Here is a 144,179-nt window from a genome sequence, read left to right on the forward strand (position 1 = left end):
TTAAACACAACAGCCATCTTTGTTCTTAATGGGTACAATAAAGATCACATGATTTTATGCCTCTTGGTTCCTTCTGCTGATTTTGTCCTGGAGTAGCACCAGCCATTGAGGATACATTGCCTATGGTATGCAGTCACCCTTATATAACTTTGTAGAGAAGCAGGCACTGGAATACAAACATGATAAAGGGCAGTCTGTGCTCAATACATGTTATTCATGTAATAAGCACTTTAAAGCAGCATTTTGGCATGTTCCTGTGCCTGCTTCCTCTTATTCATATTGCTTAACACTTGGAAACATGATCAATAAAGCACTTTTGGTGGAACCTTTGCTTGTTGCTGTGGTCAATCCAAATGTTTAAGGAGGACAATGCCCCCAGCCATAGACATAAGTCAGCAATAAATGGTTTCATGAGTTTGTATGAGCAGCAAGTAGGCACAGTTGTTAGTAGCTGGGATCATTAATTCGATTTTGGCACTGCATGAAGTTGTCTGTTCTCTCCTTGCTTTTGTGAGTTACCTCCCAAACAGCATACTATTGTGTGTGTGCATGGTAGACACCAGTACTTAAGCAAACATTCTACTGTAGTCAAGAATGTGTGCCTGACCAATGTGATTGTGGGCATCTGGCTATTAATACTATATATATATATATATATATATTCACCAAAGAAAAGTGGCACTGCTGCAAACTCTGGGTACAAAAGGACTTAGCCCGTTAGTACAGGCTCACATACAAAAATCCGCCAAAAAAGTCCTGCACTCCAAACAATTTATTGTTAAAAACACATAGGAAAAAAAGGCAATGTTTCAGAGCATCCTGCTCCTTTATCAAGCCATGTATAATACAATAGATGTCACACTTTTTAAAGGTCTTACTCCACCCTTCCCACCCCTTAAACACACGATCTCCAGTAATTATATATCCATTTCTGAGTTCCCATCCCAAATACCAGAACCTCTTTAAATGAATCCAGTCAGATCATATTTGCGATTCATACCTCTCGGCTCAAGCGTTTGTAAGGTATGTATCCAAAATTTTTCTTGTTTTTATAAATATAGAAGCCTGTTACCCCCTCTTCTCAGAGGGGGCACAGCCTCTATAAGAAAAAACCAGAGTGATGCAATCAAATGTTTGTGTTTGTGAAAATGAGCTGGTACTGGCAACTTCAAATTATTAGTTCTAATAGTAGATTTATGTTGACTGATCCTGACTCTTTAAAGTGACCCTCAAGGGCAATTTATGGGGTAAACCACATACTCAGTAAAACATGTATAATAACCATTAATATCATATCTTTTGCCAGAATAAGGGTGTGTAAAATATGATGATCTGAACACATGGAAACACTGTTTTCATGGTAGACATGGAAACATACCATTACGTACAGGGGCTAATGTTTGCTGTAAGAAAATCATATTAGTCCCCAAATCTGCCCTTACTAGGCAGTCCCGTAAATTACAGGGTCGTCTGTAGCACAGAAGTGGGGGAATCTATTTCTGCATAAGCCTTAGTTAAGACACCCCAGTGTTTGTTAATGATATGATGTATTTTCCACACAGCAGGATGAAATGTGTGTACAAAAGGAATACGTTTGATACCTGAATTTTTCTTTTCAGAGTACAATAATGACACAGTATGACATATATTGAATTTAGGAATATATAACAGAGCACAGTTCTTTTAGCAAGTTTCATGCATGTTTTGTTATTAAGAAATTCATCGTTACTGCTCTTACTTGTTTATAATGTCAGAATTCATTGAGATATATGTATATATTTATTTTGTAAAATCATGTATGGTCAATGTGAAAAAAAACAACTAAGGAACTGGGTTTATTATTTTGTCTTTAATCCAAGTGTACATGAAGTAATGCACTAGTATACTTTTAAAGATCATATAATATTTGAATAATTACATAAGCATTAATGGATCATGCAGTATATGAAATCAGTACGCATTTTCATGGCTTTTATGTCTTATCACTTGATTTTGAAGCTAAAGTTTACAAAGCTATTGCAGCTATTTCCAGCTATTGCAGAAATCCATGAAAATGTCTATATTAAATATTTACTGGAAATGTTATAATTTGATCGATCATAAAGATGCCCACTGGCTATGCCTTTTGTGGTGAGGCATTAAACAATCTAATTATAGTAAAGTTGCCTTGTAGCCTTTAGTGCTGCATCACCACCAGCATAAGCTGAATCCAGTGAACTTAGTTACAAGGATCGCTTCCTGTTTGTGTCAATCTGATGCATAATGGGTAAATTGTATGTGAAATGAATCCTTTAAAATGAGGAAGAGCATGCCCTCGCAGAGCAAGTTATGGCACTTTCCACCTTCAAACCAGGGACTGACAATTAAAATGCAGTGTGGTCTTTTTTGCTTAAAAGCGAAAGACTCCTTTACTGAATTCACTGTATAGGGAATTTTTCAGGAGACATACTCTGTGCTTTAAAAATTAATTTCTACAGTTAACTTACCAGACAATATTAAAAAAAAGTATAGATACTTGTAGAAAAATGGATTTGCAGCAAATTTCCGTGTTTTGTCATTGGCGGATTGTTTCACGAAACAGGCACAAAAAATGGGGCGGAAAAATTAGACGCACATCAAAAACGTAAAAAAAAATGTTGCGAGGCTAAAGAAATTGTCAGCAATATTTTTGATGAGCGCCATTTTCTGCATCTCGCAAATTTTTCGCCATTTTGCAAATCTTTTTAAAGTTTTGTGAAATTTTCCAGACAGTTTTGTGAAACCAGACAGATTCGCTCATCACTAAATATAAGTGCTGATAATTTGTCATACCAGTGTTTGAGGATTAGATTAAGTGGCGTAATGAGTCGCACCCAGACCCCCATCCAAAAACATTTTGTGTATAATAATGATATAGTTTGCAGCAAACTGGAAGAGGAGAAGAAAGAGGAGCAAGGCATGATAAACTACAAGGTGGCACCATAAAGCAGACCCCATGGTCCTGGCAACTTTGGGGCTGCAGGTAGTGATGGGTGAAATGTCTAAAGTATAGTCGCGGGTGACAAAAGAATAGTCGCAAGTCAAAAGAATTGTTGCAGGTGACAATTTTTTTTGACAGGCGACATTTTCGCTGTTTCAGGAATCTTTTAAAAGATTGGCTCATCACTAGCTGGAGGGTCTGCTGTATGGTAGTTACAAATGGATTATATTAAAATGATAGTATCAGATAGTAACAAAAAAAGAACTAGGAGCCCCTGAGCAGACCATAAGAACAACTTAAAAAGACAAACTCAACCCGTAGTCCTCCTGTTGAACAGACATGTGTTAGAATGTTGTAACAAAGACTATTGTAAACATATACCTGTGATTAATAAAAAATTTTCTGAATAAGAACTTGAAAATCTGACTACAGAAACCATAAAACAATAGAATAAAACCACCAATAGAGAGTATATCTCATTCCCTCAAATAACAGTGTTGTTATACTTTATTCTGCATATGCTTTAGAACAGCCTGCATAGTACAGTGTAAGTGAGGAACATTTGTCTCTATGGTGATTCATACTTTCCAAAAAAAAGAATGGTGTCATTTGGGTTGTCCTTGATGAAGAAGAGAAAGGAATGGTCTGCCTTGAACACTCGAGGTATTACAGCCATTTTTGGTGCAATTTGAACTCCAGTTGCTGCAGCTGCCACTGTGCCTTCTTCATTAACTTCCACAAAAGCCTTATGGACTATCTTTGAGACATATAATGGTACATCAGATATACCAGATAAGTTAGCCTTTGCTTCGCTGAAGGCATCCACCATTCCCATATTAATCAAATGAGAGCCAAGGTCAAGGCTTTCCTCAAGCCTGAAGCGTGGAATGTATACATCTAATTTTGTGTTTTCCATGTTTGACATCCCCTTGGCCAAGTAATTCCAGCTTAACTGCTGTTCAATCTAGCAAAGCAAATGACCAAGAACTTATGAATTTCATGCCAGCAATAAATAACATTAATAAATGTGTATGTATAGCATAAACTATATTCAGTTACATTTCATAGGCATATGTATGCATAATCAAGCTAGTTTTTTACCCAGTGTCTAGTGGTATAGCACTAACCCTATAACATTATCCTTATTATCATATGACATGCAAATTGATGAAAGGTTCAGGCCTGGATTTGCGGGCAGGCCAAAAAGGTCCGGGACTAGGGCGGCAAAGATCGGGGGACGCTGGCCACATCTGCACTGGGTACTGGAAGGGAGATTTTGAGAGCTATTTAAATCTCCTGTATATCCAGATCCCAGAGCAGTCAATCGGTAAGGGGGTGTGGTAAGTGCCTGGGGTGTGAGCACCTAGAGGGCAATGGGTAAAAGCACAGGTGTGCACCCAGTGCTTGTACTCAGCATATTTTATTATTCACCAGAATCATTTCATTAAAAATGCACATATCACCAAATCCTATTAAATCTCCTTAACTCCTCCCCACTTCATATATGAAGTTTATCAACACATTTTTTACTATATGGATGTTCCCGCCTGTGACTTACAACAGGCTTACAGGGCTTTTTTAAATTGATCGGTGAATACACAAAGCTAAGCTGGTTCATACCTAAGAGGCTTATGTATATGGTAGATGGCATTGTGGAATAATGGATGTTGGGATGGTGTTGCTACGTGCTAAGTGATACGTTTTGGGTGGGCAATGCAATGATTATAAATGCAACACAATTATGCCTTACAACTGTGAATGGCTAAAATGTGCTATTGAGATCTATGAACAGCAAAAAGGTGTTGCAGAGCTTCAATCATTGGTCCTTCAAACAAAGCATGAAGTGTGAGAAGTAAAGGAGATTACCCTCTTAGATAAAGCTAACTTGTTTATTATATTTTATTTATATCGGTTACTTTGATTTGTGAATTTTTATAGAATTTTGTAATCAATTTGATATATGTGCATTTTTAATAAAGTTATTCTGGTTAATGATAAAAAAAGTTTTATTATGATTTATATGTGGGCAGCAGTTAATATCAATTTGTGAGTACAAATATCAATGTGTTAAAGGCTTCTTTTTTGGTTGCTCTTTAAACCTTTAATCAATTTGCTTGTTGAGCGTTGGAAGGCCTACAGCACACCCCTAATAACAGGGGTATAGTGTATACACAGTGTATAATATGGGTATAACTTGTGCGATCTGAAAACTAATATGTGTATTATCCTTAAGACATTTTATGTCAGTATCCCTAGAAGATCCCATGATATTCAAGGACTAAAATTTTTAGTGCTGGGTATAATTGTTTTAGTTTAAATAAAGATATATAGAATATATTATGGGTTTGATTTTGTTTACATGCTTAAATTGCTTGGGAGGGGGTTAGCTACACTTATGTACTACAGGTATAGGACCCATTATCCAGAATGCTCGGGACCAAGGGTATTCCGGATAAGGGGTATTTCCGTAATTTGGATCTCCATTCCTTAAGTCTACTAAAAAATCAATAAAACATTAATTAAACCCAATAAGATTGTTTTGCATCCAATAAGGATTATTTATATCTTAGTTGGGATCAATTACAAGGTACAGGTATAGGACCCATTATCCAGAATGCTCGGGACCAAGGGTATTTCCGTAATTTGGATCTCCATACCTTAAGTCTACTAAAAAATCAATAAAACATTAATTAAATCCCATAGGATTGCTTGGCATCCAATAAGGATTATGTATATCTTAGTTAGGATCAATTACAAGGTACTGTTTTATTATTACAGAGAAAAAGGAAATCAGTTTTAAAATTCTGAATTATTTGATTAAAATGGAGTCTATGGGAGACGGGCTTTCCGTAATTTGGAGCTTTCTGGATAATGGGTTTCCGGATAAGGGATCCCATACCTGTACTGTTTTATTACTGCAGAGATAAAGGAAATCAGTTTTAAAATTCTAAATTATTTGATTAAAATGGAGTCTATAGGAGACAGGCTTTCCGTAATTCGGAGCTTTCTGGATAACGGGTTTCTGGATAAGGGATCCCATACCTGTACTGAAATCAGGCACACTAAGGGGCACATTTACAAAAGCACGAATGCTCGAGCGTTCACGCGAACGCTCCGAGCGTATTTTCGCCTATTTTTTCGGGCATCCGCACGACTTTTTCGGACGTTTGCACGAAAAAATTGGAAAGGTTTTACCACTGTTTACAATTGTTCGGTCCGAAAATTTCGTGACTATTTTCGTGATATTTGCGATCTTTCCGAAATTTTCGTTTCCAATACGATTTTTTCCCATTCGTGATTCAGATTCGTGGATTAGTAAATGTGCCCCTAAGTTTGAACATGGGCCTAAGCAATGTTATCTCTTCTACTAATTGGTTCCAACTTATTCCTTCAAATTTTACATACCTCACACGCAATCAGATAACAACATTTTTAGTCAACCTATTAAATTACATGTTTTCATCTGAGGCACCTATTTATAGAAATCAGGAGAAGCTTAAAGGAATACTGTCATGGGAAAATGTTTTTTTTAAAAACAATAAAGCTTCTCCAGCAGAATCCTGCATTGAAATCTGTTTTTCAAAAATGCAGATTTTTTGTATATTTAATTTTAAAATTTCACATAGGGCTAGCCATATTCTTTATTTCCCAGGGTGCCACAGCCATGTGACCTGTTCTCTGATAAACTTAAGTCACACTTTACTGCTGAGCCCCCCCAGCAGCCGATCAGCAGAACAATGGGAAGGTAGAAAAATAGCAGCTCCCAGTAGATATCAGAATAGCACTCAGTATTAAGAAACACAAGTCCGTCTTGGGACTCCTATAAGTTACCTGTAAGCAGTTCTAATGTGTAGTGCTGGCTTCTTCTGAAAGCTCAGACTCAGGCACAATGCACTGAGATGGTTTCCCACACACCAATATTACAACTAAAAAAAATAAATTTGTTGGTTCAAGAAAAAATGTTTAAATAGTAGAGTGAATTATATGCTATGTAAACAGTGTAATTTTGAAATAAAAATTACACCATGAAATACATGACAGTATCCCTTTCAGGTTCCAAATAGTCCCGGGCCCTTAAATCTACTGCCCCAAAAATATATTTCTCAGTGGAAAGGATTTTCAAACATACTTTCTTAGTTAACTATGCTTGATGTTTAAATATTTCATACCTTTTGCAAACCAAACTTTTCATTGGTAAGTAATATGAACATGCTTAGTGCTCCAAGTTGATATGGTAGTTCAAGTATTTGAGCGTTCAGCTCTTTAATAGCACCCAGATTAAATTTCTGAGACTGATACATCATTGGGACAGACTTGACAACATCCTGAAATAAAATATATAGAGATGTTTTATAGGATTAAAAAAAAGTTTTAAAATTACTCGAAGCCAGAATTACATTTATCATTCTATATTAGGACGCTTTGAGCAAAGTGGAAATACACTAAGCTCATCCAAGACCCACAGGGGACCAAATTCACATGGGTTTTATAAGTCTTTAATTCTGCAGGTAAAACTGCCTTTCTGAGCAAGCAATAGGTTTTCCAGCCTGCACTGTTCTTGGGTGGTTGGCTAAATTGATGTTTTTGTAGCATTTGTATAACAATTAATAACATGCAGACAACTGGTCTAATACTAATACTGCTTTGCTTTATATGGTTGATACTTTCAAACTGAGAGATAAGCCTGTATCATGTGAACTAGGGAAACCAACAAAAGTCCTCTCCATCTCTCTACATTAACATTTTGTCTTAAAAAGGGTAAAAAGTGCCAGAGACCTATGATTAAGTACCGTGAAGTACGAAATGCGTAAGGCTTAATGTACTATGTGTTAGTATAATAAACTTTTTGTGATTTTACTTCACTCTTTCGTGAACAACTGCCTTCTTTTCACTGAAATCCTGGAGTGCCTGCCTTTTCTCTATTTGATGTAAAAAGTGCCAGAGACATACATTATTGTAAATACATACCGTATATGGTCATATAAACTCATTATCCTATTTGCTTTATTTTGTATACAACATCATATGAGTTATTATTACCTTGCTCACATAGAATGGTGCATCTTTTGTATGGACTTCTTGAAAGGGATTGCTCCATATTCCTTTAAAATAGATTGCATTTACAAGTACCAGAGCAGTCCTTTTATCAAGGGAATTTTTTTCAAATAAATCTTTGATTTTGCCTGCATTTGCAAGAAGAAAAAAATAAAATAATTACTTTGGTTGTATTCTTGCTGAGTAATTTTTCCACAGTATACAAATTACTAGCATAGGGCTGTTATGTCTACAAATATGCTTTGTATTTTTAAATCAATGAGAAACAGAAGCTTATATGTTATTTGCCCTAATAATGGTGTAAATTATACATGCATAGACACTAGTAGCTAAGCCTGTTTTTTCTTTCTAATGCCAACTTTCTGTTATGTACCTTCCCACTCTGCATCATCATGGAAGGTGAGCGTTTATCTTGGCTCCTGTGTCAGAGTGCGTGTCATCAACCACAACTGGATATTTATGCACACCTATACATGTTTGCATGACACCATTACATGACTTTTTCAACACACTCCCTGCACAATTTGGCACCAGCAGGCTTGTCTTTATCAGTAATTTTTACTAGCCCCTGATACATTTCTTCCTTCTGTTGCTGTTTGACCTCTTGTCACAGACTTTGCCTGTCATCCGTTTACTCTCCTGCTTCATCCCTACTGCACTCAGCTCTGTTTTCACTGCTGCTGTGTTCATTATTAAGATCATGAGATGCCCTCTCACTTCATCAAGATCCACTCAACCTACTTCTGATAGTAGCAGAAGGACGCATAGCCTCAGGAGCTTGGCTTATAACCAAACACAGTTACTTTTTTTGGTATCCTAGTAAATGCAAGGTTTTGGTTCCAAGATGTTGATACTAATCAAACTATGCAAGCGACTGGGGCTGATTTATGAACATAAATGCTATCTGTCAATAAAAACCAAATGAAAATGAAAGCAAATACCTGATTGGTTTCTGTTGACAAAATGCACCTATATCCTAAACAAGACCTGCTATTCACTAATTGCCAGCTTGGAAATTGTCATAAAAATAACATTAGAAAGTCAGAATATAAAAAACTGTATTTTATAGAGGAATGTCTAGCAAGTATTGGAATTACTAATGGCAGCACGACTGCACAGTAAACTATTTGAATTTATTTTATACTTTCATATTAAGTTACATCTTTAGATATAATGAGAAGAGTGGAAACTCATAGTTGCAGCTCTGAATATTAGGACGAGCAACCTTAACCCAAATGCATACAGTTACCTTGTGTTTTACTTTCCACCCACGAGTTAATATTTTCTCTGGTCTCATCTTTCTCAAAATCCACATTCTGTAGCTTTGCATTATACAGAGCTTGAGCACATTCTAGATATTGCTATATGCAATGTAAAAAAAGATTAGAAACCTTACTGAATTATAATAAATCCTAATAATAATAATAATAATAATAATAATAATAAAACATCCCAAGATAATGAATATATGTTTAATATAAGATCAATAAAAATAAACAATTGTACATTAGTAACATTTGGCTCCCATCGGTAAATACTCAAAAAAAAATCACAGTAAATAACAATCTATTGCATATCAAATCTTTTTTTTATGAAAATATAAAATATGAATTATTACTGGGATCCCAGTTAAAGGGATAAATAACTTTCAGTGTATTATTAATTGTTCTATTAATTGTTCTTAGCGACCTTTCAGTTGGTCTTCATTTTTTGTTTTTCAAAGTTTAATAATTATTTGTCTCCTTCCTCTTTCTAGCTTTTAAATGAGCAGCCATTTTTCTATTCAGTGCCTCTAGTAGTCATCCTCCAGTCTTACATTCAATCCACTGCCTGCAGAATAACTGCAAATAAGAATATTCCTGCTAGTAGAAGTAAATTTAAAGGTAAACTAAGCCAAATAAATTTTGCAAACCCCTCTATTGTTACCTTAGACCGGTTCTGTTAAACTTTGTCCATGTTGTAGCCTATAGCTTACATACTACACATTTGTACACCAGATTATATCATGCACAGCACCATACACAGCCCATACACAGAGGTCCATAAAACTACCTTGGAGTGCCACACCCAGCCTTCCGTTGAACAACCTAGATTATTTAATAAAAACCCACCTGTAAAAAGGGGAAATTCATTTGTGCAAACATTCCATTGGCTATTTGCAGCTCCACACCTTTTGGGTCCTCTGTCAATTTAGATAAAAGGGCGTGGAACTTTGAGTGGGCATCTGATACCTTTCCACACTCAGACACCTTTGAGAGGATATAAATAAAGTATAAAAATACAAAACATTAAAGTAAAAAATACAGTATAGTGTGCCTTAAATTCATAAGGAATTTTGATGGTAGCTTTCCAGCCAGGTGTGCCTTTCAACATTCACAAATGACATATTTTTATTAGATAATTAATATTTTTATTAGATAATTAATGAAATACCTATGTGTCTGTAATACTGTAGATAAAACGTAGACATTGTAGACATTTTTGTGTGACATATTTTTATTAGATAATTAATGAATACTGTAGATAAAACTGCACAACTGTATAACGTCTTCATTTTTTAAAGTGCAGGGGTTAGCTTTAAGTTGGGTGCAAGTTACAGTGTTTGGAATAAAATTAAGACTCCATAACAGCAGAGATACATTACATCCTTTCCTGGGCTCTCCTCATTGCTGCGTTGTTGTGTTGCACATCTCCTTCGAAAAAAGCCTTCTTTTTTAACATCTGGGTAGCGAACCACCTGTAAAACAGTTAACCATTAAAAAAATGTATTTTAGGAAACAATTTCCTTATTGATTAAGATTAGCAAATTATGTCTACACTCCCTTTGGCAGTGACCAAAGTTAAGTTGACCATGACACTGTAAATAATAATTGTTAACCATGTCATTGTCATTAATAATTAATAATAATGTCTTCAAGTACATATTAAACACCTTTTATACTGATTGAAATACATTATTGTTGGCTAGGCAGTGCCTCCTTAGCAGCTAGGTTACTCTTATCTGCATTTTCCTGATACAGACTCGTTCAGGCCAGATTCAGGACTTTTGGTCAGGCCAGAAAAGATTTTGACTCACAGGTTTAGCATCATGCTAAAAAGTAGTCTTAAAGCACCCCAACACACTTCTCAAAGGCTGCATGCTCTAGTTGCTAAGGACTTCATTTGCAGTAACCTAGAGCTAGAACTGTAAGCTTATGATACAGATATTTTACATTACTGTTATACTTGAAGGTAGGGCGATCACCTGATCGCCTAACCTTGTAACTCATGTTGCCCAAGTTTAAGATATCAATGCGGAGAGATAAAGGGGTGCTGGTAAAGAAGGTATCAGTGATCTCTGTAGTCTTTGGAAGCAATGTTATTTTCAAAGGATTTTAGACAAAAGTTTTCTATGTTGATAGCTCTCACAAGGAATCTTTCTGTGTATAGATCCATTTGGAAGTGTCTTGTACATCTTCCACAGTTAAATACAGCCACAATACTATTATTATTTAATATTTTTTTTAAACTTCCTGGATGGAGTCCCACCCACTTTTTGAACACAGCCACTCCACATCTGCTCTGTTTCATGGAGCATTCTGGGAGAGACTTACCTTTCTTTTAGGGTTATTCCAGTTACTGTCCCACAATACAGTATATATCTACATCCTTCTTTCTCCATTCAAGAAGTGCTGTTTTTTTTCCCAAAGGTTGAGGCAAAAATGCACACTTTATTGTTTCCCTTACCTTTTGTATTTGAGTTGCTGTATCTTCTCTGGATCCCAGATGCAAGAGGTATAATGCAGCTGAGATGCTCATTGGTGAAAAGAAGATGTTTTTATTTTCGCAAGAGCTGTTCAGCTCCTTGAAAATGTCAAGTGAAAATTCATTGATGCTTTTATTGATTGACTCCATGGCAATGAAACCTTAAGATATGATTGACAGTGTTACTCTCTGAATCATTTAAAACATTACAAAAATATTGTTCAGGAAAACTGATGTCGTTTTAAAAATAAATTGCAATCAGGAAAGTTCTTTTCAGCTGCTATAACACTTGGTAATATGTTGTGTTAATATGCTGGGAGTTGTCCAGCCACCCTTGGATCTAGCATAGCTGTTTTATTTGTGCTTTACCTAGATAAGTGATCCACAGCATAACTCAACAAAATAACAGATGATGAACAACATAATGGACCAGATTGTTTGCTTGCTTTTCACACTGGCCTAAAATATAGGTTAGTTTCTTGGCAAGGTTGCTCAGTGCCAGAAGTATAGATGGAGTAGTTTTTGCACTAGTCATAACTGAATCCTGCAAATCTGGAGCACTAAGCTTGTATTATGGTAAATAATATTCATAATATTTCTACATTCATTTTTTTTGTTCCAGATTGGGAAATGCCTGATGGTAAGAATTCACTAATCTCTAACTCCCAGTAGGAATCTCTTTGCCTAGAGCCACTAGGTGAGTGCCAAACAACACAAATAGCTACACGGTGAATATAATGCACAAATACAGTGTATAGCTTTGTTTCATAATAAACACTAGACATGGGCATGTCCATTCTTATGAGTAATCACAAAATTGCATTTGATTTGTGAATTATTTACTATGAAAGGATAAGTAACTTGTTTTTCACAACAATTATTTTGTATGGAAATGCTACTAAAATCATGATATTAAATTATTATTTTACTACATTAAAGAAATTTCCATTTATACAGCGACGACTGTATTTCTACCCTTCCAACTTTGTGACATATTTATCAAAAAGTAAAGTAGAGCTTGCCACACTCCCCCACAGCAAAATTCCGTTACTATCTATTTACATGTATTGGGATTTGTAGGGGGGGCATATTTTTCAATGGTTGAACGTTTACCCTATAAATGTCCCTTAAACACATGTGCACATGTCAACAGAAAATGGTGGAATTTCATTTTGGTAGTCTGTAGGAAGTTCTAGGTTCAATATATTCCCCCTTTGTAGAAACTTTTTTTAAAAAAAATAAATAAATCTATTATTTTATTAGTATTACTTTACAAAAATCAAAGTAGCAGGGTTACCAACTGTCCTCAAATCATGGGGCAGTCCAGTTTGGCATTGGTCTTGTATCTGAAGAACTGTCCTACTCCTAAAAGCAGCACCCTGTATTGTAAAATAAACTTTGTGATTGGCAAATGCACTTGCATGAAGGTTCCAGTCTAAACAATATTCCCAGGTAATGGAGAAGAATTGACTTGATGCCCCAATATGTACAATTTTCATCTATTGGGAAGAAATGCAGATGTGGGCATGTCCATGGCCCTAGCCCTGTGCTAGCATAGCCCCCCTGCTGTAAGCCCATTTACGCACAGGGTTTAACCTGGTGTTGATTTGGAAGTAATACAGGTGTGGGTATGCCCATGTTCCTACCTGTGAGCTAATTTGGCCTCCCTTCTCCTATGGTTTTGCAAGGCTATTGGGGACGTTGGCTTTTTCAACTGATATAGGACAAAAGGGGCCTATAACATCAAAATGCAGATTAAAAAGGTAAAACTAAATGATGACAGCAATGGCTAGAATCATCCCTATGGATTTTTCTGCACAATAGAAAGTTAAGGTAAAAACATTAGTAGAGCTTTTGAAGCTGATTAAATTTAATTGCCTGCCAGTTCTCGGAGTGCTTCATTCAAAATGAATTGCATTTGGTTCATGTTAAACTTAGGGCAAACTCTACTGACCCCCAATGAATTAAAAAAGGAAGGTAAATTACACTGACTCCCAGTGAACTGACTGACTTCATTAACACAATAATATTTTTTAATATTTATACAAACTATTACTAACTAGTTATTGCGGCTCCAAACTTTGGGAACAAGACATTTTGCATGGACATACTGTATATTGCCTGTAGTGTCTGTTTTATGCTTGTACCACAGTAGCTGTGGTTGAAAAAATAGATCATACTTTTGTTCTAGCAAAACCTACCTCCCTGCAAGCTTATCATTGTGTAGCATACATAAAGGGTGTGACCAAAAATCTTGGTACTGTGTGTTTGTGTTCATGAGGGGAGTGGGGGGCGGTCATGTACAGGGCCATGCAACCAGACATGTTGTAGAATTTTCAGATGCTTTGCTACACAAGCTTTTGGCAATTAAATCTTTAGTTCTTTGGATATCTCTATGACCATTGATACAATATATAGATTTTTGTTGTCCTGTAATGCATTGTTACTGCTACAGAGATAATAATGGGGTGCCGGGCAGATCAGCAGGTAATTTCTTTCATTTCTGTGATCCTAAATACTAGTTGCACAGTAGTGTAGTTCCCCATAGTGCTAGGTGGATTTCTGATGTAGGTCCTACCCTACTTATCAAAAACAACAAATTTCAGACAACTAGCTGATGAACAAGTTTACCTTAAATAACACAACTAAGCTCCAGATTAGTACAGACGCTTTAGACAGCTGCGCCCAAAAGCAAGTAGAGCTGGTTTGCTACAGCAAATCCAATCAAAAATATAAATACATATTCCTTACAAGCAAGAAGTATTCTTATGCCAAAGTTAGGGGGAGAGTAATACAATTCCATTTAAAGAGATAGTGACACCAGAAATAAAACCCTTTTTACATCTATCATAAGATTGTCTTTGCATGAGCTGTATAATTTTGCCATAAAAGTATTTCCTGATACTTTTACATTCCCTATCTGATCCCCCTGTTCCTCTATGAGGGGGCTGCCATATTTGTGCAGTAGGAGTGCGTTAGCATTAGAAGCTATAAATGACAGGCTGAGAAGGGACAGTCGGTTGGCAAAGTAACAATTACTTACAGAAGCAGCCCTATAAGCAAAAAAAAAAAAATCAACATGACCTATAGGGAACTTTTTATGTAGATTTCTAATTTAAAAAGTAGTTTTTTTGTGTTGGTATCACTTTAACATGCTGTATATCAGAGGCAACCACGGTTTTTCCCCATGTTACAGAGACACGGCTCCATACATTTTCCTTTCTCTCCTGATTTCCTTTCAGGGAAAGGTTAGCTGCAGCAAATAACTACCCTGACAAGGTCCCCCATTTATTTTCAGCTTTCAACATGAAAATTCTATAAAATATGCACAGTGCATGATACTGTTGTGGTGTGGTGAGCACGATGATCACCCATCGATCGAAATGCATTCATATTAGTGTGGAGGAAAAAAATATTTGTTAATACTTTTTCTACACGACTGCAGTGAGGGCTTTCTACTGTCTTAAGTGTTGATTCTATGAATAGCACTCAGCATGTACAGTAATCAGTCCTTGCAGTGTCTGTATTCAAATGCAAAAATATATATGTCACAGGGGGGAAAACAAACAAGTTTAATTATTAATAGTAAATTTTTCACGACTGGCACACCCTGTAAAATTATTACAAGCGAACACATTGTATAAAAAATCAGATGTTTCGGTCCTCAACAAGTGTTCCATTTTGGAGCACAAAGCAGCCATGCAGAGGGTCCACACATTACACTATAAACAAAATTATACATGAAGTTATATAACTCCCTACTTTAAAATAGAGTACAGACTGTGACCAAGGAAAATAACCACACACCACGTGATCTGTTAATATACTAAATGCATATGTAACTATGTAAATGCATGATAGTGATCTTTCTATTAAAGTACTATAGAAATAGTAACATAGTAAGTTGGGTTGAAAAAAGACATATGTCCATCACGTTGGAGTGGGTGCCCTTGTGTCTGTTGGAAGGACCTACTGGTAAATAAAACATTATAGAGGTTATTATAAGATCCTCTTATATATTTATAGTTATCATGTCACCTCTTAAGTGCCTCTTCTCCAGTGTAAACAGACCCAACTTGGCCAGTCTTTCTTCATAACCGAGACTTTCCATACCCTTTACCAGCTTAGTTGCCCTTCTCTGGACCCTCTCTAACTCAATAATGTCCCGTTTGAGCACTGGAGACCAAACCTGAACAGCATATTCTAGATGGGGCCTTACCAGCGCTCTGTAAAGGGGAAGAATCACACCCTCCTCCTGTGAACTGATCTAGCCAAAAATAACAGCAAAAGCAACTAATGGCCCCCATGTATTATTAAACATACTCTTTGCAAATGTACACATTTTTAACAAAAGGGAATTTGCTACTAGTATATGATCCTAAAAATGCAAAGCCACCATAGCTGTGCCAACTTTACCTTGTTATTTGCAGAGCAGAAATCAGGATGAATAATCCAGAGAGAAAGAGATATTTGTTATGCTGTATTTCTGACCACTCCCATAGAATTTTGTTTTTTTTCTTCCTTATACCTAGCCAGGAGCTGCCATGGGTGTGTCTCGATTTACTTTACTTTGGATAAAAAAGGGAGGATCTCCAATGTAACAACATTTGAAAACAGATGTGTGCATTATTAAAAACTCATACATGCAGGCCCGGATTTGTGGCTAGGCCTCAAAGGCCCAGGCCTAGGGCGGCACAATTTTAGGGGTGGCATTTTGCGGCCATACGGAGCAATGGGGACTTCACCCCACTGCTCCGTATGGTAGTTTAAAAGGCTGCGCATGCACACTTGCGTGGGCGCAGGGTAGATGTTCGCGCTTGTGCGCCGGGGGGGGGGATGGGGGACATGTATATGTTAACACTGACTGTTGGATGTACTATACATGCATGAAGCCAATAAACCATCTGACTTTATCTGATTAGATTTTACATTCTGACGTGGATGATCAGTTTTTGTAGCATCCCACAAAATTCTATGTTGAGAACAGTAAATCAGATACAGACAAGCCTAACCCACAAAATGTGATTAAAATGTGCTGCATAGTTCAGTCCTTTTTTCATACAGTAAATCCATGTTGTTCTATAGTGTGAAGCCGTTGTCAGAGTAGTAAAAAGTCTTCATGGATTTACAGTACTTTTTCCTCATCAGTTTTGATCAAACCTTTCATCAAAATACATTGTCCTCAATTAATCGGTTAATTGTGTTGAACGGCCACCATTTTTTTTAAAGAAGTGCAACAACTAAAGATGAGGGAGAAATTATTGGACAAAAAGATCAAGAAGGAGAAAAAGTCTGAACAAGGAAGGGAGAAGAGAAGCAAACAGCAGCATTAGAATAATTCAGACATCAATAGGCAGTGCCACTGACTGTAACGGAGAAATTAAGAGCACAGGGGAAAAAAAAGCAGAGGAAGTACAGACAGTGTTTTTAAATAAAAAAAGGAGAATACAATTGTTTTTTTTAAAAGTAAGTTTCATTTTATTTGTTAATGATACCATAAATTAAAGTTTAGTAAGGAAGGTAACACACTAAAATGGGACTGTAATTATTTTTTCATTAACCATAATAATTAACTACATAATTACAGTTAAGGCCTGATTTCAATTATCCTTTCCAAAGGATAAATCTGTGGAACGTTAGCAACTGTTCTATTAATTGTAAGAGTGAACTTGAATGAAACTGAGTGATTATACTCAGCAAGTCCAACAATAAGAAATGTATCAACTAATGTAGCAAATTTGAAGAGTTTACAGAGTTTACAGACCTATATCTCTGCAAAGTGTACTGGCATGCATGAGTATTCATGCATTTACTCTATCTTGCTAGGCAATGAAGTACAACAGCACATAAATCGCAGCACATTTAAATCAGTAAATTCTCTGAACACTAAAACCTACACATATAAACGTGTAGAATTGTCCAAAACAATGAAATGATAAAATCATAAACACATATTCTTGTTTAATTGTATTATTTCTTTTTTTACAGACCAAAACATATGAATATATGTTCTGTAAAGACATGCACCTCCAACTTAGAAATTTAAATGTGCACATACATGAAATGTCGCTTGTTTTTATTTGTATGTATTTTAGTGAAAAATTAGTTTAAATTTTTTTTTTTTTTTAAAAGAAATATTTTTAACTATTCACATATTTACAGCCTGGCTTTTTTCTGGAAAAACTGAATGATTGCATTCATGGCCTCCTCTGAAGTCACCATTTTAGCAAGAAGGTCACACTCTGCATCACAAACAGCATAGAGTTTCTCCTTTTCCAATCCACGAATCAATTGTTTGGAGAAGGCAAGAGACTGGGTTAAAAACATAACAGGAAAAGGTTCATTTAACAGAAGTTAGCATTCTTCATATTACACATTAGATGAATTTTTATTTATACAGGCACGAAGGGCAATTAATTCAGTTAAGAATCAGCATTGTTTTTTAAGGCACAGAAAACAAGTTGTGCAGAAATTGACTCGTTCCAGCTTTTAAATGGGGGTCACAATTGCTCTGTGAAGCTACAATTATTGTTATTGTTACTTTTTATTACTTATCTTTCTATCTATCTCTTCTATTAATATTGGCAACTCTTGTTCAAACCACTGCCTGGTTGCTAGAGTAAGTTGCACCCTAGTAACCAAATAGCTGCTGAAATACCAAAGTGAAGATTTGCTGAACAAAAGGCTAAATAACTAAAAAATAAAATAATAAAAATGAAGACCAAATTGCAAATTGTCTTAGTATGATGTAGACATTGATATTCTAAGAGGTGAACTACCCCTTTAAATCCACCTTTTTTTAAATACTTTTGGAATTATTTACATTTCTTTTCTGACTCTTTCCTGCTTTTAAATGGGGGTCACTAAACTCCTAAACTAAACTCCTAAGCTAAAGACTATAACTCTGCGAGGCTAGAATTTTATTTTATGGTATGGCTATAAAGTAGGAGATTATCCAGTGTAATAAGAACTCACACCATGAGGATTCACTTTTTAGTTTTAAAATTTAACTTTTAAATTGGTTTTCATTAATCTATGACAATCTATAAATAAATCTATGAAATATATTTGTCCTATTTACATTTTTGGGGAGGCTGGCATAATCCTTCAATCTTGCCCGAACATCTTGCTGGAAAGTGCTGCCTGGGAAAACTTCAGTAACCAGTCCAAGGTCACAAGCTTCTTGTGCAGTCAATATCTTGTTGAAAAGAAGTACCTCTGTAGCCTAAGAGGAAAAAAATCACCAGAATTACCTTTAAAGTACAGCGAGGACTTATGAGTTTTGAAACAGGCACAATCTCATACCCCAGCATCCTTCCGAACCTCCAGCTACTTTCTGGTTATAAATGTACCTTTTTGGTTTTGCAATCTGGGACTGTCCCACCAGAGCAGGTACAGGTGGTACATATAGATTTCTGGCTCTGAAGGGATCAAACTGAAATAGCGCTGTCACTCTTTACTTTTAATAGAGAGCACTTATAAAGAAAACAAAACAAAAAAACATATTGCGGGATAAAGGTAGATGCGGTATTTTCTAACTTGTGAAGCATGGTTCTAAATCTGGATATATATATATATATATAAATCAAGGCAATCAGTCGGACCAATTTTCAGCATATGCCTATGTGTTATCTAGATACAGTCAGTTTCTGAATGAGACCTGCTTGGAATTGGACAATGTCCACTTTAAGGCTGAGGCTTAAAGGAGAAGGAAAGGCTAATAAAGAGTTAATCTCAAGCTACAGGCATACCTTCAATTGTCTCAATAGTGCCCTTAAGTCACCCCATATGTCTCCAGTTCAAAAGATCAGAAGCCAGTCAGTAAGAAAAAATGCTGAGCTGTGTAAAGAAAGTTCCCATAATGCCTCACTCCTGCACAGACACCCAGACCAAGTGAACATGCTCAGTTAGTTAGACTGAGTCAGCTTCCTGGTGATTGGCTCAGATCCACATTCCTAAGGGGGGGTGAGTTCTTAGCATTTTTGAGGGAGGGGGGAGCAGCAGAGAGGAGAGAGCTGAAAGCTGTGTGTCTCTGGCAGAGAAAAACAGACACAACTAATCTTTTTACAGAGAACTCTGATAAAGCTTACTTAGTTTTTACCTTTCCTTCTCCTTTAAGAAAAGACAAACAGAAGTGCAAAAAAATAAAGACTTGGGTTGAGTTATTGGCAGTACCTTGTTGCTACAGGGATGTGTACATTACTCTTCTGTAACTTGGCAGCATTAAATGTAGCCTATCCCTAATGGCATATATCCATTGTCAGGTTTTATCTTGTATCTTTATCCTATGTGCAGAAATTCAGGACTGAAGACTGAAAGATGCTGACATGTCACTTTCAGAAAAAACATTTTTTTTGGGGGGGGATGATTGACTTCAAGACGACCAGCCACAATTGCTTAAAATGTAGGATCCCATAGCTAAAAAACTCTTTTTTTGCTTAGCACCGTAACAGTTTGTTGTGCATATCATATAATTAGGCCATAATACTTAAATGAACAGTGTACAGAGAGTCATCACAAGTTACACAATTTCCACTACACACTTATTATTATTACATGCAACATAACTGTGATGCTGTGGTTTTTCACCATTACTTTATTATTTACAATCAGAAATCCAATAAATGGAAATGATGACATCACCAAGCTAGGTGCATGTACAGGCAAATATAAAACTGTACATTTTGGTTTGATCAGAAATACCGAACCAAATAAAATCCACACAAAGTAGAAATTATGGAATCAAATTAACTTTTAATGGTAAGACCTTGCAGGCAGGGCCCTCATGTATACTAAAGGTGGAAATACAGGCATGTTTAGGGCTGTGACACACGGGGAGTAATCTCCCTGAAATGCCATCCCACTGGCTAGAATGTATATCGCCGGTGGGATGGCATACGCGGTGCCGCGATTTGCAGAAGTTGCCTTGAGAGGAAATGTTGCATTGCCTTCCCACCAGCGATTTACATTCTAGCCAGTGGTATGGCATTTCGGGGAGATTTGTTGCGTGGTGCCTAAATCTCCCCGTGTGTCACAGCCCTTAAGCTGCAGATTCAGGTCCATCAGACCGATCCGGCATCTTATCTGCCCATGTATGGGGCCCTCCGATGGCCTACCTGACTGATATCTGGGTGAATAATTAGGCAGATGCTGATTAGGCAGCTTTGATTTTACCGTTGGATTGAGGACTACATCAGCTCATTGATGTAGTCCTTGCGCTGGCGGCCCATTATTGTATTCTGATCATTCAGCCCTAGGGCCAAACAATCAGATTAGCCACCTTAGGTGGGCATTTCTGGGGAAAGATTTGCTTGTTTGGCAATGAGTGGAGCTTATAGTGTATGGCAAGCTTTATTGTATTAGTTTGTCAATTCAGTGCCCTTATGTACACCAGTATATCAATATAAAGTATTGCAATTCTTACAACATGCTTTAACATGGGGTGTAATTCAGTAAAATTACCAACAGGCGGCGATGAAAGTGAATTCTTGTGTTACCCAATGTAATGTACGAGATTTACCTCTACAGTAATACAGAATCTAATACTGACTAGAGCTGATAATACTTGTCTAAATTAAAACTTTAGAAAAACATAGTTAAGGTAAATTCCCCCTTTTGCAATAAAAAAAGCAAAATTTTCTAGGATTTATTATGCCCTCTAGGGAGCACATTTACTAACCCACGAATCCGAACCGAATTGGAAAAATTCTGATTGGAAAACGAACATTTTGCGACTTTTTCTTATTTTTTGCGATTTTTTCGGCGCCTTTACGACTTTTCAGAAATTGTCGCGACTTTTTCGTTACCAATACGATTTGCGCGAAAAACGCGAGTTTTTCGTAGCCATTACGATGCGCTCGTATCTTGTCGCGACTTTTTCGTATTGAGCGCTCGTAAGCGGTGGGCGAAACTTTCAGACTGGCACCCTGCAGCTCCAACCTGGCCCAAGAATAGTCACCATACTGAAGCTTGAATGAATCCAAATGTTTCGTACTCGGCGCGAACGCTACATTTTGCGCAACTTTCGGAATGGCTAGGAAAAAGGCGCGACTTTTCGCGCAAATTTTAACGCTACGAAAAAATCGCCAGATTTTGCGCAACATTCGGAATGGCAACGAAAAAGTCGCGACAATTTTTCGAAAAATCGCAAAATACCGATCATTACGAAAAAAACGCAATCGGACGCATTCGGCCCGTTCCTGGGTTAGTAAATGTGCCCCTAGGTGTGAACAGTACCACTTCAAGAACAGTTGACATTACCTGAAAAACACAGAGAGAAAGCATTTTAAATTACAAACTGATGCCATGAATCTTCTTCTCTATGGGCTAAAGCTAAACACTGGAGATTCTTATCAGATTTTATGGCTCAGACTTTATCTCACCTGCAAAATCTTGTAAAGCAACACCACAAGAATTTTGGGACCCAACACAATCTGACCCCCCCTGCTGTAATGCAAGTCAGATAACATAGTCAGATGATGTGTTTTGTTTGGTGCTGCATCTACATCCGACAGTCAATGTATTTCAACAAAAAAAAAAAAGTCTTTCACGCACCATCAGATTGTATCTTGTCAGATGCAGACACAGCATGCAGTGTTCCCTTCTGACAGGCGTGTCACGCTGAATGGCAAATCTTCCATGTATTTTACACATTAGATTTTTCAATCAGTCCCATTATAATTTGACTTATGCAACTACATCCGACTTGTAGGATGTGTTCTGTCAATCTGACACCATCCCACAAAACTTCCCATATATTTTAGTTCTATATCACTTATACTGATGTTCTTCCCAAGGTGACAAAGGACATCTTTTATGTAACAAAATATAATATGAAAACCAAGATGTTGATCCTCCTGCATACCTGTGATTGGATGTATGCCAGAAATAGATTACACTTCAAGGTAAATTATATATGCTGTAGTTTTATGATAGGATCTTAATTTTATTCATAAAAGGTTACAGGATTAGATTCCATTCTTTTATGGATTTGATTAAGTTATGGTTATATACTTAGTGCCAAAATGATGTCACATAAGCAACACTAATGAAATGTTAGAAGGCTCATAGTGACTATTTGTTCTTAGAAAAACTCTAAGATAAACTTCTCTGGTAACCCCAGTCTCACCAACAACAGGAAGATGTATGGACCCATAAAGCACCACACGTAGGAAATTGGTAAAACCAGCCAAAGGCATTTGTAAACCAGTGTCTCTGCAGGTTCCTGTTCCAGTACAAAAAATGATCACTTTTGAGTGATAGGATCACTGTGATAGTGTTTGTATATCCAAATTATGCTCCAAAAACACAAACAAAAAGACTTACTTTGGTAAAGCCCATTATCTTGGGGAATGTGTAAGAAGAGCAGGCCTCAGGACACAGGCCTAGTTTGATAAAAGGAGTGTTAAAACTGGCCTGCATTGAAACAAAAAATCAAATAGGGTTATATAAAACAATAACAGTTTCTCTGCCTTGAACTAATGACAATTCATTGATAAACATGTTACAGCAATATCAATCCAGGCAACTAGTTTGTTGCTGTGGGCATTTCACAGATATACAGGTATGGGATCTTTTATCTAGAATGCCTGGGACCTGGGATTTTCATTATAAGGGATCTTTCTGTAATTTGGATCACCATCCTTTGAGTCTGCTAAAAAAAAAAAAAAAAAAACTCGAATCGGACTCATTTGCCTCCAATAAGGATTAATTATATCTTGGTTGGGATCAAGTAAAAGTTACTGTTTTATTATTACAGAGAAAAAGGAAATCAATTTGAATTTGATTAAAATTGAGTCTTTGGGAAATGGCCCTTCCCGTAATTCAGAGCTTTCTGGATAATGGATCCCATACTTGTATTATAATTTTTTTTAACGTGATTTACATACCATACCATACCCGTTTTCACAGGGCCAAACAAAGTAAAGGGTATTTTGTAAGACGTTTTTCCACCTGAAATGCCTCACACCCATAATGGTAATAAATAAAACATCCCACCTAGATTCCTAAGGGCTGTGGCACACGGGGAGGTGAGTCGCCCGCGACAAATCTCCCTTGTTGCCGGCAACTAATCTCCCCGAAATGGGGAAGATGGCATACGCGGTGGCCGGAAGTTGCCTTGAGAGGAAATATCGGGGGTATCTTGGCGCCGCTTATGCCATCCCACCGGTGATTTACATTTTCGATGGTGGGATGGCATTTCGGGGAGATTAGTTGCCGGCGACAAGGGAGATATGTCACAGGCTACTAATCTCCACGTGTGCCACAGCCCTAACTGTACATCTTTCAGACAGTAACACTTGATAAAACTACTCATGCCTGTGATTCAGGCAAAGAAAGTGAAAATTTGTGGTTCAGCTACACAAACAGGAACCTGGGAGTTAAAGCCTTACCTTATCGGAGGCATAGACAAGATCCATCAATCCGAGAATAGTAGCACCGATGCCAATTGCAGGCCCATTTACAACAGCAACGAGAGGTTTAGGAAAATCAATGAATTTACGAACGAATCGCCTGGGTTAAAGCAGAACAATCTTTGTATTAACAAGCTGGGAGTATTTACATTAATTACTTCATTGTGGATGAATCCATTTTCCAGTTATCTGTTTGCTACTCTTTTGGAGTACCAATACCCAATTTTTCCAAAATTAATGTAATCACAGTTATGTTGTAATACATAATACAAATAATGAAAACACCTTTATTTTGATATATTTAAATACAAAAGTACATGTCTAGTACAAGTACATTTGTCATGTGTATAAAGATATTAGCTTGCTACTGTCACCAGCTTTCTTGTTGTTTAGCATTTCCCACTTTATTAAAAATGTCAAGTGTTTAGCACCAGGCTTACAAAACACCCACCCAACTACAAAAGCTGCCCCGTGTGATTTTCATTAACATAAGCCACTTTACACAGCTTAAAGGTTTCATACATGCATTTCTTGGGACTTAAGGAATAATTTAACACTGAAGTGCAGTGTGCAAAGTACAATTTTGGATGCAACTTGTCATGTTATTTTCCCATCATTTCAAGGTAACTGCAGTCAAAAGTGGGACATGCGCCTAATGCACTTGCACAGTTATGCTTCTGACAAGATGTTGTCATTTCTGAAGAAACCTGTGAAAATGACATCTGCACACAAATTTTTCAGTTTAACTGGGCTGCATCTGTTAAGTTAGAATGCTGTGGGAACTCTGGAGCTACCTTCACCTGCACTTGTTCAATATTTATGACAAATGGCTTTGGATGCCAGTACCATTAAAGAATAAATATTAGATACCTTAGGTCAAATTTTTCCTCTTTAATCTCTGAAGGATTCTGGAGAGCATTATTAAGATCATTTCCACTAGTGAAATAATCACCAGCTCCTGTATAAAGCAGAAGGATAATGGTAATTTTCAGGCTATTTAACCCAGTAAATATAAGAACGTAGAGGAATGGACACTCTCTACACATTTTTTACACAGATGTCTGCACACTATCACACACGTTCTTTTATTCAGTTAAAAATTCTTACACACTAAAGTGGGGCTTATTTATAACAATGGGCAAATTTGCTCCTGGGCAGTAACCCATAGCAGTCAGTGATTACCTTTCTTATGCACACTTTTACACTTCTTTTTATGACTTACACACTCTTTCATGTACTCTAATGCTCTTTCACACATTTACGCACTTTTTCACACACATACCAGATTTACTAATGCTTTTACATTTCTGATGTTTTTTAATTTTAAAATTCAAACAAAAGCATTTCCACGAATGTGGAAAAAAAGTCTGAACTGAAAAAGTCAGCACGCGAAAAGTTGCAGAAAAGTCATGAAAAATCTGCATTTTTTACTGAAAACTGCAACTTTTTTGAATTGCTGCACAAAAAAACATTGTCAAAAGTCCGAAAAAAAATCAAAGCAAAAAAAAAATTCCTCCAGGGAAGAGACATCTGCCATTGACATCTACATGATCTCAGCAAGTTTTAGCAGGTAAATTGTCAGATTCTGATTTTTAGCTGTTGTCCTGGGCCCGAATGATATCTTCGCTTTAAAGGGGGCCCAGCCGTGATACAGTTTTTTTTTTAGCTCTGGCCCCCTTTAAAGAACTACAGGCCCTGTCATTGGTGGCCAGCAGGAAATTTGATTGGTTGCGCCCCGTGTGTCCGTACGCATGGGGCGCAACCATATAATAAGTGCAGATGCAGCGGGGAGCCCGGCACAGATCTAGAGGACGTGGCCAGAGGAAGTCGCTGGTGGGGGAGCTGGAGGAAGCCACAGGGGAGCGGGAGGGAGTCGCTGGGTGGGGGGGCTGGATGAAGTCGCTATGAAGGGGGGGGCTGTATGAAGTCGCTATGAGGGGGGGGCTGGAGGAAGTCGCTGGGGGGGGAGCTGGAGGAAGCCGCAGGGGAGCCGGAGGGAGACGCTGGGGGGGGGGGGAGCTGGAGGAAGCCGCAGGGGAGCCGGAGGGAGTCGCTGGGTGGGGGGGGCAGGAGGAAGTCGCTGGTGGGGGGGAGCTGGAGGAAGTCACTGGTGGGGGGGAGCTGGAGGAAGTCACTGGTGGGGGGGGAGCTGGAGGAAGTCGCTGGTGGGGGGAGCTAAAGGAAGTCGCTGGTGGGGGGGCTGGAGCTGGAGGATGCTTTGCTGAGCTGTGCAGATGCTGGGGGGAGCTGGGGCACATATCAAGAGGGGGGAACTGCAGGAAGTCACTGTGGGGTAGCTGGAGGATGCTGGTGGGAGCAGGGGGGGGGAGCCGGAGGATGCTTGGGGGTGTGAGAGCTGGAGGACAGTGGGAAGGACGCTGGGGGGAGCTGGAGGATGCTGACGGGGAGGAGCTGGGGGACAAGGGAGGGGGGTTAACTGGAGGATGCTGGGGAGATGCTGGCTACTAATGTTTTAGGGGGGCCCGGGCTACCACTGTTTTAGGGGGACCTGGCTACCAATGTCTGTGTGTCCTTTTTACTGATGGGAGGGGCCATTGGGGGGCAGGGCGTGGGAGGAGGGGGGCCCAGAAAATTTTGTTGTGAGGGGCCCCGTAATTTCTGATGGCGGCCCTGGTACAGGATCAGTACTTTAATTAATTTTTAAGCAATAAATTAACTGGTTTACACTACTGGAGAGCACCCCTCTTGTTTTATGTCTCTAGGTTCCACTGCCTGATAAGCTTACTATTTTCTGGCCTGTACAGAATACATGGATAAACATACATGCAAAACATGTGGTACATTATAAAAATGTATGATATATGGATTAGGGCATTTGTGCTGGCATCCTCTGTCACCAGTGTAAGTATGCAGTAGATAAGAAAAGACACAAATACCTACAAGTCTGCAGTGGGGTATTCCCAATTTTATTGGACACACAGGATAGTACTAAATGTTTTGGGCAGTAAGGGATGGCATACTACTGTCCTGAAACATTTGATACTCTCCTGTGTGCCCAGAGCATGGCAATAAAATTGGGAATACCCCACCAGACTTCCAGGTTTTCTATAATAAAATGGAAGCGCACCATAACTAGACAACTTTAACGGAGGCCTTTACTATAGGTTGGACTTTGTTCTATAAACCGCACCTGTTAGAACAGTGAAAACAGAATTATCTGCTGCAGCATCATCTAGTGCTAATTCAAGCTCATTGAACATCTGCATTAAAAAAGAAATAGGTAAGTGCATATAAAACACAAAAAAAAATAACATCAAAATATTACTTGTTTTTTTTTTAAAGCCTTCTACATACCCCACATTTAAAATTGTATCATACTTGCCATATTATTCCATTCTTTCATAAACACTCACTGGGTTAGCGCTTCCCCACCAAGCTACCATTAAGGGGACCCTCCCAAAAGCCTTAGAATGTAGCATTTCTTTTTTTTCAGATATTTTAGTAATAACTTTTTAGAAAAGGTATGAGAAATTTGACAACAGTTTTTTCCAGCAAAGGAAAATCATGTTAAGTGCAAACAACATATGCAAATATTAATGTGTATGCTATTAAATTGTTGCTGCTACTCAGTAAGCACATGTCTTGGATCGAATATAATCAGAAAACAAGGTCAGAGGCAACTGCTTTTATCAGGGAATAAAGATTTAGATTCACATTATATTGCCCGCGACAAATCTCCCTGTTCGCAGGCGACTAATCTCCCCGAGTTGTCATCAGTTGCCATCCCACCGGCGAAAATGTAAGTCGCCGGTGGGATGGCACACGCGGCGGCACGATTTCGGCAAATCGCCGAAAATGCCTCGCGAGACAACTTCGGCGATTTGCCGAAATCGCCTGCACAGCGTGGGGGAGATTAGTCGCCCGCGAACAGGGAGATTTGTCGCGGGCGACTAATCTCCCCGTGTGCCAGAGCCCTAATTCTTATGCTGCCCTGTGCTATTCAGAAAATATCTTTACAATATAATGAACAAAAGTGTAAATGTATGGAAAAAAAAAATTCCAGCACACAGGTAAAGCTAATAAATGTAAAAATGTAGGTAACCGTAACACCTGAAGACTAAAAGCATTTTTCCTTTGTGGTCGATTCATTGTTATTGTAGTGATGTTGTCTTGGTGTGTTATATGCAAAGTCTCAAATTTCTGTTGACTGCTTTTGTTTACTGCATTAGTTGGCTTCAAGACACTAGAAGATAGCAAGATGGATGTAGGCTGGACTTTTCCATTTTTCTGAAGAGGAAAAAAAATTACAAAACATTTTGCTTTATGTTTACATAAATGAAAGACAAATACATATACAAGAGTATACACATTAATATTGTAAATAGCCACATGTGGCTTAAAGGCACCATCCCCAATTATCTTGTCCCTTAAGCTGGCCATACACGCACCGATAATATCATACGAAACCCCGGTGATATCGCAGGAGGCTGCTGATATCGGTCGACTCGCCGATCGGCCAGGTTAAAAGATTTTGATCGGGCGCCATAGAAGGCGCCTGATCAAAATCTGCCTTCAGGGCTGAATCGGCAGAAGGAGGTAGAAATCCTATTGTTTCTACCTCCTTAGCTGCCGCTTCAGCCCTGAACGGTTAGTGGCCGATTGTACGATGGTCGCACGAAAGGTCGGAAATCGCCACGTGTGTGGCCACCTTTACCCACTCCACTACCCCAGGCCCAACCCCCTCTTTTTTAATAAAACAAACAAACCTACAAACAAAAGCATGGGATTGGTGTGATTTTTGTAAGAGACAACATTTTGTTCCTGGAAACCTGTGCACCACCCTGGGCAAACGCATACACAGTGTAGTTCTTCTTTACTGATTTCTGTACTGCACATGCACCAAGTTCCAACAGGCACAGGGGATGAGTGGATCATGGCACAAAATGGCTTCATTCACAGGTAAAGTACCCCAGGCTGGTGAATTTTTTTGAAGAGCTACGTGCCTTGAATTGCTGGGGGTGCCTAACAACTTGGCACCCTCAGTGATTATATCTTTTATTCTTCAATGATTCACACATTTACAGATAACATGATGTGAAACAATTTACAGAACAGCACAGTCACAAGAATTGCCTTAACTATAACATCAATTTAGGTCTTACATTAGCAATTTACCTTACAAAACAAGTCTTACCTTTGGAAAAAGACCGTTGGAATTTGTGATGTGACATTTCGGAATATATTCAGAGTTTATCATAGTGTATTGGCAATGGATTACAATGGAGGATCTGAGCACAGAGAAAAACTGCTTGTTAACTTTCCTTGTCACAAGTAGGGTAGTTAAAAATTCACTTTAGGTAAACAAAGGTCACTCTATGTGTGATTTGCTGTTTGACAGTTACATGGCCTATACCTGAAAAAGAAATGTTTCTAATTTATTTACCTCTAATTGCACATAATTTTTTGCAGAGTTTACAACTGCGGATTCGGAGTGCATGTTAGATAAGCATATTGGGTGAGGCAGCAAAAGCCCTAGAAAAACCCCTGCAGACAGGAAGTTATATGGGACTGCATTATGTGAACAACATTTGCTTTGTGGTATCTCTTACCCCACAATTTACAGAATGAATCTGTGAAGTAATGTGATCAGAACATTCTAGCCCAGTGTCTGCCTCTATTCTACAATGTCTGCTCTGTACTGCAAGGCAGGAGATTGAACAGCTGAAGGGGGCCACATTGTGTCCTTCATTGCAACAGGGCTGCCCCCAATGCTTACGAAAAAATCGTATTAGTCATGATAATATCGTATTGGAGATCCGAAAGTCACGGAATTTTCGTACTGAACCATTGCAACTGTAATAACACATAAATTAAGACACCAAAACCGGCAAAAATGTGTTCAAACTTTAAATAACCTGGCAAATTTTGTAAAAATGGCAGTGGTATTTAGGGGGTATGGTTGCAAAAACAGGTGAATTTCCACATTTCGCCATTGGCGGATTGTTTCCTGAAACAGGCAGAAAAATTTGCCACGAAAAAATTAAACACTTGACAAAATATTGTTGCACTTTTTTTTGATGCGTGTAATTTTTTTGACACAAGTATCATTTTTATTTGCGGCACACAACATTTTCACCATTTTGCAAATCTTTTCAAAGATTCGCAAATTTTTCTGCAAAGTGACAGGGGACAGATTAGGGCAGTGATCCCCAACCAGTGGCTCGTGAGCAACATGCTGCTCCCCAACCCCTTGGATGTTGCTCTCAGTGGCCTCAAAGCAGGTGCTTATTTTTGAATTCCTGGTAAGGAGGCAGGTTTTGGTTGCATAAAAACCAAGTATAATGACAAACAGAGCCTTCTGTAGGCTGTCAGTCCACATAGGGGCTATTAAGCTATTGGCTATTAAGTAGCCAATTATAGCTCTTATTTGCACCCCCAGGAACCCTTTTCATGCTTGTGTTGCTCCCCAACACTTTTTTCATTTAAATGTGGCTCACGGGTATAAAAGGTTGGGGACCCCTGGATTAGGGGATTAGGGGACATAGCCAGATTAGGGGACAGATTAGGGGACATAGCCAATACTCACTTGTCACCAGCAGGTGTCAGTACACTAATAGACACAGCTAAAGTATCATCACATGATTTTAAAGGTGTTTGCGAATGTAATTATTGTTATTGCTGGTTCTTACTACCTGTACCATTGAAAAAATGTTGCAGCAGGCAACTCTATTGCAAATCTTGAGAAATGTGGTATAGTATATAGTATTAGACTGGCAAATACACAGACACAAAAATAGCAAATACAACAGATCTCCCTGCGCGCAAACCTATTACATATACAGCACAGAATAACACTACGAGGTCGAGACACACGCTAGAAAGGTGCCAGCTATAACCCAGACTTACTTACAGCGTCTGTGGCCCACCCTTATACACACTCCAGCTTCAGAGGCGTCAGGCAAACTTATTTACACAGAACATACTTCCCATGGCTACTCCATGTTGATCATGTGACTCGTTTTTTACCCTTGAACTTTGTTACTCTCGCTCCAGGCTGAATAGCAAAAGCTTACTTGTCACCATGATCTCTTGGAAGAGATAGGGCTGGCTGTGTGCAGGAATGTCAGCCCTGTTTTCGGGTGCGAGCCCAGCCCAACTTTTCGTCCACTGTATTATAAGTGTTTTGTGGTGCCTGACAGCTAATCTCTTCCTAGGGAACTGCCTCTGATTGAGTACAGCGATTATCGCTGAAAGGAAGCTAAGGCATGAACTTGCCTTTATTCTCATATCCGGGTGGGGCTGCTAAAGGGAGGCCCCGGGGGGATTTGGCTCGTAGTAACATGACTGGCGGGCACTTATTACAGGGACCGATAATGTGGAGGTAGAAAGACGGAACAAAGGACAAGAAGGATACTCAGCTGCACTTGGTCTTGTTGAGGAAGGGGCGTTACTATAAAAAAGAGACTGCACTAGCAGTGAAAGGTTGTAGTAATTTTTATTTTGTTCATGTTATTTTTATAGCACTTTTTTGCAGCACTTTACAGAGAATATACATCATTCACATCAGTCACATCAGCTAACAATCACAGGGCCCTATCACAGAGCATTCAATTCCCACTGCATCTTTTCAGGAGTTACATGAATTTGCTTCTCTCCCATCATCCAACAGCATTCTTCAGATTTTTAAAAAAATCCCCAGAAGGTCGCACCAAATTCTGGATGTAGTCATCCAGAGCGTTTTCGTGTATGCGGGTAGCAATTTTCCAGCGTCAATTTGCACATGCGCGTGATTGACGTTACTTCCGGAAGCGTGCGCCAGCATGTGACATCACTTTTGGGTTTAGCAGCAAATGTTCGGTGTCTCCTGGGTGCACACCACTTTCCCTTGGGCTACAATCATTGGCAGTTGACAGCTCTGCTATTACATTCACTATGTTCACTTTAGTCAAAAGCCAATTTACCTGCCTGTATGTATTTGGAGTGTGGGAAGAAAACCATACAGACATAGGGAGAACATCCTTGCAGAAAGTGCCCTAGCTGAAATTGAACTCAAGACCATAGTGCTGTAAGGGCTACCCTCTGTGCCGCCCAATCCAAAAAGATACAGGCATAGGTGGATTTTTTCTGCACTGTCCTGGAAATCTTCTCCTGTTCCTGCAAGCCGGTTCTGCTGGATCTTTCTTCTTGTAGATTTTCCAATGAGAGGACAGCTTTCTTGACAGACATTATAGGAGATATTGCAAACTGAGGGCAGTGCAGAAATGAAGACTGAAAAGAAGAATCTGCAGGCTGTAACTTTACCTAAGAACCTCACCAACTCTGTACTTTTGCTGCAGATTTCATCCCACCCCCACAGGTACTATACACAGGGACTATACACAAATACAATACAGTATACAGGTACTATACACAGGTACTATACAGTTCTAAAGGCTGAATCACTAGTTGATGCCTGAATATCTGCCATCAGTACCCACTGCCTCTCAGTGCATATAGTGTGCTGGTTTTCTAAATACAGACTGCGTCTCACTGTATATAATGTGCCTGGGATGTCAGTACCTGCTGTCTCTCTCTATAAAACTAACAAACAATAAAGGGGCGGTTAACTATTAAGTTAACTTTTAGTATGTTATAGAATGGCCTATTCCTAGAAACATTGCAATTGGTCTTCCTAATTCATTTATTTTATAGTTCTTGAATAATTTGCCTTTCTCTTCTGCCTTTTTCCAGCTAACAAATGGGGGTCACTGACAAAAAGTATTGCTCTGCAAGGCTACAATTTTATTATTATTGTAATTTTTTATTTCTTATTTTTCCATGCAGGCCCCTTAACTATTCATATTCCCATGTCTTGTTTAAACCACTACCTGGTTGCTAGGGTAAATAAGACCCTAGCAACCAGATAGCTGCTGAACCAAATTGAGAACTGCTGAACAAAAAGCTAAATAACGAAATAAAAGAAAAACATTAAAAATAAAAGAGGACCAATTGCACATTGTTTCAGAATATCAATGTCTACATTATATTAAAAGTTAATTTAAAGGTGAACTACCCCTTTAAGCTAACCGATCACAAACACAAACGGATGGAGAACCCCTCACAGAAGTGCATATATAAATACTTTTACATCCTAAGCATTCCCCCCCCCCCCCCCCCCCCCCAAAAAAAGTCACCCTCCACCTATGATTTTTATCTCCCATGTTTTCTTAGCTACTAAAGTAGAACACCATAAATATGAATTCCAGGGATTTTCGGAAGAGTTCGATGAATAATATACATAGAAATACTGAAGTAATTGGCGTGTTGAGAACCCAAAATGAAACCAGTGCATACAAATTTCCTTGGCTGGAATTTTTTTTTTTAATTTTTTTCAAAGAAAGTGGAGTTTAAGTTGTTTTAAAGTTATTTGAAAGCAGTATTTGTTTATGCTTTTGTGTTCTTTTCAGTTCTGTCTAAATGTAACAGTCAGGTCTCCTCCATGTCTGTTATATGCCTGCGATAACCTGGCACATAATATTGTTTAAAAAAAGTAATGTACAGCAATGCAGGGCTAAAATTTTATGAAAAAACAAAAAAAAATCCAATAATAAAGCAAATCTATAAAGAAAAAGCAGTGACAAATAGTCAAAATACCCAACCACTAGTCAAGCCGAGAAATAAACAGTTTCTAGGGCAAAACCAACACTAAGGGGCTGATTTACTAATCCACGAATCCGAATCCCAAATGGGAAAAAACATTTTGCAACTTTTTCGTATTTTTTGCGATTTTTTCATCGCCGTTGCGACTTTTTCGTAGCCGTTACGACTTGCGCGAATTGTCGCGATTTTTCGTATTGAGCGCTAGTAAACAGCGAGCAAACCTTTCCGATTTTTTCGCGACGGCTACGAAAAAGTCACGACAATTCGTGCAACCTGAAGAAGGGGTCACCCCTGAAAGCTTGTGCTGTTTGTCCATTTCTGCAAATAAATGATTTAAAGGCATTGCCGACAGACTGGAGTGCTTCTTCCCCTTTGCAAAGAAACGATAAAGTTGCGACAAATTACGAAAAAGTCGCAACGGCGACGAAAAAACCGCATTCGGACGCTTTCGATCCGTTCGTGGATTAGTAAATCAGCCCCTAAATGATAAAAGTGTGTGCATGCATGTATGTATACTTTCTATTTATGTGTTTGTGTATACCATGCTGATGTGTGCAAAAAAGAAATAAAGTGTGCATTGTGTATATGTCTTACCTTGAGGACAGAAGGTGGGCCTCTGGAAACACAGAAGTCTCGCACAGCAGGAAATGCGGCAGACCAGCAACAGGGGTTGTATTTAAATACCTAAATAAGCAGACATGGTTGTGATTGTGTTTGGAGTGCTTGGCTTAAATCAAGCTGATCACTCTTCTCAAAGAACAAACATTGCCTATGGCAAATCAGTTGCTTGTATCCGATATGGTACCATTGGGTACCGTATATAATGGTAAGGGGGTGTGGAAAGAATCTGCTGTATAAAATACTCTGAGAAACACACTGCAAAGCTGGAAATGGCTTCTATTCAAAGTTGTTGTAGATGAAACACATCTTCAATAATGTAACCAGTGTGCCAAAGTATGCATTTATGGCAAAACCCAACCCATCTGTGCACTAAAAGTTTGAGGTCTGTCAATGCACAGTGATTTGGGGGCAGAAGGAAATGTATCTGTATTTTCAACCGTGGGATAGAAAACACCTCATGTGGCATGGCATTAAGAAGGCTCTGGTGAGTATAGTAGATGAAACCCATAGCAAGACTGGCTAGTAAGGGCTGTAATATTTTTATAAAGACAGTAAGTAAAGAGGGGTGAAATCCTTCCAGATACACGGTAAAGGTGCTACTATAGAGATCTAATTTCCCAGAAATAAAGAGAAGCATCTAATAATGGTTACAGTGCTCCACTATGCCTCACAAGGACAATTTGACAAATCTACCTGCCCCAAACCTGTCATTTCATCCTGCCCTGGTTCATGACCCCCCAGAAAAGGAAAAAGCAGTCATCAGAGGAAGCACAGAGCAGCTCATATGATAGTTAATAATTTTAATTACTTGTAAGGGATTGAATATTTGATTAAAATACAGAACAGGGTGTGGAATTCCAGCAGGGAAATTCAGGCCAGGTGGCATGTAAGAACAGGACTGCATTAAACCACTTTGTTTCCCAGAGTTTGGCTTGGCAGTAGTGATTGATGGGGAACAGGAAGCATTGCATTTAATTTCCCATAGTTGTAAGGTTACTTGTAATTTGCACAGTTACAAAAGCATACCGGTATGTTATTTATATAGCTGTTATTAATATTATCTAGCATATCCAAATACATAATCCTTATGTATCCTTACTGTTTTAGCTTCCAGAAAACAGTCATACCTGCATTAGTAAGAATATTGGAACTGCATACTCTATAGCTAGAAGGATATGAAGACACAGGGAGACCGATTTATCAATTTTTGAATTTGCATTTTTAAAAATGCCCCTGGAAAAAAACTTTGCAAATACTTTTTTTCCTGTGATCACATTAAAGGGTTAATTACATTTGTGTTTTTTTCAACAAAGAAAGTATACCACAAATGAAAAATGGCTTTTCCATGTATTTATGTATGCATCTATTTGTGATTTGCAGACAAACAAAAAAAAAAGCAATATGCAAGTTACTATGCTACAAACAGAAGGGGACAAAATCCAAGAGGAACAAAGCAGGAAAGTAGGGGCAAGGTTTCAGTTCAGACACAAATGGGGTGGCTCCTAAATTCCTAAAATTCCTAATACACAACTAATGGCTGAACCTTCTTCTGATGGAAGCTTTTATGGTACCTTAGTAAACCAGTCCAACCCTGTTTGGAAATTCGTCTTGTTGATTTTAAAAGAATAACCACATTAATGCTTTGGGCTGCTGCTGGTTTAAAATTGAGAAATAAAAATAGGAAAGGGAAATATGGAACTATAACTCACACTTATTTTTATAAAATTCCCCCAAATATCCTATAACCAGTAGCTGTAAGAAATAATTACCTTTTCTTAATTGCAGCGTAAAACTTTTTTCTTGGCACTGTCACTTTAGTGAAGCACTTTTGATTTTTGTTTCGATATTCACTAGATTTATTTAGGGATGCACAGAATCCAGGATTTAGTTTGGGATTTCAGTTTGGCCCAAAATTCAGCCTTTTTATACAGGATTCAGATTTGGCTGAATCCATGCTCCTGGCCGAACCAAATCCGAATCCTTAAAATCACATGACTTTTTTTTAATATAAACACAGAACTTGTACAAATAAATACAAATGAAATAAATACCCCAGAATGTTGCTCCAGTCAGCATAATCTGTTTTATCATAAACAGCATGGAATCTTATGAAGGTAACGTCTTGATTGTATTAGCATGAGGAGGGTGTTATGAAACTGTCCAGGGAGAGGTGCCAAAACAGCACTGTATGTGGCAGACAATACAATATGAACTATAATCCAACAGTATTCTCAGTTTATCAATTTGTGAGGCTAGCCTCAAATGAGAGAACTGCTAACAATATAATGTAACGTTTTAGCAAACTCCTTATTCACAATACATAACTGTAGCTGCTGCTACTTCTTCACATGACCTTTTTAGCTGGCAGCTATTGCATTCCAGTGAATTGTCCTAGTTTTTGTGGCAGTAATATATAAAAGTATGATGTGGGAGGTCTGGTTGTTCAATATGATAAGAATGTTAGACCTAGCAAAATGAAGGTTGAGAAAGACTCTAATAACACTATATAAGTTGAAAAACATGAATCTGTTTTAATAAAATACACATGGCTGCTTTCCATTACATAAATATATTTCATTCCTAGCATAAATTTCAAAGACATTCACAATTTAGCTCTCTTTTGGAAGAAGCTAATGATGGCATTCATGCACTCTTCTGATAACCATCTTTCCTTAAGGCGTTCACACTCTTGAATATTTACAGCATGAAGCTTTTCTTTTTCATTTACACGAATCAGTTGTTTGGAGAAGGCCAGTGACTGTTGGGGGGAAACAAATAAGTCAGTTTTACTAAATACTGAAAAAAAATATAATTGGTTTCTACGACATACACTGCGCTGGTGCACATTTGCCCAGTGATATGAGTCACAGTGTTTGTTTCATCTGTACATGATTGAGTGTTTTCTAAGAAAATTATACCCCCAAACAATGTAGGTCAATATAAAAATATCAAATTAAAAAAGAAAAAAGTTCCAACTGGACTAGTTTAAGTGTATCTTCACCCTATTAGTATATGGGGACCAGGTGCTCAACCTCAAAAAACCTTCAGCCCACAGGAAACCCAAAAACAAAATACCTCAAAAATTAGAAGAAGGCTGGCACTAAAGAAAACTGGACAATTAACCAAAAAGTGGTGCAATTAAACACATTTGTTGTATTTAAAGAAAAAACATCTCAAACAAACAGCCTGCCTATAACAATATATTGCATTAAACAGCTCATTAGTAAAATCCTGCTTCATCTAAATAAACTGTTGTCATAAAAATATATATACCCCCATTGGGTAATCCTAAATAGAAAACCGTCATTTTAAGTACTAAGGGCCTGAGACCATACAATTCATGGTGGGCATAAACAAGGACTCACATATATGTTATATCACTTGAGCTAATGAATGGACAAAGTTCTATCTTTTGTTCCCACACTACTTCCTGTTACAGTTAGAACTGTATTATTTCTGATTGTCAAGTCATCATTGAGGGAGCACACAGCCCATCACTAAATGGTGGCTCAAGGGAAAAGATGTAAAGACCAATATTTACTGATACATATATTCCAGTTTGGCAAGATTGTTGTTGGTTAAGTATTCGTTCTGGGGGTATCGTTTTCCTTTAACGGATGCAGTAGAAGGAGTTACAATGCTTACATTTTTGGGCAGGGTACTATAATCTTTTATCCTTTCCCATACTTCTTTCTGGAAAGAACCGTCAGGGAAAACTTCTGCTACCAGTCCTAAATTGCAAGCTTCTTGTGCTGTCAACTTTTTGTTGAAAAGGAGCATCTCTGTGGCCTACATGAAAAACAAAAGCACACAATGTGTAAAATACACTTTAAATAATAATTAAACTGTCCAAGCTAAAACATTAAACAGTGGTGGTCAATAAATGGGCTAAGGCCCTCATGCAACCCCATTAAGATTAGTTGCAACCCTCAACACCTCCTAATACTGCACCTACTCTACAGAAGGTATTAGCAAGAAAATGATTTGGGAGGAAAGCACAAAACAAACTAATAAAAAACAAAAGTACTATATTGCTGCTGGCCTCGAGAAACAGCACAACACCCCTTCTCCCTAAGACTACTGTGTTTATTCACAGCTTTAGTTGCCCTTTAATATTAAATATATATTAATATAAAGATTAAGAACTATTTTGTGTGTCAGACTTACTTTTCCTAAGCCCATTATTCTAGGAAAGGTGTAAGAAGAACAGCCTTCTGGACTTTGTCCCAGCTGGCTGAATGGAGTATGGAATGTGGCCTACAAAGAAAATAAATGAAACATTTTTTATTTTCATGAATTAAGAAAAACATAATTCACAGATTCATATTTATGAAAAAAATACTTAAAACTCATTTATGAACTCCAGCCACACATAATACAGAAGTTGACAAACTAAAAATAAAATTCACCTGATTTATAAGCCAGGTATAGACAGAAAAGGCATGTGCCTTCGGAGCAACACTGGTGGGGTGTCAGGCACATATCTGTTTTGTCCTGGATGGACTTTTGTCATACCTATTGCAATGTGCCCCCCACCATCACGCTCACATGAACTGTTGGGGGTGGATGCCATTGGCCCACTGCCTTGGGCGACTGTACTCAGAGGACTGGATGTTTGGGCACCAGAATACCTGGGAATCAAAGAAGGCCTTTCTGACACTGCCTGAGACAGCAGAGAAAACTGGGTAATTTATCTAGTAAAATCAGAATGCATGTATATTGTAAATTTGCTTATCTTTAGGGATTAACACAATAGCTTATCTTGATGGAATGATTATACTTCACCTTTAACCCAGTATGGGTGGAATGATACAGGATGCACTACTTACAGTAACAGAGCAGAACCCCAGTACTGGGTAAATTAAGCAGGGTATTTCAACTACTTCTAAGTTACTCATAAAGATCCAATTCAGTATGTAGAAAGAACCAGAAAGTTATATAGTTCTATGTGTCATGTAGCTATTGGGGTTATGTATTGTATCATCCCATTCATATAATTCAAGTATAAGAATTTTTGCAACAAGTAATATGTGGTCAAATAGCACCAATGCACTGTGTGACATTTGCTTGGGTTTGCTGGTCACTTACTGGAATATTTTGTTATTTTGGGTGGCCGACTATTCTTTCTGTGGCTCTTGTCCATTTAAGTGTTAACTCAAATGCTGTTTTAACTACATGAACTATTAACAATTTGTGGGACTATGGAAACAAAGATCAGACATTAACCCAAGTTGTTTCGAGTTATATTTTGCCAGAGATGCAAAAAAAACCCGTAATATTTAAAATGTAGGTAAACTACTCACACGATCAGTTGCATACACAAGGTCAAATAATCCTAATATAGTCACAGAGATCCCAGTTGCTGGCCCATTTACTACAGCAATGAGAGGCTTTGGAAAATCAATGAACTTGCTAACAAAAGTCCTGTAAAACACAAAATTCAAATGGTTTATTCTTATGTGAACTACTATTTTCTAGAGGAGAGGAAGGCTACAGAATACAAATATAACACAAAAGCAAAAAGCAGGGGTATAAATTATAGAGGGGCATAGGTGACTATGCCATTCGAAGTTAAATATAAACTAAAATCTTTTGCCTTTAGAACCCCTTCACCCCAAAAGTGAAAAGTGCAAAAAAAGGCACAAAATGCTATGCTTTGTGCAAGTAAAGCAATGGAAGCAAAAACTGGATTCGTTGCCAGATGTTACTGCCATGAACAAATATTCCCAGTGTTAGTAAATGAACCACAGTATATAACTTTTTTAATTAGTCTCTGCAAAAAAAAAAATAAAATATATATATATTTTAAAACTTACTCCAACAGATCTGCACTATCTTTTGCCATCTTTTCTTTTCCCTCTGGTGGGATGTTGGTAAAATTGTTTAAGTCATTGCCACTGCAGAAATAGTCACCAAAACCTAAAGTGCAATAGATATCAAATTACAATTTAGGATTGCTGCATGCTGACATTAATGAATTTCTCTTATTGTTCATATAGAAGTAGGGATTACTAATATTATATTACACATGATGGTGTGAACAAGAGGAGATATGCATAAAAGTTATTTTTGGAGGTAATTGAAATATTATTATTGAGACCATATCAGATAAGAAATATTAACCAATTAAATACGCACAGGTGACCGATTAGAGGCTGAATTCCTCTGTTAAAGTGCATAAAGCAGGAATTAATATTTTTTATGAATGATATTGCAATATTTAAGATGGGAAAGCCCCCTTTTTCTCAAAAACCATTCTGCTCTTTCTCTAAGAAAACATTTTAAGGCAGTGTCCCCTGACCTAGTCTGGCACCTGTCTGATATGCTTTGTATGTTTGCCTACCAGATAAGACAGCAAAAACAGATTCATCTTTGCCAGCTTCTTCCAAAGCTTCCCCAATTTCCTTATACATCTGAAAAATAAGCAAATACATGCATTATTATCTGCACATTCAATGTGCTGTTTGAAAATCTTAGATATTCTGTAACAAACAGAAGGGCGTGAAAGCTGTTAACATTTTAAAAAAAGAACGCATATCTGAATATATAAAGGGCCACAGCAGAATTTGGCATAGAACTACTTACAATAATTTCTACTGCTTTTAGTAAGAAGTAAACCATGGCACTTCACAGCATACTGCCAGCCTACTGTGTCACAGACCTAGATAATAATGTTAGTGCTCCCTCAATACTCTCAGGGCTCTGGCACACGGGGAGATTAGTCGCCCGCGACAAAACTCCCTGTTCGCGGGCGACTAATCTCCCCGAGTTGCCTTCCCCCTGCCATCCCACCGGCGAACATGTAAGTCGCCGGCGGGATGGCAGACGCGGCGGAGCGATTTCGGGAAATCGCCGAAAAAGACTCGCGAGTCTTTTTCGGCGATTTGCGCGAAATCGCGCCACGTGTTAGTGCTCCCTCAATACTCTCAGGGCTCTGGCACACGGGGAGATTAGTCGCCCGCGAACAGGGAGTTTTGTCGCGGGCGACTAATCTCCCCATGTGCCAGAGCCCTCAGATTCACTTAAAGGAGAAGGAAAGGCTAGTAAGAGTTAATCTCAAGCTGCAGGCAAACCTTCAGTTCTCTCAATAGTGCCCTTAAGTCTCCACATAATTCTCTTGTTCAGAATATCTGAAGCCAAACAGGAAGAAAAAACGCTGAGCTGTGTAAAGAAAGTTCCCATAATGCCTTGCTCCTGCACAGACACCGGGACCAAGTGACATGCTCAGTTAGTTAGACTAAAGGTGGCCATACACGCACCGATATTATGGTACGAAACCTCGTTTCGTACGATAATCGGTGCGTGTATGGCATGTCGGCGAGTCGACCGATATCGCAGGAAGCTGCTGATATCGGACGACTCGCCGATCGGACCAGTTTGAAAATTTTGATCGGGCGCCATAGAAGTTTTTGTTTCTACCTCCTTACCTGCCGATTCAGCCCTGAATGGTGTGTGGCGGATCTTACGATGTTTCATGCGACCGATGGTCGTACGAAACATCGTCAGATCGCCACGTGTATGGCCACCTTAAGTCAGCTTGCTGCTGATTGGCTCAGATCCACATTCCTAAGGGGGGGGGGGAGTGAGCTCTTAGCATTCTTGAGGGAGGGGGGAGCAGGAGAGAGCAGGAAGCTGAAAGTTGCGTGTCTGTGGCAGAGGAAAACAGGCACAACTAATCTTTTTACAGATAAGTCAGGGCAGCATTTCTGTGAGTGCTTATGGCTGTATTTCCCTATACCTTTCTGATAAAGCTAACTTAGTTTTTACCTTTCCTTCTCCTGTTGAAAAGGTTTTCACAACGGCTTTCAAAAAAAGTTTAAATTTAGCATCAAGTGCATTAAAATGCAAATTGCTGCTGGTGGAAAGGCATTTTGGAGCAGTTAGTCGCCCACGACAGTTATAGTTATCTGCTAAAAGACTCCGTCGGACATCAGGCTACCGGGCTACAGTGTGTATGTATCAGTACACTCAGTAATGCAACACAAAAGTATGATATAAAATCCCATTTATATTTGTTAATCCAGATCTGTAAATAACCAAGATTAAGTTGCTGCAATATTATTGCACAGCATAATATAAAAGCAAATCAATTATAAAATGGTTATGTTAACATATTAAATACCATGCATTTTTTGTACCGTAAGAGTAATAGCATTTTTCTTTTCTGGACGATTTAGAAATATTTTGATAATATTGTCTTCACGGGAAACCTGAATAGTTTCATACTTCTTATGGCCTATACCAGGATCTGCATTACTTTTGGTGGAAGATTCAGAAGACACCAAACTGGAAACAAGCTCCACATAGGACTGTCTTGCATCATCCTAAAAAAGAATGACAGACTCTTAAGTAGCGCTGGATATGTAAACATAGTGAGAAAATGCAAAGCCCAAATAATTTCTCAAGCATAATAATGTATATTTTTTTTGCTGTACATCTTTCACATTTACAGTTCTGACTTATTTTTCCATTTGCAATACAAATAAAAACTAGTTATGTAAGGCAATACATAAACAACATAAGTTCCCAAAACTGGCTGTGTTTTGGTGGATTGTAACTTTTTGTTCAACTCTTTTGGCATGTGTATTTTAGGATACTAGGGTTTTCTTTCATGAACAGTGTTATATAATTGCATAAATCTTTTGTCATAAAAACGGATATTCCTTGAGGATTAAGAAAAATCCGGATAGTGGCTTTGGACTTGAACAGTAAGATAATATCTACCTGCTTTTAACCTACCTGATAAGCTCTGATAAAGAATGAAGCATACCTGCATGATAGAATAGCAGATACAATTAAGTACAAGTGCAGAATTTACAGTAAAGAATCTTACCTTTGGCAAACTTCCCAAAGACTTCCAGGCATCCCATTTTACTTTATTTACAAAGTCCAACATACCTGGTTTTGGTACATTACAAGGTCCTTGTGTAGCCTAAGAGATAAATTGTTAATGTTTTGTTATAGAACCAAACAAGAGTCCAAAGGACAAAGGTTATATTAGCTAATTCTACCTCCAGTAATATTTCTGCCAATCCTAAAGACAACCTACATAAACAACAATTATTAGTTACTGGTTACTGTACCATTCATATACTGCTGGACAATATTTTTGAACAACACAAAAAAGGTTATTCACATTCAACTATAATTTTTCAAAATATTTTCAAATACTATCTTTATGACCAAAAGCTATGTATTATCTTTTTGCCACAGATATTTCAGGCTTCTGTGCATATACTTCTGTATTTGCTTTTTTTTTTCCCAAATAAAATTTGTTATAATAGAAAGTAATATTGTATGTGTGTGTAAAAAGGTGGCAGTTGTCCACAAAGTGGGTTCATTGTAAACAGATGGAAGTAAAAATATTCCTCTTTTCAGAGCTCTGTCAAGGAACTTAACAGAAAAGCCACTATTTAGTCACCTAATATACCTGGAAATATTGAGCCTTTTTTTTACTTGTTTGTGAATATGCAGCTACAGTAAGGTAGTTTCTGTGCAAACTAACTGAATTAATGACTGAATAATAACAAATATTAGATTAACTCAAGTAAACCCTTTCCAAGTTTCAATTAAAATTTAAATTAATATTTGAATACCTGCTTAAACAGTGCATAGAGTTTCAGTTTTACTTCATTGCCTGGATCGTTCTTTAATAACTTCAGATTACTTTGAGCTTTTTCAAAGTCTTCCTGCCGTGCTTGCATTGTTGCCCCTGTGGTATGCAGGTTAAGGGCTGTAAGGCTTCTTAGCTTACTTGTCCTATATGGTATGAAATATTATAACAATACTGTAAGAGGTATTTAAATCATGTCTAAAAACTGCAGGTTTTATTAAAATAAGGTTATTCTTAAGAGAGTTATTACTTAATCTGTACAATACTCTGTGATAAAGCAGGAGAAAGAAAGGTAAAAACTAAGTAAGCTTTATCAGAAAGGTCTATGTAAATACAGCCATGAGCACTGACAAAAAGGCTGCACTGACTTCTCTATCAAAAGATTTGATAGAGAATTCTGTAATTCATGTCTGTAGAGACATGTCTGTAATTCATGTGCCAGACACACGCAGCTCTCTGCTCTCTCCCCTCTCCTGCCCCCCCCTTAGGAATGTGGTTCTGAGCCAATCAGCAGGAAGCTGATTCATGGGGGCTGATTTACTAACCCACGAATCCGACCCGAATTGGAAAAGTTCCGACTTGAAAACGAACATTTTGCGACTTTTTCGTATGTTTTGCGATTTTTTCGGATTCTGTACGAATTTTTCGTTACCAATACGATTTTTGCGTAAAAACGCGAGTTTTTCGTATCCATTACGAAAGTTGCGTAAAAAGTTGCGCATTTTGCGTAGCGTTAAAACTTACGCGAAAAATGCGCAACTTTTCGCGTAAGTTTTAACGCTACGCAAAATGCGCAACTTTTTACGCAACTTTCGTAATGGATAGGAAAACTCGCGTTTTTACGCAAAAATCGTATTGGATCCGAAAAATTCGTAAAGAATCCGAAAAAATCGCAAAACATACGAAAAAATCGCAAAGTACCGATCATTACGAAAAAAACGCAATCGGACTCCATTCGACCCGTTCGTGGGTAAGTAAATCAGCCCCATAGTCTTACAAACTGAGCATGTACACTTAAGGTGGCCATACACGTGGCGATCTGACAATGTTTCGTACGACCATCGGTCGCATGAAACATCGTAAGATCCGCCACACACCATTCAGGGCTGAATCGGCAGGTAAGGAGGTAGAAACAATAGGATTTCTACCTCCTTCTGCCGATTCAGCTCTGAAGGGAGAATTTTGGTCAGGCGCCTTCTATGGCGCCCGATCAAAATTTTCAAACTGGTCCGATCGGCGAGTCGTCCGATATCAGCAGCTTCCTGCGATATCGGTCGACTCGCGACATGCCATACACGCACCGATTATCGTACGAAACGAGGTTTCGTACGATAATATCGGTGCGTGTATGGCCACCTTTAAGGGCAGATTTATTAAAGTACGATCGCTCCGAATCCGACTTTTTCATACTGAGCGTATTTTCTGCGACTTTTTCGTACCTTTGCGACAAAATTTGTGCAACAAAATTGTATTGTCGCGCTGAGTACAAAAGTTTCGGATTCATTCAAGCTTCGGTATCGTGACTTTCCTTGGGCCAGGTTGGAGCTGCAGAGTGCCATTGAGTCCCTATGGGAGGCATCCAAAATCATGCACAGTAGAAACAAAGTCAGAAAGGTTTTCCCGCTGTTTGCATTTGTTCAGATACGAAAATTTTGTGACTTTCGGATCGCCAATACGATATTACCATGACTAACCCGTTTTTTTCTATGCATTTTCGTGATATTTGCGATCATCAGAAATTATCGTATCCAGTCCGAATTTTACCCATTTCGGGATTCTAACTTGTACTTGAATGAATCTGCCCCTTGGTCTTAGTCTTTCTTTATACAGCTTAGTGTTTTTTCTTCTTGTTTGGCTTCTGATCATCTGAACAGGAGAAATATGGGGAGACTAAAGGACACTATTGAGATAACTGAAGGTATGCCTGCAGCTTGAGATTAACTCTTTATTAGCCTTTGCTTCTCCTTTAAAACAAAAATCTTTTAATTGTGATCCATGGGATATGCTGAAGGTAAAACACTCAAACGACAGTTATAAGAAAACTACCTGATTTAAGTGTCTTGCCTTTGGCAACTTCTGTGGATCACAATGGAAAGATATGTTTGGGCTTTTTAACTTCATGTGTATTGGCTACTAGCTTAATAGGAATGAAAATGCAAATCAAAGACTGCGTATGATGGATGACTTTTGGACTTTTTTCAATAAGTATCTAACTCGTTAGGGTGAGGTTAGTCACTTAAATGATGTGATGAGACATAGGAAAACCTCTAGCACAATCCAATACCCTCTCAGCAATTTATAAGCTACCAAGTATTATAGGCTTTTCTTTTAATTGAATCGAAACACAATAGAATATTTAATAAAACCAGATTAGTGACTCACTATAACTTACACTTCAACAAACTTTTTAATTAATTATCAACACATGAAAGCCTGTACATATAACACGGTTTGATGGATGTCAACAATTGATTTTTGCCCACAGTTACAGCTAATTAAAAAGTGCTTATATGAGGCAGATTCACAGACAAGTGCTGATAATACATAAATTACATGGAATTACTTTATTACAAGCTATAAATGTTTTTACAAACTGATATGGGAAAGAGGGAGAAAACATTATTAGTATGGCCCATCACCTAGGAAAATGGTTTCAGTAAGTCATTAGAATTATTACACTTTTTGTGCCCACTTAGTAAAGGCATTTATGATGATTAAATGGGACACACATAGAATATTTTTCTAGAATAAAAAAAAAAGGTACTGTGCAGAGAGCCTAATGTGCAGATAACCTTTCCTATGGGAAACAGGGATTCATATACTTTACATACACAAGAATACTTACCTGTTTGAACTGTGAATTAAGTTTTTGATGTCTACCAGATAAAAAGGGTAAAAAAGGAAGAGATGGAGATCCCTGTAAGGGTAGGCAAATAAAAGAATCTATAGAGATTATAATATATGGTCAAGGTGTGCTGCATTCAAGAACACCTTAAATGCACACCCCAAATTCAAGCCCTATTGGCAGACAAAGCTGGATAAAGTGATTGCATGTTACAAGGTGCACTGGGCACAAGAGCATTATTCTAGCAAGTTTACTAATACTGAAATGATGCCCCCCCTCCTCCCCCTCAATAAACTGATCTTGGAACGTTTAGGGCTCTTTTACAGGGGCGTTTCTTTAATGTGTTTGATACGCAGGTTTGGGCGCACTGGCTAATTGATTTCGTTTTATTCTGCCTGGTTGTTCCCATAAACATTAAAGTGATATTGACGCCAAAATAATTCTTTTCAAAAATGGAACCTGCCTACAAACATACCTATAAGTCATGCGGACTGTTTTTTCCAGAAAGCTCATGTTCTCTAAATAAATACAACAGAAGATCCTGGACCCGACTCTCTGCCAACCCTTGGATCTTCTCAGCCTAGGGGTCAAAAGAGAAGCTGGCTGACGTCACAACCTGAGACGATCCTCCCCTTTCATTTTCCCTTACTTCGAGCAGCGTAAGTAAACACGTGACCCTGCCATGTGACCATTTTTTCCTCTCTGGATCTTCCTCATACTGTTGGGTGGTAATACTCCCGACTGCTTATTAGTGGCTTATTTCAGCCTGCCGTTTCTCCTCATTGCCTGCTTAAGGTGCTCTTTCTCCACCTCCTCCTCCCACCAAGAATTAGATAGCAGACGCCAAGCTTTTATTTGCACCGAAGGGACCCCCCTTCCCCTCTACATACACAGAACGGACTTCAGCTAAAGAAAAATTAACTCTTTGCTTACCACCCACTCTCTACAGTCTCCACAACATCTAAGCTTGTGTTGTACTCTTTTGTTGTGTTTAGCCCAACAATATATTGTTGTAATTATAAACTTAGTAAATTAGTGCATTCATTTAAAAAACAATATAAAAGCTCTGTCAGTAGCCTGAAGTGTCTCAGTGTACACATGTTTCATTTCCCCACCCTTCTCCCTTCTTAAACACAGACTTGAGCTAAGGCAATGTTAACTGTTTGCTTACCACCCATTGAGGCTGATGCCACGTGGCGTTTTTACGCTGCGTTTTTTCTCAGCCTAAAAACGCCGCACAAGCCACACAGCACCTGACTATGGCGTTTTTCAGCCTAGTACTGGTGACGTAGCAAATCCCGTTTCCATGGTGCTAATAGTGCAAAATAGTAAAAAACGCTGCGTATTTCAGCTAGGTCTGGCAGCTGCCTTTGTGTATACATAGGAATAGCTTGCTTTGCAAATACTGGCGTATTTCAGCCAACGCTTGAAAAATCCGTGCTTAGGCGTTTTCTAGTGTATTTACGCATTGTGTGGTTTGCCTCGAGTCTTTAGTTATTTCTATGGATGATGATATCGGGCGTTTTTCAGCCGCTGAGAGAATTAGAAAATATGCAGCGTAAAAACGCCACGTGTGGCATCAGCCTGAATTTTCCAACCATGCCAACCAAAAAAGTCACATTTTCTCCAATTCTCAAACCTGAGAATCTATTTGGTTTACAAGCTACTGGTGTTAAAAATTATTATACTGATTTTATACTTATTGTATACTGATTTTATATTCAATAAACTGATTTTATAATCATATTTGATTCTCTAACCAGCACACATTTTGGAGTGCCCCCTTTCCAGACTTACTTGCATACTGGGTCTCACCAGGTGCATGTTGTAAAGCCGGCCATACACACACCAATGATATTATACGAAACCTTGTTTCGTACGATATTCGGCGCGTGTATGGTGGCTTGATGAGGCAACCAATATTGCAGAAGGCTGTGGATATCAGTCGACTCGTCAATCGGCCAGGTTAAAATATTTTGATGGCACCCAATCAAACCTTCAGGGCTGAATTGGCAGAAAGAGGTAGAATTTCTATTGTTTCTTGCTCCATATCTGACGATTCAGCCCTGAATGTCAGTGGAGGGTGGGAACGATCGCACGAAAAATCAGAATTGCTATGTGTATGGCCACCAATAGTAAAACAATAAAGGTGAGAATTTTTTTTAAGAAATATATAGTAAAGTAATTTACAAACCAATTTATAAGTATAGCGCAGTAATTCTTAAACCAATGTATATTAAAGGGAAACTATACCCCAAAACAATGTAGGTGTCTATAAAAATATTGTTGCATAAACAAACAAATATGTGAAACCCTGCTTCATCTAAATAAACCATTTTTATAAAAATATACTTTTTAGGTATTCCTAAATAGAAAACTGCCATTTTAAGAATCAAGGGCCACCTCCTAGGATCATAGGATTCCCAGTGCACACATAAACTATAAAAATATTGTTGCATAAACAAACAAACATGTAAAACTCTGCTTTATCTAAATAAAGCATTTTCATAAAAATATACTTTTTTGTAGTATGTACTGTTGGGTATTCCTAAATAGAAAACTGCCATTTTAAGAAGCAAAGGCCACCTCCTAGGATCATAGGATTCCCAGTGCACACATATATGCTAGGCCACATCAGCCAATGAATGGATAGAGTTCTGTCTTTGTTACAGTTAAAGCTGCATTATTTCTGGTCATGTGATTTCTGAGGGAGCACACAGCCTATCACTAAATGGTAGATCAAGAGAAAGGATGTAAAAGGACAATATTTACTGATATATATATATATATTCCTGTTTGGCGACATTCTTTAATGGGTCACTTAATATAATATAAACTATTCATAGTTTTCTAAGTGTTGCAGTGCAACAAAAGTGCTATATTGCCTATGCCCTATGTTATTAATTGTCTCATGGCACATGTGTGTTTAATTCACGTTGACTCACTCTTATTTAATCCATGATAAAATATATTCAGTGCAGTATAATTCATTTGCAATAGGTATACTCTATGTAGTTAATAGAAACTTCTGTTTAAAAAAACACCTGTAACTTCTGTTTAAAAAAACACCTGTAACACAGTGTTGTGGTTCATACACACGTCTCCATTATTACAAGTGTCTATAACCTGTGTTTTCACTGTATCTGACTCCCCTCTTCTACTTGTGCTCCAGCTTACAAGAGGTATCAGTTACAATCGCATATATGTCTTGTTGACCTGTAACTCAATAGGGAATTGTTAATTAGTTAAAATAGTGTAAGACTACTTTTTTTCAGAAAAGGGGGCAAGCCTAGTTCCAACATTCTAAAAAAAATATATCTCTGTGTTTAACCATGTTTTTGTGTTTTCTATTCAACACCCATAACCCATAAACAGGATTGAAACTCTCTAGTTATAGTGACTAGTATAGTAACTAAGCTCAGACCCCAGCACTGCAATGCAGATTTTTATGCTGACAATTATGTCAGCTTCATATGCCTTATTAAAAAGAAATTGCTTTTTTTAAATTAAAAATAAATTAATAGTAACCATTGTCTAAAATCTGTTTAATTATATAATACTTATGTTATTTGACTTTAGTCATTGTAGAACTGTTTCAGAAAATCATGACAGGCTCTCAACTAGACTTTGATGCGACTCAGAAGCATGGAAAAGCCTAACTAAGGATGAGCGGGTACTTTTTATAAAAATATTTAAAAAAATAATTAAAAATAATAAAATATATAGACTTTATAATTAAAATTTATTTACAAGAAATTTTTCTTTACAATTTTCTTTTCAGGGAATCAGTGCTGGCGAAAAAAGTCGATCCGGAGGGGGCATGGACAAAGAGGACACAGGCCTAAAAACAGAATATAGGAGCTAATGTATTTAATCTTTCATCGAGAACACTAACGTAGGGTGAGTATAAACTACTCTCCAGAGGATTATCTTTCTGTCCTACTAATGGTTTCAATCATTTTCAGTTTATAGTTTAGTGTTTTAAATTTGAGAGGCTTTTACAGCTCAGACTCAGCAATTTAAAGACAGTGACAATGATTGTAATGAGGAACATTCTCCTTTAAGCTACAATCTGACTGTTCCTAAGGACATTGAGACTTTTTTTTGAGAGTGATTAAGCATATTGTGGACTCTGAAGTGAAAAGGTAAAAAAGATGCTAGGACTCAAAGGGATAGAAAGATTATAATCAAGCCAGCTGACAAGGGTGGTGGAGTGGTAGTATTAAACTATTTAGACTACTAGAAAAGTATGTTACAAATGTTGTCTCATAGTCAGACCTATAAAAAATTAAGCAGAGATGCCACTCTCTGTGATGTTGGTCTTTAAAATGCTTGGATTACATCTGAAATAGCAATTTTTTTTGTATATGGAAAATCAAAAGACGGCACCAATTTATGGTTTGCCAAAAATCCATAAAGATGTTACTGATCCCCCATACAGATCAATTGTAGCTGCCATAGATTAGGTAACACGACCCTTGGCCCAATTTTTGGATTTTGAATTACAGCCTTTGGTTAGAACATTGACATCATATATAAGGAATACACAAGATTTTCTGGCAAAACTTAAACATATTACAATCCAGCCAAATGAAAAACTGGTGGTTATGGATGTTACATCTCTATATACCAGTGATCTCAAACCAGTGGCTCGCCAACCCCTTGGATGTTGCTCTCAGTGCCCCCAAACCAGGTAGTTATTTTTGAGTTCCTTACTTGGAGGCAAGTTTTGGTTGAATAAAAACAAGATTTACTACTAAATAAAGCCTCCTGTAAGCTGATGTGTGTGCATAGAGGCTTCCATAATAGCCAATCACAGCCCTTATTTGGCACCTCCATGACATTTTATGATGCTTGTGTTGTTCTCCAAGTCTTTTTACACTTGACTGGCTCATGGGTAAGAAAGGTTGGGGACCCCTGCTATATACCAACATTGAAACAGAGATGGGAATGAATGCAATTAGACTTACGCAGTAGAGGAGATAAGAATATTCCCACTGAATTTTTAATGGAGATGTTTGACATTAGAATTCCCACTCTCAAATTACTAGGGTGAGTAATGCTGCCCTCCCTTCTGCACACAGTGCATGCAGGTTATTGTAGCTTTACCTCAACCAAGCTGTGGGGCTGCTGCCACCCCCCAATCCAGTGTCAGAGTGGGTCCAGGGGGGGCACATCATTTTAAAAAAGGGAAAATCAGCCATGAAGAAATTAAGGACCCCTTTGGTAGGTATTATTTTACATTTGCCAGAATAAAAGGAATACATTGGAGCTTAAATTTCTTTTTAATGGTTTATATATACTGCAATTAAAAATAGACCTGCCACAGCAACAAGTGCAACAGGATGTTTTGATGGCTGCAGTGCACTAAGTCTTTAAACTTTTAACTGTTTAACAACTGACTTTGAGCAAGAGCGCCTTCTTTCAACCTGACACAACTCTGACCTTTTCAAGCAGATGGGGTAGGAGGCTTTCCTTTAAATAACTGGTGGGCTCCTTGCCTTCTGAGTAGCAAATGCATGAACTGATTCTTCCAGGTCCAGTTTCTGTGAAAGTTTATGCTCAATAGATCAATAGATATAGTAGCAAGGCTGACAAGTCTTTTCCTGTGTCATCACAGCAAGAATAAGTAGTATGAGCAATGCAGGTATTGGGAAAAATGGGGTACATTTTGCTGTTGCAGATGTACTCTACAACTCCCTTTAGTGTAGTGCAGTTTAAAGGAACAATAGCACCAAAAAATAAAAGTGTATAAAAGTAACTAAAATATAATGTGCTGCTGCCCTGCACTGGTAAAAGTTGTGTGTTTACTTCAGAAAGTCTACTATAATTTATAAAAATAAGCTGCTATGTAGCCATGGAGGCAGCCATTCAAAGGAGAAAAGGCACAGGCACATAGCAGATAACAGATAAAACACTATTGTATTCTACAGAACTTATCTGTTATCTGCTATGTAACCTGTGCCTTTTCTCCTTTTTTCCAGCTTGAATGGCTGCCCCCGGGGCTACACAGCAGCTTATTATATAAATTATAGTAGTGTTACTGTAGCAAACACACCAGTTTTACCAGTGCAGGGCAACAGTGCATTATATATTTATTACTTTAAAGCTCTTTCATTTTTTAATGTTACTGTTCCTTTAAAGGAGAAGGAAAGGCTAATAAAGAGTTAATCTCAAGCTGCAGGCATACCTTCAGTTCTCTCAACAGTGCCCTTATTTCTCCTGTTTAGATAATCAGAAGCCAAACAAGAAGAAAAAACGCTGAGTTGTGTAAAGAAAATTCCTATAATGCCTCACTCCTGCACCAAGTGCAAGACTGGTGTACATGCTCAGTTTCTGCACAAGTTGTCTGAGGAAGCTTCCTGCTGATTGGCTAAGATCCCTATTTATAAAGGGGGGGGGAAGTGAGTTCTTAGCATTCTTGAGTTGAGGGAGGGTGGAGCAGGAGAGAGGAGAAAGCTGCGTGTCTGTGGCAGAGGAAAACAGACAAATCTTTTGACAGAGAACTCTGGCTGGCTGTATTTACATAGACCTCTCTGATCAAGCTTACTTAATTTATACATTTCTTTCTCCTTTAAAGGCAGATATTGGTTCAGTGCTTTCAGTTCATAATGTACATCAGTGATTGCCTTCAGAGAATGCTTTCTCAAGCCCATCACACTGCAGTTAAAGTTCTTCTGGTGTGAAAGACTTACGTTTTGGGATATTGCGGAGCAACCCAAATACACTGCTGTGTTCCTTCAGCTACAGGAATCATTCTTTAGCTGACTGGTTGGCACAGTTTAGTAACCAGTAACAGAAATACAATTTGAACTGTTGTTTTGGGTCAGCAGTTTGTTCATTGTCTGCATCATAATCAAAGTTCTTTTCTGCACAAGTTGAAAATGAGCATCAGTTTTTACCTCCTCTGCCAAGGTCTGTCCTATCTTTAGGACATTTTCAAATTCTTCATCTGACCAAAACCTGTGTTCTTTGCAACTGATCCATTGTGCCAGACAGGTCAACTTCAATTCTGTGCAGCCTTTTACATGTGATATATATTTCAAATAAGATACCATACTACAAAACTAAGTCACATAAAATTTTAAACCTTCATATATTTTTCTGGATACCTCTTACTTCTGCAAGGGTTTTTGAAAATGCAGTTCCCATCAAAGTGCAATCCTCTGTAGCAAAAGTCAGACCATCCTCAGCCTTTTAAATTGGGTTACAGTATTAGTGAAGAGCAAATTCACCCATAGACTCCAACATATTGTGCAGTGAAAAAGTTGCTGCACAAAAACACATTGATTTTCATCCATTTCAAGAATTTTCGTCTTTTTTTTTTTTTTTTAGTGAAACAAATTGGGACAGATAGGTTCATCACTACAGACAGCCGGTTGCATATAAGGTTTTAGTGCAAGAAGTTGGTGTGATTGTCCCAAGTGATTGTTTACAATACCCCCACCCCATGTGTAGATGCAGAGAAAAAAACATAGAGGCAATAAAAACAATTAACCCTTGATATCTCTGTCTCACTCCAAGAAAGATACCAATATTAATAAAGAAAAAACGAAGAAAAAAAAATATCTATTCATAATAATTCCAATAATCCACCACTTAGGGGCAGATTTATCAAAATGTGAGCTGAGAGTTTACCACAGAAAAATTCGCTCACATTCTATTCATTCCTATGGGATTTTTTGAAGCATATTTATCTATGGGTGAAAGTCCGAGTTCACTATTTGATTAATACACTTCCAAAAATCCCATAGGAATGAATAGAAAGTGAGTGAATTTTTCTTTGGTGAGCTCTAATCTCACATTTTGATAAATCTGCCCCTTAGTATGAGCAAGCAGGGTCACCAGAATGAACACTCTGAGAAGTTTCAATAAAAGCAACTAACATCTCATTCACGATTCATCCCTCCTTGGTTACTGACTGTCTTTAAATAGTAAATCCTGTAGGCTTTTCTTTCCATTAACTTCCTATCCATGTCACCTCTCCTTATATTCCGTTTAAATTTATCAATAATCTGAAAGAATACTTCACCGAAATTGTGATGGTCACCCATATGTTTTGCTATTGCCGATTTAGTGTCTTCTTTCTAGCCAACAAGTGTTCCAAAACACTTGCACACTGGACAGTTTTACCTACATACTGAGCACCACATCTACATGTTGCTAAAGTACACAACTTTAGATAAACAATTAAAATACAGATTGATATTATTTTCTTTACCAGTAGTAGTACTTATAAATGTGTCTGAGACATTAATAACTGAACAGGCTTTACATCTATTTATGCCACATCGATATGTACCTTTATATCTCAGCCATGTAGGCTTATAGACTCTACTATACCCATGCAACACAATTAACCTTCTTAGAAAATATTTCCAGTGTTGAGTTTGAGCTTCAGTTTATTCTTTATCTATGTTGTCAATAGTTTAATTCTTCTCAGTCTTCCATTTTGCACCCTGAGGCGAGATTCTCAACTTGCCTCATTATAGAATTTTCCTTGATTCTAATTTAAATTATCCAGTGTGTTTAAAATGTCAAATGTACTTTTGCATTTTGATTGGTTAAAATTTTAAAAACATAAAAGCCATTGGTTGATATCATATTTTTCCAGAAAAGGTGGAAACCCTACTGGGGGCTTGGACGTCACCTAGCTAGTAAGAACTATAGGACTCACCATCCTCCATCAACCCACATGTAGAGCACTATGTCAACTTGAGCGCTATGTCAGTTTTTACATATTACATACATATTACAAAATTGTGAAGTCATCAACTGGTATTTTTTGCATAAGGTTACAAATTTTCCATTGGTCTGCATTTGTTTACCTGTATTTTTCCTTACCTATTTAAAGGACAAGGAAAGTCTAAGTCACTTGGGGTGCCAAAATGTTAGGCACCCCCAAGTGACTTTAATCGCTTACCTTGTACCCCGGGCTGGTGCCCCTATTAGGAGAAAACAGCACCAGCCCGGGGCACCTGGGGCGATGCGCTTCCTCCTTCCGGCTTCGTTAAGCTGTGACTGTGAGTCAGGCGCATGCGCAGTAGAGTGAAAAGCCGACTTCTCTGTTTAAGTTCGGCTTTTCACTCTACTGCGCATGCGCGCGCCGCAATAAAGGAAGGAGGAAGCGCTGCAGGTACCCCGGGCTGGTGCTGTTCTCTCCCAACAGGGGCACCAATCCGGGGTAAAAGGTAGGCGATTAAAGTCACTTGGGGGTGCCTAACATTTTGGCCTTTCTATGCCCTTTAAGTACAATGTACTGTTTTATCTTTACAGAGGAAAAGGTAATTATTCTAAAAAAATGTGAATTATTTGATTAAAATAGAGACTATGGGAGATGACATTAGTAGTTTGGAACTTTCTGGATAATGAGTTTCAGGGTAATGGATCCCAAACTTCTACATTTTAGCAAGATATTTTTGATCTGGTTCCTTCCTTTTTATTCCTTCCTCAAAGGAAGACCTGCAGCAGAACACCACCACTTGAACATGCCAATCAAAATTGAATTTTATTTAGTCATTTTTAAATTGCCTGGTGTGTTTTATGCCTCTTAGGCACTTAATTATAGACATAACCCAGACGCATCCTTACTTTTATAAAGATAGTCAGGCCTGGACTGCAGGGCCGGATTTCTCTCCTGGGCGCCCCGAGGCCGCACCTGTGGGTGTCCCCCCAGTGCGCATGCGCGAACGCGCCCTCTCCCCAGTGCGCATGCGCTCCTTTAAACTCCCATATGGAGCAGTGGGGAGAGGTCCCGACTGCTCCGTATGGGAGCCAAATTTAAAAATTTTCTTGCGGCGGGGCAGCATGCCGCCCCTAAACTTCTGCCGGGCCTGCTGGACTGGCTATCTTTGGATTCTGGCAAATGACAGAAGGTTCCACTGTTGATGCCATAGAGCAGGGGTGTCAAACTCAATCACATAAGGGGGCCGAAATCTAAAACACAGACTAAGTCGCGGGCTGAATTTTTTATTAATATACTTAGTAAGATACTATGGGGTATATTTATCACAATGTGTAAAAAGTGGAGTAAGACATTACTGGTGATGTTGCTCATAGCAGCCAATAGATGCTTTGCTACTGTTAAAATCTGATTACTGATTGGATGCCTTGGGCAACATTACTGGTAATGCTTCACTCCACTTTTTACACAGCATGATAAATATACACCTTAGTCTTAGTTACTATGTGAGGAAAATGGAAATTGATCAGGCTGGATGGTCAGACACACTCACCAAGGGCCACATAAAATAGCCAGGTGGGCCGGATTTGGCCCCCGGGCCTTGTGTTTGACATATATGCCATAGAGAGTCACTATGTATTGGGCTGGTGGGGAGCTGTTTGGGCCTCAAGTGTACTTGAAATACCAGGGCCTATTACTAGTCCTAGTCCTGAATACTAGTCCAGACCTGAAAGATAGCACAATTCCATACCTCCCAACATTCGAAAAATAAAAAGAGGGACAAAAAGATTTTGGCCATGCCCACTTTTGTGGCCACACCCTAATTGCCACACCCCATTTTTTCACAAAATACTCCTTTTATATAGTTCAAATGGTGGGATCAGATGCAAAATGTGTTATACCCTCATACTGTAATACCTAAGGAAAACAATATAGCAACTCCTACATATAAAATACAAATATAGAGAGAAAGCAGTCAGTTATAAGTGAGTTATAACTATGTACCAGTTTTACCCCCCCACAGTGCCCCCAATGGCCCAATAGACAGTACCCCCCATACACAGTGCCACCAATTTCCCCCATACACAGTACCCCCCATAGAAAGTGTCCCCAATTGCCCCCATAGAAAGTTCCCCAAATTGCACGCATAGACAGTACCCCCCCATAGAAAGTGCCCCCAATTGCCCCACAGACAGTAGCCCCCATACACAGTGCCCCCATATAAAGTACCCCCCATAGAAAGTGCCCCCAATTGCCCCTACAGACAGTAGCCCCCATACACAGTGCCCCTATAGACAGAGTCCCCAATTGCGCCCGTTGAAAGTACACCCCATACACAGTGCCCCCATAGACAGAGCTCCCAATTGCCTCCGTTAACAGTACCCCCCATACACAGTGCCCCCATAGACAGAGCCCCCAATTTCCCCCGTTGACAGTACCCCCTATACAGTGCCCCTATAGACAGAGCCCCCAATTGCCCCCATTGACAGTACCCCCATACACAGTGCCCCTATAGACAGAACCCCCAATTGCCCCCGTTAACAGTAGCCCCCGTTGACAGTAGCCCCTGTTGACAGTAGCCCCCATACACACGCCGCTTCTTCTTCGGCTCTAACTTCTCCTGCAGCGGTGACAGGCCCTTTTATAAGGTTGTGCCCCATGCGTAGGTGTGACGTCAGTGCGCATGGGGCGCAGCCTTATAAAAAGGCCTGTCGCCGCCGCTGAAGAAGTTAGAGCTGCAGAAGAAGGAGTCAGCGCAATAAAATCCGGGACAGTCCCGCAAAAAGCGGGACGATTGGGGGGTGTGCATTTCCTGCTTTTGATTATAAAGCATCCAAGATCCAATTATATCACAAAATACACACCTTTACTTTGGGATAATCACTTTTCCCTTAAATTAAAATAGAAAATGGTTAAAAACTGTCTGGCTCTTAATATATTCCAGGATATTACCTTGGGGAAAAGGGGGTTTGTGTTCTAAATCATGTGGATTATACTGACATCTTGTGGTGTTTTTACACTACAAGTGTAATATAAAATACTCCTTTGAGATAGATGGTTTTTACAGTAAATTAACCTTTTCTGAGCATGAGAAAAAAGATGTCAGCTATAATGATTCCTACATTTACTGAAGTGGTGATTTGTTTAAATGTTCCATGAGCTTTTCAACAAATGAGAATATTATTTACAGTGGCAAATGCAAAGTTTTTCGTCCTTTTAGAGAGTTTATGTGATAGGGACTAGGGAGGCTTCTGGAATGACTGAATACAGTTATGATTTATAATTAATAAATGTATGTGGAAAATGTATAACTTTTCAGCCATTTGAAACTATTGTACTCTTCAGAGCTTATCTCCTATCTGCTACAGTGACCTCCATAGTGTTCGGGACAAAGACACGTTGTTCTTTAATTTAACACTCTGCTTCTCAGTGTAAAATTTCAAAACAAACAATTCAGACGTGATTAAAGTGCACATTCCAGACTTTAATTAAAAGTTATTTGCATACATTTCAGTTTCACCATGTAGAAATTATAACACTTTTTATACATAGTCCCTTCATTTCAGGGCACCATAATGTTTGGGACAAAGTAATGGTAGGTATAAGCAGTCATGTTCACTACTTTGTTGCATATCCCTTGCATGCAATGATTACTTGATGTCTGCGATTCATAGACATCTCCAGGTGCTGAGTATCTCCTCTCCTTTGATCTGTTGGACAGGTGTTTGATGATTTTTCTTAACCATAGTGAGGATTATTCTGTCATCAGCAGTGAAGGTCTTCCTTTGCCTACCAGTCCCTTTGCAATTACAGAGCTCACCAGTGCATTCTTTCTTCTTAATGATATTCCATTGTTGTTTTTTAGCCTCATAACAGCTTCCTTGACTTTTGTTGGCACAGCTTTACTCCTCATGTCGAACAATGGCAACCACAGACTCCAAATGGTAAAATTAGCCTAGGTATCTTATGCACTAATGAAGAAAAGCAATACACCTGAGCAATCACAAACACTTGTGAAGCCGAGTGTCCCAAACATTATTGTGCCCTGAAATGAGGGGAACTATGTATAAAAAAAAGTGTTCTAATTTCTACATGATGAAACTGAAATGTATGCAAATAAGTTATAATTAAAGTCTGAAATGTGCACTTTAATCACATCTGAATTGTTTGATTTCAAAATTTACAATGAGGTGCAGAGAGGTAAATCAAAGAAAAATGTGTCTTTGCCCCCAAACATTATGTAACATGTGCCATTTTGCCTTATTTCAGCTTGAATGACTGCCCCCATGACTACACAGCAACTTCACAATCCCCTTTTTTGGGTTGATCTTAATGAAAGTTTAAGTTGGGACCTGCACTTAAGCTGTTGTTCGCATTTGTTTTACTATTAAGTAAAGAAATGCAGGGAGAGTGTTGCAAATATGCCATGCCACACTTGCATATCATAAGTGAGCTGCACCGGGACTGGGCATTTGGCAGGGGAATTTAGGAAGGGTAGAAACAAAGAGAATTTCTTAGCGTAGGAAAGATCAGTTGGAAAGGAGTGAGATGTTGTGAACAGTAGTCAAGTTAGAGCTAAAATGGGCTGAGAAGGAGACAATAGGATAGAAGAGGGAAACAAGAAAATGTGAATGGAAAAATAGTAGCAGATAGAAAAGATGGGATGGAAGGGTGAAATATATGCCACTAGACACATCATTTTTATGGGAATTGTGATGCATACTCCTGAAACCAGCAGCAGCCGAAAGCATTAATGTGCTCATTATTTTAAGAGCAACAAGGATCATATTAGTCGGGATCTTAGTTGTTAGGGTGGCAGGGAGTTAGAGTTCAGAGAGTAGCTGGGAGGTTGTGAGAATGTTGTGCATTTTTGCTTTTCCTGCTATGTGTTCTGGGGATATTAAACATGAGATTTGCTTTGCATTCATACCAACTATATGTTCTGAGACATTAAACATGAGGTCTGCTTTGCATTTATACTAGCTATATGTTCTGCTGGCACCTAATTTAGCTAGGTGTTCTGGGGACAGTAGGCACAAATATGGCACTTCATTTATACCATGAGTGGGTGTAGTGCGCCGTTGTCTTTGCATTTTATTTTAAAATCCTTTACAGCATATTCAAACAATGTCAGACTGTTCTACTGGGTACTGGTAAATGTGCCATCGTGAGATGGTACAGATGGTATCATTTTGCAAGTGCAAACAAACCACAATAATTTTTTTACATTGTAGTTTAAAAATATTTAAATTGTGACATTAAGAGGCTGATCTGCCCTGTTTCGCTTTGCCCAAAATTTAGAAACTGCAGAAAAATTCACAAAACAACTTTTTTGACGCAACCACAATTTATTTGGCGCAACTACAACTTTTTTTATGTGATTGTGACTTTTTTGACGCAGGAGTTTTTCCTGACTCTGCAAATTTTTTTCACTGTGAATTTTTACGCCCATTCCGCAAAACAATTTGCCAATGCTGAAATGCAGAATTTTGCAGTGAATCCAAGCCTGCTGAAAAGTTTCGCTCATTACTATTGGTTGGTTGCAAATAAAAATAAAATTTTGCTTGTAAAAAGCACCTGCTGAGATACCCTATAAGTCAAATGGAAGTGGATCTTTAAAACTGAAAAATCACATTTTGTTTTTCATATATCTACTGATTGCTCAGATAACAATATGAAAATATATAGATTCGTAACCTTATGTGAACATAGGTAACGATGATTAACTTTCATTAAATGCTACAGACTACATATTTCTGTTGGGTAACAATAAGTAAGCCAAGAAATTTGGGCAAATTTTGTTTACTCATTGTTAACATTCATTTTTAAAGATATTTGATAAAATTGATTTTAATTATGGTTCTTATTCCTGTATGAAAAACTGTAATGAAAAATGTAATGAAAAAATGCAAAGTTTGTTTAAGGAGAACTAAAGCTTAACTAGAAAGGGAAGTTTGAGAACAAACTTTGTGTTGGGTTGAACAACGTGAAGTCACTGAATGAAATCTGATCTGTTGTTGGCTCCGCCACCTTTTTCTAACATTGAACCACTATTATATAGTAAAAACCACTGTGCAAAGTTTGGGGCCCCTGGTTTTAATAGTGTTTGAATGTCAGCAATTTAAATTTCCCCACTGAAAGCCAATGAGTGACATCTGATTGGTGGCTCCACCCACTTTTTCTAACCTGGAACTGCAATTACCCAGTGACTAACTCTGCAAAGTTTAGGGACCCTAGGATTAATAGTTAAATAATGGCAGCAGTTTAAATTTAAACCAATAAAAGTCAAAAGGTAAATTGTGATTGGTGGTTGGTGGGTGTGCCCACTTTTTCTAACCTTGAGTCGAAGTCACCCAGTGACAAACAGTGGGCACCCTGGCATAAATAGTGTGAGAATGGCAGCATTTTAAATTTAAACCAATAAAATTAAATGGATGAAAGCTGATTGGCTGTTAGTGGCCCAACCCACTTTTCCTATTTTTGAACTGCAGTCCCCCAGTGACCAACTGTGCAAAGTTTGGGGACTCAGGCATAAAAATTGTGAGACTGACAGCATTTTACACTTCGCCATTGAAAGTAAATAGGTGAAATGTGATTGGCTGTTGGTGGCTTTGTCCACTTGTTCTAACCCTGAATATGTAGTCATCCAGTGACTGACTGTGCAAAGTTTGGGAACCCTGGCATAAATAGTGTGAGAAAGGCAGCTTTTTAAATTTAAACAAAAAACAAAATCAATAGGTGAAGTTCGATTGGCTGTTGGTGGCCCCACCCCACCCCCACCTAAAAATGCAGTCCCCTAATGATCCTGGTATTAATACTGTGAGAATGGCAGCAGGCTGAATTTCCCCATTGAAAATCAATAGTTAAAATCTGGCTGTTGGTGGCTCCACCCACTTTTTCTAACTCTGAACCGCAGTTACCTAGTGACTAGCTCTGCAAAGTTTAGGGACCTTAGTACTAATATTTAAAGAATGGCAGCAGTTTAAATTTAAACATACAGTATGAAGTCTGTAGGTGAAATCTGATTGGCTGTTGTTGGCCCCACCCACTTTTCCAAACTTGGAACATAGTCACCCAGTGACAAATCGTGCAAAGTTTGTGGACCCTGACATTAAACATGTGAGATTGGCAGCAGTTAAAATTTTCCCCACTGAAAACAACGAAAGAAAAGTGATTGGCTTATGGAGGCCCCGCCTACTTTTTATAACTTTGAGTGCATAGTCACCCACTGACTCACTGTGCAAAGTTTGGGAACCCTGGCATCAAACCAATACAATTTAATAGGTGAAATCTTATTGGCTGTTGGTGGCTCCACTCAACTAACACTGCAGACCCCTAGTGATCAACTGTGAAAAGTTTGGGGACCCTGGTGTTAGTACTGTGAGAATGGCAGCAGGTTAAATTTTCCCATTAAAAGTCAGTAGGCAAAATCTGATTGGCTGTTGGTTGCTCCGCCCACTGAAAAAAACCCCAAAAAAACTTAAATACGTAATCACCCAGTGACTGACTGTGCAAAGTTTGGGAACCCTGGCATCCGCCCACTTTTCTTTAAAAACAAAAAACAAAAAACAAAACTTGAATGCGTAGTCACTCAGTGACAAACTGTGCAAAGTTTGGGGACCCTGACATTAAACATGTGAGAATGGCAGCAGTTAAAATTTCCCCACTGAAAACAATGAAAGAAATGGGATTGGCTTTTGGCAGCCCCGCCCACTTTTTCTAACCTTGAGTACCAAGTCACGCAGTGACTGACTGTGCAAAGTTTGCGAACCCTGGCACCTAACCAATAAAATTCAATAGGTGAAATCTGATTGGCTGTGGGTGGCCCCGCCCACTTTTTCAAAACTAAAACTGCAATCCTCTAGTGACCAACTGTGAAAAGCTTGGGGACCCTGGTGTTAATACTGTGAGAATGGCAGCAGGTTGGATTTCCCCATTGAAAGTCAATAGGTGAAATCTGATAGGCTGTTGGTGGCTCCACCCACTTACAAAAATACAAAAAAACCTTAAATGCGTAGTCACCCAGTGACTGACTATGCAAAGTTTGGGAACCCTGGCAACAAACCAATAAAAATCAATAGGTGAAATCTGATTGGCTGTTGGTGGCTCTGCCGACTTTTTCTTACCCCTGGTGTTATTACTGTGAGAATAGCAGCAGGGTGAATTTCCCCATTGACAGTCAATAGGTAAAATCTGATTATGTTATTACTGTGAGAATGGCAAGTAATAGGTAAAATCTGATTGGCTGTTCACAGCTCCGCCCACTTTTGGGCATCCAACAATCATCATATTTTCATTCAGGCTGACCCCATGACTGTGTGATTCAAGTTTGGGGAGTGTAGCCTTAAAGCTGTAAGATTGGCATCAGTTTCAATTTCCCCATAAAAGTCAATGGGTAAAATTTGATTGGCTGTTGTTGGCCCCTCCCACTTTATGGGTTTTTAAAAAAAAAACAAAAACTTGAATGCGTAGTCACCCAGTGACTGACTGTGCAAAGTTTGGGAACCCTGGCATCCAACCAATAAAAATCAATAGGTGAAATTTGATTGGCTGTTGGTGGCTCCGCCCACTTTTCAAATCTAAAACTGCAGTCCCCTAGTGACCAAGTGTAAAAAGTTTGGGGACCCTGATGTTAATACTGTGAGACTGGCAGCAGGTTAAATTTCCGCCAAATCAATAGGTAAAATCTGATTGGCTGTTCACAGCTCCGCCCACTTTTGGACATCCAGCAATCATCATATCTTCATTCAGGCTGACCCCATGACTATGTGATTCACGTTTGGGGAGTGTCGCCTCAAAGCTGTAAGATTGGCAGCATTTTCAATTTCCCCATAAAAGTCAATGGGTTCAATTTGATTGGGTGTTGTTGGCCCCTCCCACTTTGGGGTCATCCAACAAATGTCACTGTTTCATTCGGGGTGACCCCATGATTATATTATTCAAGTTTGGGGGGTGTAGCTTCAAAGCTGTAAGTGCGGCAGCAGTTTGAAAATCTTCCCTGTCAAAGTCAATGGAAAACTTGGGGTGTTCAGAGCGGCGCCACAAAAAGACGGGGGGCCGGATCGCTTAGAAAAGCACAAGCAACCTGCTCCGCTATAGGGCGAAGAAGTGTGGCAAGTTTGGGTGTAGTACCCCTAAAACTGTAGGAGGAGTAGCATTTAGAAAATGGGGGGGGCGCGAAGAAGAAGCGGAAGAATAAACCAAAGTGGAAGAACAGTATGTTGGGGTTTTCAACCCAACACAATTAAAGAAGTAGGGCAGTTATGTTGTACATTATGTTATGTGCTTCTGTACTAGCCCAAGGCACCCACAGCCCTTTAGCAGGGATGATCTGTGTCCCCAAAAGATGCCCCAGGAGCCTCCATCTTCTTTTCTGCTGATGCACTGCACATATCTATTCTGCTTTCAGTTATTGAGATGGACCAACATACATAAAATAAATACTGTATATATGGAATATAAATGTGAGGATACAAGGCTGATTATTAATTCAGATTCACATTACTAGGCAGCTCTGAAACCAGTGCAATTAGCATGAGAATTTAATAAACAGCCCTGCAGCATCAGTTTATATGATGGGCCAGACTCATTTTCTGCTTGATAATTTGCAACAACCCCCTAAGGTTAGCTTCTCAAATGCCACTCAGAGCAGCACTGAGCGTGTGAGTCTTGCAGATACTTAGATCTCCTTTAAATTGTAGCAACCTGTAGCAGTAATAGCAAAATTTCAGCTTTATAACGCAAGCCTTAAAGGAACAGTAACTCCAAAAAATGAAAAAGCTTTAAAGTAATAAAAATATAATGCACTGTTGCCCTGCACTGGTAAAACTGGTGTGTTTGCTACAGTAACACTACTATAATTTATATAATAAGCTGCTGTGTAGCCCCGGGGGCAGCCATTCAAGCTGGAAAAAAGGAGAAAAGGCACAGGTTACATAGCAGATAACAGATAAGTTCTGTAGAATACAATAGTGTTTTATCTGTTATCTGCTATGTGCCTGTGCCTTTTCTCCTTTGAATGGCTGCCTCCATGGCTACACAGCAGCTTATTTATATAAATTATAGTAGACTTTCTGAAGTAAACACACAACTTTTACCAGTGCAGGGCAGCAGCACATTATATTTTAGTTACTTTTATACACTTTCATTTTTTGGTGTTACTGTTCCTTTAATCATTCAACACATATAATATTCACAATGTCTCAACTTAATGGCAATATATTTTTATATAACTATTGGGTGTAATAGTTTAATATGTAACTTTTTCACATTGTAACCTTATTCTCCCTAAATCATAAAAAGTATTAAGCAAAAAGTGAAGTAATTCTTTACTGTATAACAAAGTAAACAAATAATTTTGTTAACACTTTTTTATGCAATTTAAAAATACATAAGAACAATGCGAATAGTCATTCAGTGTTTAGGTACCATTGTCTTATATTAAGCTTAATGCCTTCAAAATTTGATTATGGGCATTGGGTCATCTTTTTTATTCTTTTTAGTGCTTTAAAATATCATTATCAGTTATACTTTCTATAAATCGCATAACTGAAAATATATACAGAATATTGTGTGCTATATTAATAATTCAAATAATAATAATACTAATACTGTCAAAAAGAAACACTCTTTTACTGAAACATTGGTATTTTTCATGTGTATAGTGAATATTATTATTTTTTTTATAGTAGACACAATAAAAAAATAGACTTTTTCTAGGGTAGAGACCTCTGCTACATTGCAAGTGGTGTCTTTTCTACACTGATTTTCCTATTATAAACAGAAAAGAGTAAAGATGAACAGTATAACAGTAAAACTGACACAAAAAAACTACTTTTTAAAATATGAATGTACATAAAAAGTTCCCTGTATGTCATGTTAATCTTTTTTCATTGATACAATTGCCTTTGTAAGTAATTTTTTACTTGAAGTTCCTAAACCTGACTTTTGCCAACCTATGGATCCTTTTCAACCTGTCAAAGTTTCTAATGCTAACAGACTATTGCTGCACAAATGGCAACCCCCACATGGAGGAACATAGTGGCAGATAGGTAATATAAAACCAGCAGGAAAAGCTCATGCATCGACAATGCTATGATATATTTAAAAAAAAAAAAAAAAACAGTTTCATTTCAGGTGTCAGTATCTCTTTAAGGCCTTAAAGGAGAAGGAAAGGTAATAACTAAGTAAGTTTGTAAATACAGCCATAAGCAGTCACATAAAAAAAGCTGCACTGAGTCCTCTATCAAAAGAAACACAGGATTTCTTGTATTTTGTGTAAACATGTTCTTCAGTATTAGACTTTCAAAGAAAAATCCTAAGATCCCAGGGCCAGAGTCTGCACCGCTCTCTCCTCTCTCCCTTCTCCTGCTCCCCCCTCCTATAAGACTTCAGAAGAATTCACTCCCCCACCCATCAGAATATGTGATCTATGCTACCAGCCTCTAGAGCTGCAGCAAGGAAGCTACAGGAGACCAAGCTAAAATGGCAGCTGCTATCTTAAACAAATGGAGGGAACTTCTAGAGCTCTTTACTCAGGTATGGTAAAGCTTTCTGCAAAAAAATATAGCGTTTTAGGTGGCACTAATGTGGCTAATCTATTGGCAGTAAAATGCCAAAATGACTTTCCTTCTCCTTTAAAGTAAATAGCTAAAAAGATGCGTGATACAGTAGATTCAGTACAAATTGCGTAGTTAAGAAAAAAATAAAACAAAACTGTTGCCCAATGATTTGAATTGCTGTTATCTTGCTTTTTCCTTATCTAAACATTTTATCACCAGTTCCACTGCTAGCAGAGTATTGATTTTTGCATTACTCTTACACTGTAAATCATCTAATTTATCTTGCTATAAATCTGTTGCCAGGAAAACCGGAAACAGAAATTCCAATAAATAAAATACACAAAAAAGGGTGTTCTTAAGGGGCAACTATATATATAATATATGCAGGTTCAATAAAGGTTATTTATTTTTCATCACAGTGCAGGACATCCAGTCTTTCATGCACTGATGACTATTGTGTTTAAAAAATGAAGTAAAAAAGAAAACATTTTACTCATTTCTAAGTATGTATTTTCTTTATACATATAGAACAGTTTATAGAATTTTTTTTATGGCCTTAGGCATACAGTTTCAAATAGAGAGAGAGTCAGATGGTACTCTATTTGCACTACAGATTTGTTCATTGTTCAGTTGCTTGACTCATATCCTGTCAACAAACAAAAGGGACACAATAAGAAAAACCATTTCATTTGTGCCTGAATGTGATATGCAATATTAGATTATTTATTCAGACTTTAAAAATGTAGTAACTTTTGTGGTTACATGTAGGTATGAGCGAATACTTCCAGCTCATCCAGATTTGTGGTAAAAATTGGTGTTTTTGTGGTAAAAACTTTTGTTAATCTGTGCTATAATTTTACCATGCATTTTGCGTCACCAGAAAAATGAAATGCCCATTGATTCCAATGCATTTGGCAGAAGAAAACTGCTCATTGACTCTAATGCATTTGGAATGAGAAAAACACAGATAAAAAATTCCCACTCAAACAAACACACAAACTTTCTGTAACTTTTTTCCACTTTCACTAATTTTGCAGTAAAGCAAAACAGGATGAGTTTGTGCATCACTAGTTATAAGTAATATAGGGGCTGATTCACTAAAGGTTAAGAACATCGCTTCTTAATTATGACAAGTGTCTTTTTAGTGAATCGAGTGTTAAGTCGCAAAAAATAAGAAGTGATAATATTGTTAATGCATAATATAAATAGCACTTATTTTATTGACCTTTAGTGAATCGGCCCCATAATGTCTAATTTTTCTTAAAGGAGAAAGAAAGGTAAAAACTAAGTAAGCTTTAAGGTCTATGTAAATACAGCCATAAGTACTTATTGTCTCTTTTTTTTTGTAAACATCATGTTCCACTGTCTGACTTCCTCTCTCAGAAACAGCCTTAATTCCCAGGGCCAGAGTCTGTGCAGTTCTCTCCTCTCTCCCCCCTCCTGCTCCCCCCTCCCACCAAAATGCTAAGAACTCCCTCACCCTTCCCTTAGGAATGTGTGATCTCATCTATAGGCTATAGACTGCAGGAAGGAAGCTACCTAAAGTGGCAGCTGCTGTCATAAGCAAAAGGAGAAGGCTTCTAAAGCTGTTTACTCAGTATGTTAATGGTTTCTGCAGAACAAATATATTGTTCTAGGTGGCACTAATGTGGCAAATCTATTGGCAGTAATATACCAAAATGACTTTCCTTCTCTTTTAATTGCTTTATGGATATTTTCTTGTACATTCCAAAAACATACAGGGATTTGAACTGGCTCCTGATTTGTATGTAAATTGTGTATGTGTGATGGGGACCTTAAATTGTAAGCTTACCTTGGGGCAGAGACCTATCCAAATGATCTATAATAATGGTAATGTAATCTGTAATGGGCTGCTGAATATGTTAGAGAAATATATTCTTGCAATTTCTGTAACAGAGTATTCATCCACTATTTAAATTATTTGCAGGAACAGACAAGATACTGAGAAAGCTTAGCAAGACAAACCAAACATAAAATATGTTAATTTATAAAAGCTCTGGCAAATTATGCAGTGCTTAAAGGAGAAAGAGAGCTACTGATGCAGTTTCTTCCCAATGGGTTAGCCACAGTAGAGCAAGCTACAGAGGACTCAGAGCAGCATTACTGTGAGTGCTTATGGCTGTATTTATAAATAAAGTTATTTATAAATCCCAGCCCTGTGAAAATTATAATTTAAGATCCTGTCATATTCATACACACATAGTATGTGGGACTATAGTATCATTTTAACCTTTATCTATAGCTTTCCAAGAGAAAATGCATGTACTCTGTCCTTAATGCAGACTCAAGTTCTATACCTATGCAAACATTGCAGTATATCTTTTTTTTTTTTTATTTTTTATCTCAGTCTTGCAGGTGTCTATAAATGAGTTGCATGATTGTGCAAGCTGAGTCAAGTAAGAGCCATCATGTGGTAGACAACTATGGGCCAAAACAGATCTTGGATTTCTTATCTATATTACAGGTATGGCACCTGTTATCCAGAATGCTCGGGACCTGGGATTTTCCGGATAAGGGGTCTTTTTGTAATCTCCTACCTTGGATCGCCTACCTTAATTATATCTTAATTTTTTATTTTTACATTACAGAGAAAAAGGAAATCATGTTGAAAAATTAGAATTGTTTGCTTATAATGGAGTCTATAAGAGATGGCCGTTCCATAATTCGGAACTTTCTGGATAATGAGTTAAGGGGTCCGATACCTGTACTTCAGTTTTTGCGCATTTAGTACCAAATTTAATTTACACAAATAATGCATTCAATATGTGGAGAGTATTGAATAGAGAAGTTTGGAAGATCTGAAGATAAACATGTTGTAGGGGGCACTCATACTCTAGATTCTCTGCATAAAAAGCACTGCAATGGAAAGCATCTGCCTCTCTCCAGGCACCTTATTGCCAGTTTTGAAAACAGTAAATTGTTATATTGACTATACTTGCAAAACAATAAGAGTACCAGATGGAAGCAATCTTTTTTTTTTTTTTAACTGTTTTTAATTGCAAATGCTACATGATTGAAAATGTGCAACTGTTTAAATGTATAATAGATGACAGAAATCTTTTGCAGTCTTATTATGTATACTTGTTAGAGCTGACAGATTTTCATTACAGATTGTTGAGGAGGAAATGAAAAACAATTTGCTGAAAATATCTGTAATTATTTTATCAGGCTGCAGGACAAAATAATTTGGTATGATTATATGATAATAAATGATGACTATGTTAAGGAAATCAACAGTTTAGTTTTAAATAATGATTGTATCCATTTTAATAGGAAATTATTACTATGGTGTTAGTTACTGCATTATGTTTGATCATTGTCACAACACAACAGTGCATGACAGCTATAAGTACAATATTTTGAAGGAAATATTTTGCAAAGCAATTCCAACTATAATAAATGACTAAAGACATATTAGGAGGTACTGTAGCTTCACATACTTTTTTGCAATTGTGTGCATAAATATAGTATTAGTAATGTAGCATCTGTAAACTTTACACACATCACTGGGTGCCAAGTGTTTTAGATTGCAGCATTCTCATCTGGTTTCCAAGCAGACCGTGGTCACATCAGGTTCCCATTTTTTTGAAATAAGTCTCTATAGACATGCAAGGATGCATAATGGTGATGCAATTGGCTCCATTAGTTTTCCATACCCTTTGTTACATTTAGACACTAGACTATGAGAATGTAACAAGCTTTCTTGTAGAATATGGGTCTCTACAGTCTTTGCTAACTAACATTCTAAAAGACCCAAAAACCGCTTTCATATTGGACATCATTTATTGATATAAATGTAGTTTTTAAATAAGGCCAGCCTTAAATCATAAGAGAAATGCTTTTTCCTTTGTAAGAGACAAAAGGCCTATATACTTATGTAAGTAAACAATTTAAATTTCCAAAAAAGTTTTATTACACATTGTTTTTAGGCACAAAACAAACATTATTTTTAACCTTTAGAATCCTATAACCCTATATTATTTCTTAAAATGAGAAAAGCATCCCTGCTACAAATAAAAATATATCTTATCGCCCTACAAGTTAAGGGTCGTTGGTCCACTGGCTTTGTTGTATAAGCCAACAACTGAACCTAACATCTTGCATTGAAAAGATTCACTGTAAGATGCAATTTGTTTAAATGTCAAAGTACAGTTATAATTATGGCCACTTGGCTGACTACCATGGAATATTGAATCATGTTGCAAAGTGTATACTAGATCTGTCTTTGGCAGAAGCCATTTAGAGATCTGTGCATGCCCAAAAACTGATTTGTTCAATACCACTGACTTTTTGAAAACAGACACTAATTAAGAGCCAATTTAAAGTTAGTTGCTCGGACTTTTCTAATTTATGGGAAACAAGAATTTTGAAGTGAAGAAACTTCTTTGTTGGTTTTTTAACCATTTAATGTTTTGTACCCTTCTGCTTCTAGGTTATTTTATATATATAATTATGTATTAAATAGGCTACCATTAAATTGCTCTTCACGGACCCACCTCATTTGCTAAGAAGTAGAAATAAGTCTACTTATTAACAAAGATACAGCACCAGACAAGAGTGCGGTTGTCCTGGTTCTGATGACTGATATGTTCATGGCAGGCAAAACTCTTTCTTGTAAGTTGTGTGTGCAAAATGTATTTAACAAGACATATGGCCTTTGGCCAGTACACATTTCCCTGGTAGCAGAATACAGTAATTCCATCAGGAAATGCATGGCAGCTTTTTATTGTACCCTAATACAGACGAACAGTAGGGCCTTTGTATTGCTCAGTTCTGGACAGGGCTAAAGCGCTAATAAGAAATGTGGTAGATTTAACAAAACGGCAGGAAGGCTTTAATTATCCTTGAAAGATAACAATAACGCACCATCAGTACTTACTTTAGACCTTCAGATTTTAATCATCTTGGGTTTTAATCCACACAAATGCTAAACAGACAAAAACATTACCTGAATTAAATACATTAGATACATTATACTTTTATTTTCTATTATAGAATCAGTTGGGAGAAAGACTATATTGCAGTGGTTAGGCCTAACCTCTCTCTCTAGTGTGTGTCATTTGATCCTATGGGTCATAGGAACATATAATAAGGCATCATACTGAAACCTCCCTGTAGGCTTCTAAGGTAATACTAAGGTAATACTAAAGCAATATCTAAAGTTTTATACATTGCTTTATTTAAATCAAAATCTAATAATCGTGTAAAGAAAAAAAATTACATTTGATACACCTTAACATACTGTATACAAATATATAGCCAAGCCATATAAACTAAAACTTTCGTCAGGAGGCAAAAACGGCTGGCGACAGGTGCTTCAGTTTTTGCCTCCTGACGAAAGTCCCAGTGGGGACTGAAACGTTGAGGCTTGCTATGTTTATTTTGCTCCTTTTTTCTCAATAAATATCATTTTATATACATTTGTATGAAACCTTGTGTGTGCTGGTATTACTCCTGCTATATATACATAGATAGATAGATAGATAGATAGATAATATGTTTAAGTATTCAGTTTATACAAACGTTTCCATATCAAAAGATGTGATTCATCATGTGTTTTTTGCAGTGGGCTAAAAAACAACCAACCTACTGATGGGATTACAAGCTCTTCATCATGAGCAGTTATATTGATAATTAATAATACATCATGTAAACAATTGTTACCCTTAATAGTGAATGCACTTCTGGAATCTAAATGTGTTTAAGGCATGGGCTTTTTGGCCCCTAGTGCCACCCTGAGGCGACCCAAGAAAGGGGGGTGCCACATTGCTCATACAGGGAGCCTTATAGCACCCTCTGCACTAGAAGAGCTGAAATTACAATTTTAGAAATTCTGAAATTGGAATTTTGGCTCTAAAAGTTACGAGAAGTGGATTTTTGCTGCCCCTGGTAATTTTAAGGGAACTGCATCCTGAAGCGACTTTCTCAACCTTCCTCATGGCAGCAGCGCCCCTACTTTAGGGGACATGCATAGGGTATTCTAATTGACTGTAATATGAAATGTTTGTCATTCAGTTCATTTTCCACAAATAACCAAAATAAATTAGCATCCATTATGATGCAAACTTTATTGGGATCTATAGTAAAAAAGTGAGTTTATTTGCCTACTATAGAGCAAAATAAGTCTCTTTGTAAAATGCTTTAATTATCTTTTACTTTATTCTTTTCCCTTTTCTCCAACATGTAAAACCAAAAAAGTGCTCAAATTCTCTTACTAGTGAGTGAAATGAATGCATGTTTCAGTAATCAGAGAATAAAACGATGAGGAGAAACCAACTATATTTAGTTGGGATGTCTTTAATTCTGAAATCAAAAGCACATGAATTCATATATGGGCTTATTTATCATGAGAATGGATGCAAGCACTGGACTGACAGCATTTTACATTTCATCATTGAAAGTAAATAGGTGAAATGTGATTGACTGTTGGTGGCTCCGTCCACTTTTCCTAACTGTAAACCGCAAGTATCCATTGACTAACAAAGTGCAAAGTTTATTAGCACTGCAATTAATACTTAAATAATGGCATCAGTTTGATATAAAAAAAATTTAATTTAATGGGTGGAAATGGATTGACTGTTTGTGGCTCCACCCACTTTTTCTTAACGTTAACCTTAGTCCCCGGTGACAAACTATGAAAAGTTTGGGGACACTGGCATTAAACGTGTGAGAATGGAAGCAGTTAAAATTTCTTCACTGAAATCAATTTAAGAAATGTAACTGGCTGTTGGTGTCTCCGCCCACTTTTTTTAACCTTGAATATTTAGTCAACCAGTGATTGTGCAAAGTTTGGGAACCCTGACATTAATAGTGTGAGAAAGGCAGCAGTAGCTGTTGGTGGCTCTACCAACTTTTTCTAACCTTTAACCTTAATTCCCCAGTGGCCAACTTTCAAAAGTTTGGGCACACTGGTGTTAAACGTGTGAGAATCGCAGCACTTTAAATTTCCCCATTAAAATCAATTAAATAAATCTGATTGGCTGTCTGTGGCTCCACCCACTTTTTATCAAACCTTGAATTATTGTCACCCAGTGACTAACTTTGCAAAGTATGGGGACCCTGGTGTGAAAAGAATAAGAATGGCAGCATTTTAAATGTAAACCAAAAAAATTCAATAGATGAATGTGATTGGCTATTGGTGGCTCCATCCACTTTTTTAATACCGTGAGAATGTGATCAGGTTGAATTTCACTATTGAAAGTCAATGGGTAAAATCTGGCAGTTGGTGGCTTCGCCCAGTTTTTTAACCTTGAACCGGAGTACAAACGCTACAAAGTTTGGGGACCCTGGTGTTATTACTGTGAGAATGGCAGCAGGTTGGATTCTCTCCACCGAAAGTCAAAAGGTAAAATCTGATTGGCTGTTCGTAGCTCCACCCACTTTGGGCATCCATTTTTATTCAGGCTGACCCCATGACTATGTGATTCAAGGGAGTGTAGCCTCAAAGCTGAAAGTGTGGCAGCAGTTTAAATTTTCCCATTAAAGTCAATGGGTGAAATTTGATTGGCTGTTGTTGGCTCCTCCCATATTTGGTCAGTTTCATTCAGGGTGACCCCATGATTATGTTATTCACATTTGGGAAATCTAGCTTAAAAACTGTACAAGTGGCAGCAGTTTGAAAATCTTCCCTGTCAAAGTCAATAGAAAAATTGGGGTGTTCGGAGCAGCACAAAAAGCGGGGGGCGGGATTGCTTAGAAAAGCACAAGCAACCTGCTCCGCTACAGGATGAAGAAGTGTGAAGAGTTTGGGCATTGTACCCCTAAAAGTGTAGGAGGAGTAGTGTTTAGAAAATGGGGGACGCTAAGAAGAAGGACATTAAGAAGTTTCGGAAGAATAAGCTGAAGTGGAAGAACAGTATGTTGGGTTTTTCAACCCAACATAATAAGAAGACAAGAAGGAATGGTCTTTATCCTCCCACAAATAATACATAGTTAGTCTACTAAGTTAGCACTAATGCAATAAAATAAGGTATTTTTTAAACACATTTAACAATTTTGGATGTAGGCCAGAAATAATATTTTTCAGTTTGAATTCTTTGTAAAACTCAATGTACCTTTTTATGTTTCTGAACTCTCTTAGTATGATATTGATTTTACAAATTGAGTGAACGTAACAAGGATAAATAATAATAATGAATTGTTGCTTCTCATAAAGGCTTTGGCCTTGGCACAGAATACATTATAAGTTCTGAAACATATGACCCAATTCCCCAGTGTTATAAAGCAGCAACTGGAAAAGAAAAGACTGTTATTGAATCATATTAATTTCTGCCAATGAATGTGCTATGGAGTTCACAAAATGGCATCGGGCAAAAGCTTTTATACTAGTTCCACAGTAATATCTTGGTACACAGATTAATTACATTTCATATGTGTTCACATTCTTTGATACCAAATGATGCTAGGAATGTTAATAAGTAGATTTCCAGGTAATTCAAACATAAAGAATGATATTAACATGATGCACAGAAATAGATGGGCTAATCCTTTTGCTTCAGTCCAGAGGTTTCATAAAGAACACATACAGAATATTAAGGGGGATACATTTGTTCAAAGCCTTAGGTCCTAAATGTTAACTCTGTATAGCCTTGCTTACCTTCCAATAGAGAACCGCTCTTTTTGAACAATGCCTTTAAGGAGCCTGTATAAGTGATGCCTATGATTTTTTCAAGGCAGTAAGGCTGATTTGCAAACATAGGGCTTGATTGAAAATATGGCTTTTAAGTACAGGTATAGGAAACGTTATCCAGAATGCTTGTGACCAAGGGTATTCCAGATAAGGGCTCTTTCCGTAATTTGGATCTCCATATCTGAAGTCTACTAAAAAATCAATAAAACATTAATTAAACCCAATAGGATTATTTTGCATCCAATAAGGATTAATTATATATGAGTTGGGATAAAAAACAAGCTTCTGTTTTATTATTACAGAGAAAAATCAATTTAAAAAATCTGAATTATTTGATTAAAATGGAGTCTGTGGGTGACAGGCTTTCCGTAGTTTGGATATTTCCGGATAATGAGTTTCCGAATAACAGATCCCATACCTGTATTGACTTGTTATGGGGAAAGAAGAAATTCTCTTATCCACTAAATTTTCTCCGTAACTAGAGTTTTCTTGGGATAGGATAGGATCCCATACCTGTATTTCAAAGACATCCAAGATATACATATACAGAACATATACATGTTCTTGGAAATCTCACATTCTCATATTCTTCACATAACACATAAAATTTGTTTCTAACATGGCTGAACTGTGTTGATCTGAAAACTAGTAATCTGCATTTCTTGAACTGTTCTGCCTCTTTTCAATATAGTGAATTTCATAGTTGCTCTTCTTTGTTTGAGGTTTTGCACTGATTCTCCTTCTTGGTTGCAGTTAAGGAATTTGTAAGATGTTGCACCTGGACAGAAGTGGGTAGCTCTTGCCACGGGCCTCAGCGAGGATAAACAAAATATTTAGCGAGTGCACACCCAATGATGTTGTTATGTGCAAATCAAGAGGAAAGAAACAAAAAACCATACAACTCTTTAAAGAACATCATAATATTGAAAAAAAATTGCACACCCTAAAGTATATTGAATCAAAGTAAAGCCAATATAAACACAGCACATTTCACAAAGCGTAAGTGGTTGTTCACAATGAGGGCAGTGAGGTTGTGGAATGCCCTTCCTAATGATGGCAAATTCTGCATGAGTTCTTGAAACGATACCAACTGTAGATATTAGTATCACAATAGCCTTGGATACTATGCTTGTTCAAGAACTCATCCAGGCCCCTCTTAAAGGCATTAACAGAATCTGCCATTACAATATCACTAGGAAGGGCATTCCACAACCTCACTGCCCTCACCGTGAAAAACCACCTACGTTGCTTCAATAGAGAACCCCTGAGACATATGAGGGGGGTGATGGGATTTCTGTCTGTCAGTTTTTTATATAATGTGGTCCCCAAATTGTCACCTGATTTATAGGAGCGACATTCGAACCCATGGCGGTGCCCGCTAGTTGTAGGAAGAATGTGTCCTTGAACAAGAAATAATTGTGGGACAAGACCAAATCTAAGAGTGTCACTAAGAATTCAATGGGGGGCTGACCCTTGTGGTGTTTCAGTAAGGCTTCCCTGCAAGATGCTATTCCAAAGTCATGAGGAATAACCGTATAGAGGCTCGAAACATCCATTGTGACAACAAGGCAATCTGGGGGAGCACTTAAATCATTAAGTAGTGACAGAAGGTGGGAAGTGTCTCGTAGGTATGAATCCATATTTTACACAATGGGTTGTAGGTAGTAATCTACATATTTGGCTACTGGTTGGAACAGGGAGCCCACGGCCAAAATGATTGGGCGACCAGGAGGTGTAGTAAGGGATTTATGTATTTTGGGTAATGTATAGATAAATGCAATTTTGGGAAACTCGGTAGTCAAAAAATCCCTAGTGGATTTGCTAATCCATCCTGCAGTGTAGCCTGTCACTAGCAAAGAATCCAATTGTTATTTGAAACTCCCAGTAGGGTCTTTTTTCAAGCGTGCATAGGTCTTGGAATCTGCCAATTGATTGGTTATTTCCATTTCATAAAATGTTTTGTCTAATAATACAATGGCACCCCCCTTATCTGCTTGTCTAATGATGAGGTTACTGTCAGAACGCAAGGTTTTAATGGCTTCTCTCTCACTTCTAGAGAGATTAGAAAAAGTCTTATCATGCCCAGAGTGCAATCGGGAAGAATCAATGACACACAGACAGGTGAAAGCCGCAATGGAGTGGGCAGTGTTTGGAGGATCAAAAACACTTTTAGGTTTGAATAGTGGGGGTGTAACCCTCTCCTTCTCCTTAAAGGGATCACGTAATTTAAGCTGTCGTTTGAATTTATGTAAATCCTTAAATACCTCAAACCCATCAGACTGGTAAGAAGGAACAAATTTAAGACCTTTGTTCAGTAAACGGGACTCCCCTGCTGTAAGCATATGTTTGGACAAATTTACTACTATGTTCTCTTCCTGCTCCTCCTTGGTGGTTTTCCCGTGGTTCTTTTTGCCACCCCTTCTAATTCTACTTCCCCGGGGGGGTTTGTAGTAGTGTTGGGAGGGATGGCTAAAAAACATTGTGAGGTCTGGGGTTGGGACCCTGGATCTGAATCAGTGGAATCACCCGAACTGTCTATGGTAGTTAAAGAAATAGGTTTGTTCCTATATGTATGTTTTTTTGCACGCCTCTCTGGTAAACCTAAAAGCCACCGTGTAAACCCTTTTGTCCCTATAGTCTTCCTTAACAGTCACCAGTTTCTTTTCTTTAAAAGATGTCAATTCTTGCCTAAACTGTGTGATATTGTCCTCAATATTTTTAAACCAGTCAATGCTCTTATCCTGTGCTAACTTCAGTGAGTGGTGTGACTCAAAGTCTGCTATTTCAGACTGTACAAGCTTAAGGTCCTTGCCCACAAACTCAGGAGCATAAGGTCCAAGGAACATTTATTCAAAATCTTACACCACTTGCTGCAGAAATCAGCATTAGAGCGACCCAGAGTCAGTTTGTTTCTAATCCTAAACCCCCTGGGTATTAATTCTGTCTATGATAACTTGATAAATATGTGCCATGTAAAAGTAAATCAACTTCCCTTTTCTTTAAATTCAGTAAGCCATGGTATAAGTCTCGGGGGGTCCTACCCGTAGGAGTTGTGGAAGGGAGATCTGCAAATAATATCCTCTCAGTGTCTTCAGAGGTAAAAGTGTATTCTTCTGTTGTTTCAACTTGGGTATGTGTATCCTCCATCCTCCCTAGGATCATTCCACCAACATAAATGCTGTCAATTGCAATTAGAAAGGTTCCAAAAAAGCAAAAAACAAAACAAAACTTTACAAAAATATGGTCTTGTGCTACCACTTAAAACCCTTGTATTCCAAGGGTCCAGCAAATATTAAAAGTCCAGGAATGGTGCACACAGAAAACTCCAGGTACTGCCTGGGTGAATGGTTAACATAACATAATTAGTAAGCCCAAACAAACCGCACTCACATGACTTGTATGAAGCAAAAAAATGGTGTTTAATTCAATGTATATATATACACACACACATTTTTTTCATGGTAGCCGCCTTTTGTTTTATTTATTGTATAAACTACCTAACGGCAATAATAATAATAATAATTCCTTAGTGCCAATCCATTTTATTGTAAAAATATTTTCTACTAAATGTATATTGGAATACATGATAGATAATAGCTGGAAAAAAAATATTCCTATATAGCGCCACATAAAGTAAGAGAAAATTGTGTTTCATCATGCTGTTGGGTTTCTCAAATGATACAAAGCTTTTGTCTGTTTCATAGCTGGACAAGTAATCCATTGTTAATTCTCTTCTTTCAAATAAATGCCTTAAGGGCCATTGCCCGCATGGAGATTAGTCACCTTCAGTTAATCTCAGCTACCACAGGCAACTAATCTCCCTGAAAAGACTTCCCACCACCAATAAAGTGAATTGCCAGTAGAAAGGCACACACATCGGTTCTTTTACCGAAGCAGCGCAAAGTTTCCTGCAGGAGAAAACGTTGCGCAACTTCAGAAAAACCTTTTCACTTCAGAAAACCCGATTCACTTTGTTGCCAATGGATTTAACTGCGGACGATCCCCATAGGCCATGGCCCTAAGAATGTGTTTTTATTTTATGTTCTTTTATACACTGCTAATATTTTGTTTAACCCTTTCACTGCCAGCCGTTTTGGTCAAAGCGGAACTTGTATTGCCAGACAGTTATTTAAACATTTTGCACTGTTTAACTGTAGGGGCCATTCCTTGGTGGGACTTTTAGTTTAGCCAGGAAAACAATATATTGTTTTTTTCAGGACATACTAAGCTTTCAAAATATGGTAGAATTTTGGTGTAATTCCAATTCTGTAACAAGTTATAGGCTTCTAAATGTCTAAAAAAATTTTAAAAAATCATATTTTCCTTAATATAAACACACATACCAGAAACAAAAATTATTCTATGCACAAAAATACAACTGATTTGGAAAGTCCCATGTCTCATGAACGTGCCAATACCAAATATATATAGTTTTATGGAGATTTCTCACTTGCATAGGTCAAAAACTCCCAGCAGTGTACTACAAAATTTCCAAAGCACTGCTTCACAAAGCTGCATGCTTTAGATTTCAAGGCCAAAAATTCCACTAACAGAAGGTTATCCCTGAAAATTACACATTTCTGGAAAGAACAGATTCTGGGGAATCCAGAATAGGTACAATTGTCTGTTTACTCCAAACTATCAAGTCGCAATGCTTTCCTAAATTTATTGGTTTTTATCAAAATTTGTGAAATTTGAAAAAAATTGCTTTAAAGCTTCCAGTCTATAGTATCTTATCTCCTATAGGTCATAAAGTAACCAAATAAAACACCCTAAATATGAACGCCAGGGGTCCACTGAACAGTCTGATTCCCAATATGTATAGGTTTACCTAAGTATGTGGCATGTAGGGGCCCCAATGTGAACATACCCCCATATGATCTATCATTTCTGTCATTTCAGCTCCTGCAAAATCAACACATTTACATCATTATATGTGGAATAAAGCTAGTATAACGTATGCTCACCCCAGAAAGCCATATATTTTTGGAAAGTACACATTCTCCCGAATCTAAAATGGGTACCCATGTCATTCTACTCCAAAGTACCAAGCCGCAAAGCTTTCCTAAATGTAGCAATTTTGATGACATTTCCAAAAATCCCCTAAAGCTTCCACTTTCGGGGATTTTTGAATCCCTATCTCCCACATAGCATTAGGTACCAAGATAAAACACCCTAAATTTGAACGCCAGGGGTCCACTGAATGGTTTGATACCCAATATGTATAGGTTTACCCAAATATGTGGCATGTAGGGACCCCAATGGGAACATACCCCCATATGATCTGTCATTTCAGCTCCTGCAAAATCAACACATTTTCATTCTTTATGTGGGATAATGCTACAAAAAAAGTACGCTCACCCCAGAAAGCCATATATTTTTGGAAAGTACACATTCCCCCTAATTTATAATGGGTACACATTTCTTTTTACTCCAAAGTACCAAGCCGCAAAGCTTTCTTGTTTGCCGACTTTTATAACATTTCAGAAAATCGCCTAAAGATTTTGCAATTTGCCGCATTTATCTCACACAATTTCTTGCATACAGAGGAAAATCACCTCAAATAGAAACACTTAGGGGCTGATTTACTAACCCACGAATCCGACCCGAATTGGAAAAGTTCCGACTTGAAAACGAACATTTTGCGACTTTTTCGTATGTTTTGCGATTTTTTCGGATTCTTTACGAATTTTTCGTTACCAATACGATTTTTGCGTAAAAACGCGAGTTTTTCGTATCTATTACGAAAGTTGCGTAAAAAGTTGCGCATTTTTCGTAGCGTTAAAACTTACGCGAAAAATGCGCAACTTTTCGCGTAAGTTTTAACGCTACGAAAAATGCGCAACTTTTTACGCAACTTTCGTAATGGATACGAAAACTCGCGTTTTTACGCAAAAATCGTATTGGTAACGAAAAATTCGTAAAGAATCCGAAAAAATCGCAAAACATACGAAAAAATCGCAAAATACCGATCATTACGAAAAAAACGCAATCGGACTCCATTCGACCCGTTCGTGGGTAAGTAAATCAGCCCCTTAAGGTCTACTGAACAGTTTGATGCCCAATATGCATAGATATACCAAAGTCTGCGGTATGTACTGACCCCAAAATGAAAACAGCGCATATTGATTTCTCGCCTGCCAACTTAGCTTTTGCACTGAGCCCCCTGACAGCGTATTATGCCGTAACACCCCCTAAGTATACAGAGAAAACCATATATTTTTGGAAAGTACACATTCTGATGAATTCAAAACAGGTAAAGTTATTTTTCCACACCAAAGTTATACATGACAAAGCTATGCTAAAAACAGATCAGATATAAAAATGCAATAAAACCACAAAAATTGTGCAAATTAGTGAAACAACAAAATAATTCACACAACAGTGTAATCAGTGGTCAGAATATCTAAGCCAATAGTCACGCTGTCAAAATAAACAGTTTTTAGGGAAAAGAAACTAAAAAGAAAGTGGTAAAAAAAAAATTGAAAAAAAAGTGTTTGTGTATACATGTGTGTACATGTGTAAAAGTTGTGTGACAGTGTGTGTGTATGAGTGTATATAAGTGTATATAGATGTATATAAGTGTGCAAAATGAAAAACAAAAAAAACTGCAAAATTGTGTGCTGTATGTGTGTGTAAATGTATGTAAGTGTATAAGTGTGTGTAAGTGAGTGCAAGTGTGTATAAATGCAAAAAAATCAGCCTTACCTGTCCTGAAGCTTGCCTGGTCCTCAGTGCTGCAGTCCTGGAGCAGGAAGTCCCCCTAGTCACTGGGTCAGCGCTGGGGGGGAAGCAGAAAGCGGGACAGGGCAGGATCGCATTGCAGGGCCGACATGACAGCCCCCCCTGGCTCGTTGCCCAGGGGGCTGTCATCGAATGCCACTTCTGCAGAGAGTATCTTTATCTGCCAAACAACGTACGGCGCACATCGTTGGCAGATAAAGCTTTTTACTGACAGTTAAAGGGATAAGGGGACCTGGAGAAAAAATGCAATGTATGATATCATGTACCCTAATTGCAAATTACTTATTTGAAATTCGTAGGGGCATATTTCATATAAAATCTGAGTTAAAATTCAGATCAAAGATAAACCACATAGGTATTACAGGTATGGGATCCCTTATCCAGAAAGCTCTGTACAGGTATCGGACCCCTTATCTGGAAACCCGTTATCCAGAAAGCTCCGAATTACGGAATGCCCGTCTCCCATAGACTCCATTTTAATCAAATAATTCAGAATTTTAAAACTGATTTCCTTTTTCTATGTAGAAATAAAACAGAACCTTGTAATTGAATCCAACTAAGATATAATTAATCCTTATTGGATGCAAAACAATCCTATTGGGTTTAATTAATGTTTTATTGATTTGTTAGTAGACTTAGGGGCTGATTTACTTACCCACGAACGGGTCGAAATGAGTCCGATTGCGTTTTTTTCGTAATGATCGGTATTTTGCGACTTTTTCGTATGTTTTGCGATTTTTTCGGATTCTTTACGAATTTTTCGTTACCAATACGATTTTTGCGTAAAAACGCGAGTTTTTCGTAGCCATTACGAAAGTTGCGTAAAATCTGGCGATTTTTCGTAGCGTTAAAACTTGCGCAAAAAGTTGCGCTTTTTTCGTAGCGTTAAAACTTACGCGAAACTTTGCACCTTTTAAGTTTTAACGCTACGAAAAATGCGCAACTTTTCGCGTAAGTTTTAACGCTACGAAAAAAGCGCAACTTTTTACGCAACTTTCATAATGGATACGAAAAACTCGCGTTTTTACGCAAAAATCGTATTGGTAACGAAAAATTCGTAAAGAATCCGAAAAAATCGCAAAACATACGAAAAAGTCGCAAAATGTTCGTTTTCAAGTCGGAACTTTTCCAATTCGGGTCGGATTCGTGGGTTAGTAAATCAGCCCCTTAAGGTACTGAGATCCAAATTACGGAAAAACCCCTTATCCGGAATACCCTTGGTCCCGAGCATTCTGGATAATGGGTCCTATACCTGTACTATTATTACTTTTGTCTATATAGTACAGGTATGGGATCCCTTATCCGGAAACCCATTATCCAGAAAGCTCCAAATTACGGAAAGCCCGTCTCCCATAGACTCCATTTTAATCAAATAATTCAGAATTTTAAAACTGATTTCCTTTTTCTCTGTAATAATAAAACAGTACCTTGTAATTGATCCTAACTAAGATATACATAATCCTTATTGGATGCCAAGCAATCCTATGGGATTTAATTAATGTTTTATTGATTTTTTAGTAGACTTAAGGTATGGAGATCCAAATTACGGAAAGACCCCTTATCCGGAATACCCTTGGTCCCGAGCATTCTGGATAATGGGTCCTATACCTGTACCTTGTTTCACTGTGGCTTTAAGTTTTTATGACATAAATATTGAATCTGTCCCATTTTGCTTCACCGAAAAATCTGCGAATCTTTTAAAAGATTTGTGAAATGGTGAAAAATTCGCGAAATGGCGAAATTGTACGCGAAACTATTCTTTTTATACCTGCGACTATTCTTGCAACAAATTTTGGACGCGTGACTATTCTTTTGACACCCGACTATTCTTGCGACAATTTTTGGACATGCAGCAAATTTTTTCATCTGTTTTTTTACAATCGGAAATTCGCCGCAACCATATCTGGCGAAAAATTTCGCCCATCACTAGACATAAAGTGTCCGTGCTATGAAGAGTCCAATAAATGGCATGTGTCCAGTGATGCCTGGTTTGAATTTGGATTTAAATGGCATGCCTCTTCATGCTTGTTGCAATATGATTTTAACTCTGTGAGATGATTGGTAGAGATAAAATACGAAGCTTGTTACCAGCCAACCAAAGACAATGGCAGTAAAGGCAAGGCTAAAATGCAAACTGATTTAGTAAAATTTTTATAGTAAATTTATTGAAAATATGAAGAAAATTAATAAATTATATTCAGTACTTAATATTTCAATTAGACCAGAGTAAAGAAAAAAATTAAAAGTTTAGTGCTTCTTGAAGTGTCCATAAGTAATTCTCTGTTCTGGTGTAACTCACATCTACTTGGTAGCCCAAAATATAGCTATGAGAGAACAAGACAACTCTCTATATATAATATTGTTTAGTAAGCAACAGCTTATATTGCAAAAGGGGTTGAACTGTTTCTACTGTGTTTACACTGTATAATGTATTTTTCTGTGGCACTGTTATTATAACTTGCCAGGCGCCCTAGGCAACCCGGATGGCTTGGCCCTCCCCCCATGTGAGCGTGCGCATGCGGTGACGGGGTTGCCGGGGCTGCTGGAGGGGGGTGATGCGGTGGGGGGAAAGAGCCCAGAACTAGGGGTAGGTGAAAGAAGAGGTACCTGCCTGACGCCCCACAGTTGCACCCTAGGCAGGTGCCTCCTAGTAATGTCTCATTATTTTCCTTCCTTGATATGGTATTCTATATTTTCATGTAGTTTCTCCTACACTCTTACATTTATCAGTAACAGCATCAATATGCTATATGGGTTAAATGTTTGCAAATATTCTGCCAACAATTTTGTCTTCAGCCCATTTTGTTACCAGAATAATTGCAATATTATATTTGTTCCTGTTTATTAAATTGCCCATAACATATTTGCCATTTATTCTGTGTCTAAAATCTCACACTTAATTTAAGCCACTTTAGCAAACGGACCCCTAAGTATTTGGCTACATATTCTTAAATGCCCCCCCCCCCCATTTTATTATCTCTAGCACTTCTTTTTTTTTCTTACTTAGATTTTTATTGGTTTTTGGGGGGGGGTTTCCAAATAAATATTTATACAGCACCTCTCTAGCACTCTGTGCTCTCCAAGGGCAAAATGTCGACAGTTTTATGCTGCCGATTGTCGCGTGCGTAATGTCGCGACAATTAGCGCATGCAATAAATAGCGTGCATGCGAAAAATACCGTGCACGCTATTTATCGCGACAAAAATATCGCATGAAATACCGCGCGTAAAATAGCACAAGTATGCTTATAGTGAATCGCGCGAAAAGTCGCGAAAATTTAGACACGATAAAATTTTTACTGCACGCTATAAATAGCGCACGTTTTATCACACTTTAGTGAATCGGCCCCAAATTGTTTTAATGTCAGATCTGCTTTGAGTATGCATTTAAATTTAATAGTAAAGCCTACATAATTTTCTCTGCAAAATTACATTGCTTTACCTAATAATAAATGTTGAAGATTTATTATCTATTCTAGAGAAATATATTTTATTTAATTCTACTAACAATGCCTTCACAGCCTTTTAACATTTTCTAGTATATTTTCTCTCTAATCCCCTTTTAATAATAATTCTTCTTATTCTAAGAAACAATTATTCTAACTGGAACAGCAGCTTCTTAATCATCTGAGATTTCTCTATAGTACATAACAAGGCCATGACTGATTGTGATTACTAGACTGTAATGTATAAAAATCAACAGATTTGAAATGAAAAACCTAGTATGGATCTCATTACTGCAGATTAAATCATTATATGAAAAAAACACATTTTAGTTTTGCTTTTATTGACTGTATATCTGAAACTGTAATTAGTATAATTTAATTTAATTATGAATACATCTTAAAATGAGATGTAAAATTCTATCTTTAAAAAAAGCAAAACTGGTTACATTGAACAGTTATAAACTGGACATATAATTTAATCAAGCCTACTGAATGTAATCATAAAATATAACATATCTAGTATGAGTAAATCTAGAGCAACTAGACTTTCTTTGTAATCATTATAGAAGTTTCACTACTCATCCAAGCAGCTTTATCGGTTCAACTGGTAGTGGAAGTCCTTGGCAAATACTGTATAACTCTTCCATTAATCCACCTCTCTCAAGAGTTTCAGTGCACCATTGTGATTGGAATAGTGGAAGAATTTATATGCCAAGGACTTCCCATACCAGTCAGTTAAATTGAGGAAGCTGCTTGGATGAGTAGTGAAATGTCTTCAGTGATAATTCAACAAGTCCAGTTGCTTTAGATTTTACTTATACTAGATATAACATGACCTGAATAAAGGAAAATCTTCATAGTCTTAAAACAAAACAGTAAGTAATTAAAAACAAGAATATAATTTGCTACATTTTTCGAGATGAGGGACTATCCCTCATTTTCCCGATTCTTGAGCTACTGGGGAATATCTGCAGTAGATGGTACATACAGGTGGAGCCTAAAAATTCTTCAGTCACTCCAGGAACAATAGATTTCTTTCACATGGCTTGAAATTTTCCCTGGATAGATTAAAGAAAACAATTCATAAATAACTGATTCCATTTGTTATGGATAGATTATTACAGTAATAAATTCATTTATTATTATGAATCAGTCTGAATGAATTTTTTCTTAACTATTTATCTGAGTGGGCAATGTGCTGCATATAAGAGATACTGGCATTGTCAAGTGCAAGGAAGTTGGAACTGAGTGATACACCCCTTGGTAACATTAGCATCTCTCATAGACATCCCTCCCATTTTTAAATTAATGGAATAGGAATTGGTTTTGATTACAGTACTCCCTTGTTTACTTTTATTAACTTTGTTTTGTTTGCTACAGCTTTTACATTGTGGGCATTTATTATTATTCCAGAGGATTAATTCCTGTGGGAAAACCTTTTTTTCAGGGTGAAAAATACTTTAGTTAATAGGTTTAGAGACAGCTTTTCTTAATAAGCTAATCACTTATAGATAAACACAATACTTTAAATAAATGGGAAATATATTGCTGAAATTAGTACTGGAGAAAAGAACTTTGATAAATCTGTAATAAAACCCTCTGCATCTGTTATTTATTTGCTGTTATTTGCAAATGCTTGGAAAAATAATAACTACCCCACACAGAATATTTCTAATGCTTTGATTCAAATGCATTTCAGAGACTCATTTAGTAACATGTAGGTATAATTTTGTGCAAAAATTCAAATAGAAAGCAGTTTTTTCCGTCCTTATCTGTGTTTTTTTTTTATTTGCTTCATTTTTCTTTGCCTAATTGCGATAATCTGCCATGAGGCGGCATAAGTCACTGTATCCAATGGCAACAATAATGGCATTTTTCCAGCATTCTCTCGAAATATTCAAGCAAAAATTCAATGAAATCTTTGCCAAGCAGTGCTTTTACTTTCTGATTGTTAATATGGCAAAGTTATATTCGGGAATAAAAAATTGCTTGTGCCTCAAAAAAGTCAATTTAATTAATAAGATCACAAAATATTTTGATTTTGGTGGAGGCTGTATAAACAGACTATTCCTACATTTTAGAAAAACCTTGGAATGCACTGCTGTAGGAAACAATTCTATTTCATAATTTTGAAACAGGTCTTTAATTTTTTAACTATTTAAACAACCTCTGTAACCAAACCAAGGCTAGAGGGCCCCTGTATACAGTATATCATGGTAGTCAGGTTGTTTTCTAGTAACTAGTACTGTCTTTTAAGTTGTACCACATATATTATTTAAACCTAAGATCATTGTTTGCATTTTATCTTTGCACCTAATAATTACTGAACTATAAGGCTCAAGGCCCATGGGGTGTATTTGACATCAGCCTGTTTTAGCACCAGAAAATTGGACTTGTGTGTAAGACAGAAATCCACTTATTCAAATAGTTTTCTATATACTGCTGTAGACAACTTTAACCTTGGCTGAGGATTTTTAGTCCTATGATTAATAACCATAAATGACTACCAATCAGTTCCTCTGCTAATAACCATAAGACTTAATCTAAATATAACTGCTGTCAAATAATATACACTGTATCTGTTGCCCCATGATATCCAATGGTCTCAACAGACAGCTACCAAAACACCTAAAAATGAAGACCCAGTGCATACTGTAAAATATCATTGTCCACAGCATTCTGAAAGTACACTGTAAAGTAATTTGCCCCATTCTGTCTGCATTTAATCATCCCCAAGTTATGAAAAATTTAACTTGTATTACACTACTTTAGCTCTGAATTCGACTCTTACTAAGTAAAATTCAGTTCCTATATTAGATTCTCTTTCCATCTGAACCCAGACATAATTTAGCCTATTTGTCTTTCCAGAAATGGCCTTAAAGTTCTGTGTTGAAATCCAATTGAGAGGTAATGTTTGTTTACTTGCAGTCCCTAGCTTTTTATAGCCTTCCAGTCACACTGTATTTTATGGATGTTATTTATGCTTCTGATACAATTTTGTTTTTTGACTTAATGATTCATTTTTCTTTCAACAAAGAATGTGTCTGTCTTTTCTCCACATTTTTTCTTGTTGCTGTTATTTATGCTCAAACTCATGTCGGGGTGCATTTAATGCATCTCATTTATTTTCACAGCTGCAGAATAGCTTTAGCTGTGAATAAAACAAGTATATGGCTTTTATCCAAACGGACGCACTGTGATAATCTGAGTTTACTCTATCCTTCTGTTTTGTTTGAAGGATAAGACATAAAACTCTTTCCTGGGGAGCATCATAATTTAGGTTTGTCAACCCTAGTTGCTGTGTGCGTAACTGTCATGATTTGCTCAAGCTATTTGCTAGAGAATGGATATCTTTTAAGCACATAGAAAAATTTACTCTATGCTGCCTTTGAATGTGTTGTTTTATGCTTCTTTTAAGGTTTGCAGCAAAAGCTTTTCACATATAATATATAACAAAAATGACGTGCAACGGGTTTATCTCTCTTTCTAAGCCTGCAATAACAGTATTCCTTATACAGTGGAGTATTTCATGTAAAAGAGGTGATAGATGAAAGAAATCTATATTTTAAAAATATTGTGAGGTAGGCCTTTAACCCTATTGTTCTTGCAGTGCCACATGTTGCCAGACAACATGGCACAGATCAGAGATCAACCTGACTATTATTTATGGTGCTTCCAGGCAAGTCTTTAACCAGCAGTATAGAATTTGCTGTCAAGTTAAAGAAGATTTGCATGAAAACTAACTGATCTTGAGGTGGTACTAGATCTTTTACTCCAAAGAGTAGATGGCATGGGTATGTGATCCCAATGGAGACTATTTATGGATCAATATGTTCCAGGTGGTTACTTAATTTAAAATCAGAGCTAGCTGTACCAGGATTGTTTAAAAAAAGGAAAATGCAAGTCTTTCTGTTCAGCTAGGTATTTTTATATCCCTCATTCATGTTTATTAATAGCTGAATGTTTTTTTTTATTCAGATGCAACAAGCAACTGGACTGCTTGGAAGATTTATAAACACTGGCTCTTGGGGTAAATTGCAGAATATTGCCAGCTTGACTGCAAAGGACTGGCTGCTATTCTGAGCTTCTAAATTAGTTACTTGAGAGAACTTAATTAGATTTTTTATATTACTGTAGCGATGGCAATTCAATTAAAATGTAATGTAATGTATAAAAGTATATTGACCAATTAAAGCAGATCATTAGCAAAACTCTGCAAAGACTAGTGTATTGTTTGAACTTCCATTCAGCTGCTAAAGTTGAAATAGTTGTTCATCTAATTGCCAGAGATGTGCCAGAGATGTGCCAAAAAAAATGGTTGTTCTTTATGAATATTTTTTATATTGCTATGAAATTATCTTTACCCCAGATGCCAGTTGTCTTTATAAGTTAAATCCTTAACAGACCTGGTTGACTTGGTTATCCTGAAGACTTGAAGTTTCAAAACATTTTTTTTGTAAAGTGTATCCAGTGGACCTGCATATTAAATAATAATAATAGGCAGAATTGTGGCAATAAATAAAGTATAAACATCTTGTTGTCAGGAGCTGCCAGTGGGCAAAGGAAACTTGGCCCATCAGGTGGCCGCCACAACTCTAATGTAAGCAAATATAAGCCATATTAAGAATAGAAAATAGAGGAAGAGAGGGCTTTTGTCGAGAACAGCAACAGAACCATCCAGCACCAAATTCTTTTATTTTTTAAATTATTTACCTTCTTCTTCTGACTTTTTCTGGCTTTTAAATGGGAGTCATTGACCCTGGAAGCCAAAAAAACGACTGCTGTGTGAGGCTACAATTTTGTTATAGCTGCTTTTTACTACTTTTTATTTAAGCCCTCCTCTATTTATATTATTGTCTCTCTTTTAAACTACTGCCTGGTTGCTAAGTTAAATTGGACCCTAGAAACCAGATAGCTGTTGAAATTCTAAACTGGAGAGCTGCTGAACAAAAACCCAAACAAAATTGCAAATAATAAAAAAATAAAGATCTAATGTAAGTTGTCTCAGAACAGCATTCTCTCTACAGCACACTAAAAGTTAATGTTAAAGTTAACAACCCCTTTAAAGATTACAGTATAAACAGTTAGCACTTCTGTTTATTCTGAACAAATTTAAAAACCTGCTAATTATGCTGGTTACTGTGGTCAGTATGGGTCACACACACAAAATCCTTCTAACTTGCTACAACTTCCAAGAGGTTTATTAAAATGTACACAAGTTGTGGTGGATAAAATTTAGCAGGCACCCACAATTTCCCTGGAATTCTAAACAAAAAAAAAATGTTCATTGTTGGTTAAAAAAACACTTACACTGCATTTGAAAATAAGCCCAGTCCTGTAAATTAACATGCTTTATAAAGATGCTGTTGCAACCAATATTAGGTAAATGACTATATGCTGCTTAGTTATGTAGAACTTCCAACCACCAGCATATTAAGTATGTTATTGAGGTATCTTAAATTCTCAAACATGTATCAGACATTCAGCAAACACTTTTTTCCCTGGTCTGGCTGCATTTCTGCACCTTGCCCCAGATAAAAAAAAATCCAGTTTAATCAAAGTACAGCATCATGGGGCACAGGTCAGCCCTGTCCTTACCAGCTGTCATAAGACAATTAGTAAGGACAGGACCCCATTATGACCTACAGCCTCTGCCGCTCCATAACTTCTGCATCTGAATTATCCACAAGTTAGGTTATGGGTAGATGATGGGTAAGGGATGTGACGATGGTTGATTATGTGCAAAGGCAGCACTGTATTCAAGGAAGTGGCCACAGTTTGGATTTTTTCTGGCTACTGACACTGTATTGGCCACTTAGCAATTCAAAACATTATGTGTATTGCTATATTTGTGGATGGTGTCATTTTGGCAAATTCTGCCTTTTTTCCTCTTATCTGAGTGTCTGAATTTTCTTATATCCTGCCTTATATTATATTTATATTTTATAAGAACATGAGTCAAAAACTGAACCATGAATTAAAAAGAAAAAAACATTCTCTACGATGAAATAGAGGATTTCATTAACTTACTGTCCTCAACTTCTTTCTGCCATTGACAAATATAGGAAACTCCTAGGGCTACAGTTGAAAGGTGTCAGTTATATATCCCAGCAAGTTTCCTTGTTGATAAGTTGCTTTGCATGAGCATTAACTCCAAACTGGTAACACCAAGCGTACCAGACGGCAGGACTCTGTTTTAAAACATCAGTCTTTATTTATCCATTTAAAAACATAACGCCTGACGCGTTTCGTGCGGAAGCACACTTAATCATAGGCAGGAAGTATGCAAACATCATGGGAGGTTTAAATAGCAAAATTCACAATGATTGACAAAGAATGACAAAACAAAAACCCCACCCACCCCAGATAAAATTAAAGGAGAAAAGACCTAAAAAAGAGATATCCAAACAGAGCATCAGTATGAAACATCATCAAATTAAGTAATACATAACAAAACAAAATTCAAATGTCATAATAGTCATGTTGAGCCAATTAAATACATATATATATATATATATATATATATACACATATACATATACATTAGGCATACATTAAGCGTATTACACATGGCAGCTAACATCAAACACAGAATTCAACCCGCTGGGGTAATGTGTGCCCAGCAAAAAGATCCATTTAACCTCAAGGCGCAAAAGCCTAGCATGCATATCTGAGCCACGTTCATCTGGTAAAACTTTATCTATAACTTGAATCTGCAAAAAAGATACATTTGCCTCACAACATTGCATAAAGTGTTGAGACACAGGACTATTAGTATCCTTAGAAACTATGTGTCTGATGTGCTCACACATCCTGCTTTTTAATGACCGGATCAATAGTCAATAGATATACAACATATTGCGTATTACAGTTAGCATAAATGCGCATATTAAAGGATCTGCCTGATATGGAACTTTGAAAAACAGTGGACCGTTTTAGGTGGGTGCAAGTAACACACCTACGTGCTCCACACGGATATGTCCCCTTCCTGGCTAGCCACGTGGTTCCTGTCGACTGTGATTTCCATAAAGTGGGGGAAAGCACATTGCCCAAAGTTAGGGCCTTGCGTGCCACCACTTTGCATCCACCTTGTAAAATGGTCGCCAAAAGAGGGTCATTATAAAGAACCGGTATAAGATTATTAAAAATCTTCTTAATCTTATAAAATTGGTTACTATAAGTAGTTACAAAAATTGGCATTTCGCAACCCTTAACATCGGCAGTATTCATACAAGTTCCAAGGACTTCATTCCTAATGTTACTTTTATTTCTATTTTTATATTTGTATTTAATTTTGTTATGTCTAAGCAGTTCTGATCTCTCGGTTTGTAGTGCCATAATAAAGGCTACTGAAAGGGATCTCATCGAGTACCCACGATCCAGAAACCTGTCACGTAAAAGACAGGCCTGTTCAACATAGGCCTCCATGGTACTACAATTCTGTTGAATTCTATAGAACTGTCCTAAAGGAATACCCTTAAACAAATGACTGAGATGGCAAGAGCATTACTTACATAGTTTCATAGTTAAGTTGGGTTATAAAAGACCAACAAGTTCAACCCTTTCAAGCAAACCCCAAAACCCACACATAGAGACATACCGACCTATCTATACACTCACATCTATACACATAAACTATATACACTATCATCAATATAAATTGTAGATTTCAGTATCACAATAGCCTTGGATATTATGCTTGTTCAAGAAATCATCCAAGCCCCTCCTGAAGTCATTACTTACTGCATTCCTAAACCAAGATCATCTGTTACTGCATGTCTTATTAAACTTTGAACCCAGGAAGCACATCATTTATTTAGCTGATTCAAACATAGATAATGCTTCAGCTATGCAGGCAGGGGGTATCAATAGAGGCAAACGTTGCTGGGGCCCCAGGAGTCTATAGGGTTCAGTGGGATCCTGACTAATGCATTTTTAAAGTGTTTTTTGTTCTTAGGTTTTTATGAAATAACAATATACAATGCCCAGTACAGTCATAAAAGCTTCATGTAAAATTCTGAAATCATAAGTCTGGAGTTACAGAGGTGAAGAGGTTGCATATCATCCATCCTATCATCCTTCATTTTCTATTTACTGCAGTGAAGTGCTTCAGGCCACCATAGAAGGCTGACAGACACATGTCATTTTCTTTGCAGTTTAATAACCACAAAAAAAGCATTAACAAGAATTAAAATATTAATTTACTTCTATGATAAAAGATAACTCATTGTTTTACCTCCCACATTCATTCACACTAACTATGACCCTACAGTACCTACAGTACATAACACCCACTCTTAAAAGCGAATGGACAGGACTATCATATATATCAATCAATCTGGCTCTCATTTTTAAAATGTACAAAGTACATATAACAATACAAATAAAATGTACTGTATTGCCTGGTTAGCTTCACTTTTGTTTCAGTGCATTTTTGCACTTTGTGCTGTTTTTGTGGTAATGAACCCAAATGTACCCAGCTAATATAAATACCCATATAGTGCCCCTGTGTACCAAATTCAGTAAAGAATTAATCACGAGGCGTAACAAGAACATGCCTGGCCTGGCTCAAAAAGATCATCAGAGGGGCCTGGCACACACAGTTACCTACCCCCTGTCTGCTCACACATGTTCGCACAATGGCGATAGTTTGCAGTGGGTGCACCAAGTTTCTGGCACTAGAGCCCCTCGCGATCACTGGAATAGGTAGACCTAAATAGGCTCCCACTAGTGGCTAAACCAAATTTATGTGAATACACTACTAAACCTTTCTATGCTCCTGCAAATCTATTCATTCTCAACATTCCGATATGTTTCTCCTTAGTCAATGCTAAACTACCTGTCTCTTGCATTATACTCATACAGGACATGACTTCTATCATCTCAAAGCAAATGCCCTCTCTCATTTAGAGTCCTTCTCTCCTGCTCCCCGATTCTTTAGAATGTACTGCTTCTGTGCATTTACATGGCTGTTTCTATAAACACCTTTTTTTTTTTATAACTTACATCCCCAATGAGGCACGGCAGCTAGAAGTTAATATAAGGACAGGTAAGTTTAACATCTCAATTATCTATCTAACTTGTAAACCCTGCCCTTCCCAGTACTATAATCTTCCTCCTCCACAACAGGTTTAGCAAGTTACACAAAAAAACATTTCTGTTTGTGCTGGTTTATGGTTACTAGCACCAGGTTTTCATGGTCTTCTCAGGATTTGATTGATTGCGTTTGCCAGTGCATATGAGCCAACTGTACTGTGACAAAGAATAATGACAGTAGACTTTGAAAGGGACTGTGTAGCTTTACATTAAGCTACCTTGCCTATACACAGCTAAAACGATGTTGCTAGTAATAGTTCATGTTTATGTTACAGTGCTGGAGGGAGTAGAAGCATTATACTACTCTATCTAATTCATCTACCTTATTTTCCTTTGTCATATTTGCTTTTTCTTTTTTTTTTTTTAAACATGTAGGTCAATTTTTTTTTTAGTTCTGGCATAAACAATAGAAGCTATATTTATAAAAAATCAACCTGTCATGACATGCAATATTCACAAGTGTGGCTCATCGTATTGAATTAGACTGATGACCAGAAGTCAAGTGGTCAGTCATCGCAACTACCACCCACATTGTGCAGCTCTGAATTGGATCATGAATCTTACAGCTGCACCTCCTTTTTCTTTGCAACAAACTTTAGCTGTGATGCTGGCAACCTTCCTAGACATAAGACAATGTCAAATACACTTGTGAAGACAGCTGCTAAAGAGGAGCTTACCAATTTATTTTCACCAGCATGACATTGTTTCTGTTTTTTGTTTTTTTTAAAAATCAATCCAGGCCAATCACAAAAATCATCACAGTTCTATGTGTCAAGAGAAGACTTGATATACTCCGCAGCTTTATTTCACTGCATCGCTAGATGAATCAGTGTACAAACACAATGCAATCTGGTCTACACCCACCAACACTTTTCTGACTCAGCTGACTGAGGCACCATCCTTATAAATTAAAGTGGCCTTCTTATAGCAGAGCACTAACAATGAATGTAAGTTGAATACTTGATGCTTCATACAGATAAAAATGATTATTAGCTAGAAAATCTACATATAAAGAACACATGTGAATGATAGTGCAGTGTCATAGTTATCTTGAACATACAGCATAACTTTATTTCATGTAATTTGGCTAGTAACCTGCTACAGCCCCTAGGGTGCAGACAGATGGGGCGATTAGTTGCCATGATTTTTTTATTCCAGTCGCAGTGACTAATCACCCCCACTAAAAAAAAAAAACGTGGGGACTTGTTCCATGCAGTTGCTGGATTTGTTTCTTTTATACAGAGGTGAGTTGCCACAATAAGTCGCCGCAACTGTCTGGGAGTTTCTTAAAAGTCATGGTGACTAATCACTCCATTTATCTCTGCTCTTAGAGCCCTGGCAGATGGGGAGATTTGTTACCCATAGGAAATTTCCCAAGGGCAACAAATCTCCTTGTGAGCAAATGCTCTTAGAGGCTCATGATGTCTGATGAATCTAACACCTTTCAATATGAGAGCTCCATTCCCTGCTGTATTTCCTTAATTTACTTTGTTGAGAACCCAGAAAGGGTATTAGTAATATTAGAAATACAGTAGTATCATATTTCTGAGGGGGGGCAGTGTGGGAAGCATGGATACATTGGAGAGTATGTTCTAAGGGGGGGGGTTGTTAGCAGAGAGAGGGCTGTGAGCAACCGGGATAATGGATTTTTAGATGACCATTAGCACTGGATCTGTGTAACCTGGAAAAACAATTACAACAAGGACTGCAGGATATCATCTGTGGTTTGGCTACACATGGACTATCCGTGGAGCACCCAGTTGGGTGGGGCTGACTGTTATGAAACTATGCTAAAAATGGCACCAACATTTTGTGCTAATTGCTGAATAACATTACTAGAATATTATTTCCCTGGTTAATATGGCATCATTGACAAGAGAGTAATCTCCACCCCCACCTCTTGTAAATGATGCCATCTATTAACCAGGAAAAGAAAATTTCGGTAAGTATGGTATAAATTTTCTTTTTTCCCTGGTTAATATGGCATCATTGACAAGAGGTGGGGGTGGAGATTACCCTCTTGTAAATGATGCCATCTATTAACCAGGAAAAGAAAATGTCGGAAAGTATGGTATTAATTTTCTTTTATCCCTGACATCCCAAGTTCTCTTGTCTGATGAATATACTGTGTTATTACTTATGGGTCAAGAAGGCCTGTTACAGGCAGTTTTGCAATTTTCACTTTCAGGCTATATCAGGCTTCATTTATCTCTTTTGGCCAAGATGAATCTGGTTTCCAGATCTTCTCAGACTCTCTCAAGGCAATTTTTGGATCCTTCCAATATTCCGATTTGGCCTTTTTTCAGCAGGATTCAGATTTGGCTAAATCCATACTCCTGGCTGAACCGAATCGGAATCCTTAAAATCATGTGACTTTTTGTCACATAAACATGGTAGTTGAAATTTTTTTGCCATGCTTCCTTATCCTAATTAGCATATGCAAGATAGGATTCAGTTTGGTATTCAGCTGAATCTTTTTTCTGAACGGTTCAGGGTTCAACAATTGACTTTTCTTTATTACAAGGCCTTCCTGTAATTCAGAGCTTTCTGGATAATGGGTTTCCAGATTATGGATCCTATATCTGTATCCCTAGTGCTACACTCTCACTTTCTGGTTTCTCCTTTTCTTATAGTTCTAGAGTTTTTATCGAACTATAATTATGCCTTAGTTCATCTGACTGCACTATTTTATAACTATTCCTTCTTATACTTTATCCCACTCATTAAAGATTGTGCCCAAAATAACACTTTGCCATTGCACTTGTGGACGTACATGAGCTCTGTGGCATCTGGATCTGTTTTACCATAATACAACATTCAAAAATGTAACTGTTCAGTACCAGAATGTATCTATGCTTAATATGTGGCTAAGCTAACTTTTGTTATTGCTATGCAATAAGCCATTTTAAACTATAAAGGGAATACTACCAAATTTGAAATCAGTTGTTTTTCTAATATTCTTTAGCACAGTCTGATTAATACATATCCAAAACAGCCCACAAATACTTAGCTCATCTGCTTATACAGTAGATAGATAAGCTCATGTTTTGCTTTTTTCTACATGAGCTCTTATTAACAACGTGCATAGATATGATTAGCTTGATATTTGCTGTATTAGTAGATATTTCTCAGCAGCATAAGTTTTTAAAGGATTTAAAGCAAACTTGTAAATTGCATGTCAAATTACAGTCACAGCCATTTTTTTCCTGAGGGTTCACATGATTTACAGCAAAATCACTTCCTCACCTTAAACAGTGACGAAACATGACAATTTGTTCACAGATGTTATGTGATTTGAGTATTGCAAAGTATGATTTGTTGTATGGACAATTTTTTCTGAAATATTCAGCCAAATCCAAAAATTCTGGGTTTGGTGTATCCCTAGAATTTTTTTTCAGGTATAACTGAGGTGTGCTTTAATTTAAAGGGATTGTTCACTTTTGAGTTAACTGTTAGTATGATGTAGAGAGTGATATTCTGAAACAGTTTTCAGTTTGTCTTCATGTTTTATTATTTGTAGTTTTATTAATTATTCAATTTGTGTTCAAACTCCAGTTTGAAGTTTTAGCAGCATCTGGTTGCTAGGGTCCAAATTACCTTAGCAACCAGGGAGTGGTTTGAATCAGAGACTGGGATATTTATTGAAGAGGGCAAAAATAAGTTATAAAAATTTACAATAAAAATAAAATTGTAGCCTCACGCAACAACAGTTTTCTGCCTATATAAATAATGAAGAACAAATGAAAAGCTGCTTATAATTGGCCATTCTGTAAGTTCTAATAGTTAACTTAAAGGTGAACCACCCCTTTAAAGGCAATGTCAACTCAGAAACTCTAAGGATAATACTATACAGCTTTTCAATATAAATATACTTTTTTCTGTTTTATTTTAGAACTGCTCAAATCGACCACCCTTGCATTTCTAATTTGTATGAAATGCATTATAACATAGTGAAACAAAGAAAAGTAAAAAAAAAAATAGAATTTCCAAGTCAGAAACTTTTGAAAGTATATCGTTGCCTCATGCAATGTAAATGTATTCAAACCCAAACCACATTTCAAAGGTAAACAGTTTTTTACAGTTTCCATAGAGGTGGCTGATCTTTGTGTAAACTGCACTGAATGTACTTATACTGGGACATGGTCATATACACAGGGACTGACAAATACCAAGTTCAGTTTTTGGGATAAAGAACTCCAAAAGGAGCTGCAGTTCCTTTCATCTCTCAGAGCACTATGCATAGCCCCAAAATGTAGAACGGAAGGTGACTGCAGTCTGAAAGCATCTAAGGTGCCATACATGTCCAGGTTGATTGCCATAATTGTTGAAATCAACCAAATCAGGGCATGTGTAAGTCCTGCTTAACTTGTATGATGTATGGGGGTTTGTTAGACAGTGTGACAATAGAGAGTTGTTATTATGTGAAGCAATTTCCAGTTTAGCTAACTATAATTGCAAATATCATTAAAGGAATGCTAGTGATTAGAAACAACTGCATTTGGTATTTTAAAGTCATTAAGATTTTTTCTCTGTACTTTATGCTTCTCTATATAAAGCTGAGTGCTCTCAGGGTCAGTACCTTCTGTACTTAGCGGTAGGTCGATGCACTTTTAGTATCATCCATATTTAATTAAAATATTCCTACTAACAATACTATTGTGAACAGCCTACAGGCAGGCAAAACATAATTATTCACATAGGGAAGTCATCTGAAAAATATTGTTTACCGACACCAACATTCTGCTTTGTACATGTATGCCTTATCAGAATAAAGCCTTAAGGCAAAACAGAGTTTCCGCATGACTAAAAAATGTAAGGAGAATAAATAGCGTACATTTGAAACATTTTAAAATGTTTAAATGGCCAACTACTGTCTATTTCCATGAAATTAATAATTGATAATTGAATAATTAGCATAAAACTGTAAATGACATTTTGCAGTGGACAGACATATGGGGAGTCAGTGTACAAACATTATCAATCAGGGTTGCCAATTTAACCGTTTTATTATAAAATATGCTGTCTGCAGGTTTGTGTTGAACATATATCTCAACACAACCCTCCAGAAAGCAGGGGAAGGGCTGCATTAAATATATTTTATAAGCATTAGTTATTTAAAGAAGTGAGGTGTGACACTAATTCTTATGTAGCCAGTGTAGGCTATACTAGCTATATCAAAATGCAATTTGTGTACAGTGCCTTTACCATTTTTCTGATCATAAATTTGTGACTAACAATGGCATTTTCATGGACAGAGAAAGACAATCCTTAGCACTTCTGAAACTCCCTACATACCTTTAATATCTGATGGCATCTGTGGCACTGCAAGAACTGGAATAATCTAGTTTGTAGCCCCTGTATTTGGATATCTTAAATGGCTGCTGAACTTTAATTTATTATTACTGTTCTTTTTACAGAAAAAAATCTTCATGTTACAGTGTATATTTCTCAATGCCAACATATGTTCTTATGATTTATTTCTAGTAATGCTAATTATATTGTATGTGATGTTTACAGACAGCAAATCATTTACTATAGATCAGGTTTGACCTTTGCCTACATGACTTAGCTAACTTTCCCCCTGCTTTGACATTTGTGAGCATTTAAAGTAGAATGAAAGGTACAATCACTGGGTAGTGCCAAATGTTAGGACCCCCCCCGCCAGGGATTGTAATGCTTCACCTGATACCCCGGGGCTTGGGGTACCTGCGCACAAGCAATTCTTTTCCTCCTCTCTTTGCTATCCTGGGATAGATACTTCTATAACGCTTGTGACTAGATTATTATCACCCTTCACATGAGTCCCTATTTAGTGGAGTTTACGTTGTAAGTTCTATATCCCACACACACTAGGGTCAATTTTGTCAGGAGCCAATTAACCTTAATGTAAGTGTTATTACAACTGTCTTTGCATGTGTAATCTTTCTGTTACAGAAGGATTTAATCATGCAGAAACAAAGGATATAGAATCTCATTTCTGTAGAGCGTATAAATGTTTTTCAAGATCTAAATGAAAACCTAGTGATAGACTCTGTTACTGTGGTGATACATATACATTTCTTAAAGCAATCTCTGTAGAATTATAGCTAATTACCCATGCTGTGTAAACCACTGTAGGTTTAATTGATTCTGATCAGTATCAGTTGCTTACACATTTAAGGCAAACTGAAGGGAAACGCTTTCCTACTTGCATTATTCCTGTTTTGCTCTGATTTGGGGTGAGATTTCAGTGTCATAAATTGCACTTCTATTGTCTTTTAGTCAGGGCAATGAATAAAGACTTAAATGTTTTGCTGCTAATATGAGGATAATGCATGTGCAGGTGTGTTATAGTAATAGCTCTTTGCACAACCTGGGGCAGCTAATTCTTTTTATAACTTTACAGGTATAAATGACAAAGCGAATGTCTGAAGGACACGTAAGGTAGCATTTCTTTAAACCCTTACATTACATAATAATTTGATCAGTTGGCGATAACTATTTCATTAATACAATATATGCAATTCATATAAACTATCTTTTGCAATGTCAGCAAACAAATCTACATGATTTATAGCAGAATGTGAAGCTGACCTAAATGGGTGCCAAAAAACTAGTGAAAATTGTGCTGGAAGTAGCTGTTATGCTGTTACGCTTTCATAGATAATGCCAGCTATCATATACAGTATATATATATATAGAACCAAAGTGTCCACAGAAAGAACAGCACTCACAGGGCTTAAGTGCAAAAAGAGAATCTTTTATTGTAAAAAACAAAAAACTGACATTTCGGCTGTGGCTAAAGCCTTTTTCTCAAAGTTACATAACCCGAGTGTAGTTAACCCTTAAATGATGTGAAAGGCGGGAAATTATAACAGCGTGACCACCCCACGTGCTGAGTGCACACTTTGGTTCTAAATAATTTTTGAGACTGCACCCAGGCAACTTACTTTACAGTATCGTGAGTGCCGACTTTCCCAGGCTTTATATATATATATATATATATATATATATATATATAGGGGCCTATTTATTAAAGTACGACAAAAATTTGTATTTGTTCGGACTCTGCGTATTTTTGCGATTAAAGTACGACAGGTACGAAATACAAAAAATTTGTATTTGTTCGGACTGTGCGTATTTTTGCGACTTTTTCGTATATGTGCGAGACTTTTTCGTACTTTGCGACAAAATCGTATTGTCGCGCCAAGTACCAAAGTTTCGGATTCATTCAAGCTTCGGTATCCTTGGGCCAGGTTGGAGCTGCAGAGTGCTATTGAGTCTTATGGGAGGCTTCCAAAATCATGCACTGAAGGTTCAAAGTCAGAAAGGTTTTCCCGCCGTTTACGATCACTCGGATACGAAGATTTTGTGACTTTCGGATCGCCAATACGATATTATCATGACTAATACGATTTTTTCGTAAGAATTTACGTGATATTCGCGATCATCAGAAATTATCCTATCCAATCCGTATTTTACCCATTTCGGGATTCAAACTCGTACTTTGATGAATTAGCCCCTTAGAGTCTATTTTAAAAAATTTTAAAAATGATTTCTGTTTTCTCTGTAATAAGAAAACTGAACCTTGTACTTAATGGTAACTAAGCTGCATGAATCCATATTGGTGGCAAATCAGTCCTATTGGGTTTGTTTAATGTTTACATGATTTTTTTTAGCAGATTTTTTAAAGGTATGGTGATACAGAAAGATAATAGATCCAATATCTGGATTCTCTCCAAAGCATTTCAGACAATAGATCCTATACATATATATACATATATTTATATATGCCTGTATATTTTTTTCCTAATTCATGTAATGAAATACATACAATTAATATAGTATAATTAATAAAAAAAATATTAAAATATAAGTGTTGTCCCTCTTTTGGCCTGGATTAATTGAAAATTTTGGCCACAGTGGTCTTAAAACCTTATGGGAAACTCATAGTTTATATGATTGCAGGATTTAGAGCCTTTAAAAACATAATCATTTTTGTAGATCATCTGTATAGAATGCATCTGCATTTCCTGGGTTTACCAGGGTGACACTTTTTTATTTCAAAAAGCCCAATTTTCAGCACAGTTTTCAAGACATTCATCCAGACTTTCTTGCCCAAGGAGTGAAAGAGTTGTTGCTGCAAGCTATATTCCCTATGGAAGCCTAAAGTGAACCAACTTTTACGCATGCCTAAGTGAGTTAAGGTGGCCATACATGTGTAGATTTTTAAAAGATCTCTCCGTTATTGTACAACCAAGCTTATCATAAAACGATCATTTAAAAGTACGATTTGACCTTCAACGAAAACAACCATTTCAATTGATATTGTCTATTTGAAGCTAGGAAAACTACAAGTGCACCCATTGCGTTATAAGGTATACAGTAGATGCAGTAGTGCAGTTAATGTAACTTACACTAATGACAAAAAATAAATACATATTAATAATTAATACTTTCAAAGCAAAGTTGGAATGTGGTCCCTGCCCTAAAGTGCTTACAAAGAATAAAAGACAGAAAAACAAAGGATGGCGAGGACATAGAGAGGGTTATTAGCAAAAATAATACTTTTTAATGGAATATTTTGGGTAATATTAATTGGTATTTTTTGTGAGGATTCTTAAATTATTTGTGTTTCTCTTTTGTCTCCTCCCAATCTGGAATTTTATCTGCCATTTGTATTAGATGTCTGTCATATCAATACAGGCCAGTAGGGATACTGAATAAAAGCAGCAAGTAGCAGGTTAAATCCTACACCAAATGGCACAGTGCAAAGCATTTGCATAAATCAAAAAACACAAAAGTCAAAAAAAGAACTAACAGTAAGTAAAAGCCATTTTATTACGCGAGTTTCCCTGTTCAGTTTATACATGTGGATGCAGAAAATCATGTTATGTGATAGGAGCATTCAGTTTATACATGTGGATGCAGAAAATCATTTTATACTCATTTTATATGAGAGGAGGTGAAAAAAACACCACTGAAACCAATGAACCATAAAAGTAATAAAATAAAAATACAGGGGATTGTCTAAAGCTTATGACCCTTTAAATATATATACATCTATATTATGTTATACTTTGATCAGCAATTCAACTTTGCAAAAGGAAAAAGAAGCATCAGATTGTGATGTAGTAAGTGCAATGCCCAAAATGGCAAAGCATTAGTTAGATTATTAAAGGAACCCCTTATATATTTATACATAATGGTCATATTCCCCTTAAGCATCTCCTCTCCTGCATAAGCTGATCCAACTGAATGGGATTATATAAGTGTAAAAGGCAACTATTAGAGATGAGCATCGATTTGCAGTGAATTTCAGTGTTTCGCCATTGGTGGATTTTTCCGTGAAACGACTGCAAACATTTGTTGCAGAAAAAAATAGCTGTGTGTCAAAAAAAAGCCACACACATCAAAAAAAGTTCCAGTCGCGTCAAAATGGGCACTGTCATGTCAAAATGGGTGAGATCGCGTCAATTAGTCGCACACCTCAAAATAAGTTGCAAACATCTTATTTGTAGCTATGGGTCTAACCTGGTGCAGATCAGCTGTATTCTGGGCCTTGAACAAGTTGCTCCTTAATGGAGCACAAATTACTAAATTCCTGTCCTTACTAGACATCACCTTTTGTCCCCTGTCATGCCTGACTTTTTGGGTAATTAATGAAGTGCAAGAAATGGGGCATGTGCACAAAAAGACACCAAAGTCCTTTCCCACTTGTATACTGTGCCAGGCCCAAACAATGGTGCATATGGAGATGGGGCAATTGCCAAGAATACAGCATCATGCAGCTTAGTTATCATCAAATAGTTCAAACTTTTGTTTTATTATTACAGAGAAAAAGGAGTCTAAGGGAGATAACCTTCCCATAATTCAGAGCTTTCTGGATAACAGGTTTCCAGATAAAGGATTGTATACCTATAAAATTAGTGGAAACTGACAAAAGTTTTGAAACAAAGCTAGGTCTTGTACACTATCTGTCTAAGAAATGGAGAGCCTATCACAATCTTGTTTAAGCGCAACAACAAAAGAGTATGAAATTATTTTTCCCTATTATTAACACATTGTTTGTTTATGGGAAGACATAACCCTAAGTTAAACGGAAAACATATCTTTTTATTTGGGTTCTAGTATTTACAACCTCATCATACAGAGAATGTTGCAGAAAAGAATCAGAAGGAAAACAGAATGTCGAAAAAAAATGTACCACTACCAAACACTTGCCTCCTGCTAAGCTGACATGTCAAATAATCAACTAAATCACATGCATTTGTTAAACAGCACTTTTTAACATATTAATTATCAAACCAATTCTACAATACTTTATAAAGTATTCATAGCTAGCCCCTCCCCTCACAGAACTTTTTATACAGGGATAACACATTTTGTAGCAGCCTGTAGAGAGTAATCTCTCTATCTGTAGTATTTTAGTTATTTAATTTTCAGTTCAGGAGCTCCCCAGTTTGGATTTCAGCAGTTATTTGGTTGCTAGAGTCCAAGTTACCTTAGAAACTAGCAGGGCCGGAACTATGGGTAGGCAGAGGAGGCAGCTGCCTAGGGCGCAACGATTGGGGGGCACCAGGCAGGAGCCACTCCTGCCGAACCCTAGTCTGCTCTCCTTTGTCATTGCCCCCGCCGCTTGTCATTACGTTGTGGGGGCAATGACCCATCGCATTGCACCCCCCCCCGCGGGAACTGCACATGCGCACCAAAGCACATGTGAGGGGGGGGAGGTGCAGGGGCGAGGTGGCCAACCGCATTGCCCAGGGCGCCCGGTCGGCTTGGCCCACCCCTGGCAACTAGGGAATGGTTAGTGACCCCCATTTGAAAGCTGCAAAGAGTTGGAAGAGGAAGGCAAATAATTCAAAAACTATAACAAATAAATAATAACATTCTATAACATATTAAAAGTTAGCTTAAAGGTGAATCACCCCTTTAACCCTGTGCATTATATTCAGAGGGGTTATCAGGTTCCACTGATCCTAGTAACTAAGCAAATTTCAGGTGCAAACCTAACTGGGACTTTTTTTTTCTAGAAATATATCCACTTTCCTGCCTCTAGTATACCTTAACATTGCTGTACCTCAACTCATTGGAAGAATCAGCTTTTTGTAAAATAGCGCAGGTATCACCCTAGATGAGTACATCCTAACCAAAATATTAGTAAATAGTAAAACTGATGCATACATTTTAACCAGCTGAATGTAGATACATTTATTGGTGGATGCCCAGGTCCCCTTACCAAACACAACAATACAGGCATGCTATTTTGAGAGAAATTTCTACATGATGATGCTTTGAATTAAATCAATGACTGGTACAGGAGCTTGATATGCACTAGTCAGCTGGATATCCCAAAATAGTTCTAAAAGTGTCTGAACTAGAGACACCCTGCAAATTTGATCCATTAAGTCCCACACATTCAGAACTCCTTTTAAACAGCCTATTTATTATTGGGAGAGTTCAAGCTGCGACAAAAGCCATTTTCACAGTGCTTATGCACAAAATTATGCCTAGGCTGCTTTTATGTGCCCTTCAGTATATTATCCTTTTATGAAGACCCCAAGTCCAGGCCATCGTCCCAGAGAAATGCTTTCCTATTATGTGTGATTATACTTGTAGTGAAAATCAAGTTACAGAATAAACTTCATTATTGATATTTTTAAAATGTGCTAGTCATTAAGTTAGTATATATATATAAAATACATAAAATACACAGGCTGCATACTTTATCCGGTTTGATGTGACATATACATGTCTACTTTCTATTTTAAAACAATTACAGGGAAATATAGTTTTTTCTGCTATGATTTCTGTTTTTGTGTAAATCCACAAGCAGTTTGAATAGCCACATTTACAAAATAAGAATAAGAGAAAGAATGTTTTATCTATCTTTTTAATTAATACCATTGAATCGTTGCATGAGTAATGAGTCACAGACAATGCTGTACAGTTCCTGGGTGTTTTATCAATACCCACTGCATCCATTTATGTCAGATGCAAAGTCAAACTACACATGTATAAAGAGATGTGAACATTAATAAACTGAGATAAACAAGAAAAATAACATTTTCATTATGCTAAGAATGCAGTAAAGCAGAAAAAAATGAATACAAATGGACCCATACACCATAAGAGATAGAGAGGCGCTTGTGGGATATACTTGCATATGTAGCAATTACTGATCAAGCCCATAACCCAGCCTGTATGTGACTGTATCATAAAACTACATTTAACTAAATGAAGTCTGCATATCCAATTACATAGTTACATAGTTACATAGGGTTGAAAAAAGACCAGAGTCCATCAAGTTCAACCCATCCAAGTAAACCCAGCACACACAACCCACACCTACCAATCTATACACTCACATACATAAACTATATATACAACCACTAATACTAACTGTAGATATTAGTATCACAATAGCCTTGCATATTCTGATTGTTCAAGAACTCATCCAGGCCCCTCTTAAAGGCATTAACAGAATCTGCCATTACAACATCACTAAGAAGGGCATTCCCCAACCTCACTGCCCTCACCGTGAGAAACCACCTACGCTGCTTCAAATGGAAGTTCCGTTCCTCTAATCTAAAGGGGTGACCTCTGGTGCGTTGATTGTTTTTATGGGAAAAAAGAACATCCCCTATCTGCCTATAATCCCCTCTAATGTACTTGTACAGAGTAATCATGTCCCCTCGCAAGCGCCTCTTTTCCAGAGAAAACAACCCCAACCTCGACAGTCTCACCTCATAGTTTAAATCTTCCATCCCCTTAACCAGTTTAGTTGCACGTCTCTGCACTCTCTCCAGCTCATTAATATCCTTCTTAAGGACTGGAGCCCAAAACTGCACTGCATACTCAAGGTGAGGCCTTACCAGGGACCTATAAAGGGGCAAAATTATGTTCTCATCCCTTGAGTCAATGCCCTTTTTTATACAAGACAGCACTTTATTTGCTTTAGTAGCCACAGAATGACACTGCCTGGAATTAGACAACTTGTTATCAACACAAACCCCTAGATCCTTCTCCATTAAGGAAACCCCCAACACACTACCATTCAGTAGATAGTTCGCGTTTATATTATTTCTACCAAAGTGCATAACTTTGCACTTATCCACATTGAACCTCATTTTCCAGTTTGCTGCCCAGTTTTCCAATTTTGTCAAATCGCTCTGCAAAGCGGCAGCATCCTGCATGGAACTTATAGTTTTGCACAATTTTGTGTCATCAGCAAAAATAGAAACAGTACTGTCTATGCCCACCTCCAGGTCATTAATAAACAAGTTAAAAAGCAAAGGACAAAGGACTGACCCCTGCGGTACTTCACTAACCACACTGGTCCAATTAGAAAATGTTCCATTTACAACCACTCTTTGTAATCTATCCTTCAGCCAGTTCTTTATCCAATTACAAATATGATGTTCTAGGCCAATTGGTATATTATATTTTGTGACGCTAAAAGCTTAGCAACCATAAATACATAGCAGTTCCTGTAAGAAATGCCATCAGTGTATTAGACCAAGAGCAAACCGTTAGTTCTATAGAAATTTTACTGACAGTATAGTTTCCATTCTAAAAGTGAATGCTGTCCTGTCTCATATGTTTAAAAGGACATGGGTTGCTAAATCAATCATTTCATTATGATTTGTCCCTTGGACAGTGGTTAACCTAAAATCATTGTCCCTCTTACTAATAAAATGTTGAAGCTTCTGAAATCACATAACACACAAACTTTGTAGCACACCATTTTATATTTGATCATGTTGTTAAAATGCAGCCAATGGGCAGTGAATTAAATTTTTACTCTTTTTACAGATTCAGTATTTATTATACAGAAACTTGCTGATGTTTTTTGAGCTTTGTGAAAAACCGTGCTAATGAATTTGTAAATATTTATGAGATATAGAGAGTGGTGTCTCTCTTTAAGTAATAATGGCTTTAATTATGGGTGGGGTTACTTGTGCTTAAATATGTGCTTTAGAACCCATGGGGTCACAACTGCCTATGACTAAGTACTGGTAGGGTACGAAACACGTAAGGCGGCCTTTTGCAGGGTTTGTATGACTTTTTGAATAAAGAATGTGATTTTTGTTCTAAATTTTGGTGTTGAGTTTGAGATACATTTAGATTATGTTTGAGTTGCCCTTTAAATCTGTGGGCTATGTCCTATTTACTCTGGCTCTTTTTTTGACTGGCCATTAAGGATCTATAGATATATTCAGTCACATATTAAGTGCATCCTGGCCTTTTTTGTTGTTGTGCTACTGCTTTTACCCATTGTTTTCTTATGTTTAGCTTGAAAGTCTCCCTTGGAAAAGAACCTGGTATGACACCTCCCTTGGTCTCCTGACAAAGAAGTTTGTTCAGCAGCTCAGCCAATCTTCTGATGGTTTTGTAACCAGCTTCCCCAGAGTTACCAGGGGCGGAAAAGCCATCCAGAGCACTTGCTGGTAAGAGCTTGTTAGCTGAATAACAGTGATCCACTTAAATTAGCCCAATTTCTGGCTGACTAGATATAGATGTTCTATGGGTATACCAGCATCTCCTGGAGGAACCAATGAGAAGCATTAGCAGACCAAACTTTTTTTAATAAACCATCTTTGAACATAGATTCATAGTGCCATTTATTTGTTTAAAGTGCCTCTGGTCCATAGCTATACAGGGAGATTATAGAGCAATGGCAAACTGCCTATGTTTAAATTCACATATATACATAATCTTCTCTGTCAGTCTCTTTTCTTTTATGGGGCTTGTGCACTGATGGTGAGAGTAACAACCACAAAATTGTTTGGAACTTGATTTAGGTGGCAATGAACAGAACTAGAAATATGTTAAATAAAGGCTAACATTTTTAATAACGGCTAAAAAACTACTACTATCAACCTTTAAAGTACTAAAGGTAATATTGCTCATTTTGACATGAGCTCATTTAGTTGGAGTTATGTAGAAATGTTGCATAAACACTCTCTGAACTTCTATAAATATAAATGTGATTGCAGGGACCAGTTTTTTAAACAAGGACAACCCCGCTCCCTTAATTGTTTAATTGTGATGGATTCTGGGTCCCTCTGCTCCATAGTGGGCAGTGCACAGTGGAACAAGACGAGGATGAGGTTACAGTGAGCCTTCAGGAGTTGGCAGTTGCAAGCAAGACTATCATTGCTTTTTTTTTTAAACTGGGTAATCAGATGTGTAAATACATTTATATTTTTGTAGTTTTTATGCACCTTATAAAAGGTGGGGGTTTATATATTGTTTTGAAATAAAACCCATAATTAATGTGCAGCATTGTATACATGCATATTTTAAACTGCTGTAGGTTTACCTGATGGTTAATACTTTTTAATGCCTCATTTTGTTTGTACTCTAGATCTAAAATACTAAAATTAAGTTTTAGTATGATGTAGACAGTGATATTCTTAGACAATATGCAAGTGGTCTTCATTTATTATATTTTGTGTCTTTTTTAGTTATTTAGCTTTTTGTCCAGCAGCTTTTACAGTAGGTTTTAATGAGAGACTGGAATATAAATAGCAGAGGGACTGAATAGAAACATAAGTAATAAAAATTAATAACAATAAAATTGAAGCTCACAGTGCAATAGTTATTGGCTGTCAGGGTCAGTGGCCCCCATTTGAAAGTTTGAAAAGAGTTGTGGAAGGAAAATCATTGGAAAATTATAAAAAATAAATAATGAAGACCAATTTTTTACATTTTGAAAACGTTTTCATTTTTTGACATTTTTTACATTTTGTTTTTCTAAAAACAGTAATAATTTAAGAGCAAGTTTTGTGTTTGTTCTAATACAGATTACAAACACATGTTTTATTCAGTGTGTCCCTACATATTCATGCCCTGTACTAATATACTAGTCTTGTAATAATGTTGCTAAATAGCAAGATTATTACAAGACTAGTATATCAGTACAGGGCATGAGTATGTAGGGACACACTGAATAAAACATGTGTTGTGATATAATACATATAACTGTTGAACCATTCTTTTTACTGATATCTAGTGATGAGCGACATCTAGTGATGCAGTGAATTTCCGCATTTCGCCATTGACGCATTGTTGATGCATGTGTCAAAAAAGATGCAGGCGACAAAAAAGTCACGCAACAAACATGTTTCGCAAATTTAACTGAAATTGAACGAAATTGGACAAATTTGCTCATCACTACTGATATCAGTTACATTATACAAACAAATTCAGCAAGACCTAGAGAAACATTTAATATTTTAAACTTAATTTTATTTAGAATGAATACAGATAAAGTATTCATGTTGTTTTATATATATCAATTAATTAGCAGCTAATCTGCTAACCTACATTTCTGTCCCCAGCACCATTCCAGAAAGTTCTATTCTGTATCAGGTGACTGAGATGTGTGGAGCTTAGAATACACAAGGAAAGCACACAGAAAAAAATTAATAATATACATTCAGATACTCTAAGGACTAGGTGGTTAGGTATAAGGTACAGGTATGGGACCCATTATCCAGAATGCTTGGGACCTGGCATTTTCCTGATAAGGAGTCTTTCTGTAATTCAGATCTGCTACCTTAAGTCTACAAAAAATGTATTTATTTAAACAGTAAGTAAACCCAATAGGATTGTTTTTCCTCCAATAAGGATTAATTATATATTTGTTGGGATCAAGTAGAAGGTACTGTTTTATTATTACAGAGAAAAAGAAAACCATTTTTAAAAATGTGAATTATTTGATTAAAATGGAGTCTATGGGAGATGGGCTTTCTGTAAATTGGAACTTTCTGGGTAATGGGTTTCCGGATAAGGGGTCTAATACCTGTAGAACATATAGGATTAATTTGTTTAGGGCTGCCTCTCAGTTTTTAGTGTTTTTGCAGTGGTACTTACTTGTGCTTTTACACAGTTACACAGAAACTACTAAAAAAAATATAATAAAAGTTTCCTCTCAATTAGATAATAAACTTGCTTAATACAATCAATGCCAAGTAATTTCTGTAAAATTTCTAAAATTCTCCAGTTTCTTTTCATTAACTCACAGCAATCTGTTACTCTACATGCAAGCTTGTTATTGGAGTTTTTTTTATAGTCAGTACTTTAAAATACTTCAGTGGTCCCAGCTTCCTTTGTCTAGATGATGTATATAAAGTAGCTGTAAGAAAAAAAATGGTGGCATGTAGAGAGACAGACAGATTACTGAGAGGATAATATTGAAATGTAACTTGATTATTTAATATCCAATACATGGTTTAAAATGTATTTTCTTTATTTTTTTAATGTAAAGCTTATATTACTTTTACATATTTATGATACTTCCCTTTGAACACAGAAGAGATTAATAAAAAAAAATTATGCCATATTTTAATTTGTGAACAATAGAAAACTCTAAGGAGCAAATTTTTAAAAGTTGAGATTGTGTTTATCCACGGTTTGGGGGAAAAAAACCTTTGTAAACTCAAATTTATTTTGTATTTTTAATATGCTAGTCCTTAAGACAAAACTCAGCAGTGGGGGGGGAGATTACATTGCAAAAGTTTACATTTTGTCACTTTTTCTTCATCAATCGCAACTTTCTTTTCATGGTACTCCAAAATTGATAAGTGTATATTTTTATTAGTCTTGGAACAACCGGGGTATGTTTCACAAAATGTTGTACTTGTATAACTTGTAAGTGACAAAAGAAAGGAATCTATCTAACTGGAGGGATACATTTCTACTCAATCCATTTCCCTATTATCGGCGAATATACGTTCATGACAATTAACACACATTTTATCACTAATGATAATCCTTCAATATTTGGGTCCAGTGACTCAAGACAAAGCACTCAGGGTTGACTTGTTGACCAGGACCATAGTTGACCACAGTCCATAAAAAATCCAGTCCTGTTCTAAATAAAACAATACAAAACTGTTAACTCCCAGTCTGCATCCCTGCAAATATGATTAATACTTGTGTGGTTTCCAGTAATGTTTTAATGTATTATTATTTTCCCAAATTAAATTTACGGTAATCAAACATCATTTAACAATTTAATAATACAGGTATAGGACCCATTATCCAGAATGCTCGGGACCAAGGGTATTCCGGATAAGGGGTCTTTCCGTAATTTGGATCTCAATACCTTAAGTCTACTAAGAAATCAATAAAACATTAATTAAACCCAATAGGATTGTTTTGCATCCAATAAGGATTAATTATATCTTAGTTGGAATCAATTACAAGGTTCTGTTTTATTTCTACATAGAAAAAGGAAATTAGTTTTAAAATTCTGAATTATTTGATTAAAATGGAGTCTATGGGAGACGGGCATTCCGTAATTCGGAGCTTTCTGGATAACGGGTTTCCGGATAAGGGGTCCGATACCTGTAATTATATTTTTTTCTCTTTTACCATAAAGTGAGCAGCTAAACAATCAAATTTATTGGGTGATTTTAATATGACTGGTTATAAGTAGGGATGCACTGAATCCCGGATTCGAGCCAAATCCAGCCTTTTTTTGAAGGATTCGGTTTTGGCTGAATCCATGGTCCTGGGAGAACCAAATCCGAATCCTGATTAGCATAAATTAGCATATGCTAATTTGCATTCTGAATGGTTAAATCGTAGGGGGGGGGCAAAAAAATTTCGCTGCGCGCCCAGCACTTTTTTAACCCTTCCAAATCCTAATTAGCATTTAGATTCGGTTCAGGATACGGCAGAATCCGTCGGGGTGGGTTCGGCGCATCCCTAGTTATAAGCATACTATATTTGTGCCACCATCTCTCCCCACATTATACAGATGAGCTTATCTATTTTCCTTTATCTGTTATTTATTCCTTTATGTATTTATCATTTGAATACAGTTGGAAAAGGTACAAGTAATATTTGTTATTTTCCCCTTCCCTAAACAGGAGCAACCTGAAGGATTTGCCAACATCACCAGCCAGGTATGTTAACCCCCCCCCCCCCCCCAAAAAAAAATGCCCCTAAATGCAGAATATAACATGAAAGATATTTTGATTTCTTTAACAAAGAACTAATTAAACTCATAAAATAATTTTCTTATCTCTTAAATAGGAACCAACAAAGGATATTTGTGATAACATCTGCTAAGTATGTAGCAAAATAAGGATAAAAAAGATAAACAAATTTGCAACAGATGTTTTTTGCTAGAATTTTTTTTTTTAAATTTCAAAGAGTTAAAGGAACAATGAAAGCTAAAATCATTAGGGAAGCCATTCTGTTGGGCACCTCACTGAGCAAAAATACTAACCTTTTTCCAAAGCCAGTTTTCCTCTTCCATAAAAAGATACATGTCAATACTATTTTTCTTTAACCAGCAGCTATACCTTGTGCAGATTGGGTTATATGTATGCGCAGTACAGCCACTCTTGTATTGAATGTGCCAAACCCAAGCTTGCCCAGTAAAAAGATTGTCCTTTAGTCCCATTGCTTACTGGAAAGTGTCTAATATATGCACTTTGGACCCTCCACTCTGTATTTTTTTGTTTCCTTCACCTCCATATTGATTTCATGTAAACCAAAATAACCCAAAAGCCACTTTCCCAATATTACATTATTTTTACAATATGCAATGAGTATTTTATAAAATAGAGATCCCTTGAAGTAACATTTTCTAAAGAACAGAAGCACTTAGCTGATACTTCTGAAGATACATTTTATTTCCTTTTGATCTGTGCCCCACAACATGCCATGCAATTAGATCAGACAGGGTTGGGACAGAAAGAGTTCAATTATTACATTAGATTATGCTATTTGTTTTTTGCCAGGAGGAACAAGAGGAACCTAGTAATAACATCTGCCATCTGTTATAACATATTCTCTTTTATCAGGAGGAACACCTTAATGACCCCTGCCATGTAAGCATAAAACTGGATTTAATAAAAACTATAATGCAGCATAAATCCACCATTTGGCCAACCCAGAACACTTAATACCTGATATAGTTAATGTAACCAATAATTGTTTTGTTTTTGTGCCAAGAGCAGAGTGAGGCCCCTGAGGTAAATAGCCAGGAGAATATCTCAGAAGAGAAGGATAACATCAAGACTGCTAGCCTGGATTTGGTGCCTCCCATTGAGGTTTGGATAAAACATATTTGCTAGATCAGTTCAATACATTCCAGGATATACAGCGAATGCACCAGCACCATTTTTCCGTAACACCGTATATGTACAGTACCTTACACAGGCCTGTTCTCGGAACATGTGCAGGACAGCAATTCTTAAGTTAGATTGTACCACACAGGCCCAAGCTCACACAATGAATACCTGTAGAGAAAGCTGACAGAAAATGGTGACTCACAGTCCATGGACAAAATTCGACTATTTTTGCTAATTAGGAGCTGTCTACTATATTTAAAAAATTACTTGGCAACACCCCATAGTTTTAGATTTTACTGCTGTATTTATAAGATTACTTCCTTTATTTCTCCTAAACAGGAGGAACCAGAGCAACAACTGGAACCTTGCGTATACAAGTGCCAGGTAAGCAGAAAATACAAAAATATGAAACTGCAAATTTCTTTTATTCTATGTAATGTATATTTTACATAATAATAAAGAGCAAAATTACTTGAAGTAACATTTGTTTTCTGATAAACAGGAGTTCTCAGGTGAAAGTGGTGAAACCATCTGCCAGGTAAATAGTTAATAGGGGTTTTAGACAATTTGTCACTAAATATTGCTCAACATAGATTTCTAAATGTTCTCTATACTGTTGATTGTATCTGATAACCCTTTTATCTCTCTCTCTTTCTCTCTTATGTAGGAGCAACCTGAGGAACAGCCTGGGACTAACTGTTACCAGGTAAGCAGAAAAGTAAATGACAAAATGTCAACCATAGCTGTAACCTAATAGCTCTCATTGAGATTATGATATAGTTTAATTTATTTATGTAATGCATTATATACATTAGATTGTACAGCTCAGAAACTGTTCATTTCAGAGCCCTTTGCCAAAAGCATAACAGAATGCACATAACATATACTTTATGTTTGCAATCCCCAAGTATAAATCATAAATAAATACTAACAATGCATAACGATCTGCCAGGAAGATTAGATTAAAATATATGACAGTAATGCAATAAAAGGCAATAAGTTTGCACAGGAGCAGTAACTTATAGCAACCAATCAGAAGGTAGCATTTATTGGTCACCTGCTTAAATGCAAACATCTTATTGGTTGCTATGGTTACTGCTCCTGGGCAAACTTAGTGCCTTTTATTACATATGGGGGCATTACTTTACTGTTCCTTTAAAAACATACCATGTACAAAGTGTTTTTAGTACTTAAAGGGAAATATAGGTGGGTGATACAGGTTTTTGCATCCATGGTACTTCCTCACAATATGTACTACAAGATATATCTGGGATGCTGCATTACAAAATCAAGATAATGAGTTTATACCTTTTCTTTCTTTAGTAGGATGTAGAACAAATTACTGAGGATTACATCTATGAAGTAATCAGAATAGAAGAGAAAGTACACCAAATTTCTCTACTGTCTTCAGAGCAAGTAAACCTGCTAATGTTCATTTTTGTCTCTTTAACGGGAAGAAGATAAGCAACTAGGAAGAAGATGATTCTTCCGAGAACAACTTTCAGCACAAGGTAAGTGGAAAGCAATGAACAACTAATAGAATTAAAAAGAATTATTCCAAAAGTAAATAACTTTGCATTATGCAAGATTTATTTTATCATCTTCTCCACTAAACCAAGATGATATGAAAAATATATTAGTGTTTCTCCACCAGGCCAATAGTGCATACCAGTCTGTAGCTGATTTCCCGGTAAGCTACATTCCAGGTAAAACTGGTATAATGTGCAACACTGTAAGATCACCGTTTTAAAAGGACTTTGGTTAAGGACAATGTTTTTATAAACTACGTTAAACACATTTGCACTAAATATTCCAAGTAACATCTTCAATTGGCTTTTTTTAAATAAACATTTAGCAGTTTGGCAACAGAGGAAGGCAATGTGCAAAGTGTAAAATTATTGTGGATTGTGCCTACTTTTGCAATTTGTACACCAACTTGGCAGTCATAACTGACCTCTATAAATGAGTTGCTCTTATCATCGGATAGGTGCTAAAACCGACAGAGATAATGATGCAATTTTAATGTACACCAGTGGTAAGGCTGAGAGTGAACAGGCTGATGCTCTTCATTTAATATACACATCATACATGAATCAAGACAATCAAAAATATTTGCATTGAGTTATCTATAATATTTTCCCATATTTCAGGCAACACAAATAGGTGACATAGATTCTTTATTTCTATTCTAGATTGCTATGGAGTTATGTGCTGTTGGCTCTGTGTCTGACTTAATAGGCACAGAGGAAAATAACTCGTTGGGAGAATCCTGCACCTCATACATACAGTGGATATAAAAAGTCTACACACCCCTGGTAAAATGCCAGGTTCATCTGCTGTTCAAAAATGAGACAAAGATAAATAATTTCAGAACTTTTTCCACCTTTAATGTGACCTATAAACTGTACCACTAAATTGAAAAACAAACTGAAATCTTTTAGGTGGAGGGAAGAAAACCTAAAATAATGTGGTTGCATAAGTGTGCACACCCTCTTCTAACTGGGGATGTAGCTGTGTTCAGAATTAAGCCAGGCTACATTCTGCAAAAACACATCTGAAGTCTCCCAAAAGCATGTGGGAAAAGGTATTATGGTCTGATGAAACCAAGGTTGAACTTTTTGGCCATAATTCCAAAAAATATGTTTGGCGCAAAAATAATACTGCACATCACCAAAAGAACACCATACCCACAGTGAAGCATGGTGGTGGCAGCATCATGCTTTGGGGCTGTTTTTCTTCAGCTGGAACTGGGGCCTTAGTTAAGATAGAGGTGTCATGAACACGCCACTCCGAGACTGACACGGGGACGGGGAACTAAGGGGTTACATTCAGCCACCTTTCACACAGGTTAGACTAACATCAAGCACCCCCAAACACACCACCGCCCCCAATAACTATTCGCTGCCACCATCTATCATTAGCAGGCGATAGAAACCTAATACACAAATATATCACACAAGCTTTCTTACTGTAGTGAGGGATAGTTCTACTACTTCCACAAACACACCAGCAGCCAAGGTTAATTTACAAACATACTTTATTACTGACAGTCCAGTAGTTAATTATTAGTTACACAGAACTTCCCCCCCCTACTCAACACACATACAGCTCAGCAGTTACAGCATTTAGGCCTGAGCAGTCATACAACGTACGTGGAGATTGTTATAGAGCCAAAGGACAGAACTTATTAAATTTTATATTTAATATTACAAGGGTAAACAGTGCATTTAAATAAAATAAAATAAAACACAGAGAAAACCCTATGTACGTTACCGAGTTATCTTTTGTGTCCTCTGAGGCAAGAGGTTGGAAATCCTGAGCCCATCCCCCAACATAAGTTGAGACCTCCAGAATGAGCTGCCAGTACCTGGGTCTGTACCCTTTCTATCCTTCCTGCTGGGCCCCTCTCTCATTACCGTATGCATGAGGGGGGAGTGCCCAGGAACTTGTCACATGACCCCCCTGTAGAGAGCTGTACTTCTCATGCCAGTTTCTTGCCAGTACCCAATATTAATATGAAAGTAGGGGATTGTTTTAACCCATATGTGGGTGATCAAAATGATACCAAACATGAGGGGGGTCTCATCTACCAGTCCCCCCGAAACTAACCCTCCTAACTGGTGGGTATAGGAAGTCCCTGTTTGGTATCATTGAAAAGCATGGGGCCTCCTCATAAACCACATATGATTTATGAGGATGTGAACCCTAAAGCAAAGGAGATATGGATCTCTTTCTATAATCCATATTTTCTGTATGCTGTTCCCTCCTGCTGTTCCTAGGTCCACACTTTGTCTCTCTTTGATCAACAGATCAAAGAAACCAGCTTCCTGCTTCCACAGGCTGGTCCCGCATTGTCTGATGAGCTTAATGAAGTTGTCACCTTCCACAGTCCTTGGTTGTGTCTTTAGGGGGTAATTGTGAATTACCCCCTACTGGGAAGTGTTTCCCTCAAATGTGGATTTCTACATTGAAAACTTAACCCTTTACATGTTGAGCCTTACTGCTACAACATGACAAGAGGGAATTATGAACAGTTCCAAATACCAGTCAATATTGGCACAAAACCTTCAGGCTTCTGCTAGAAAGCTGAACATGAAGAGGAACTTTATCTTTCAGCATGACCCAAAGCATACATCTAAATCAACAAAGGAATGACTTCACCGGATGAAGATTAAAGTTTTGGAATGGCCCAGCCAGAGCCCAGACCTGAATCCGATTGAAAATATGTGGGGTGATCTGAAGAGGGCTGTGCACAGGAGATGCCCTCACAATCTGACAGATTTGGAGTGTTTCTGCAAAGAAGAGTGGGCAAATCTTGCAAGTCAAAATGTGCCATACTGACAGACTCATACCCAAAAAGACTGAGTGCTGTAATAAAATCAAAAGGTGCTTCAACAAAGTATTAGTTTAAGGGTGTGCACACTTATGCAACCACATTATTTTAGTTTTTTTTGTTTTCTTCCCTCCACCTAAAGATTTCAGTTTGTAGGTCACATTAAAGGTGTAAAGAGTTCTGAAATGATTTATCTTTGTCTCATTTTTGTACAGCACAGGAACCTGACATTTTATCAGGGGTGTGTAGACTTTTTATATCCACTGTATGCAAAGAGGTGCTAAAGATATGTCAGATTGTCTCCCCTTTCCTAATATATTTTTAACAAATCCTAAAATGTCAACTTCTCAAAAATATGTATCTGTTTGCTTATGGCTTCCCAGGGCTTGTCCTATTTACAGGAGATTAAGATAATCCACCATGATATAAAGCGAGAAAATCATGTTTACAACTTCTGCTGATATGAAGATAAGTAAATTAAGTTTAGAATATAGACAAAGGTTTGTGAAATTAGAGAGTATTTCATTGCTGAATCTGATCTTTATAGTTTATTCTACTCAGTCACAAGACCTTTAACTGGTTCTTTGTCAAAGCATAATTTAAGATATGTAATCAGTCTCACACAATACTGCTGCACTACTGCTTTACAATTTAATAGCTTGGCTATCATTATTTTCATTGTATCCTCTCTCATTTAAACATCTCCTTCAGGAAGTATGCCTAAACAAAAGCATTTCGATTTTTTATACATGATTGATGTAGACAGTTTTGTATTCCTGGATTTGTTATTACTGTGCATTAACAAAATAAAGATCTAATACATACTTGTTTCACAATATTTCAGTTGATTTTAGCACTGCCACGCTGGGAGGCTGGAGCAATAGTCCTAGACCGTTAATGGGCACCTGAAGTTATTTATTGTATTGGCAACAGCAAAATGCAATATAACAGTAAGGTATAATGAATTATGTTAACCTTTATCTTTCTGCTCTTTTTATATTACCCGTATTCATATAGCTATATAGTGTAAACTGCATGTGAGTTACTGTACATTGAAAAAAATGTCACTTGGTTTTGTTTTTACAGTAGTAGTTACATAAAGTTCTTAAAAAGGAAGAAAAATTAAAAAGAAAAAACAAAACACAAAGTTTATTACTACTGTAAATGTATATTATTATTATTATTTATATAGCACCATCAATTTACGCAGCGCTTTACAGAATAGAGGGGTACAAAAGACCTAACAGTTAACATGTACATATAAACAATACACAAAAATGGTTTGCAGTTACATTGGATGAGGATCTGAGACACAAGGGGGGTGCCCTGCTCGCAAGAGCTTACATTCTGGCAAGTAACATGTCATTTTGTATTCCAAACATAACCTGAAATAGGTTTATAGGGATAGAAAATAATAGCATCTAAATGCTCTGTATTGTGATTCATTCATGAAGCTTTTGTATATTGTTTTCCATATGGGTCTCATTCTTACTATGTTTTCTTTTACTAGATTGACATCTGGTCTTTAGGAATAACAGCCATAGAAATGGCAGAATGGTTTCCTCGTGAGTAAACCCATCTAATGGTTGGCATGTGTTTGTTATATAATAATATATGTTCTGGGGATATTTGAAGCCAGTGTGGAAATAAGTAAAATAAAGACAATAATACCTGTATGATTGCAGTGGGGTATTCCTAATTTTAATGCAGTGCTCATGACACAAAGCAGGATCAAACATTTCTTGACAATAGTATGCCCTAGTGTCCTGAAACATTTGATTTTGCTTTCTGTCAAGAGCACTGCATTATCATCCAGTATTATTAGCTTTGTTTTACTTATGTAGGGCAATGTATTATGCTTTTATATTAAAATCCAAATCCAAATTGGCCATATTTGATTATAATACATAACTGCCTGGTTCTGATATTCAGTTTTCTTATACTCCTAGCACACTGTGAACTCCCTGATTATGAACTTTATGCAAGAGTTGTATATGGTCCAGCTTCAACTCTATCATGGAATATATAGTAAGTCATTTCCACAGAAATATAGAGAGTGAGAGTGGAAGAGGTGGTGGAAGTGGGCAATGTTTGGTAAGGTTGGTAAAATGGGAAAGCTGGTGTGGGGGGGAAGGGTGGTGTCCATAGTATTTGGAGCACTAAAAAGCGTAGTTATAACTTTTTTTTCTCTACCCACCTGCTAGGGTCTTGGCATTAGAATGTGTCATATATGCCAGATCCAATAAGTATAAAACAGCATTCTAGTTGCAGGAAATATATTCCTTATAAGTTTATTTATGCAGATAGATTTGTTAAACACTAAGAAGAAATGTACATTTAATAAAGTTTCCATGCTCTTAATATTGTTCCTATAGTTCTGTATACAGTAGTTCTAGCTTCACTTCTATTGTAATGAAGAGTTACAATCCAGAAAGTTCAAAATTATGGGAAGGCCATCTCCCATAGACTGCTTTATAATCAAATAATTCAATTAACTTGTACTTGATCCCAACAAATATTTAATTAATCCTTATTGTTGGTAAAACCATCCTTTTTGGTTTATTTCATAGACTTAAGGTATGGAGATCTAAATTATGTAAAGCATTCTGGATAATAGGTCCCATACCTGTATAACATACTGTATATTATGGCTCACTGACGGATACATTTAGGACCACCACCAAGTCCCTTATATGGAAAGGTTAATTCAGTACCATTTTTCAAAGCAAATTTTTCCCATTGAATGAATTTCACTCTATGTTTTATAACATAAACAAAGATAATTATGTTACAGTTTTCGGGAGTGATACATTCTGCCAATTTGTTAACAAGTGCCTTGAAAAGGACACTGTTAACAGACTGAGTGCAAAGCAGCTCTTAAAAGACCTATTTGTCAGTGATAACATTGATGAATTGGAGGTCAAACTGCACCTGCAGAAAGATAAAGGTGATTGCTAATCTTCTGTTTAATAAATATAATGTACAGATTATAAGTACCTGCTGTTCTTAAGCAGAATAACAGACTTAGGCAGACGTAGGTTGTTAGTTATGGAATGTAGTCACCAGTGATGAGTGAATCTGTCCTGTTTCGCTTCGCCATAAAATTCACAAAAAGGCAAGAAAATCCGCAAACCGATTTGTCGCACAATTTTTTTGTCATCCACGCCCTTTTTTGCCATGTCTTTGATTTGGTAGATTTCTGAGGCATTGCAGATTATTGTTCTAGAAATGTTTCTATTCCTGGCATGGTTTGGTATACTAGAATTAAGTATGGGAAATATATTTAGTTATTAATGTTGTTCATTTAGTTGGTTTGAGACAGGTTGTATATCTCTTAAGATATAGTAGGTATCCATCATCTGTACAAATTTCTTTATTATATATTATTAGTAGAGCTGTACAAAAATGTGTTTAAGTATATATAGTATATAGTTGCTGAGAACAAGTTTATATGTCTCTTTATATGGGCAACCATCTGTATAAAGTGCGATGGCATGTAGTAAGGTCACATAATAAAAGTGTACATATGCATATTTCCTGAATTTGGGCTTGAGAACAAATTGTATGTCCCTTTAAAATTGTAAAAATTGTAAATAATTGGCCTGCAACGTCTGCAGTGTTCCAGTGGTTTTGATAGCAGATAACAGATAACAGATTCGCTCATCACTAACAGGAGCCAACTGTGTGTCTGTTTGTAAGGAAACATCACTCGGCTACAGGCTTTATTATACAGTACACCAGCAATATGTACCTGTTCTGAGATACAAGTGATAGTTTCTGCAGCTTTCGTTTCTCTGAGATCTAAAAATAGATTCTAAAAAAATAAATTGAAAGCATTGAAAGGTGAACTACTCCTTTTAAAAGGGACGGTATATCCTCTTGTTCAACAAGAGTGAAATGAACAGGGCTTGTCCTGAAGATACATTTTGCTTGTTGGTTTAATAACCAAAAACAAAAGCTAAACAGATTGAAACAACTCCATGTTTAGTCCTTGTGAGGCAGATAATTAGATTCCCAATATTCAACTCTCTCCTTCCCCCCCTGTTTTCTTAGGGGTCCATTAAGGGAGTTTAGATATGGTAATCCAATTATTTACAGCTTTATTTTGTATAAATAAAAATTTTACTGGTTACCTCAACAGGATCAGGCGCCTCAAGTCTTGATTCTGGAGGGACAAAACTATACAAATGTGCAGCCATTTACATTTGAACTAATTTACAATTACAGTGGACGTATCTCAACAATGAAAACTCAAGATAGATCTAAGTGAAGCATCTGCAATTGTAAAATGTTTGTGAATAAAATGGGAGAATTGTACTGAAATTGCAGCAAACCATCTGTATACTTTTTCTGGAACAAAACTAGCCATTGTGCTATTAGCCTGGCAGAAGGTATCTCTTTGTTTGCCAGGTCAAGAGACAGGATTAAGATACTTACATTCACTGTATGCTGTTCTTTACTTTATTTTTTATGAGGTAAATTCCTTCTAATACGATTGTGATATCAGAAATTCTTCTTTCTTGTACCTTCAGGACTTCAGCGGCTTTGTTTTTTTTCTTTTTTCCAAGGAAGACTTTGGAGCTAAACTTAAGAAAGCAATGGGTAAAAGGTATCATAAAATTAAATTAGTAGCACAACAAGAAAAAAGCCAAGCTGCACCCATAAACGCATTCAGCCGTATTGCCTACCATGACAGCATACAACTTTGCATAGGGTCCCATAATTTCTTTATTGATGCTTCATATGGCCAAATACGCAGAAATATCTTTTGTAGAAGCAGGCTTGATGTTCACTGGTTTACTAACATCAGCATGTTGTGTGTTATGTGATTTCAGAATCTTCAGAATTTGATTAGTACGAGGAGCCATGATTGCTTGAATTAGCAACCCACGTCCAGCATTCATTTTTAGAGTGGAAACTTTACTGTCATTTAACTTTCTACAGAATTGATAGTCGTGCTCTTGTGCTTAAATATATTGATGGCATTCCTTACAGAGCTCTCTTTGGGGAACTTGTATTCATGGTGACTATGTATTCATGGTCTCTAAGCCATTAGTGTAACAAAGTATAACATACTAGTTGGATATGCCATGATTTACACAAACATGATTTTGTGAGGGGAAAGTCACAATTAGGAAATTTAGTGATAATAACTGGCATATTAGGGAATAACCATGAGATATACTAAGGCAAGCTTAAGTGGTTTTTGGTAAATGATTAAATGTACATGTTAAGTACATCAAAGGCATAAGCACAATGACAACTATAATAAGACACACAATGAGATTTGTGTCTATGAAGATTTTCATTCATCCAGGTCATGGTATATCTAGTATAAATAAATTTGAAGCAACTGGACTTGTTTAGTAATCATTGAAGACGTTTCACTACTCATCCGAGCAGCTTCTTCAGTTCAACTGACTGGTATGGGAAGTCCTAGCATATATACTCTTCCACTAATCCAATCACAATGGCACTTTGTAACTCTTCAGAAAGGTGACATCTGAAACTCACAGAGGTGTGAATGCTGTGGAGTTACTTTGAAAGGATTACCCAAGTATCATGCAACTCTTCAAACAGGTGTTACTTGTTAGAGTTGCATGAATGGATGTGTGAAGAGTTCTGAAACTGCCGGGGTACAGATGTTAGAACAGCATTGTATGTAGCAGACAGATGGTGTCGAAGTCCCCCGCCTCTGTTAAGGGATGGTTTCTCCACTTTGACATGAATGGCCTCTTTTACACCTCTTTCAAACCAGTGGTCTTCTTTGTCCAAAATTTGGACATTGCTATTTTCAAAGGAGTGTCCCTTGTCTTTTAGGTGTAGAAAGACAGCAGAGTCCTGGCCTGTAGTGTTCGCCCTCCTATGCTGAGCCATTCGCTTAGAGAGCAGTTGCTTTGTCTCACCAATGTAAAGGTCTGTGCACTCCTCGCTACACTGGACTGCGTATACAACATTGCTTTGTTTTTCCTTTGGTGTTGGATCCTTTGGGTGTACAAGTTTTTGTCTCAGTGTGTTGCTAGGTTTGAAAAACACAGGGATGTGGTGTTTGTTGAAAATTCTCCTGAGTTTCTCCGACACTCCTGCTACATAGGGGATGACTATATTGCGCATTCACACCTCTGTGAGTTTCAGATGTCACCTTTCTGAAGAGTTACATAGTGCCATTGTGATTGGATTAGTGGAAGAGTATATATGCTAGGACTTCCCATACCAGTCAGTTGAACTGAAGAAGCTGCTCGGATGAGTAGTGAAACGTCTTCAATGATTACTAAACAAGTCCAGTTGCTTCAAATTTATTTATACTAGATATAATGAGATTTGTCTTCTAAATTACAGTGTTTTTAACATCTTCTTCTTTCCTCCTTTATTTTATAAATTGAGTTGGTACATTTTCTTTCTTGTCTTGGAAAATTATTCATTATTATTATTATTTAAGTATATATAGTTTCACATGGCATTAATCACGTAGATTGATCTGGCATTAATGAAGCTTCAAGGACAGATATTAACAAACTTAACATAAAAATAAATAGCTGCCCCATCAGTAATTCATCCCTTGTCTCCCACTCTTTTGGCCTGTTCTACTGGTAGCATGACTAGAACACTTTCTTATTTAGATCTCCTTAAGTACTGAACTAATGTTGTTGTTTCAGTGCATTAAACTATTTTTTCTGGAAAGTGTCAAAGATGAAGTTACAGATAGATTTATTTTTGCAGTGCCAATAATTTTTACAGAAGAGTAAATCATATTACCATATGTTTGAACAATGTAAAAAGAATAAAAAAAGGTACCATAAATTCTATTTTACTCACAGGAAAATTACGTACTGGACATTTTTTAATAAGCAAAAGAATGTTGTGAACTCAAAATCCTAAAACATATGAATTTTATTAGCAAAATATTTGTTAGATTTGACTACAGTTGCTTATATTAGAAGCCATTTTTCTCAACAAATATTCTGTTAAGTGTTCTGAACACATTTCCCTATATTGGGTTGTATGGCTCATCTCTCTATCTCCCCTGAGCAGATGTTCAGTGCACACATTTAAGACAATAATTTTCTTAATCAAAGTCCAAATATAGTGTTACGGGTTTCATTCTCTTTAAGAGTTTCCTATGAACTAGAAACATTATATTATTACTGCAGTCATACTAAATACATTAAAGTGTGTGCTCATAAAAAATAGTAGAAAGCTATTTCCACAGTAACAAGCAATTGGGGATAATACATCATAAATACGCAAAGCTGTGCAAAGTAATCAGTGTCTTAAAAACACACTGAGGATTAGGTTGGAGAAAAGATTAATATTGTATTTCTTTTTTTTCACCATCATTAAATTATTATTGGTTTTTCATTTGACAACAATGTAGTAACAATTATCCAGCCATATCACATTAGTTTGAAAAATCAAACAAAAAAAACATTTTAATATATTTTCATACTCTTCATAAAGATTTTACGGTGAGTACAGTGTCCAACCCAGTAGTGTTGATGACTATAACTAATTCCATAGATTAAATTAAAACAAAACAAAGGCAACAACAATAAACAAAATAGAAATTTTGTGCTGGCTCTATTCTCTTTATTATTGAAATGGTTAATAGATGAATGGGTAAGGGCCCACCAAATTTGTAATCTTTCCAGGGTTGCTAGATTTTTAAATGGATGTTTTTTTAATATTTTAATGTTCCAAATTACAGGAAGGATGTATTCTATACAGTTGATTTTAAGAAAATAATTCAATTAAAAAAATATTCCCTTTTCTCTGCAATAATAAAATAGTATCTTATACCTTGTTTAGCTGATTAAAAAACTTTATTCATTAAGCACCTATGAATGTTTCATGTTCCTTCTAGGGGAGCTCTAATTAATGAAACACATGTTTCTACAAATAACATGTAAGACTGAGCCAATCTATCCATACATCTATACAACCGTATGCAGAATGGGCAAGCACATGGGCATGAACACCAGATACATGTCATATACTTTAACCCTTAAAGCACTTATATCAGTGCACCTATTTAGTTTTGCAAGTGTAGCTGGAGTACAAGTGGAAGAGGACCTTGTAACATTTGTCAAGAACAATAGTATTAATTGTACTATTCTTTTCCTAGCAACCTTGTACCCAGTTATACTGTCCATATATACACTGATATAATTGTATGATTTTTGGCCTGTGTGTGGGCTTCAAATTGTCCAAACAATTTTCATACCATGTCGTTTACTAGATCGTACAGGTTAGAAAATTTTTGTCAGATAATGATAATATCTGTGCATGTATTGCCGGGGCATAAATAAATAAAAACAGACAGATTTGTTATTTTTAGGACTTTAATGCTACAATTTCAATCTGAATGTTAGTTTTAGATTATTGCAGTAAAACGTATGAACAATATCCAAACATTTGTTATAAAAAAAAACATCAAACTCCAAAGTTCTTAAGGAATTTATATCTTTATATAGTATTGAAATTGCTTTAGCAAGCAATATATCATGAATATACCTTTTTTCAAAATATGTCCCCACTGGCTTTGGGCCTTTTTTGTTCCAACACTTGGCTTGGCACATTTACTAAGGTCCAGTGTTTTTCTGGACTTAAATCACAATATAGTAAAAATTCATAGTAACCACAATAATTTCTGATGTTCTAAAATGTCTATAAAATGTATATAAAAAATATTATTATTGTCTATATAGAATTTATATAGAAAATGCTTTTATTGGTCGTATAAAAATAATACAATTGCATTCCGAAAGTCACAAAATTTTCATGCCGAAAAGTTTGTTAAGCCATGGAAGGCTTTGATGCCCTCCATGCTAGCTTTGGAAACCTTCCATAGTTCTCGACAGATCAAACCTGGTGAAAGATAGTCCCGAGGAAAGTTTAACCAAAGCTTTAAATGCTCCTTCATAGGAAGATGGTGAGTATCAATTAGATATTTTAGTGCTAGAGGGTCTCTTGCTGAAAGCAATGACTTTACTTTGACTGCTTATCCATCCATCTTTGAAATGTATGGCTAAAGATGCCTGGGATAAACATTACATTATATAGGATAGGGGTTGTTGGATTATAGGGAGAGGATAAGGCATACGACATGTTTGTAATTGTAATTGTAAAAAGTGATTCAAACAAGGACTAAGAGAATAAGTTCAATGGGACTTAATTGTTCGTAATAAAGCTTCAGTAATGTCAAGTACAATTCTTTTTTATAATTTTTAATAAAATTTCAAGTCTAAAATGGAGCAGTAACTGAGCATGCAGAAAGGGAAGTTGCACCAACTGTGCTGCTAGAAAGTCTTTTCACAGATTAGGAAGTCCCAAACCACCCTCCCTACTGGCTATTTCAATTACTACTTTGCTTACACAAGGGGGTTTATTGCCAGAGAAGGCCAATATATTATCCTCAGACTTCTTTGTCTCCTCATTTAATTGTGTCTGAAAGGACTGTAGGACTCCAGCATCTCACTTAAAAATGTATTTATAGGAATAATTAGCTGATTGTAAATTTCAGTAATTTTGACTCCTTAAAGACTAATATACCGTATATACTCGAGTATAAGCCGAGCACCCAAAATGTGCTGAAAAATTAACCCTCGGCTTATACTCGAGTACTCCAGCTGCACCCTCTGCTACCTGATTCCTGCTGCCGCTGCTCCCGCCAACCCCGGACCACTGATTTACTGGGCAACGGCGATGTGGTTTAACCCAGAAGCCAATTTGCAGCATTCTTTAGAGTCTTCGCAGTCCTTGTTCTTGATAATTTACAGGCTTTTATTGCGATGGCACGGGGAGAGGGTTGGGGACGGAGTGTTTACACTTTCCATCTAAGACTGCCTGCCCGTCGGAACAGATCGCTGGCTTATCCTGCATGGGTAGAAGGAGGGGGAGGAGGGTTGAGCTGCCTGGAAGCTTGCTACGAGTTAAATGAGATCTGCTACCTGAGCTCAATAAATTAATGGTAAAGTAAATTTTCTACATTTCCTGATAAAGGTATTTAGAAAAGATATTTCAAATGTTAAAAAATGTTGTTACTTTTCCTTTAACTGAACCCGGTGCTAATCTTTCTGTGGAAAGTGCACTCCTGAATTGCGGTGGTTTTGTGTGTAAATATAAATTAATTGTGTGTAAATAGAAATGAACTGGGTGTAAATGACTTATTATGAATTTAGACCCAAAGTGATCCACAAATGAATTTTAATTTATATAAACCAATATAAGTAAATTAACTTCCGCATTTTGTAAATAATTGTTTTTAAGTGAATCATTGATTTCTCAGATTCTTCTTGGGCCCTTTTTTAATGAGACAGTTAGTCTCTTTTTAAATTGATGGAATAAAGGTTATATTTTAACGTTAAAAACATCAAATTAATTTATTTTGTTCGGTATTCTTGATTATGGTGGTAAACACCAGGTGTTTGGCAAAACCAAGGACTGGGCTAGTTTCTTTAACTCCCATTATGTATAATAAACTTCAAACTGGCCTGCTATTTATTTCTCTGTGTGAAGAGCTCTTTGAAGCAGGCAGGCAAGCTATCTAGTTCACAATGTCATGAGGAGGGAGGGGGAGCTCCTTGAAGGAAACAGCAAGCTGAATCCCGTTTAGTAAAATTAATAAATCCTAATTTTATTGGAATTTATTTTGATTATTGAAACTTAGCAGAAGCTGCTGCATTTCCCACCCTAGGCTTATACTCGAGTCAATAGGTTTTTCCAGTTTTCTTAGGTAAAATTAGGTACCTCGGCTTATATTCGGATGGGCTTATACTCGAGTATATACGGTAAGTAGTTTTTCATTAGAATTCAATTACTAAGTTGGTAATTTTGTCATTTCATGTGGAAAGTTAATATTTAGAGCCTCATTTTCAGCACATTTTATCATAATGCCATGGATATCATTAAATGTATTATGTATGTTGTAGACTACAGACTATGGAGAGGTGTTTCAGGACAAGTGTTAAGGAGAGTTACATTGCAAGCAAACATTTTAACCTTACGATGATGGGATGATGATCTTTAATATTTTGGATATTTTTGCATAACTATAGCTAGAGTGTCTATTGCTAGATAAAAAAGTGTCCCCCCCCTTTCTACTGAAAATGTATTCTACATTTTTGTTTAATACTTTTATTAGCTTTGTTGCTCAGATCAGATCATTCATTCTGTTGTGAGTTGACCTTCCTGTTGCTTTTGCATTTTTTCATTGCCCTTTGCACAATTTCACACTGTCTTTTACTAGAATTTCTAAATGTTTTTTTCTGTTACCCAACTTATAGAATGACAATGCAGATTTGCCTACTTATTTAGATTTAGATTTTTTTAAATTGTTGGGTTTTAACTGTTGTGGTAACTATCTGATTATTCCTGTGATCACAGCAGGCTGCATGAATCTCTATAGTAGGCAAATTCCTTCCAGTGCTCTGTTATTTTAGCTGGGCTCACCCTCACTTGCAGGGCCCTGACCATGATAAGGTCTAGTGTTTTTACTTTCTAGGTGCAATTCTCAGATGTGTATGTTATTCTAGTTTGAATTTCTGTTTCTTTACTTGGTGGATTACTGCTTGTAAGTACCGCTGTACCACTGCTTGCTTGCGACTATGCCTTGCCTAGTGATTGCACAGTAAACTTTATGCAGTTAAGTCATGGTGGGACATGACTAGCTAATGGGTCAATGGGTGTTAATCAATCCGCAGAATGCACTTAATAAGTCACTAGTCACTTTCCTAAAGGAACTGTTCAGTGTAAAAATGAAACTGGGTAAAACAGTTAGCCAAAAATGTAATCTATAAGGCTGGAGTGGGCAGATGTCTAACATAATGGCCAGAACACTGCTTCCTACGTTACAGCTCTCTAAGCTGTTGGCAGTCAGTAACCAATAAGTGACTTGAGGGGGGGCCATATGGGACAAAACTGTTCAATTGCTTTTGAATCTGACCTGCATGCTCACAAACTAACTGAACAGTTATGTCCCATGTGCCCCCCATAAAGTCACTGACTAACTAAAAGGTTAGAAAGCTGGGTGTCAGAAGGGAGGAGAAGGTGCTCTTTGAGTGTCATAACTAAGCATGGAGTAATTTCTGCGATAGGCCTTGTACGTCTGTATGAAAAAAAAGTCTGCTGGAACTGAAGCTGAAATGTAGATGCTAAAGGTAAAACTCTGTATTTTGAGAAACTCTGTTTGCGTAAATGGATTGTGGCTCCAACAGTTGAGACCACTGAGGCTTCAGGTTGATGTTGGTTTCATCCACTTCTGCACTGGTATTCCTATTTCAGGAGAATTCACATTTGCAGGTGTTGCTCAGGCCCTAATGGTGAGAGGATTTAAAGGGGTGGTTCACCTATAGGTTAACTTTTACTGTATTATAGAGAATGGCATATTCTTAGCTACTGCTCGATTGGTCTTAATTTTTTTTATTTAATTGCCTTCCCCTTCTGACTCTTTCCAGCTTTCACATGTCCCAGCAGCCAATATACTATTGCTTTTTGAGGCTACAATTGTAGTGTTATTGATAATTTATATTACTTATCTTTCTATTTAGGCCCTCCTCTATTTATATTCCTGTCTTTCTTTTAGGCCATTGCCTGGTTACTAGGTTAAAAGAGCTCTAGCGAGGAAAGACAAAGGGATCCCATTCTCAGCTTGAAAACTATAGACCTGTTAGTCTGACATCAGTGGTAGGAAAGCTTTTGGAAGGTGTAATAAGGGATAGAGTATTTGAATACATTGCAAATAACAATACTATGGGGCACATTTACTAATCCACGAACGTCCGAAAAGCGTCCGAATACGTTTTTTTTCGTAATGATCGCTACTTTGCGACTTTTTCGAGCTCTCAATACGAAAGTTGCGACAATTCGCGAAAGTCATAATGGCAATGAAAAAGTCGCGACAATTCCCGAAATTTGTAATGGCTATGAAAAAGTCGTGACAATTCGCGCAAGTCATAACGGTTACGAAAAAGTCGCGTCAATTTACGGAAAAGTCATAACGGCGACGAAAAAAATCGCAAAAAATACGAAAAAGTCGCAAAATGTTCCGGATTTTTCGCATTCGGATTCGTGGATTAGTAAATCGGCCCCTATAAGTTTGTGCCAGCATGGTTTTATGTGCAACAGATCTTGCCAGACTTTTATGAGGAGGTGAGCAGGAACCTCAGCACTGGAATGAAAGTGGATGTCATCTACTTGAACTTTGCTAAAGTGTTTGATACAGTACCTCAAAGAAAGTTAATGATAAAATTGAGGAATATTGGCCTAGAACATAATATCTGTAATTGGATAGAGAACTGGCTGAAGGATAGATTACAAAGAGTGGTGGTAAATGGAACATTTTCTAATTGGACCAGTGTTGTTAGTGGAGTACCGCAGGGGTCAGTCCTTGGTCCTTTGCTTTTTAACTGGAAGTGGGCATAGACAGTACTGTTTCTATTTTTGCTGATGACACTAAATTGTGCAAAACTATAAGTTCAATGCAGGATGCTGCCACTTTGCAGAGCGATTTGACAAAATTGGTAAACTGGGCAGCAAACTGGAAAATGAGGTTCAATGTTGATAAGTGCAAAGTTATGCACTTTGGTAGAAATAATATAAACGCAAACTATCTACTAAATGGTAGAGTGTTGGGGGTATCCTTAATGGAGAAGGATCTGGGGGTTTTGTAGATAACAAGTTGTCTAATTCCAGGCAGTGTCATTCAGTGGCTACTATAACGCGTTATACACTAAATACACTACATCATACTAAAAGTTAATTGAAAGGTGAACAATCCCTTTAAAGATGGAAATGTGTTGGATAAATTCCTGTTACCAGGGGAGGCATAAAGTACTGATTTTTTTTAAACAATTCTGTGCACTTTGGTGGCCTGGGCTGTTAGTTGCCGCCACTTTCTGACACATTCAGGCAGCACAGAGCAATGAGAGATGTTTTTTAAGTGTAGAAGTCATATTTTTGAGGCAGGGGCAGAAGGGTTTCTCTAACAGTCATTAGAACAGTAACTGCTCTTGTAAAACTGGGCAGGGGAACTCACCTCTTTTGCTGGCCACTGTCCAAAGGAGAAAGTGATGGTTGCTGCCCCTAAACTAACAAACAAAAAAACTTCTTTAGGATTGTACACCCCAGGTTGTATATTTCATCTGGTGTAATTATGTAGTCAAAGAGTAATATCCGTTGCCCAGGAACTGTTTTTCCTACCAGTTTTCTGTAGGGTCACTGGTGCCACACATGTCACATGAGTTCTTGTTCTTTTTTATGGCTGTTCTGTGCTGCTCTATAACTTATTATTATAAACTTTTTTTTTATTATTATTATGTGGATAAAAGCACAAAAAGTGTTTCCCAAAATAGATGGTTTCTTTCTCAGCTCCAAGAACATTAGCAGATATTTTTGGTAAAAGAAAAAAGAAAATCTACAGAACTGTAAAATAAAAAGCTCTTTACAAAATGATGAGATTTGTTGACAGAATATTTTATTTGTAGATTCCAGATGAACAAATGTAAATAAAATATATATTTTCACCTTATGCTGTTATTGGTCTATTAAACTCGTGCCTAATGAACATCATCTTATCTACATGCATTAGACACACAAATCAATTAGGCAATTCTATGGAGTTCGCTGTCTCTAGTTATATGAACAGTGATCCATTAGCCCTTTTTATACTATTTATAGAATATTGATGATGTTCAACACTTATATACACATAAATAATATTTGCCCTATTGTACATGCCCTCAACAAATGTTGTTAAATAAACAGTTAATTTATATTTTTGAATAAAGTCTACTACTGAATAGCATTTGAGCTAAAGATGATATGTCTCGTTAACAAATACAGCATATAGTGCAAAATCTCATCTTTCCCTAAGTATACCTTCTAAAATAATAGACACAGAAGGCATTATTTCACATTTTCAGTGCCTAACTGGCTTAAAGATGTTTTTCTTGCTACAATGTAAAAGGCTAATGTATTTGTTCAACATGACCCAATTAAAGCCAAAATAAGTTGACCTAATTAAAATCTGTAAAAGATTATGTTTAAAGGCCGCTTACTAACAAACCTTGAAACAATATCTGCATTACAGAGGTCAAACTTATAGGTATATAATTACCAGGTTAGAACTGTATATTTGATTTTTTTAATTACATAGGTTTTCCTCTAAACCATTAGCACTGCACCACATCATGGAAGTCTGACTTAAGCTGAAGTAGACTCTTTAAGACAATATGGGTATATGTTTGATCCATTGTAGTGAAAATAGGAAAATAAAATCATATAACACATGTCCTTTTTTAGTGTCGCTTGTAATCCAAATCTTCCCATTTTAAATAAATCTCAAGTGCATCAGCAGCTTTTATTGGCTCCTCTATGGAAAGCTTTAGACTAGCTTTGTTCCCGTTTTGCCAGCTTTGCTGAATGAATCTAGTTTAATGCTCTGCAGGGTTCTCTGATTCTGTTAGTATCCTGCTGCCTTTGATTCTCACAAATCCCTTGATAATATAAGTAGTGCTGTTTTAGGTAAAAAAAAATGGTAGCCACAAAGGGCTGAACATGATCACCACAAAATGAGATGTCAGCAGCAAATAAGTTGATCCCTGACATAATAGGTCATTATTGTCAACTAGAGGGATGCTTGCATTACTGACTAGAGGGGTGCTTTTGTAAATGTGGTGTTTGATAGATATCAGTTACAGTAGTTTGGTAAAGCTTGTAGTACAATCTATAGTGTTTGTAATAACACCCCTTGTAACCCTTTCTTGGAAAGTAAAATTACATTCCCATTTATACCATAACAGGAGAATGCTCGGTTGAGTCTTATGGTAAAGGTTAAGGTTTGGACAATATTTTTACATACTGAACTAATACTTCTTCAAACATAAAGTCAAAATGCCTGAATATAATAATAGTGCCATAATCAGATTGTCATTTTTAAAGGGGTGGTTCACCTTTAAGTTAACCTTTAGTATGTTATAGAATGGCTTATTCTAAGCAACTTTCAGATGCCATCATTATTGCTTTTATCATAGTTTTTAAAATGTTTTGAACCTCCAACTTTTTTCCAGCTTTCAAACAAAACAATTGTTTTGTTATTGCACCTTTGTATTACTCATGTTTCTATTTAGTCCCTCTCCAATAAACATATTTGTGAAATATGTGTCATACAGGTATGGGATCACTTATCCGGAAACCCGTTATCCAGAAAGCTCCAAATTACGGAAAGCCCGTCTCCCATAGACTCCATTTTAATCAAATAATTCAGAATTTTAAAACTGATTTCCTTTTTCTCTGTAGTAATAAAACAGTACATTGTAATTGATCCCAACTAAGATATAATTAATCCTTATTGGCAAAACAATCCTATTGGGTTTAATTAACGTTTTATTGATTTTTTAATAGACTAAGGGGGAGATTTACTAATCCACGAATCCGAATCCCGAAAGGGAAAAATTCGGATTGGAAACGAAAATTTTGCTGTCTTTTCGTCACGACTTGTTCTTATTTGTTGTGACTTTTCTGTCGCCGCCGCGATTTTTTCGGATTGAGCCATTGTAAACGGCAGAAAAACCAATCCGATTTTTTCGCGACGGTGACAAAAAGTCGCAAAAATACCGATCATTACGAAAGAAACGCTTCGGACCATTCGTGGATTAGTAAATCTCCCCCTTAATGTATGGAGATCCAAATTACGGAAAGACCCCTTATCCGGAATACTCTTGGTCCCGAGCATTCTGGATAACAGGTCCCATACCTGTATATATGAAATTTTGTCCTTATAGTATAATTTTGGATTTCAACTATTGCTCAAGAGCACCAACTTTTTCAGTCATTCTACAGTCAGCAGGTATATTTTTTCTATTTCATTCTTGTTTTAAATGAAGCAGAATAAAGACTTGTATCTATTGTAAAGAAGGAATATATATATGTGTAATACCATAATGGTAGCAATGGCTACTAAAATTAAAATGGCTTCAAACGATAATGAATATTTTATAGCCAAAGAGCTTATACCAAATGATGAGAAGTATATACCCATTAACAGTTAACCAACAGACAAAGCTGCAATGTGCAACTACACAAATGTATTCCTAAATAAATAAGAGAAAAAAACCCCAAAAATAATATATAGGCCTTGAATAATAAAAATAATACTAATAATAACAATAACAATACCAATTGTTGTTAATATTTAAAGTATTTATTATACTATAAACATTTAGCTCTCTAACACTTGCCTATATGCTGTGCTATTTTTTCCACTGAACCAGGTTTCACCTTTTTCCTTTGCTCTAAGCACGTGCTTCTTCTTTGTTTCAGTCAGACTGCTGCTAGGCAAAGGCAGCAAGTGTTCAGGAAGACTAAACCACTAATTCTGGAGAATGTAGACTGTCCTACTTTTAGCTACACCTTGGTTGGGAAAAGATTACATGCGCCCAGTCCCTTGCTTTTCTTACTTCCACCCAAGTACGGAGCTTAAAGTATTTTGGTCCTTGTTGCAATCAGCAGAAAGCTTTCTGGGCTTTGCACAGCTGTTGTCATGGCGATGAATCATCGCATGATGCTGTGCAACACATTGGGGAGCTGCGATCGCAGGTAATTGGGGCCATTTTCATTTGAAGCTATTATAAACGGCAGCCAGGACCAGGGGCAGCCCAGTTTGACACAGCCCACATTGTGGAACGAGGCCTGGAGGTTGGGGACCCCTGAAATAGATAATATCATGGAAAATCAGTTGATTGAGAATTTTAAGATCCCTAAGAATTAAGTATATTGATCTTTTCTCTAACCACTCCAATCTGTAGGTCAGCGCAAATAAATTCTGTCTCAGATCAAAAAAAGAGGAAAACTTATGATATCTGACCAAAGCAGGGCTGAATATATTTCAATATACTCCAGCACAATGCATGTTTCATAAATTGTAATGTGAAAATGAAATAATTACTCCTTTTATTACAAACATTTAAGAAATGTGTCTATTTGTATACCTAGTATAAAAATAGGATTATTTTTGAGGCTTCTAACAAAGGTACAGCCAGGGTCTATTTCTATAAATGGTAAGGGCAGGGATAGGCCAAGCTGACCAGGCACCCTAGGCAACCTGGCCGGGCAACTTGTCTCTACGTCCTCCATGCACTCTACCCTGTTTCCCCGAAAATAGGACATCCCCCCGATTTTTCACCCCCCTTGGAAAATAAGGCACCCACCTAGGGCTGGGCATAAATCTCGCCCAAACGATGGAATAAATGTGTACTGTATTCTTCTTCATGGAAAAATAAGACATCCCCTGAAAATAAGACCTAGGGGCTGATTTACTAAGACACGATTTTGAATCCGAATTGGAAAAATTCCGATTGGAAACGAACATTTTGCGACTTTTTCGTATTTTTTGCGTTTTTTTCGGCGTCTTTACGATTTTTGCATAAAAACGCGAGTTTTTCGGCGTCTTTACGATTTTTGCGTAAAAACGCGAGTTTTTCGTAGCCATTACGAAAGTTGCGCAAAGTCGCGATTTTTTCGTAGCGTTAACACTTGCACGCAAAGTCGCGCCTTTTTTGTAGCGTTAAAACTTAAAAGGCGCGACGTTTCGCGCAAGTTTTAACGTTACGAAAAAATCGCGACTTTGCGCAACTTTCGTAATGGCTATGAAAAACTCGCGTTTTTACGCAAAAATCGTAAAGACACCGAAAAAACTCGCGTTTTTACACAAAAATCGCAAAGACGCCGAAAAAATCATTACGAAAAAAACGCAATCGGACGCATTCGGCCCGTTCGTGGGTTAGTAAATGTGCCCCCTAGTGTATATTTTGGAGCTTAAAAAAAAATATAAGACAGTGTCTTATTTTCGGGGAGACACGGTAGGCAGGTGCCTCTTCTCATACATGCAATGCTCTCTCTGAGATCCTAAGAATAATGTCATCCTAGTATGGCAATGAAAAGCAACCAAAACCAGTCTTCCAGATATAACTAAGAAGTGTTAAACCTTAAAAGAAAACACAATTTCAAAAAATCTGGGAACCATTATATTGCACCATCCAGTAGAAACCATGCCCTCCTCTCCAATTGATTAATGCAAATGAGGATAAAATAAAACCAGATGGGAAGATCTGATTTCCAACACTCTGGATCAAATTTCACTAACTTAATTAATTGATCCTTTATGGGCAACCCTCATGATTATGACCGTGTGATAAAAATAAATTGTGTTGACAGGAATTATTTATGCCACCAGAAAAACTTGGGAGGAGAATGAAAAGGAGGCACTATTGGTTAAGCTTGTTAAGAGTGTTACACTTTATAAGGTATGAGCTGTTTTAGATTTTTTAAACTTTTAGAAGAAATTTGCACCACCTTCTGGGAAGATCTCTAATGGTTCAAATGCATAACCGATGGTTACTGATGTTACCGAACTTAATATTTTCTACTTTACGTATTGAAAAGTAACAAGAAACCGGATAGGCCTGGAATCCAAAAAGGAAATAATCCAGCCTACTCTTAAATACCTCATCAATAGAGAGATGCAAGACACAAAATTTGTTACCGAACACCAGTTTATTTTTCAAAACCATGCTGTTAAATATTTTTTCAACAAACCTGTATCTCTGTATATATTGTGAAATCTTCAATAAAAGGTTTAAAATGAAAAAAAAAAAAAAAAAAGACTAGGACCTAACATCTTTAGGTGGCCAAAACCAGTCTTCCAGATATAACTAGGATGTGTTAAACCTTAAAAGACTAGGATCTAACATCATTAGGTGGGAGGAAAACAGATGGTTTCCACCTCCCCAGACACTGACTGAAAACCTAAGAAGGAGGAAGCCGACACTGATGTAATTTCAAGTAAAATTATAAAAATTTTTTGTAATTATTTGTCCTTGTGTGCAACCTCATATTATAAACCATGTCAATAATTACTAAAATCATATTAGAAATCATATTGAATATGCTAGTATCATTAAGATATAATAATACAAGAACATGGAAAAAGAGAAAGCATTACATTATTTAAGGGTTAATGAAGCAATTATTAACGAAAAAACGTATATTAGTGCCTCTGAACTGGCTAATATTCATCAGTCGGGGTTTATTTCAGAATATGGTTAATTTAATCAGATAAGGATTTAAGCCCAGCAGTTTTAAAACACTGTTACATTATTTTACTCCTTCTGCCCATCTTTCTGCATCAGTTTTCATCCCCCCTCCCTGTTCCTGTAAGATACACATCCCTATTTATAGTTCAAACTAAAACAAGAGTAAAATATTGGAGGTTAGATTTTATAACTGTGTGCTTCATTAGATTCCGTTTTTATTAGTCCAGCCATCTAAGCTGGTAAAGTGTAATTGATTTTGTCAGGTTATTTATATAAGGTTAATTAAACTAGAATTAAAAAAAAATAGAACATTTTATAGCCATGCTCCTTTTCATAGGAAAACTGCATATTGATTATATTATATCATGGCGAGGAGATTACTACTTAAAGTGCAAGAAAGGTCAATAGTACATAATTCTCATACTAAATAATGCATGGGATTGCTAGCCATCATGTATTGTGCATTCAATATTTATTATGCCTTTATTGCCTTCAGGACCAGCCACGTATTGAACACCTTTTCAGTAGTCTACAATTATTATCATCCATTTTTGTATTACAGGTATGGGATCCCTTATCTGGAAACCCATTATCCAGAAAGCTTGGGGCAGTGACCTCCCATAGGCTATATAATGAAACACTTAATTCAAGTTTTTCAAATTGATTTCCTTTTTCTCTGTAATAGTAAAACAGTACCTTGTACTTGTCCTATAATTTCATTAATCATTACTGGAGACAAAAAAAATCCTATTAGGTTCATGTAATGTTTAAATAATTTTTTAGCAGACTTAAAGTATGGTGATCCAAATTACAAAATGATCCCTTATCTGGAAAAGCCCCAGGTCCCATATCTGTATTTCTTCAATTTGTCAGTAAAGAGAGTAATATTGCGATTATGTAATAAAATAAAATGTTACCCAGGAGAAGTTAACCATAGCAACCAATCAGCAGGTTGAATGTACTGGTCACCTCTTTAAAAGCAAACACCTTATTGGCTTTTATGGGTTACTACAGGGATAATTGCACAAGGGTTTCTAAAGGTCTACAGGCTAAATGGGTCCCTCTGGAGGATTTTTGTAAATCCAGAATTGGCCATGGGCTCCATAGACAGCTGTGTATTAGGTCATAAAAATGTATTTAAAATGTTGCAAAGCACTGCAACAGTACAATAGATAACAATAACTGCTATAACATTTACACACAATACTTACTATCAGGTGCCAGAGAAACAGAAATGTTTTACATTTTAATGCTTAGTTTGAAGGATGAAATGAATGATTATTTTAAAATTTATATTTTGAGCACATTTTCTGGCTTAACTGCTACCTTATTAACCTTAATCTCCATATTAATTATGAAAGTATAAAGTATCAGAACTATTGCAATTAGACAACTATGACTAGATAATTAGATTATTGTGCATTGGCGTGTAGTGGTGGGCTAGTTTTTACTAGATTTCTACAAACCCACTTCGAAAAAGGTTGGGACACAGCGTAAAAAGAAAATAAAATAGGATAATTTGCAAATGATTTAAATCCTATATTTAATTGCAAATAGTAGAAAGGCAACATCAAGGGGCCCATTCATTAAAGCCATGAATGAGAATTCGTATTTTTTTTTTTTAATTGTTCAAACTTTTCATATTGACCACGATAATATCTTTAAAATAGTACAACTTTTTCGTGGTCTTCATTAAATTCCACAAAAAAGCTGTATTTTTCGCAAAGACTACGACCATTTTAGAATCCATTCAAGCTTTGGTATCGTGACTATCTTTTGACCAGGTTGGAGCTGCAGAGTGCCATTGAGTCCTATGGAAGGCTTCCAAAATCATGCATTGAAGTCTCAAAGCCAGGTTTTCGCTCTGTTTACGATCGTAAACAGAGCGAAAATTTTGTGACTTTCAGGTCGCAACCATGATATTTTCGTACGACTAAGAAAAGAATTTTCATGCAATTTTCACACATCAGAAATTATTGTGATTACTCCGATTTTTTTCCAATCGTGCTTTTAATTCGTGTTTTAACTAATGGACCCCCAAATATTGAAACTGAGTATAATTTAATATATGTGGTCATTTTGAATTTGATGCCAGCAACACATTCCAAAAAAAGTTGGACGAACCACACGCCTAATGTGCAAAATGTTTTTTAATAGGTGACAGGTCTGGGCTGCAGGCAGGGGGGCACCCAGACCCTGTTACTACATAACCAATGCTTTGAAGTACATGCAGAATATGGCTTGACATTGTCTTGCTGAAATAAGCACAACCTTACATGAAAAAGGAATCATCTGGATTTCAGCATATGTTGCTCCAAAACCTGATAATATGGTTCCGCATTTATGGTGGCTTCCGAGATGTGCAAGCTCCCCATGCCATGTGTGCTAACACACCCCCATACCATCTATGCACTGATTTCATTGTCTTTTTTCTATTTATGCATCATGGCATCCATAATTTTCCAAAATAATATCAAACTTTGATTTATCAAACCACAGGACAGTTTCAACATTTGATATGTTGCCTTTGTAATATTTGCAATAAATATAGGTGGTAAAATGATCTGCATATAATCCCATTCTATTTTTATTTAAATTTTACAGTGTCTCAACTTTTTTCGAAATAGGGTTGTGTAAAGGATATTTTTGAATATAAATTATGCAAGCCATGTATTTGTAGCATTTCAAAGAGATGTGTTTTTAGCCAGAACCAGTATATTTGCATTTGCTGTTTAAGCCACTTACCCAGTTTATACCATAATCAAATGGAGAAAATACCAACACTATTTTAAAGTATTTAGTTATCGTTTTTTGTTTTTTTATTTTTTATATATATAGACAAGCAGAGTACCGCACACATAGGGACTTTATGAAAACAAAAAAGGTTTATTGAAAAAAATCCGACGTTTCGAGCACCAAACTGTGCTCTTCCTCAGGGACAAACCAGTTTTTTGTTTGTCCCTGAGGAAGAGCACAGTTTGGTGCTCGAAACGTCGGATTTTTTTCAATAAACCTTTTTTGTTTTCATAAAGTCCCTATGTGTGCAGTACTCTGCTTGTCTATTGAATTGTTTGACCAGCACGGAGGGCATTTGTTTTTTGTTTGAAGGGTGTGCTCCTTTCTGTTTTTGTATATATATATATATATATATTTTTTTTTTTTTATTTCATACATTTTACACCTTACATACATTTTTTACTTTAGCAGGTAAAGTCACATTTAGTTGTTGTTTATAGACTAGCTAAAGGCTTCAACATGAATCCAGAGTATTCAGCCCCACAGATTGCAAACCAATAAAGGCACATGACTTTATAGATGGCCGGTTGTTTTTTAATTATACTTTACAGGGCACATTTTTCTGGAAGTAAGAAAAAATCTGACTTTATTTCAAAATTGTTTGGTAAATGTGCCCCTAAATCTTTTACAATGATTTTAGTATTCACCGAATACTAAAACTATGAATACAATAGTGATTCAGAATCATATCTACCTGATATTCCCTCTGCAAAGGAATTCTCATTCCTTTGCATTGTAAAAGATTTAGGGGCACATTTACCAAAGTCAGATTTTTTCTTATTTCTACCCTTCTTTCCTTCTTTCTTTCTACTCTTCTTTCTATTTTACAAAAATCTAGTCAAGTTTAATGATTAATCACCTTGATATGGATAGGGTGCTCAAACCCCAGGAAGTATAATCATGAGGGTTAAATGAAGATATTTACCTTAAACGTATCTGGCTCTGTATGTTTGGCCTCTTTATAGTGATGAGTGAAATTTTTCACCAGGCATGGATTTGTTGCAAATTTCCACGTTTCGCCATTGGCAGTCAAGCGTTATTTCCATGCTACCCAACATGCACTGAATTCATAAAATTGGGTGTAAAAGTTTCAGCCATTTGTTGCTGCAACACTGATGCAGGAGTGCATAATAACAAAGTGTAAATAGGAGCACCTATTGACATTAAAAACAAAGGAACCAGATCAACTGCCTGATTCAGGAAGATGTAAAGTTCATGGTATGTTGTTTTGTGCTTTGTGCTCAATATCCAAAGCAGACACAAAGTGCACTTTGGGGCATTAAAAGGCACAAGCACTTAACTGAACAGCATTTTACCTGGCACAATTTTTCACTGATTTGAGCATAGACCTTCGCCATGATTGTAAATGAGCCTTATAGTGTAGCGATAACTTTTTTCTCCCCCTTTACAATCTATGTAACTGAGGCTCTAGGGACCACACTTGCATTTAACCCGACTGCCACTTTGGGTAAGATGGCTTCAGAGCTGCCATGTAGTAATTATATATTATTTACTAATATAGACATTTATATTCTGTATATACAGTATATTGTGAGTCTGTCCCTAAGCTCAGCAACTGACAGCAGTACAGAGCATGTGCAGTGAATCAGTAGAAAAGAAGGGAGAAAGCTACTGGGGAAATCTTCAGAGGCACAGATCTCCCCTGCAAAAGGGCTGTGGTTGCCTTGGGCTGATACAGAAGCCCAAAACATAATGTACAGCATTTTTAGCCTACTTCTTTAGTTCTCCTTTAAAGCAAGATAATTATATGTATATTGTTTATAAAATATATCTACATGTCCAGAGTAGCTTATCAACTGCTACCTTATACAACCCTTTGTTGTAATCCTTTACAT

At 37.0% G+C, this 144,179-nt stretch overlaps 3 protein-coding genes and 1 long non-coding RNA gene across 6 annotated transcripts; 1 reads left to right on the top strand and 3 right to left on the bottom strand.

Annotated features, from left to right (window-relative positions):
• Positions 1-1,830: 1,830 nt before the first annotated feature.
• serpinb11 (serpin peptidase inhibitor, clade B (ovalbumin), member 11) lies at positions 1,831-16,249 on the bottom strand. Its single transcript, XM_002936420.4, has 8 exons — positions 16,175-16,249; positions 11,741-11,919; positions 10,659-10,751; positions 10,126-10,263; positions 9,264-9,375; positions 8,000-8,142; positions 7,129-7,284; positions 1,831-3,923 (listed from the first exon to the last, which is right to left on the bottom strand). The coding sequence occupies exons 2-8, from the start codon at positions 11,906-11,908 to the stop codon at positions 3,528-3,530; spliced, it is 1,206 nt and encodes a 401-aa protein (XP_002936466.1). The 5' UTR covers positions 11,909-11,919; positions 16,175-16,249; the 3' UTR covers positions 1,831-3,527.
• Positions 16,250-17,212: 963 nt separating this feature from the next.
• eci3 (enoyl-CoA delta isomerase 3) lies at positions 17,213-34,484 on the bottom strand. Its single transcript, XM_031904153.1, has 9 exons — positions 34,366-34,484; positions 29,327-29,420; positions 28,243-28,419; positions 27,323-27,392; positions 25,042-25,129; positions 24,151-24,271; positions 23,084-23,173; positions 18,840-18,983; positions 17,213-18,070 (listed from the first exon to the last, which is right to left on the bottom strand). Exons 2-9 carry the CDS (start codon positions 29,387-29,389, stop codon positions 17,915-17,917), a joined length of 909 nt encoding a protein of 302 aa, XP_031760013.1. The 5' UTR covers positions 29,390-29,420; positions 34,366-34,484; the 3' UTR covers positions 17,213-17,914.
• A 2,415-nt stretch (positions 34,485-36,899) lies between these two features.
• On the bottom strand, positions 36,900-47,467 carry eci2 (enoyl-CoA delta isomerase 2). Of its 3 annotated transcripts, XM_012964399.3 has the most exons (11): positions 47,326-47,467; positions 46,851-46,922; positions 43,989-44,151; positions 43,226-43,324; positions 42,531-42,716; positions 40,736-40,805; positions 40,209-40,311; positions 39,696-39,816; positions 38,560-38,649; positions 38,038-38,181; positions 36,900-37,150 (listed from the first exon to the last, which is right to left on the bottom strand). In XM_012964399.3, exons 1-11 carry the CDS (start codon positions 47,361-47,363, stop codon positions 36,995-36,997), a joined length of 1,242 nt encoding a protein of 413 aa, XP_012819853.2. In that variant the 5' UTR covers positions 47,364-47,467; the 3' UTR covers positions 36,900-36,994.
• Positions 47,436-69,560, top strand: LOC101735299. Its single transcript, XR_004223227.1, has 4 exons — positions 47,436-47,509; positions 50,430-50,523; positions 50,632-50,750; positions 69,463-69,560. It is a non-coding gene; the product is annotated as an uncharacterized LOC101735299 (long non-coding RNA).
• Positions 69,561-144,179: the final 74,619 nt, after the last annotated feature.

Source organism: Xenopus tropicalis, chromosome 6 (assembly GCF_000004195.4).
Source record: "Xenopus tropicalis strain Nigerian chromosome 6, UCB_Xtro_10.0, whole genome shotgun sequence".
In the NCBI taxonomy this organism is placed as follows: domain Eukaryota; kingdom Metazoa; phylum Chordata; class Amphibia; order Anura; family Pipidae; genus Xenopus; species Xenopus tropicalis.

Bases quoted from the DNA above. Each gene is read 5' to 3' on its own strand.
- serpinb11 (XM_002936420.4), bottom strand. From the start codon at position 11,908: ATGGAGTCAATCAATAAAAGCATCAATGAATTTTCACTTGACATTTTC. The intron at 10,264-10,658 runs GTAATGTATCTC...ATCCTCTCAAAG, and splicing joins AGGAGAGCCCAGGAAAGGAT to GTGTCTGAGTGTGGAAAGGT. The intron at 9,376-10,125 runs GTGGGTTTTTAT...CATTGCATATAG, and splicing joins TGAATTTCCCCTTTTTACAG to CAATATCTAGAATGTGCTCA.
- eci3 (XM_031904153.1), bottom strand. From the start codon at position 29,389: ATGATAAACTCTGAATATATTCCGAAATGTCACATCACAAATTCCAAC. The intron at 27,393-28,242 runs GTGTTACGGTTA...TTTTTAATGCAG, and splicing joins AAAATGCTTTTAGTCTTCAG to ATGTTCAATGAGCTTGAATT. The intron at 23,174-24,150 runs GTAAGGCTTTAA...GTTTCAATGCAG, and splicing joins TTGTCTATGCCTCCGATAAG to GCCAGTTTTAACACTCCTTT.
- eci2 (XM_012964399.3), bottom strand. From the start codon at position 47,363: ATGAGCTTTCTGGAAAAAACAGTCCGCATGACTTATAG. The intron at 42,717-43,225 runs GTAAGATTCTTT...ATTCTTTTTTAG, and splicing joins CTTTGGGAAGTTTGCCAAAG to GATGATGCAAGACAGTCCTA. The intron at 38,650-39,695 runs GTGAGTAGTTTA...TTTTCTTTGTAG, and splicing joins TTGTGTATGCAACTGATCGT to GCCACATTCCATACTCCATT.